General features: G+C 44.8%; 2 protein-coding genes across 7 annotated transcripts; both read right to left on the reverse strand.

Annotated features, from left to right (window-relative positions):
- Positions 1–3,637: 3,637 nt before the first annotated feature.
- On the reverse strand, positions 3,638–88,257 carry bach2b (BTB and CNC homology 1, basic leucine zipper transcription factor 2b). The gene is made up of 5 exons (XM_068577277.1): positions 87,939–88,257; positions 32,454–32,708; positions 17,289–18,800; positions 7,544–7,750; positions 3,638–6,644 (listed from the first exon to the last, which is right to left on the reverse strand). Exons 2-5 carry the CDS (start codon positions 32,694–32,696, stop codon positions 6,156–6,158), a joined length of 2,451 nt encoding a protein of 816 aa, XP_068433378.1. The 5' UTR covers positions 32,697–32,708; positions 87,939–88,257; the 3' UTR covers positions 3,638–6,155.
- Positions 88,258–105,390: 17,133 nt separating this feature from the next.
- map3k7 (mitogen-activated protein kinase kinase kinase 7) lies at positions 105,391–121,762 on the reverse strand. 6 transcript variants are annotated; one of them, XM_068576612.1, is made up of 18 exons: positions 121,556–121,762; positions 120,856–120,975; positions 120,591–120,701; positions 120,352–120,417; positions 120,162–120,207; positions 118,315–118,453; positions 117,389–117,517; positions 115,722–115,846; positions 115,216–115,346; positions 114,549–114,630; positions 113,662–113,786; positions 113,404–113,551; positions 112,614–112,694; positions 110,398–110,465; positions 108,526–108,622; positions 108,170–108,231; positions 107,730–107,845; positions 105,391–107,215 (listed from the first exon to the last, which is right to left on the reverse strand). In XM_068576612.1, the coding sequence occupies exons 2-18, from the start codon at positions 120,946–120,948 to the stop codon at positions 107,035–107,037; spliced, it is 1,800 nt and encodes a 599-aa protein (XP_068432713.1). In that variant the 5' UTR covers positions 120,949–120,975; positions 121,556–121,762; the 3' UTR covers positions 105,391–107,034. The 6 variants fall into 6 exon arrangements, with proteins under 6 accessions (XP_068432713.1, XP_068432715.1, XP_068432714.1 ...); XM_068576614.1 differs by having other exon boundaries at positions 121,361–121,762; XM_068576613.1 differs by having other exon boundaries at positions 121,129–121,762.
- Positions 121,763–144,179: the final 22,417 nt, after the last annotated feature.

A 144,179-nucleotide genomic window follows, 5' to 3' on the forward strand; every position in this document is an offset into this window, starting at 1 on the left:
CTCCTCAACTGTTGAGCACACAGAACGAGCTGGAGGAAAAAGGGCTCTTCAAATTCTGCATTTTCTTTTTTTTTAAACTGGCCTCAAGCCTCTGATATTGTTCATAAATATATCTCACAAATGTAAGCTTTTATTGAGGGAATGTTTCTGTTTTTCTTTCTTTCCATTAAACAAGTCAGGACCGGATTGTTTTGTCAGAGTTATATGTGGTTCAGTCTAAAAATTACTGGAAGATATATCTCTCTATTGCATGATGGGTAAAGTGTAAACAGACCAACCATATGAGGCAATCTGTGGTTCTCTGCAGACAACTAATGACAAAAAGTGGAGGTGGAAAACACAGACAGACCAACTAGTTGTCAGTCTTTCATGATCTTTCATATCCGGTCACCTGCTGGCCAATCAGGAAGGACCTGTGGAATCAGTGCTGATATAACCAGGTACTGTCAATCTCCCATCGAGTTTAAGTTCCCCTTCAGAAAGACATTTATGAAACATCACAAGGGCTCATCTCATCTCAAAAGAAGGCGGCCTTTGCAAGAACAGCCACAAAACACAGAACGTGATATGCATGTTTCTTTATTTCATAAAGAGAAATGGTGTCTAGACAAAAGAGTCATTTATATAACACTAGCAATTGAAATGAATGAAAATGGGGTTTGCACAATACCGTATTTACAATGGTTATTAAGTCATTTTAATTAATTAGGGTCATGTAGCATTTAAAAATTATAAAGGTAAGAACTCTTAGTAGAGAATAAGCAAATAACAGCTATTTCAAATTGACAATATTAACACAAAACAGTCATCTAGAAAAATGAAAGAAAAAAAAAGACAACTTGAACTACAAGCTTTTAAGAGCTATTACATTAAAAATTGATGCACCAAAATCTACTAATACAATAATCCATATAATCTGTGTAAAAAGCATGTAGAAAAAACACCTGATGCAGTTTGCTGATACAGTCATTGACCAGTTATGAGAGGTATGAAGGATTTCACAGGTAGATAAGTGTAAGAAAGTCCGCACTGGTGACTCAGGGATGGGGGACCGGGCCCCTGCATACACTCACTTCACTTGAATGTGAACTATGGCCTCTGCAAGTTCTAAGGCAAATATCGGAGGTGCACTTGTATCCATGTAATGCTGACCCATCCCAAGAGCTTGTCTGTCTCTTTACACAACAACCGAGAACCAGTCCAATTGAACCGAGCGATTTTACATGGCAAAAAAAAAAAAAAAATTGATCAAACATGATGTAAACATTTTCCTTTTTTTGTTTTTAAGTTTACTCAATGATCTCAGGCTGCGCATTCAACCAGGATACCAGATTATTTTTTTTTGATTTTTTTTTTTTTCAATACAGTTGAGCAATCTGTGAGAAAGGCATGTTTTTGTTCATATTCTTTCATAGAACAACCTTTGGAGTTGAAAAGCCAGTGTTTGTTTCAGAGAAGCAGCAGCAACCAAACAAAACAAAAAATGAAGTAAACAAAACAAATACAAAGCAAAAAATAAAATAAAAAAAAGGTACGAGCATTTAATAACAGCAGCCCCAATCTGCTGCAATGGCCATAACCCTAAAAAAGCACCCGAAGGATCAAATTTGAGGTGTTCATGCTTATAATTACTGTAACTTCATTTGAAAAGCTGCACGAATCAATATGTGAATGGATGTCTAATGTGTGAAAGGGTTGCCCGTAGCTACGAACCAGCAGAACAAATAATAATCAACAACGCCACTTCCCTTCAGTTCAGCAGCGCTTTTTTTGCCTCTTTTAGCTCAATTTGTTTTCACAACGCCACCGGTATTTTATTTCTCAGGAGTTGGTGGAGAACAAAGCAGAGCTAAAAGAAGAGCGAATGCTGGAGTTAATTCATCAAGGTGGACACAAACACAACATGAAATGAACAATAATGTTGCCCCGTGTTTGATCCGTGTGAAAGTGGGCAACCCTTTGCTAAGTTGTCAGCCAATAAAGCTTAATATGGTGATAATATGTCAACGTTGTGTTTACAGCTGGTTCTGCTGCCCCCAAGTGGCCACAAAAAGAAAGAAAAAAAATCAATTAACGCAGCTTTAAGTAATACTAACAAATCACTTTTTTGAAAGATGTTTTGCTTGACTCAAACTAAATAAATCTGACCAAAGGTCATTGCAATTTCAGTGATAAAATACACACAAAAAACACAATAATTTGTTTTTAACTTCTAGTTCTATCCAGCCATGCATATGGGTTTGGTTTTATTCACCAAGGTTTTGAGATTGCCCGACGAAAATAAAGAGAAAAGAAATACTGGACATTGTGTGGCATTTCTTCAGCAACGAGAGCGCCACAAAGAAAATTCCTCCAATGTATGACAGCAATATCCCAAAAAGCCTGCATCAAATAAAACCCAAACCCAAACATGACTAGATGCCGAATTGTATATGAACTTATTATTATTATTTTTTGTTGAAAGCTTGAACTTGACCCCCTTTAACGCCCGGTATGTGGCGTAAAAAGGATGCTGCTTATTACTGCGCTTTGAGCAAAAACAAAAGTCGGTGTTGGAGCATGCAAGCAAGACTCTGGGAGCTTAGAGGTCTGGATAAAAAGCTTTTCTAACTGCAGAGAGCGCTTTAGGAGCTTGAAGAAGGGATCGAAGGGGTTTTGTTAAGGTTAATTATCAACATTCCACAGGTATGAAAGAAATTCTTCTATATGCAAAAACAAGGTGGTCATTGTGATATTCGTCAGGACATCTGATGAGACACCCGGGGGCAGAGGGCGGGGGAGGGGGAGGGCAATAGTTTTGCTACAACACACATTCATTTTTCTTCCGGACAGAAAGAGGGCATTTTAAAATCAAAGCTTTATATGAAACGCATACGAGTAGAAAAATGAGTTGCATAATGTTTGCACAAAAAAAAACTCCTGTTATGTTGATGATTCCATGTTAGTTTTCTGGCGTAAGAGTGGTGAGAATCTCCACACGGAAGAAAAAACAACCACACCGGTCGATGAAGAACAACTACTGCCCCGCGCTGTGTGCTGTATGTTTGAGTGTGTGTGTGTGTGTGTGTGTGTGTGTGTGTGTGTGTGTGCATATACGGGGCTCTGTACCGGTCGTTTGAGAATTTAAAGACAAGTTTATAGAATACACTTACTCTGTTCGGCTGCATGACAGAAAACGGTCTCACGCGAGACATTCAATTTGAAACAACATCTAAAAATGTACATTAATTAAAGTCAGGGGGAAAACATTTCCTAACATTTCATCCAAACTTTTAAAGCCCCAACCCCAGATTTATTTGGCCGATAAAAATAGCTTCTTTTTTGGGGGGGATGAGGGTGGGAGGAGGGAAATAATTTTAGCTTATTAATAATACTTAAGAGGAATACACAATAGGGCCTTTTTCTTTCCTTTTTTGTGCGATTAATTTCCAATTCAATATATTTTTTTGAAACACTTGCAGTTGTTACTTTCACATATTACGAGGCGCCATTTTTCGTAGCTTTAGCACCGCAAATTGATTGCTTCAACCAATCAGGTTGCGCAAAACATTGACATATTCTCAGCGTCCATTACAGTGTACAACAACGTGGCGGCTCCGTAGTCCGAACCAAGGCGGCCACCTTCGTCACCCCTTTCAAATCCTGACAAAGGCAGCGGCTGACCAGATCCCCTCCTTCTGTTCTTACCATTGACAATAAAAGCCCAAAACATATACTCAAATGATCATTTGCGCCGTTTATTAGCCACGTCCCCGGTGTGTTTAGTCAAGTAAAGCAAGCCGAGGCCAGTAAACTTCAGGAAATCACGCCGCCCTCCTTCCAGAAAGAGGAAAGAGATGCCGCCGATGTACAGAAGCTAGCAAAACAACGGCTAGCCAACTGGGCTGGCCACACTAGCGCCAGTTCTTAATTAAGCTAACAGGCCAGTCGCCATTTTGGATTGGGGCTTTAAAAAAATAAAAAGAGTGATGAATAAAGCTTCACATTCCAATTGGTTCCAACTAGTTTGTGCGAGAAGCCTGCGGTGCGGCGAGGGTTGAGATAATTCAGCCCATCTTGGCCGTTTTATTCATAGAAATTCAACAAAATAAAAATATAATTTTTACATAAGCTAAAGACAAACTAACTAGGCCTACGGCTGTAGGCGGCATGCATGCACGTCACAAAGGAGGATGCTCAAAAAACAGATGCACGGTCGGGGCAAGACGTGTTACTTATCTTAACATGATTGTTACGCAATCACTGGGACGACACACACACACACACTGCGTTTGCGTCAAACGAAATCCGAGTTAGCTTATTCACTTCCTAAGGAGAACATGTTCCAGTGAACGCTCTCCCACTGGAACATTAGCTTCTTTTGACGTTTCGGCTTTCAGACGTGGTTTCTTCATAAAAGAGCTTTTTGAATTGTGATTATTTGTGATCGTATCGACGAGATGTGTCCTCTCTAAGTGCTCCAGTCTGAGACTTTTTAAGGGGTCCGACACAAAAAGACGAAGTGCTAAATGGCGCTGAGCGCTCAGGGCTGGAAACAAAGTGCCTGATTTAAGTCAATATTTTTTCATTCCGGATTAAATTCGAAAAGCATCCGACACTTATTTGAATTTTTTTTGCTGTCTCTATCAAACAGCAAGATTGCAGCATGTCTGTCGAGAGTGTAAACACAAATAGCGTCTTCAAATACTGATGAAAAATAAAGAAGAGATTTTCTCCAAACGACACAAGGCAGAACTCTTTTTTTTTTCACATTTTAAAGAGGAGTCTTGAATGTCTATCTTTGAAACATGCATGGGGCTCCAGAATTGTACGCGCACGTTGACGCGTTGTGTCTGTGTGTGCTGCACGTGTGTGTCTGCATGTGTATCGAGCCGATTTCCTGAGTATAAGAACGCTCACCTTGGTGGGTGGGGCGCTCGTTAGGCAGGACAGGAAACAGCAAAACATTTTCCCTCAGCAAAAAAAATTTAAAAAAAGGTGCTTGATATAACCCCGTGTGACAAAAAAAAAATTAAAAAGAAACATCTAAGCTTCTACCTGTACAAAACCACTGTTACAGTCATCATGCTCCATACTATGTACATTTCTGCCAAACAAGCACTTGAAAGTCACCGGTACAACATCCAAATACAATGGTATTGCTGATGAGTGGGAAATAAAAAATAGCCATTTAACTGCCTGCAAAAAAACTGAACAAAAAAAAAAAACCTTTTTCCTTTCATTTCAGTGCTGAGGAAGGCAAAGGAGGAATGTTTTCAGGTTACAGCCTGTACAAAGTTCTCCCGCACGGAAATACAAACGCGTGGAGACATTTCTTTTTTGTTGGTTGTTGTTTGTTTTTTTTTGCATATGAACATTTTACCTTCTGGCTGCGTCTCGACTTCTCCGTCTGTGCAGAAGCTGCGTTCTCATTGTCCATGAATTCGGTTGAACATTCAGAGGATTTCTTTCTTCTTCTTCTTCTTCTTCTTCTTCTTCTTCTTCTTTTTTTTGTTGTTTGTTTCGTTGTTATTGTTTTTCCTGAGTTTGAATTGCTGTGACAAAAAGGGCCACTGAGATATCGCGAGAGTAGAACCGAGAGAGAGAAAAGAGAGCGAGAGGTAGAGAAGATCAATAGAAGGGGGGGGGGGGGGGGTAGAAAGAGAAAAGGCAGGTACAGAGATACTGTCGGTATGTAAGAGAGAGAGAGAGAGAGAGAGAGAGAGAGAGAGAGAGAGAGAGAGAGAGAGAGAGAGAGAGAGAGAGAGAGAAACAAAAGAGAGCTGCTGTTTAGGTCCGATGAGGTTTAACTTTGAGTTGTGACTCGCGGGGAACAGAAGGCTCCGCCGTGCAGGTTGCTGTCGGGGCGAGTATAGCACCATTGTACGTGTTTTGGTGAGAAGTTCCCACTCCGTCATGGTAAGAGGAGAGAATACCTGGAGAACAGTATTGCTGCTGTTAAGACAACTTTAGTGTCGACCGTTCAAAAAAACATAAATACAAACAAAGCTTGTTTTTCAGTGAACACTGGCAGAAGCTGACCGTCTCAGCGACCCCGGACAGAGAGAGAGAGAGAGAGAGAGAGAGAGAGCGGGGGTTTGTCAGAAAAGTAAAATTAAATAATACAAAATAAAAAAAAAAGGTAAAATGCAACGACACAATTGAACCGCCGCTACTCAGTCCGTCCTTGGCTGCTCGTCAGTTGTACATTTGTCAGTCATTTCCTGGCAAAAATCCACCGTCACCGCCTGGTTGGACTTCCCCGCCGGCTGCCCCGACTTTGCGTACACGCCGGCGTCCGGGCCGTCCATGTCCCCGTCATCCGTCCCGTTCCTGACGGCCGAGTCGGGCTCGCTCTCCGAGGGCCCCTCGGGCGACCCGTGGAGGCTGGGCTCCGGCGTGGCCGAGGCCGAGCGGCCGGTGAGGTCGATGCTGGTGTTGTCGGCGCCGTTGTTGTTGTTGTTGTTGGCGGGGGCGGGCTTGGGCTCGCTGGCGCCGCCGGGCCGCAGCACGGGGCAGTAGTGGTTCAGGGACTGGACCTGCTCCGGGCTCAGCTGGACGTCCCGGCACACCTCCTGCGACAGGCAGGAGAAGTTCTCCCACAGCTCGCCCATGCACGCCTTCAGCTGGTTCCTCTCCGTCAGCAGCTTGTCCTTCTCGCACACCTGCACACGCGCACACACACACACCACACACACACACACACATAGAGGAGAGCCTTTAGCTTATTTGTTCCAATATAAGGAATATCTGATTTAAAGCTCTTTTGGATCCCAATCATGTTTTTTAAGTCTCCCCTATGCATTATTTCTCAAATATACTCAAATAATAAATACACAAAGACAGAAAATCTGTGCGCAATATCGGGTTTCTCTGCCTCCTTTTAGTGCTCCTAAAGTGCAAGATTATGAAGGCAAACAGCCAGTTCAACCTAAAAAGGTGTTGCTCTTGGGATTAAAATGCCAATCAAATCAATATTGGGATTGTTTCATCATTTGTCTGTGTGGCGGCTGTAAATAGACGGGGCAGGAGGACAGATGGGATGTTGTTGCAGTTCCTACTTCTTGACAGCAGAGGTAGACAAAGCCCATGTTCTCACAGGAGTCCATGTTTGCACAGAACAAAGACTGTATTTTAACACTTCCGTGAGGGAGGGATTACTTTGGATAACATTGGTACTTTAGAGCCATATTTTCCCAAATCGTGACAAATGGGCTACAGCATGTTTTTAAAATTGGTTAAATATGAAGCAGAACAAAACGGACTGCTATGTAACCGCTCTGGGAAATTCCTCGCTGTCAATTTTGCTTGTTTTGTGGCACGCTCAGATTGCTATGAAGTGTCTGACAACAATGTGAAAAGGACCCGACATATGGATGGAGATGGAGAGGGACTCTTTTCTTGGATCACCTTTATATATATATATATATATATATATATATATATATATATATATATATATATATACATATATATATATATATATATATATATATATATATATATATATATATATATATATATTTAAACTTCTCATTTCCTCGGCCTTTGCTCAACAACTCACCAGTTTCCGGATCTCGCACTCCAGGTTCATGATGCAGTCGAGCTTCCTCTTGCGGCAGCGCTGCGCCGCGATGCGGTTCTTGCTCCGCCGCCTCACGTCGTGGATGAACTCGAGCTGCTCCGAGGTCAGTTTGTGCATTTTCACCAACATTTGGAAGTCGTTCCGTGGAAGATTCGTGATTTGATCGACGGGAAAAGGCAGCTTCACCTTGTGGGGGAAAAAGAACAGCCACCATGTCTCGTGAATTGTGATTGATTTTGTTATTGAGCTTAGCATGTACACAATACTTAGTTCATCTTTATTTTGTATGGAGGCCTAATTAATGATAGACTTTTGAATCCCTTAATCATTTTAAAATTAAATTAGGCCTGCACGTATTGCTTCAGCATCGACATTGTGGTATGTGCAATGGACACATCACAGGATGTGTGATGTCTCGTAAGGCCATTGTCAACGGCTAATGTACATGAGAAGTCTGTCAGGACATCATTTAATCAGATTCGAGGGTTCTCTCGAGGCTCTGCAAGGAACACGACGTCAGCTGTCCGAAAACATGTCACTAAAAACATGTACTTTGTCGCCATCTTGTAAATATTCCAGTTTTGCTATTTTAAAATGTTTTCGGTTGTTCTGGCCGATCAGACCTCGAATTGGGTCAGAATAAAAAACTGCAGGGAGACAAATGTCTGTGCGTCCACTCCCACAAAGGTCCAATCAGCTGTAAAGAAGTAAAGAATCGGTGCGGCGACGTTGGATCTGCTCTTTATAAGCGGGCTGTTAAGAGCAACTTAACGGCCCATCTGCCAGCGTGCCGCCTTCACACGGTGCCCCGGTTGTTTGCTTGGTTGCCTTTTTTTGGGCCTGTTCCAGGCTTAATGCTCAGACAGCGCACAAAGGATTTCTGATTATTACAGTTTTGCCCTAAAATCCAGTACATTTCGTATTTCTCCAGGGTTATGTAACTGGAATGGTGGAGAGGTCTTTGAAACAAAACATCATTACTACATTTTACTAGCTGCAGGTTTTGGCACTGGGGTTTTCTCTTTTTCAAAGAATGTTGCCTGGTTGTTATGTTAACGCAAGCCATTTTGAAGTATGATAAAGTGATTGTGCATTAAATTTACAAAGTCAAAATGTAGATGGGAATGGAATTAGTGTGTGTGAGAGAGGAAAATACTGGCTCAACAGTAACACAAGTAAATTACACACATTTCAATTATAGGTATCATCATAAAACTTCACCAGATGATTATTTACATTAATCCAATTATTTTCTGGTCCCATTTTCTGAAATGTTATATTTAATTATGCAAATTATTCATTTCTAATGCTGAATCGAGAAGAAAATCTACAAAAGCAAAGAGACAAATTAAACACCTAAATGTCTATTTTCGAATGCTCTCTTCCCACTACAGTCCAAAAGAAGACAAAATAGCCCCAAATCTTAACCAGAGCATGAAAAACTGCCCCGGCGGCGTCTCGCCTGGATCAACGTCTCCGGTGTGATTTAACGGCGGTAGACTAATGGAGGGCCGCGGCTCAATTCGCCAAGCGCCTAGAGGAGAACGTCCAAGGTGAGTCAACGCACCGCCGCGCCGGCTCGCTGCGAGGCGGCCGCAGCACTCGGCCACAAGGTGGCAGGAGAGCGCCGTTGCGCCGGACTTGCTGTGAGCCTCCAGCTCCCTCCACCTCACGTTTCACATGGAGCTCGCATTCCCAAGCAGAGGGGGAAAGGTGATCCAAGAAAAGAGTCCCTCTCCATCTGTCCCTTAGCAGCTGGAAAGGTGCCAGTGTGACAGATTGAGGGGGAGGGAGGCAGTGACTCGTCAACCTGATTTAAATCGGTGTCAGGTGATTTCTGGCGACGTGAATATCTACGCCGGCAACTAGCGGAGTCCTTCACGGGGGCAGCAGAACAATAGAATTAGCAGCAATTTGGTACCCCCCCCCCCTCCCTCTTCCAAAACAAAAAAAGACACCGCGTCAAGTGTTTATTTACAGTTTGGAGCGCAACAATGACTCGGGCCTCCCTCCCTCAGGTGATGGCAAACCTTGTGATAAGCACATCACAGGCAGCGGTATCTGCGTGCTCCAGGGATCCGCAGCTGTAGGCGGCGAGCGAAGCGGTGGAGGCACAACAAAGGGCCAGAGGAAGACAGCCGGCGAGAGCTTGGCAGAGATGAGAGGAGCTGCGGCTCCCCCTTTTTCCCCCTCTACCACCCCTCCCCTTTCCCCGTGGCTGCCTCTGAGGAGCGCGAGGGAGTCAAACAAAGGAGGAAGAGGAGCAAGAGACTCCACGCTCCCCGCTTGTACCTGGCTGCTCGAGGCCGGGGATGAGGAGGTGTGGGAGGAGGGGAGTGCTGGCCAGATGTTCCCCCGGAGACCCTCAACTGCTCGGATGTCCGCAGGCGGCGCAGGTAGAGGCAGCTCTGTTTTTAGTTGTTTTTTTCTCCCGCCAAGTGATTGCACAGCGGTGGTTGCACAGCGGTGGTTGCCCAGCGGCGGCCGCGGCGTCACCTGGCGTAAGCGGCGCTCTCGGGGAGAGGGCGACCGGCGAGGTGCCTACTCATGACAGGATCCAAATCCAGACGTCAATCCGTCCCCGAGCGAGGAAAACGGCTCGAGTTTCCTCATTAGAAGTGGAGCCCTGTGAGCCGCCAGGAGCCCCCCCACGCTCCTCATCTCAGCTCCACATCCGCATGCAGACACATGAATAAATAACGACCCGAGCTTTCAAGGCCACGCTCTGCCAGGGCATGACAGCTCCAGCCTCAAACAGGAGCAGGGGGTGGGGGCGGGGGGCTGTAAAACATCAGCTTGGGCTACCGGCTTCATCTAGCACACTGGAGGGGGGGGATGACTCTGTTTGTGATCAAGTAGCCTCCATGGGTCTGATGGGATCTTTAGCCACAACCCCAGAGGCTGGGAAAAGCAAATCAGGAGACGATGTGACCTTGGTTTCGACACCCCCACCTCCCTCCCCTTCTTCCCCACCATCATCCACCAGCCGCCGGTACACAGGGGACGGCTATATTTAACCGCTTCACCACGAGAGAGACCCAGTTCGGCGGCGAGGCTGGGGGATGACGGAGTGCACTTCAATGGCGGTGGAGGATTCACGGCCAACTGTTCTCTGCACTTCTCGTTCCCCCCCTGTGATGGAGTACGACATCGTCATCTGACATCAGGACCGAGCGCTCTGCTGGACCTCAAATCCAGGCTCGGGAATACCATGAATGTGGGACAAGTGACCCATTCAGACGAAGGGCTGAGATAATCATGTCCACTCGCTAAAGGAGGGTTTTAATGCCATACATGGAATTTATTACTCCAATGGTAATATCGTAGGAGTCAAATACAAATCAGCAAAGTTATCTTTTGAAAAGGAGCAGTCGGATGTGTGTGTGTGTGTGTGTGTGTGTGCATCCACTACAGAGAGAATGCTGGGATTTGTGAAGCCGACTCTGAGGTGTTTTAAAAAACTTGCTTTCTCTCGACTGTTTTCCACTGATTGTGCAGAAGTCAATCAGAAAATGGCTCTACTTCTCGCTTGATTTATTACCTCGGTGAAAATTGTGAATATGAGTTTATGTCGCTCCTCGTCATTCCAAATATGGTCACTTTGGGTCATTGGTTGCGGAAAAACAACAACATGGAAAACAACATGGAAAATTTGACATGGCGGCAGCAAAATCACCGAACTCGAGGATTCAAAACGGCAGTTCACAAACGAATGAGTGACGTCTTGATGACTGCGTCCACTTCTTTTACTGTCTAATCTTGTCGACCTGTTCCTTTTAAACGGAGTCTAACAATACCGCTCCACCACTAAGGGAGGAATAGTTGCGGCAAAATGATTATCGCTTTCTTTCCGAGAGATGTCCCTCAATGCCAGTCTCATGTGTGTGCCAATACAGAGCTGGACGTGGTTAGCCTAGCGTGGCGTGAATACCGGAAAAGAGTTCAATGGCTCGCTTCTGGTCTCCACGCTAAGCTAAGCTAACCAAACATTGTCTCCAGCTCTGCAGCCAACACGATACGATAAAATAAGACGGAGCTTTCTTAATCCTGAGGAAAATTCTCCTGCCAGAGTTAAATCAAAGATTACAACAAAAGAGTAAGAGAAAAAAAGAACACTGAACAATACAATAACAATTATTAGGTGTAAAAGAAGTAATAAGTGTCTCAATGTCTCCAAATGATAATAGTGAACTAAAAGCAGTATAATACAAAACAATAGAATAGAAAAGCAATAAGAGAAAGGTAAATAAATATGGTAAAAAATGTAAAACTAGAGTAAAAAAAATTAATGAATAGGAAGTAATAATAAAACTAATAGAAACTAAAAAAAGAAGAGGTAATATTGAGCATGATATAGAGATTAATATTGAAAAGTAATAATATATTGCACATAGCATAATGAAAGTAATATCGCACATGCAAAAATAAAACATTTTTCTCCTTTAAAACCTCCTTATTGAATATTCTGCAGCGTGCAGGTAAAATGAGCTCATCATTTTCTCTCAAATCCAGTCAGAAATGGTTACTTTAAGAAAAAAGTTTTTTATTGTAACCAAAGGTATTTTCTAAAAAAAAAACGATGCCCGCATGAGACCTCTGGTTCAGGTCTCTGTAATACTTGTGCCTAATTTTAAAGACTAAGAAAAAATGAGATCTTATCTTGCTGTATGAGGTTCAGCATTGTGCACGTCTGTGTGTGTGTTTCACGCCCTCTCTGTAATTAACCCTGTTACACCACACGCGCTTGTAAATGAGATTATAAAGAAGCTTCGCTGCACCTTTCCTGAGTCAGATCCTAACCAAGATAACGTGGGGAGGTTCAGTAGCATTTATCTGCAGCACGTTTAGATAAATAGATGACTGTTTCGCTGCTCTCTTCTGACTAAATCATGAAAAACGGTGAACTTGCACTGCGTTCGTAAGGAGCTTTATTTATGCGAGCGGCGTTCAGTGTCATGAACAAAGCATCTGATGCGTGTGACTTCACCGGTAGCTGCAGTGTGTTTGGAATCAATGCGAGGAGAAATGAGTTTATTCGAGAGAAAAAATGTGTCAAAAAACAAACAAAAACACAACACCAAACTCGCAACACTGGACTTCTCTGTTTGATTGCCAAGTTATTGCTGGGAGTGCAAAAAAAAACAAAAAACTGAAAAAAAAACACCACAGCACAGGCCGCCAAGCTGCAGCAACGTGGCCAAAATCAACACAAGACTCTTGCAGATTACCACTGTAAAGTATAGCTGGAAGCTAATTGGACTTCCCAGTTCTACCAGCCTATCCCAGCTGGAGTTGTCTCTGTGCCCCGGCTGGCCCCGAGGGGCCCGCGTACTGTGCTCTGCTCTCCACAACGCGCAACAAATAAGAGCGTGAATAATATCTTCTCCGTTTTGGGTCTATATTCGTCCCGCTCCGCTGAATGCTCCGGGGCCGATTTGGGGGGTAATGAAGAGGCACTGTGTCTCATTTCTTTGATACTACTTTTTTTTGGGGTTGTAAATGCATCAAGCTAGATAAATATAGATTTCCAAGTAAAACGGCTGCGTAAACTGCAATCCCCTTCCTCAATATGAACAAACCTCCCTCTGCGTACACCGTAGGCTAAAAAGTTAGGCTTCCTGTACGACGAATATTTAAATATGTAACGCTCTTGTGGATGAAATGGAGGAATTTATTAAATAACTATAGTGCCTCGGAATGAAAAGGGAAAAAAGGCCCATTTATCTTGCACATATCAATATTAGTATTGCATGTGACTGAAATGGATCAGCAGCTGACATTACAATTGACAAATTGGACCACAGCCACATCATATCTAGAGTATTGCAAGGGTTAATCTAGCATTGCGCAATGGCAGCAGAACTGATATTGGGGACTGTGCACTTCCTGTCACGCGTTCATTCTATTTCATGTTTTGCCCGATACCAAAAAAAACCAAAAACAATGTGCTGATGTATCAGGACTACATCCTCATTCCTTCCTCCCACTCGCTCTGAGATCAATATTTTCACCGCTGTGGTCGGACTATACGCCAGAATGAGCTCAACGCCTACACTTCAACTGGGGAGAGAGAGAGAGAGAGAGAGAGAGAGAGAGAGAGAGAGAGAGAGAGAGAGAGAGAGAGAGAGAGAGAGCAATGCAAATGGCACTGTGTAGAGATGCAGAGTACATTCACAGCTGACATGCAGTGGCCACTTTCTCATGTGTGAGCGAAGAAGTTAAAAGGTGTGAATGTGACATTGTTACGAAGAGTAATTAAGTCAGTGGACTGACACGATGTCAGTTACACAACAATATTTACCTATTTCTGTTTACTCAGATTTGCACAAAATATTCCTCCACGCTGGTCTTAAAGAGGGCTGAACAGAGAAATCTGCATGGTTGCTGTTAAGTGCTGCAGGATCCACGCAGATTAGAGAGTCAGAATTGCTCTGGCACCTTAGACAAAAAGCTAATCTATATTACAAAAAATTAGCTTTGTTAAGTTTTGTTTGGCAACACATGGAAACCCACTTTTAGGATTTTTTTGCAGCATGAATGCAACTGGCAAAACGCTAGGATTGATATTGAACTTTAATTTGGCAATTGGGATGAGGGTAAATGTTAGTACCACCAAGTACAGCAGAGTCATACAGTTAATGAACTGACTCGGTAGTGTCACAGTGTTTTCTGTCTGAAGTTTGGAAACATAAGCTAACATTAGCTATATTGTAAGTTACCAAATCAAGCTAGTTGCAGCAGTGACAAAGTCCTGAGTGCACTGAAGTAAACATAAATATGATTAACTGCTTATGAATAACACGTTTTGCTTTCTAGGATAATGATTAATGTTTTAGCACAAGTCATACAGAGTCGGCTTTCTGACTCAGTAATAGCTGTTACGCAACAACAGCTCACCAAAGTTTGCTAAACATTTGCCTACATTATCATTACCAGGAATATGTTTTATTGCTGCTGAACTTTTGAGACGATGGTGAATGAGCACATAGAGACAACAAACTCGAACGACACAGGCTCCACTACTCCAGACTAAAGACATCATTATGTCAACTTTGATTATCAACTTATTTCAAATCCCACTCTGGTCAGAGCTCCAAAATGTTCAAAAATGTCTCTTTCTTCGTCACACTATGTATGATTTGAACAAAATAACAGTTAATACCGTCATCGTAGGTACGTCAGCTGTATACATTATTGCTGTCAAAACAAGTGAGACCATATCAAGTCACATCAAACCCCTCCAAGAGCCACACTTAGGTCCAACTTTCCATTTACAAGCGAGGGAATATAGTATTCCTCTTTCAAAAGCTGCTCTTCTCCTTTTTAAGGAGACTCTGCTGCATGAAGCTGCTGATAGTTCTCAGATGTGGCTCATATAAATGCAACAGCCCGTAACCACAGAGCAGGAGCTGCCCAGAGACCTCAAGTGACTCAGGATACCTTGTATGACTACGCTTCAGTCAGACTGCCTTGCACTTTTAACAACTTCCTTCCTCATCGGGATCCACTGCATCCAGTCCGCAGTCCAAGGCTGCAGCTATTTTTACCGAAGCGGCTGCATTTGCACCGGCAAACGCAGCGATGCCTTGCTGTTTCCGTGCTTTGTTTGTACAGCCAAATCATAGAGTGGAGCGGTAGCGAAGCGAGTGGCACGGGAAGCATGAGGTAGCACTTCTTCACCACATAAAGGCCAAGGGAGAGTAACCTAACGCCAAGCTTCACTTTGCAAGTACCTCTCTGCTACCTCCGCTTTAAAAGCCGGTGCAACAAACTGTGGCGGCTCCGGGAAACATTCATTCATGAAAGAGCTTATCAACGGGCCGCGATAGCGAGTGGAAAGCTGGCAGATAACCCTGTGTGAGTCAATAGAGATTTGACAGAGGATATTGTGTGGAGTAATGGAGCGCCATCAATGGCTGACACATACATAAACACAGTCCTACCCACACAAAGGGGACTAAAACGTCTCCTAGTCATTTTTTTTTGATGCTCTCCCGGCTGATAGCTCAGCGCTGTGAATCAATCTAACATAATTTACAGGAGCACATTCGGCAGGCCCTTCGAAAGCCCATAAATCTAATGGCGGAGGGAGCTGTGTGCCACGGTATGAGGGTAATAATTACACATTACTGCTGAGCCTCTTTATCTCGCAGCTCTGTTTGAGCAGTGGAACTGAATTCTTTCCACGGAAAAGCGAAATCCTGTCATGTAGCTCCAACCCCTGCAATACACCGGCTTGTTCTTTGAATCGGATCACCATGGCAACCCACCACTTTCTCTCTCTCTCTCTCTCTCCTCCCTTTCTGCCCCCTCCCCCATTAGACACTTAGAGCAGTCCTCAGTACCAAGCTCATCAAACGTTATTCTGCGTGCACCTCGAGCGCACGTCACTGAAGGTGTCACGAGAGTCAAGATGGCCGAGCAGTAACTTGGAGCCGAAAGGTCGTAAGTTCAAGCTCCGCAACAGCCAATGGGTGACGTCACAGTCTGGAGAGAGACATGACAATGCGAGTGCCATGGGAAAAACAGAGTGTCATGATGTATAATTTATTGTAAAAGCATTTAAAATTACAAACGGGGAAACCAAAACATATTTCCAAGCTCCTAATAGCAGTTGAGAGCCATTTTGGAGATGCAAGGTTTTTAGCCGGCACTAACGGCATGCGTCAGTGAAAGGCCTGAGCCGCGGATGGAAAGTTTAATCACTAACGTGGGTAAACAGTAGCTATATGAAGAAGCAAAGCAATTCAGTGTAAATTGATTCTAATGCCTTTTCACTTTCCCTCAGGTGGGAGATCTGCTCATTTTGATATTATTATACCAGTGCAGCGCTCCATCTGTGAATTAGAGTGTCCCTCACTGATCTTTACCCAGTAAACAACAACAGTCGTCTAGCCTGCAGCTTGGAGGACGTCTGCCCAGGTGGATTAGGGAGAGGATGATTAGAGGATTGGCTATTCATCCTTGTCAGCACCGTGGAGCTACGCTACAGTCCTGCCAAGAGACCAAGCTGAACCTCTCGCCCACTAACTGCAACCTGCCGGCCATTAAAACATAACGGCCATAGTACATTGCTGCTGTAATGTATTGGTTTTAATCCCTTTGCGATGTGCCGCACACCTCCGCTGCGGCCGGGTGTCGTCGTAATTGTCAATATAGATCAGAAATGTCAGAAGTCGGCTGGGCTTTATTGAGATGTAGCATTTGCATATTTATAGGGGCGGATTATAGATGTCGGTGTTTCTATAGGGATGCGATGAGCTAGTTAGGGTAGTTGGCACTGGCAGGGAGACGGATAGGCCAGAGGGAATCACTTCAGAGGGCAATTCTAGCCTGGGAGGATTTTGAGCCTTCAATGGCCTGCAGTGCTTTTCACACATGCATGCTGCTCTCAGCTCTGGTGATGAACCAATCACAGTCTCAAAAGACGGCTCCGCAGCCTCCTGCATTTAGGCTGTCCTGGTGCATTTAAGCTCACATATTCAAACTCATTACACAGATCTCCAGCAGTGAATAAAGCAGATTAATATTATCAAAGCACATCTGTGCCCTTTGGTGATGCTGTAAATCTTGTACTGAACACTCCTGCTTCAATTACATGATGATTTAATGACTGCTAATGCAGACCTGGAGAGCAGGGCACTGCATTATAATTAGCCACGGTGGAATTGAGGGTAACGGCTACGTTGTGTGTTACATGTGAGAGACAGTGTTTTACACTCACCTCTGGCCCTCGATCCTGTACATGGCAGGACTCGCTGTCTCCCTCTGAGAAGGAGCCAGACTCATCGCTGGAGTTGGTGCCATAGGACTGCTCACATTTGATCTTGGGCCGCACCTGGTTAAAAAGGGCATCCCCGCCCACACTTTGCTCCTGCTGGTCCACATTGAGGCAGCGTGCCACGTTGGAGCATGGCGAGGAGGAGAACTCAAACTGGGGCAGGCTGCAGGGAGAGCCTCCGCTGCCATCCTCCGCGTAGGAGTACGAAGAGCAGGAGCTGGAAGTCCTGGTGCGTGTCTCACAAGGCGGCGAGCGCGGGCACACTTTGATTGGCACTGGGCAGCTGGTGTTGGGTCGTGGGCGGCACAGGAGTGAGGGCTCGGTGGAGGTGGTGCTGGGAGAATAGGACTGGGAGGTAGGGAGGGACTGGCTGGCTCCCGCCCACAGGCCCTTTGGCATGTGCTCAGAGAGCTCCATCTCCAAAGAGTTCCCACCAGGGTAGGAATGTGCTGGGGTTCCCAGACGGTCGCAAGCCCCTGAGGAAAATATGACACTACGGCGATCAAGCTCAGTTTCCTGTTTGCAGACCCCATCGCAGGAGGCAGACTTGAGGGACAACCCTGCAGGGAAACCGTCCACGTCCTTTGGGGATGTAACAGACAGACACAGCTCCCCAGTGAAAGGCCTGAAGTCTTTTTTATGATCTCCCTGAGAGTTTTCTTTGTCCTGGGGGCAGGCAAGTCTGTTGGCGAATAGCTGCTGTGATGTGTTGGGCGGACTGGGGAGGTCCGTCCCTTTCTTGAAGAAGGCGCGGAGGCAGGAAGGGGACTTGGTTCTCTTGGTTCTTTCCACAGATATGGGGTTGTCCATCTCCATGGCTGTCTCACTGTCCTTATCCCTGACTTCCTGCTCGTCCCCCGACAGGCACAATGAGATGGCCTCTTCCTCTGCCTTCGGTTCAACTTTGATCTGTGCCAAAGGCAGCCTGCCCTGACCCGGAACTGCCCCGCTAACACTGCTCTCCGTTAATGTGCTTGGAAAACCTGAGGTACTAGTTGGTGAGGAGGTGTCATTATTGTGCTTGTTGCAAGCCCACTGGTATTTCCTGTACTTTGGGCACCGCGGCAGGTCTGACGCTCCGTGCCGATCGAAGTCCAGCCGGCCATCTGTGAAGTTACTGGGAATGGCAATCGCGAGCCGATCATCGTCAGGGTGTTCGAAGGAGTTGAGGGAATCGGCACACCGCCGCGCCTTCGGGGAGGCGGGCCTTTCCGCCTCTGACTGCATGCTCTCATCCTCCGAGTTGTTTACCTCCGCCGCCACCTTCTGGCAAAGCAGCAAGCCATCCTCCTCGCTGCGCAGCTGAGCTTCCAGGAAGCGAAAGCAGGAGTCCTCGAGGTTGTGCATGCGCAGGAATTCGGCACAGCGGATGACCTCCTGGATGTTTTCTCTGCTGAGTAACAGCTTAGCAGTGTAGGCAAACTGCAACAATGGAGCGAATCCCCTGGCAGTGACCTGCGAAAAAACAGGGAAATTGCCAGCATTACCATCAGCACAGCCATTGTTCAGAGCACTTGGAGTGTGGTGAGACAACCCGACAGCTCCAGCGACCATACACAAACACTGTAAAGTACCGGTTAATCTTTTCATCAGGTCAGCACTGAACTTTCTATACAGCGGTAAATAAGATCTTGTGTTCTGGGAGTGTTGGCAGGTTGTGTGTCCAGCCTCATGGTCATAACAACAACCTGTGGGACATTCCAGCAGTCTACCACTGTCTGCTCCGTGGTCATATCATTGGTTTTGCCAACACCCACTCCCGTCACTGCTATGCATTTGCAAAACCCTTACTTTTTTGAGGTAGGATGTCTAAGCACAAGTGCCTCTTTATATTCATACACTTATATGTATTCACTGTTGAGGAATTTATGTAGAAAATGCAGTCTCAGCTGGAGGGCCAAGTGATGGTTATTCTTGACACCCATACCAAGCTAATGCCTTTTCACTAATTGATCTTTTGATAGTTACTTGAGGTTTATTTAACAAAGGAATCCAAAGTTCCTAAGTTAAAACACTATGTATATACATAATACCCAGCCCCTATTATACACAGGACCTTACTTACCCTTTGGAGCTCTGCCCTTACAACACTGATTAGCGTGTGTCCAGCAGTGCACTGTACTGTAAGTGCCCGGTCAGGGCACAGCCTCACTTTCTGTGCTAGTACCCTGCGTCGTCAGGTCAAGTGCCTGTAAAGCCTAATGGTTTGTAAGACTAGGGCTTATCCCTGTCGCGGCCATGTGGCATGGGATGACAGAGGGAAGCCTTCCATTTAGACTTAATGCCACATAATTAGGTAAACTCCTGAGCCTGCAGAAGTCCAGGCCGCCCTCTGCTGCTGTTGTCAGTGAGCACACAGACCAGAGAAAGGAGCCAGAGGAACCGGCTTTAATACCAGGCTTGTCTCTGCCGTTTGAAGATCAGCGTGAGGTTCACACTAGGTTGCATTCAACACTTTTCTCGGGCTAGAGCAACCAATCCCGGCAGCTTTATCCCGGCTCACTCTCTGGTGACAAACACATTAGTGTTATACGCCCAGGGAATGCAATCATCCCGCATGCAGAAAAAAGGTGCGCTTGCAAACACAATTGCAGCGCGTTTGCTTTGAATCTGAGACGGGCATTGTTTGCTTTACAAGTCATCTTTTCAGAGGCGGAGTGATGTGAAGTTGTTCTTAAAAGACATAATGGAGGGCTGGCAGATGTAGGGGATGCGCGGCACAATGTGATTTTAATGAGCCCACTATTTACTGATTGTTTTGCTGTCTTTTGTAAGGGGTAAGAAGACAAATTACCCTAGCTAGGATGGTATACACTGTGTGAGCACCGCAGCGTTCCAGCGGTCTCCAACAGACGCATGAGTAAAACAGGATTTTCCCTCTTTAGCAACCGAGCTTTAAAAACCACAGAATCTGTGCTGTGGACTTTTCCGCTTGGAAAAACAACTAAGCAGTATGCATGAGGAAACATAAATATATCAGTAAAAAAATAGCTTGAGGTCTAAAAATGTGTTTAATCATCTGGCTTGGTGGATTTTCAGGGAGATGAATAAAAATGTGCAATAGGTTGCTGCTGTAAATTGTTTTTGAGAGGTTGAAACCATATTTCATCGACCTCTTCCTTGTTCACTTCCAGACATTCTGTGTGAAATTAGAGATAATACATGCTCGAGGCGTAGAACTCAACAGCACAATTGAGGATCTGTCTGTGCCAATTTGAATGGCACATGACCCAAAAATACAGACGGGGATTATCTGATTAATGCGCAGATATGAGAATTACAGATTTAAATTGTAAAACACCCAACTTAACTTTCAGCTAAACTCCATGATCTGCAAGGTAATGTGTCAGAACAGCTTCACTGAACTGCACCCGGCTTTGAACTTGGGTCGGATGATACTGTCTATATATGATTGTACCGAGCAAACTTCTGACAGTCTGACTGCACAGTGTGCATGTTGTCAGCGCTTGTGCAGTGTCAAAGCTGCATTTTAGAAACACTTTTTTTAAACTCAGGGTTAGCTTACTACGAATCTGTCAACTAAACCCCACATCTTTCCTCCTTTGTTAAATTATTTATTGACCTATGAGTCATAGAATGTTGTTATACTGAGTGTAAAAAAATACATGGATCAACCGACTCCTCACAGGTTGGTCAAAGTTCCTAAAGCCCTTCATTTACAACACGCTCTTTACTTACTACGTACTACGTACTATACTAACGCTATTTATGTAATAAGTGTACTTATGCAATGTAATTAACATACTTATTATTTTAACTCAAATCACGAGCGATTGAGACCATAAACTTATGTTTACAATGTTTACTGAGGTTATAAATCAAGTCAGAAGAGGGGTAATTTTCTCATAGACTTCTATATAATCACATAATCAGACCTCTTTTTGTAACCAAAGCAGGCGTCCCATGATGGTTATTAAAAAGAATACAAGTTCAAAGTGCTTCCGCCTTAGCTTTACTTCTCAGAACCGGAGGTTGCTGCCTGGTCTGTAACTTCCACCGTTCTTTTATTGTGTTGTCCCTTCATTTATCGCTCTCTTCCATGAACTACTGTTGCTTATTAGAAGAGCCTCTTGAAAAGCTATAAATAAACCTGTTTCTTTTTGCAGTCGACTGTGAATCAAGGCGCCTCTTCTTGACGGCAGCAGCTGTCGTATCTTTTAATATGTCTTTCAATTGGCCCGCGACAGTTGTAAGTATTTCCCAGAAATAATAAGTCTCGGCTTGTGACCTGTGATCGTCAACATCGCCAATATAGCAGTGACCACATTTGATCAAACATGCGATAAAGAGAAATGTACATTCCCACTACAATATTTAGATGTGCACACTCATTTTGTGCTTGTATCTTTATTTCTTTTTTCTAATCTGCTGAATTGCTTTATTGCTGTAACGTGGCAACAGACAGGCATTTGTTTGTGATGTAAAACATCATACCATCACCGGCCTTAACAGATGTGTGATATGCTAAATACACATCTGCTTCGATACAGTATCTAATGTGTGACGGCGACCACTGTGAACGCTTGGTATGAGATATTTCTGCATTCGTGGTTCTGCATCCTTCTTGTGTTTACCTTGTGCATCCACACGCTGCACACCTCCCAGCATGCCTCTGGGCTAAAGCAGCTACAGCTCACAGACAGTCCAGCAGCCGTATCAGTCATTGTTAAGAGGAAGCTGCTGACTCCATATCTGTGAGGGGGGATGGTGTGTATGTGCGTATGCCAGGGTAAGTGGGTGGGTGGGAGTGAGTGTCTGACTGGAACGGATTGTTGGGGGGGGAGCACTAGCGGCTTTGAGTGGACTATCCGCTCTACTGATGAGCGCAGCACATCCACTACACTACCGCTGCAGCACTGCTTAGACACACGCACGCACGCACGCACACACACGCACGCACGCACACGCACGCACACGCACGCACACGCACGCACACGCACGCACATTCGGTACTTGCAAGACTAATTCCATTGGATCTGAATCTTGCTCTTTTTCACTGTATATATATATATTTATATGTTGATAAACTGCGCTTGCCCTTTAGGATGCTGACTGATCTTCCATCTTCCAAGTCAATCCTAGTTTAATGATCTCGATGACATTAATAAACCCTAATATTTGTATGTATGCATCAAAGAGGCCCCCGAGACATTCACTATCAGACCTTATGCTCTATTACTTGACAAATCTGCTTCAAAGCCACAGAAAATATGACTAAATATAACTGCTTTTACAGGCCAAGTAGACCTCCTCATTGTGAATAAGTTTCAGTGCATTCACACTTGTACTGAGAGCTGTCCACTCGTGATGGGATAACCCAAGCCTAACGTCAATGCCATGTGTAAACAGGACCGTCGACACACTTGATGGGCAGACTGCACCAACAGAACACACCTTCATAGTGCCCAAAAATTTAAAAAGTACTCCTAATTCAGTAAAAACCTTTTGCTTTCCTTCATTGCTGGAGGAGCCATAACAAACAGAGACATATTTGTAAAAAATGAAAAATGATACAACTTTGTAATATTTACAGATGAATACTAAGTCTCTATTTCTAGTGCATGTTTCTTATGTATAAAAAACATGCCTTGGCAACTGGTTGTTGCGTAATTGGTTGTCAAAACCGTCAGTCCAACAGCGGGCCGACCAAATCACAACCGTTTCAGAGCAACGGGTGTTTTAGTTAAAGAGTGATCGCGTTAACTGTGTGACTTTCAGACAAATGCATCCGTGGTTGCTCGTAGTAACTTTACTAAATGCTTGGCGTAGAAAAAAAAACCACTAATCAGTGTATTGCAAATTCCTGAAAAGCTACATATGCTGTTAGTGTATTCAACAGTTGCTAAGAGTTACCATTTAACGCGGTCCCGCTTTAAAGCAAAACACAGTAAACGTATTGGCGACCATGAACTGGTCCAAAATGCTCATGGTTGTGCCGTCCATTTTACGACTGTGGGTCCGCGTCATGGTATTGGACGTTCTGTACGTCACCAAAGATAACGTTTTATAATACGTGTCTCGGGGATTGACAAATGAATATCTATAATATTTGCATATACAGCACACACAAAACGCAATCCCTCCAGCAGCCTGTTGGAGTGTATGCTTCAAAAAACTGTACACCCCCACACACGCACACAAACACAAACACACACACACACAGAGTTAGTTCCCTTGGATCTGGCCATGCCGACTGCAACGATGAGGCAGTGCTGGCTTAAATAAGGCTGGCCGGCTGCATCCAGGCCCACTGATAAACAGCAAAGCTGCAGGAGGAAAAGTGCTGAGCGTACCAGGGATCTATTTTCAGCCAGTATCAGCAGCTGCTGCCTGCGGGAGCGCATCTTTATGTGTGTGTTGCACCATATGTGATTACTCCACTGTTACAACCGGCACAGCGGCCTAATGAAGGAAAGCGTAAAGTGAGCGATACAAGACAGGAGGGCGGTTCAGTTGTGGAGGGAGAGGGGGAGTGCGGGAGGGGTGTATGGCCGGAGAACAGAACAAAATGAGAGGGGAAAGGGAGACAAAGTCTCAGCAGTGGAAGCCGTCGAAAGAGGAGGAAGAGGATGAGACACGCGGTGTTTCCTGGTCGTTTGCTGACCACTGCGACGTTTCAATCCTTTCAGCTGATAGCGGCACTTAGCATATGACTTAAGACAAGGAGGTAAATTCATCAACGTGACACATTGGGGCCGTTTCAGGCCGACACTGCGTCTGCTCTGCGTCTGCAGTAGACAGACAATACCATTACAGGGCAGGAAAGTATAGGCAGTGGCCAATCACAGAGCCCGGACCATTGGCATGACTTTTTCAGGAAGCCTGCCAAAACGTCCTTTCATAAACAAGCAGAGCAACACCACACTGCTCTCCCCTGTCCTCCCCAAATCACTATCGCTCGACCCTCACCCAGCCAGCGCTCAGCTCTCATACATCGGCCTTTTGCCTCCGCGGAGGAGAGGGGCTAATTCATGCAAATGCTCCCCAGCGAATTCCTGCATGTCATGCATGCTAATGAGGACATGGCATGGCATGACAATGGAGCGCTGAGGGGAAAACACTCAATCTCCAACGGAGGGAGCGGCCGACGCTTTAACATCCTATCTGCTGAGTAACCTGACATCAACCTCTGTGTTCACAGACGAGACAATGAGGAGGCCGAGTCGCGGCACTGACGGGAGGCGAAACGGGCGCGTTGTGCTGTGCACCGTCGTGACGCCATCACGGGTTAAGCTCTCGTGCTGCAGCAGACGACAGGTAATGTGTAGGGACAAAGGGCCTGCTGCAGATCAGAAAAGCTCCCGGGCCAGAGGAAAGTCTTTTTGTAAAGACAGGTGTGGCAGACATACAGTAACTTTCTATAATATCAGACAGCTTCTAGTTGTCCTACAGCTTGCATTAGAAATTATACTGAGAAACACATAACATAAAAAAACACCAGTCAGGTGTAATCGGGTGTGATGAGCCAGCTGCAGCACATTAGACATGTAATGTAAGTAAGTGGAGGGCAAACCCATCCGCCAGGAAGAATTTTGTCAATGAACGTTTCTGAAAACCACGGCATACATTGAATGTAATTGTTTCTGAATCAAAAGTATATACGCAAAGTCAGTACCCGTGGCACAAATGTAGCACAATACGTATCACAACACGTAACACAATGCCACATTGTTAAAGTTGTGAAATGATTGGTTAGGTTCAGTTCAGTAAAAGAAATAATTTCAAAAGAAATCTGACAACAATATGACATGAACATATTTTTGACACAAAGACTGTAAAACATCTCAACGCAACTCCCATTCTAACTTCTCAACCTGATACTAAAATACTAAATAGAACAAATCAAAATACATGACATGCAGCCTGTAAACACTGTGTAATTATACTCTTGCAGATCTGTCAGCAATAACACATCGTGATACAGTTTATTTTGATATTGGCCTGCTGTTAAATGAGTGAGGCATCGGCGTTACCAGTGAAAAGAGGCACTCGGCACGGTGAACACCATTTCACAGAGACGTTGAGAGATTTGGAAACGTAAGGAAAGTATCACCCTCAGTGACAGCAGAAGCTCAGGCGCTGCTGGTGCTACACTGCGGGTGAGTAAACCTCCCCCTCACAGTGGATTAAATCAGATAGTGTACGTCCTAATCCTCTCCCAGTGCAGCTTACTGTACAGGCCAGACACTGGGGAGGACATGACCCTACCTCTCCCCCCGTTTTAAGACACCAGGGTTCGGGCTGTTTGTCATTGAATTTACCCAAGCACAATAACACGTGCTTCTGCTCCAGTGTCCAGCAATTGCTTCGTCCACTATGCCTTGTGTGTGGCAGGTTTTTCAGGCTCAGACTGATGGAAGTCTGTGTGTTTCTTTCATTAAGGGGGATGTTAGCTGCTCTTTGTGTTTAACCTCCAAACGCCGGGTTTGGAGGTTAAACACAAAGAGCATAAACACGGCGGTCGCGCCGCAGGCTGTCGTCCCAGCAGGCTGGCTGCTCAAGGTGCTCCTGGACCCAGTGGCCTCTTGTGCTCAAACAAAGACCTGCCACCTTCTTTGTCAGCTTACCACGCGAGATGTGTCCTTGCGTTGGCAGGGAAAGCGAGACTCCCCCCGCTAAACCGAGGGGGTTGGGTATTAGTGCCGGTGCCATCGCCGCAGCATAGCGCTTCTCTCGCCACCACCTCCTCTTCATCTTCCACCGCCCAACCCCCTCGTCCGATTCTCAGGAAGGCAGAGCTCTGGTTCCCGGCTCTAACCATCTGTCTAATAGGCTGTATTTCTGAGATAGTGTCCTGGCGAGGCAATCTGTGTAGGGGCCAGTCTATGTAAGGCCCCCTCAAATAAGCCGGCATTCGGTAGGTCGAGCCGAGATCAACTGCTTGACCTGAGGCGATGTCACTCATCAACCCTAATAAACCACCACAAGAGCATTACATTTGCCTGTCTCTGGTCTATGTCAAGCTCTTTCTCTATCTGTGTGCAGACAGCCGTTTTAGTTACCTCACAAGCAGAGGCGCCTGAAGTCTAATAGGTCCTCAAACCCAAACAACAAATTAGGACTTTGGGCAGTGGCTGCCATCGCGAGTGTTTTCTGACCTGCCACCTCACCTCTATGGGTCTGGTTATCTGTAGGTGACTAGATCTACTTGGTTCTGATCATGACAAGACCATGGTCATTGTTAAAAAGAAACCAATGCAACCAGTGCTGTACACTTCAATCTCAAATTGTCTGTTGTCTCCAACACTTTGGCCCAAACAAATCTGGGCCACTGGCTAGATTGCATTTCATCCATAATTATATTACCAGGTCTGCAGGAAGTATGGAAGTCCATGTTTACCAGTAGATGGTTGTACTGGGAAAAGTCTATTATGGTAATTCTCCATTGACAATTATCTCCATTGTCACATTGGACACAGGCGGCAACCTCCGGTTCAGGAGTGCCTTTAGCCTGCATTATGTCTAATGGCCTGCAGGAGGCAACTTCTCTGGTTGCAAAAAAAAAAAGTCCCATTGTACACAAGTCTAAGAGAATATGAGCCCCTTTCCCAAGAGTCATTATCTCAATCACTAGTTTCGAGTCTTCTTCCATACAGCATGATGTTCATTGAGTGAATGATGGTTCCATTTAGAGTAAATAAGAACGTGGCTACCTTAATTTACATGTCGCTACCACGGCGTCCAAGTTTTCAAGTCAATTGTAACACTTCGGTTACCTAAAAATGTATTACTCAGCATTCAGTTGTACTTAGTTGTACCCTCTAATGTCACTTCTGGTTAAAAAAAAACAATATGGCGCCAGCCACTGTGACTAAGTACACTTCTAATAAACACTCTATGGTCATAATCTAATTGAGTACATTCATGCAGTCGAAGAGATAATTTAATATCCTACTCCAAACCTTCCCCTTCTCTCTGTTAACCTAACCCATCTTTGTCTTGGAAATCTGCCCTGGTTTTTAATCCTCGCACCAGTCTGCTCAGACCCCAACCGTCTCAGCTTGGATGAATAACCCCAGCTGTGTTTGCCAACACGTCACACTCTCTTATGTATACTGCTCCTCTAATCTTTCCCCTCCACTGACACGTTATGGTTTTGGGGGCTTCTTATTGCAGAATGGGGGTCCACATGACACAGGTGCCTTGAGGGTCATATCTCCCCATATTACTATTCCATCATCAATGGACTTAAGTGTGGAGAGCCATTGAAGAGCTCTCACCCCTACCCTCACCCCAGCTCTAACCACCATGCCCATTGCTGCCAAGGCTACTTTTAGATAATCCATTAAAAAAACAATCTTTTTCGTATTCCATCCAACATTTTCGAATTGTGTGGTGTAAAGAACACAAGCAGCACTTCAGACTTTTACTCTTGTTCAAATAACTCACAGCAAATCCTTTGTGACACACTGCAGGTGGATACACTGAACTCTGATTTGTGTGTGTGTGTGTTTTCTTTCGAGATGAAAAATGTGCAGCGTTCCCTGGCTCATGACTAAGGAAAGAACTGACAAACAGGAGGTGGTTTGAGGTCTGTGAACCCGCTCTGCTGAATCACAGGGCTGCTTTCTCCTGGTTTTTCTTTTTTTTCTTCCCAGAATAAAACTTACAAGAGAGCAGAAATGGTAGCATTGATTATCCGCCACATTCTGGAGACCTCCAGTGTCCCTACAGTGGTCTCAAATCATTTCCATCATCATTTACAGCCAGTCAGAACCAAACTGGATGTCAGACGAAGCAGTAGCCAGTCCTTGGAATGAAGATAATTATTTGCAAACGTAATTACTACATCAAATTAGATTTCTGCTACAATTTATGAGAGCATCATTAGATATTCAGCATCAGCCTCTTGTACGGGTGAACAAAGGCAACATGCTGCGCTAATAACTAGCTGACAGGCAGCAGTCTGCCGTGATCATGGCAGTGAGGGTTGAGTCACAGCTTTAATTACGGTTCAACTATATGGAGGTCATCTGTGTTTGTCACAATGATGGCTGCTCCTCTCCAGTGGAGGGCCCTCTTTAAAAAAAATCCTCTCCCCAGCTTACATTTGTGGCACGCTGATTCTTATGAATCCCCCTTTGTTCTGACGCTCACAAGAAACATGATGTGGAGAAACCCTGTGTGTGTGTGTGTGTGTGTGTGTGTGTGTCTGTCTGTGTGAAGCCTCCGTTGCCCAACATGGAAACCGTGGCTCTTCTGTTCCTTCCCTCTGCCGGCCGTCCGGCTGGCCTGGACGACAGCAGCGCTGAGATAAAGCAGGATTGTTTTGTTCCCATGATGTGATGGCCAACAAAGCCCCTTGATGAAACGGGCGGCCCCTCCGCAAGCCCACAATCACATTAGATATAGATGATGTCACTCACCAGCGCTCGGCCCCGGCTATTCCGGAGGGCGGCGGGGACCACGAGAGAAGAGTGATGACGGTTGTGGGGGAGGTGGTCTTTGTTTCGCATTTCATCTGCACCAACCTTCCTTTTTCTCCCCCAATGGGGAGCCGAGGTCTTTTTAAAAACATTTTTTTTACACATAGGTGGCAGTTCTCGGTATATAGCTGCTGAATGTATCCTCTCTGTGACCCGAGCCACAGCTCAAGGCTGCTACTCTGAACCGACCCAGCCCTCCCCCATCATCGCTCAGACACGGGGCGGGGATGCGTCATCCTGCTTCAGTCACTGACCGCAAAAGCAGAGGGTGACAGGCACCTTAAACAAACGTGACAGGCCTCGTCAACGAGGTGACATTTCTCCGTGATGCGACTGGGTCTAGACAGACAGTCAGATGACATCTGCTGAGGGCAGAAAAAAGCTTTTTGAAGGGGAATTCCACCTTAAATAAATGCAGAGAGTAAAAAGCCATTGGCCATTTTGTTATTTTTGACCTTGAGTATTCTCATGAGTTGCCACTTTGTACTTTTAATTTATGACATTTACTATATTTATTTCACAGTTGTTCTGTACTTACGAGTTACTTTACATACAAAATATGGATGGCTTTAAGTGATTGGTTCCAAGCAAAGCCATATAAATGGTAATATTTTTCTAGATCTGTCCACAGAAAGGATCAAATGCAGGTATCGTTAATCCGGAGAAGTTGCAATACTACTACTTGGGTCATTTCAGTCAATACCTTATTGTCTGTTTTTTATCTGTTCACATAGTTTGTGGTCCCATTAGCTTGAGGTCGCTGACTATGATGTAGTTACCTCAAGTGTCCATTGTGACAGAATAAAGCGGATACATCATTATCATAAGTTGTCTTTCCCCTTTAGATAAAATGATGAAAACTAATACATGAAATGTTGTCAAATCGAACAGGGATGGACAAAGGGAAGTTAAAACCTAAAATAGAGCAACTCTCTCTCCTTGGCATATTACAAGATGTTACTTTCCACACACACATGCACACACACACACATGCACACGGACGCACATTCTCACACCTGAAACACACAGCAGCTCATGCATTATTCATGCGTACAGCGAGTGAATGAAAAGAGATGCCGCTTTGAGCATCCATGAGCCGTTTCCCTGCAGTCCCTTCTTTGAGTTAAGGAGGGGGGAAGGAAAAAAGGCCCCATATGCTCATTTCACATAAGACGACAATATGACGCTGACTCCTTTTTCAAATAGCGCAGCGACAAAGTCGTTTGACAGGCGTTACTTTATTAACGCGCGCCGGCCCCAGCGAGGAGCCACAACTCACATGCGGGATGTGCCCCAGTTTTCACAGCACACACATGTAATGTACGTGCGCCCGCGTGAGCGTGGCTGTGTGACATCAATACGTCAACGGGGGCGCTTTCATCGTCTGTGCCGTGGAAGCGCTCGAAAGGGGGAACGGTTGAAAGTGACAGTGTGAGAGCTGAGGTGAGCAAGAGTGAGGAGTGTTGCTAAACCTGATGAGCGCTGAGCCCGAGGTGGCATTAATCTCGCCCCGAAAACGCTGCCTCCTGCCACCGACAATGGCGGCAGAGGCAGCTGACAGGTGCTAATTGGTAATCGCAGTCTCATCGGCTCAATAATGCACCTTCTCACACCTTGCGGTGTCTTTATACTCACACATGAAAATTAAACACTGTTTTATCGAGATCCTCTCTCATTGCAGAAAAAAGGCACCGCAAATAGAACAGGGGCCAGAAATAACTCAACAGATATTTAAAATGTCAAGTGAAGAGTTGGGAAGGAATAATACATCAGAAATGAAGCAGATGGAGTTCAAGGTGCTCAAATACGACAGAGCATTTCAGAACATCTCTTGCCTCCAGGCAGTTCTCAACATGGAGACGGCTGAGCTGGTGGCTCGAAGCTAACCGTGCTAACAGCGCTAACATTCCAAACAACCTGAGGGGTGGAGAGGTGGTGGTGGTGGTGGTGGTGGTGGGGGGGGGGGGCTCTGTATTTCACATAGAAAATAGTTTTCTGCTATGTTTTCTGCTCTGAATGTTCAGTTAAGCACAGATTTAAGGTGAGGTTTTTGGATAGTGTGTCTCAATACATAAAGCCAAAGTAACCTTCTCAAACACTATTTGGTCTGAAGTGGACAAATAAAGCCCAAAAGCCCCCTGACTGAACAAGAGTAATACAAAAACAGAGTAATTATTTAACTGCAGCCAATTAGGTAACAGCAATATTTTATGATAAGAAAAGATAAGATAATTCTTTATTTGGAGATTTAAGCCAAACCACAATCTTTTCACATGCCTAAGCAAGTACTTGCGTAAGTAAATGTGAAAAAGTTAAAAGAAGTTTAAACAGTCGGATAGTTGAGAATGCACTAACTGTGCCAGCGTTAGTTCGAGTGTTGCCAAAATGAAGTGGACCAGAACTGAAATCTAAACTTTCATCTTGTTTTGGACCCAAAAAACCCAAACTGCTAATGTGAAAGCACCCGAAGGGATTTCAAAGGTTTTTCCATCAACATAAATGGGAAAAAGGACAGGATCGCTGTTGTGTTGTTTGACAAAGTGTATGTGTTGATTCATGTGGTTGGGCTTTACAAGACAGCTGTTAATGTGGCTATGGACCAAAGCATCGGCCAAATGACTAAATAAAAATAATTACAACTCACAAGTAAGTGTCATACTTCCTTGGATCATTTTGTTGATCTTTATGCTGTCAAACCAACCAGCCAATTTTCAGTATTTATGTAATAAATATAGAGGTCGCACTAACACCAATAAAGGAATCAGGCATGAATCGACTACTCCGACACAACCACATGCATGATGCAACTGTGTACATTTTGTAGAAGTCTCCATCGCATCAATTATTTTTAGCTGAGAGGTTGTCGTCTGTGTGTCTGCCTGGTGTCAGCGTTTGGTTGTAAAAGAGAGAGCGGGCTGACCAAGCCAAGTCCCCCGCGTCTTGCTTGCCAGCTGCTGATTAAAATGAAGTGGGTCAGCCCCGATTGTTATATGTATATTAAATATTACCGTGGACACTGTACACGGTACTGTAATTTACGTAAGGCTTTGTTTCATGGCCAAGAAGCACATATTACAAATGTTAACCGCTGATTGAAGGGGCGTCATGAGTGGTTATTGAGACCATTGAGAAGGGCCGACCTGCACCTACCACGTTGTGAAAGTTGAAGTGATTTCCAACAAATCACCTTTAGGTTGAGGCAAAAAAAAAATAAAACATCTCGGTGAAGTTGTTTGGGTTGGAATAAGTACGTAAGTGAAGTTAGGTACAATAAGTTGACTTGACCTTTGCTTTCTGCACGAGACACAAACAGCTTCATTTGTTTGTTCCATTCATCGCCCCTCCTCAACCATAAATATATGGGGCTGATAACCACTGATAACGCCATTTCAATCAATGCATAGCATTCGACGCGAGTGACAAAAGTTCTGAGCTGAGTTTATGTTTGTTTCAGGTGGAGGGTGGATAGAGGGCCAGTGGTCACGCATCACTGTGGGTGGCCGCGGGGCGAGTGTGCGGAAAGCCGGGCAAGTATTGCTTATTGCTTTTTGTCCCGGTGCCACTGGGGGAGTTTCAGGGTAACAATGTCCGAAAGTCAATAGCTCTTCCAACCCCTGCAAGAGAAAACCTGTCAGGGAAATGGCGCGTTTGATGGACGTACCTCTTCCGGAAGGCTAACGACCAGCCCATTCTCCGCCTGGCCCACCAGCGCCTGGAGGAAGTACTCGCTACAGGCGGCCAGCACGGACCGGTGCCCGCGGAACTCCTTGCCCTCCACCAGGACAGTCACATCGCACAGGATATCCTGCTTCCGCTGGTCGTTGAGGCAGAGGAGGATATTGGTACAATGAACTGTCGACTCATACACATACATGGGGGCTTCAGGCTTCTCATCCACGGACATTCCGCTCACGCCCTGGAAATAGAAGCACAACAGAGGAAAGGGGAAAGGGGAGGGAAGGGGGGAGAAGGTCAGTTTACAGCCGAGCCCAACGAGCGCATACCGCAAGGGCTGACATCAGCCCCCGGCGGTCCGCTTGCTGCAAGCCAGCCTCATGGTCCAACACATGCAAGTCTGGCTAACTGACGCTGTCCGCTTCACATGCTCGCTGGCTCTTTAACGTTTAAAAAGCAGGCAGAACCCGCACAGGACATCCATACATGCATCAGCTGCCCACACGCTTCCACTCGCACGCCTCCGGCTGCACATTCAAATCTTATGCACAAATGAGGTTAATCACATCATCAACAAATACAATCACACCATCTTTTTGAGAGAGCAATTACGTTTAAATAAAAAGGTGCCGCTTAAAAGCACTGTCTCTGTGCTTTTTCGTTTTTTTTTTTAGAGATATCCACATGTGTTTGTAATCTAAGGAGGGCTCACTGTAAAGGTATGCTGAGCAGCTTAGACACTCAGCAAGATAACATCAGCTGGAGGGGAATGGGAACAATAAGCACGGGGAGCAGCTGCATCACAGGACGAGAGCCCAAAAGGCAGCACGGAGGTTGTTTAGTGAAAACAATCAAAGGAATGGTGTGTAACGTGGGCCCTTATTAACTTTATACTTTATCAGGTCGGTATATATATATATATATATATATATAACACTAGGACTGCCACGACGGACTGACAGTTTGGGTTTTTACATACATATACCTCTGTTTAAATAAAAACCTATGAGCCTCTCAGGCCACAGCTTTCCCTCAACACGTGTTGTTGATGTTTTCCGAAGCCGAGAAGTTACTAAAATAAAACACACAAGATTTCTGAGCATTTATTCCTCTGACCGCCACCGCGGACATAAAGACCTCAGTCACCATATTATACATTACTGCCATATACTTGTCTAATCTCATGTTATTCCTTTGGGCGATGCGTCTTCTCACGCTGCATGCAGCGTCTCAGAGACATTAAGTATGTTGTATACCACATACATTGACCCGCAGACAATAATATATGTTATATATTAGTAATACGAGATATAGATTAGTGTCGCTGTATTGTAAACCAAGACCTGCAGCAGGCAGTAAATAAAAATGCTAATTTTGCAAATTAGCACCGGACATTAAAAAAGTTGACAGATCCTGCTCTATCCAGCTGTTATATTTTGTTCCCTCCCGTCCGATTATTTCCGATTGCTTCACAAACTAATGGAATACCATGTGACTGTCTGGAGGACCATTAACACAGACTCCGAGAAGCCCTCATCTTCCTGCAAAACGCTCAACCCCCACTCGCCCAGCGATGGCTGATGCACAGCTATGTTCCCTTCAGAGATCCCACCAGAAACACACACACACACACACACACACACACACAGATCGACACATAACTTCATCAAAGGAGCCTTTACATGAGTTGAGCTACTCAGATGCATGTGGGCCTGCGGTCACAAGTTTGAGATGAACTCTCTGTCATCTGCTGACACTTTTAATTCGCTGATCCAAAACCCTGATTTCTTTTTTGTGAGGATTCACTCAAGGACCCTCAACGAGAGTATAATTTTGTGTGCTATTTCATGGAATAAATTATTTTTTGGGGGTGAGAATGAATGCTTTGACACAGGGTGATTTTGTCTTTTTGTCCTTGTTTCACTCTGCGATTCCCCTCTGAAAAGTTCCTGTGTCTATTTTTTTTGTTGTGTTGGCCTGCAAGCCATCCGACAAATGCAGAGGTCTCGAAAACGTGATTACACACAGAAATTGCCCTCATTCACGGAATTGTTCGGATTAAATGTCTTCTTGCTATGATTTGAGAGAAAATAATCTGAAATGCTACAAGTTTCTTGCTGAATTTCGATTGACAGCTTATTTTATGAATAGAAATGGAATTTCTGTCAACTATATGGGTTTTTTAAGACATTCAAAAATATATATATTGATAAAGGCACACACATTCAGCTGGTCATCTGAGATCCTCATCACTAGCAGTGACAGCTTTCCCTCTGAAGGCAATTAATTCAGTTGACAATTGACCTTACACTAAGTACCGCACCCCGCTGCTACTCCGTCAGACTGTCAGAGCTAGCGTGCAGCCACACTGTCACTGACTGCACTCCCCTGCATAAATATATATATTTTTTGGGAAAATTATTCAGGTCTTTCCAACCTCTCCGGGTAACGAGTATTACCGTTACACGACGTTTAACCATGCCTCGCTCCAAATCCACAAAACCAGACTGGAAATTAAGGAAATCTGAAACAATCGAATGTCTAATCCAAGTGCACAGCCGTAAAGCTGTGCAACCCCTGGTATGATTGGTCAGTCCGCGCTTGAGGGTCAACACTTAGCAAAGGGTCATATAGACCCTTTGCTAATGCCCCAAAAAACAGGAGTGCTGAATGAATGAACTCATGTCACACCAGTACGGCGTTGTGTGTAAGTGTTTGCTAATCTTATTGCATGAGCGCTTTTTTCCCCCCGGAAGCTACACTTTGATCAGGATAGTTGTTGTACAAAATTGTAAATGAACTAAATGTACAGTAAATGTAATATTAAACATAATGTAAAGGTGAGCATGAGACATCTGAGATCTAGAATATAAAGTGGGTTAACTGGTAGAAGCATTCACTGAACAACTTTCTCAAGAATATAATCGATTGTGTAAGATTGTGGAACAAACAGTGGGAAGTGTTTAAGTTGATGACGTAACTTGTCACGTATACATATAGGCCAGTCATTGCGGGTGCAAAATACAAATGACTCAGTGACTGCGTGACCTATTTCTGACCTCAGGTTTATGAAGAAACTGATTTGGGGCCGACAGTTCAGGGCATGTCCAGAACGATAGGCATCTTTGACCAGATTAATCGCTGGCCGTGCTTTTGTCCAATCGGGTGCAAGAAAGGGGTTAAGTTTGATGTCTCATTGACGTCGGAGAGCACCTTGCAGTCACCTGCTGTCTGCTGCGCATCCGACAAGAATCGGCGTCTGACACAACTGAGCCTTGTCCCCGAAAGGGGAAGTGAGAATTGTGGGCTGGCTTTTGGAAGGCCACACTGAGCCACTGATTGCATCACAACCAGGCCATTTGTAGATGCAGTTGTTTACCTGGGACAGAGGTGAAGCAATGATTCGACTGGAGCGGTGCACTGCGACGGCAGACTAAGTCTGGTGCTGGGGGGCTGCCGTGGAACAATGTCAGTCCAGACTTCTTCTGTGGTTCTGGCTGGTCCGACAGTCGTATAGTTAGCTTATTTCCACCAAACGTTTCTCCGTTGGCTTTCTATGATAATGACCCGTCTTCCAAGAATAATGTTTCCAGATGCGGTTGCGAGGTTTAGAGCAATCCCAACATGCTATTTCTACTCTGGAATGCACGTCGGCTTCACTTGGACTTTGGATGGGTTTTTTGCAGCGGGAGGAAAATGCAAGGATGACACAAACACGCGTACAGTGCAAGCATATTCATATACACACACACTCATCCAGACGGACACATACCCAGACAAACGCACCACAAAATAGCAGGTTGTGGCAGGATTTTGATAAGTGCTGATGGATGCAAAAGATTTCTTTTTTTGTTTTGTTTTTTTCACTTTCCGGGCCAGTTGTTGACAGCAGCTCTTTCTGCCCCAGTACTACCGCCGCCGCTAGCCTTCTCGGTGACTTGCTCGCATTCCTGTGTAGATCAAAAGCACAGCGTGACGGTGATGAGGATGCTCCAGCAGCGGCCAGAGCTGACTCCAGGGTTTCCCGCTGGATGCTCCTGGAGCGCGCCCGCTGATGAAGATTAATGTTGCTGCAGACCCGTCACCTCTGCATTACTTATTACAGCAATTATGTTTGTGGAGCAATGGTGCGCCACGTGTGAGCAGATAGTCCCACACATACTGTATATAGGGTGTGTGCATCAGAAGGAGCTGAAGGCAGCCTCCTGTACCTAACAATTATGACCGAGGTTACACTCTTTTCAATGTACCTTTTGCTATCTGAAACACATCAGCCACTGCTGATGAAAACACAGGTATGTTGGCTAAAATCACACTTAGACTCAAATGGACCAGTGGTATGTTTTGGGAAGTAGTGAGCATACGACTGGATAAATGACACTTTATATGGGATGAGCTGTGGGAAAGTTTGTAAACACTTAAACACGGCCACTGTTTAACATCAAGACAAAACTATTCTAATATAATTCAAGGTAAAACGTGGAGAGTAATTGATCTACAATTGGGCATTTGGGGCGTGAAATATTCCTTTAAGTACAGGGTTGGAAACCTGTTATGGTTAGCCTGGCTTACCATACAGACTGGAGGCAGAGGGAAGCCACCGAGCTAGCCTGGCTCTGTACAAAGTAAAAAATATGTACCAACACCTCTAAAGCTCACTGATTAACACGTTGCACCTCATTTGTTTAATCTGTACCTCTGTTAGTGAAATTAGAAGTATGTGATTCTAGGGGAAGTTACAAGCTTAGTCATTATGCTAAGCTAGGCCAGCTGATGCCAGAGCTGTCATCAAGAGACACACACGATTGGTATCAATCTTCTCAACTCATTTTCGGAAACGAGTATATTTTCTCACACTGAAGAAAAACTAATTGACTATGCATCCTGGGGAAATTGAAGATTCTGGCAAACTGAGGAGGTTTTTTAAAATTTGCTGAAGCCCAAGTTTCTGTTCTCAAACTGCTAAATGTCCCCACCGCAACAAGCCAAAATCCAAAGTCCAAAGATATTCATTTCATAAATTGGATTGGAACAGCAGATTTGAGAAGCTGAAACAAGCCAACGTTCATTCATCTGAATTGTTGTCAATTATTGTTATACTGATAGACATGCAAGGATGGTTTTGAAATTTTAAACATTGCTCCAGGCTCACTGTCACATTATTCCATTTGCAACACACACCACAAACTGTGAGCCATGTTTAATCTGCAGATCACAGGTGTCATTTATTATAACCATGGAAACGCAGCTGAGATACCTTAGTGGTTAGTCTTAGGCTTTTTTTTAATGCATCAATAAATTAGGGGAGCTAAATGAAGACTACAAGGGGGAAACACATTCACAGAGCCAATTAAGTGAGCGGAACAGGACAAACAGCAGGATGTTTGAGTCAGCTTTGGCCTCACTGTCATCTCACGCGCTCTTAGTTTGGGGACTTTAAGTGGGATGGGCGGGAGGGCAGGGTGGTAACGTCTGACTGTGTGTCATAATGTGCTCTGTGATGTCTATCCTCTCTCTTTCTCTCTCTCTCTTAGCATAATAATGTGCAGGCTGTTTGGAAGGACGAGGTCATGATGGAACAGAATGCATAAATCAGCGATGGCGGATGCTGACAAGACTTTGGGGGCTAAGCCGACCCCCCCGAGGGCAGAATCATGATTGCTCCTATCGTAAAGAAAAAAACATAATTTACCTTTTCAGATGCTTTGAGACACGTCTGCACTTGCACCTATACAGCAAGACGATGGGCTAAATTGGCATTGCAATTTCTCTTCAGGTTGTTTATTTCCCCATCATTGCTTCAGGTGTTCAAGCAATATATATATATATATATATATATATATATATATATATATATATATATATATATACACAAACACACACACAGTTGATTTACAGTCTACAGTTTAACTGTGATGTGGGCGAAAGCTCAAGAGTGAGCGAATCAGTGAACCTTGAGTAGAAATAGTTTTCTCAATGACTTGGGTCTTTTTATAAATGCTTTCTATCAGTCACGATGATTGTACTCATCAAATCATTGTTGAGATCCGGGAATTTTTTTAAACATCAAAAAGAAGGCAACTACGGCGATGTTGGACTATAGACCATGTGGGATGTCAACATACTCTTACTGTTCAGCTTTTTTCCTCTCTTCTCTCTTTCCAAGATTTGATTTTCTCAGTATTATTTTCTTGCCTCTGGAATTTCATGGAGCAACGTCTGCATGTTCCCAGATCTTGGCGATAACTGTGTTCCAATCGAAGCGGTAGTCAAGACAAAAATATGAACATTGTTGTAATACTAGGGACCATTTCTGAGAAACGCTGTAGCGCGAAAGATCGGATTGCATTTTTGGCAAGCGGATGCATATTCTTCTTTCGATACAATAACACATTGGGAGTGTTTTCTATCATTTCTGAACAGATGAAGTGCCTCAGACAGGGAGACGATGAATCAGCACGGAGCAGAACGAGGCCCACAGGCACATTCACAAACACCAGCTGCAAGTGATGAGTTGTTGCAAATAACTGAAATGTAAGACAGAGGATCTGATGCACGGCTTACTGCGGGACAATAATTTAAACATCTCTTGAGTTATTAGGATGATTTCTTCAAGCGGAACATATTCAGCCTGATTGTGACAAAACACAAATGCTCCCTGTGGCTGCTTGTGATAAGCAACGTTAGTCACAACGGCTGCTGCTACAGTCTAATGGCATTATCCAATGAGCCTGTACAGTCGGAGGCAGACTAATGTGAACACTGGGTCACTGTGTGCAATTAAGGGGGAAGGACTCCTACCAGGTGACTGAAAATACACTGAAGATGAACATGGTTTTAATTGGAATGATCAAATTAGGCAACAGCAACGATTGCCCTTGGAGCAATACAAGGTGGCAAATACCAATATGGTTGGTGATGGAGATAAAGATGGCCAGGCAATGTAAAGTCTAATTGAAAATCACTTGCAAGTCCGCTTTTACGATGGTGTTTACAAGCAAAACAAACCTTTTTCCGTCATGAAATTAATAACGCAATGTACTGTCTTTGAATGGAACATGCAGATGATATTTTTGGAGGGGTTTCACTTCCTCAAGTGAAACTATCTGCTTCCACAAACCCTCAGATCAGTTTTTAAAGCACCGTTGGTCGGAGTGATAGATAAAGTTTTAAAAGTCCACTCTTCTATGGAATTTGTGGTTAGCGCAAAAGCTAACTATACACAGGAAAAAAAGTCCTTGCACTAGCCTCACAAGCTAATAGCCACCGGTGGATGAAATAAAGCGAAGACGTTAGCTGGCTATTTTAATGCATTGGGCAAACTATAGCGGAAATGGTTACAGTCACTTTTTTGCATTTCTTTCCTGTTGTTGTGCTAACGTAATGTTAATTGACAATGATGTTAGCATAGCTAGCTAACATTAGCTAAAGTTAACCTACTCATAAGGTCAGTTTTTTGCTGGTTAAACGAGGTTACCTAACTTTATGAGGTACAGTTGTATCAACATATTATCGTTGTATTGATATAATATATCAAATACATGCCCAATAGGCTACTTTATTAAAAAAAAAAAAAGACACTGTGCAGTATAACACATGACACACGTGGCATGTAAACATGATTCATCAATAAGGAAGCGGGATAAACACAAGTGATTTTCCACTTTAACACAGATAACTTTCCACCATGGGTTCCAGCACCTGAGGTGTGCCCAAGCCTGGAGCTCTGCAATATTGTCGTATTAGACACATTTACTCAGTATAGGTAAGCTCTGAAAATCCTACATTTCCCATAATTCAATCATCTTTTCTTGAACTCAGCCTGCCTGGTAAACACTGACGTCTTTTAAACTCAACCAGCTTGTATTGCAAGTTGTCTGGCTGAAAGTTGCACATTGATTGAATTGACTTTAAACACTACATTTGAAATTCATGAGATTTTTGGTGTCCAAGGTTGGAGCATGTCTCGGCATACAGTACATCATATATTTAATAAACCTTAGGTGGTCTCCTCTAATATTTATCAAGTGCCCAGGTGGTGCTGCTAATCATACCCAGAATGGTGCTTCGCAGCAAGACAAACTGCAGAGATCATCAGAAACGTGTTGATGGGTCATTACAACATCAATTGGGATACCAGCCACAGGGATTGATTAAACTGGGATTGGTCTCTCTGGGCCGTAATATAGAATCTTAATGAGGATAAAGCTCCTCACTTTCATCAAATGTCTGCCTGGCTATTCTGCTATCACACCCCCCTCTCTGTTGCTTTCATTGCATTCCTTCACCTACTTGTTTAAGACTCTGGTCTAAATGGTCAATTTAATTTGAAGAAATTGAATCATCCAGGATTTGTTGTACTTAAATTCTGATAGATGGTTTTCACTGTCCAAATATTCCTAATGTTATGTTATAATTTAGCATAATGTGGTTGTCTTTTTATTGACACAACTCTTTGACCTTTGTGGCTCATGACACACCAACAAATGTGCACCGTCATCAAGGCTTAAAACAAGGTTGTTGTTGCTGGTTCCTGACAGTCTCAGTACTCAATGTGGATTTCATCTGCAACTGTTGGCAGACAAAAAGCCTACTGTTCAGGATCTATCACCATGCCATCTATCACCATGCTCTTAAGGTCATTCTCAGTACGAGGAAGAACGCCTGATGTGTCTCTGCATTGCAACAAGCAAACTATGACTAAAACTATGACTGAAGAAATAACAAAGTAATACATTCAAAATCAAAAAAGAGAACAAATCTTAAGGGTAAGGTGCACGAATTTTCCATGTGTTTTGGCAAAACCTTCAACAAGTTTGTTCACACCTCGAAGTAAGAGCGATGGGAAAGGAACATAGAATCTTGGTGTTTTGTAATCAAACAAGCAAAAAGCATCCTTGAAGTGATCTCCTGCATTGAAGATTATGAGACTAGATTGAAGGCGAACAACTTTATGGGGCTTTCCACTCCGGCCACAGAAAGTTCAATAACATAAATGGCAGAGGTTTCTCATTCTCCTCACTGCTGATAAGGTAAACATCCCCCCACAAGGTCACTGTGTTGCTGATATTGATCCTGAGATAACATATGCAAGACAGACACATTTGAGACACACTGCTGGTGATCTGCAGATTACATACTGAGGAATGTGATAAGTATAATGAGAGAGTTTTCAAATTATTTTACATCTGCAATCAAACTCAAAACAAAGGTCCTCTTGTGCAACATCATCTCTAATAAAAATGACATTTCCCAAACAACTAAACTGCAGCCTCGATTAGGTTTTGAGCAATGAAAATAGTGGTCCACATTTCGTTAATGTTGTAAATTGAAACAAAACAAAAGAAAATGGTTTGGTTCATAAAATATCATGGCCTGGCTTAAAATAACACCTTCTTCCTTCACACAGGAAACATAAGAAACATAGAAAGATAATAAATCGTAACTTAATTTAACATAACTTAATCAAGGAGAAAATGTGTTTCCCTCGAATCACAATGGACAATGCAGTTCTGTGGAATGGGAATGGGAGTTTCAGGAGACCAGGGTGTCTTGTGAAAAACACAGCCGAAGAAATATATTGCGTGAAAGCAAAAGGATCCCTCACACTTGATGTCTGCAAGATGTGACAGTTTTTTTTTTACAATTGCCAGTGTTCAAGAAAGTTCAAGGTAAAACCTTATATTGAGGGCTCAGTCATCTGAGGCTACTTGTGGATCTATAAATGGATCGGTGGCTTCTCGCTCCGGATAGAAATCCATACTGTCTCCCTGTGCTTCGATCCGGGGACTGAGCAAAGACACTAAAGCATCAATCCCCGAACAAAGAAAGCTTCGCCCGGACAAGGTATTCATGCAGAAGCTTCAACTGGACTCGAGAAATGTCCTTGCTGGACTTCAAATTCGTTCCTTCATGTAGCGTCCTTCGAAAACCCAGTTCCAGTGTGGTCAGGTGGCTGAGCCCCCCTCCCCTGTGTGCCACCGAGCTGCGGGCCACCTCTCGCCGCAGACACTGATGAATAGGTCGGCTGTGAGGGCGCGAGAGCACAAACCTGCGTCTATCTGCAATCGGCCTAATTACCACCAGAGCTACTTCATCTCCCAGCGATGGAAAGGTTCCGGCAGTGACCTCAACCACGCGAATCAATACTCAAACCACTGCAGAGATTTACCTTTGAAAAGAAACAATTAGCGAGGAGCACAAGCGGCACGGAAACCATTAAAGACAGCGGGATTACGTGCTAAGAAACCCGTTATCGGAGAAGACCAACATCTGGACAAAAAAAGCATTGAGGCTTCTGTCTTTGACATGAGAGGAGAAAAAAAGCTCGAGTGGAGCATCTTAGACCGTTTCAATCCCAGCGATCAACAGAAAGACGAGCAAAGTGCAGGATGCGGAAACAAGGTGGTTCGTGCTCCAAACCAGGTGTTAGAAGACAACTTTTTAAGACTCGTCTTCAAAACTTGCCGTCATGGTGGCGTCTGCATCTGTCACGACAACACTCAAGAAGCTATTAATAGATGTACTCTGCTGACTAAGACTAAGACGAACACCGAAGAGCCAAATCAATTTTCCTTTAGCAGATGCCATCGAGGTATCGTGCATGGCAGAAATGCTATGAAGATGGTTTCACCAAGGCTAGCTATTGCGTCATACCAGTTTTGACTTTAAGATCTCAGGGATCACCTTTTCCATCGATTCAAGGTCACAGAAATAGAAAAACAATTGAACTGTCAGCTGCTAGCGTACGCTGGCATTACCTCAAAAAGGCATCAGCTCAGATCCAGTCATCTTGTTATTCCAGTCTTTGCTCTGACAACTTTCTAATGTCTCTCACCGTGTGTTACCGACAGCATCTGAGCCTATCAGTGTCTGTGGGTGGTGAGTATGACTGAGCAAGTGAGGTATGTGCGAGTGTGCGTTTGTGATAGTTGTGTATGTGCTTGTGTGATGGCATGCCAGAGTATTTTTGGGCCCTGCCTGCTTAAATGCAGCTTGCATGAATCATGACTTCCCACATAGTAGGTCAGTAAGCGGGGTGAGTCATATTGCTGTCTTATATGGTAACGCGCTGCACATGTGATAGAAACACTAGGGTTATCTATAGACTGGGCTCCTTGTGTCAAACGTCTGAAGCAGAGCTGCTGCGTCTCCAGCTCCGTCTTGGTGTCAGATAGTGTCAGGGCTCATTTGTCTTTGTTTAATCTCCTCTTTGACACGTCTGACAATGAATGTCTTTGATTTGGTTTTTATTTCACCCAACATCAGCCAGACGTTACAGCATGATAGGTTCAAAGGTCGAAGGGCACTGGAATGCCTCTCGCAATCTCGCTAAGGTTCTACATACAACATTGAGAGCAGCCTCGTAGCTTCACTGAAGTATTTTGCAATGTAAAGAGAGAGTAGCATAATGTCTACCCAAGCTGAGAATGCTCCCTCCTGTGACCCCCTCCCGCACACACACTCACAGGTTAACACTGCCGGTGGCGGCACTGTTGGCATTGCTAGCCACTGCTATTTTGGCTCAGCCACCTCCATGTTTGCTTGTGACATCTGCGTGAAGGCAATCCTGACCCAGACTCTGAATGACCTACATAGTGCCTTTTAAAAGGAAGACAACAATATGTACCCGTATCCACTCCGTGATTTAGAACAGCCCCAAAATTGGCTGGTTCCACCCTTGATCCACGTCACATTCTTCCACCAAGTTTCACAACAATCGGACAAGTAGTTTTTTCAGAATCCTGCTGACAAACAGACAAACACCGAAAACTGAAAACATTACCTCCTTGGTGGAGATAAATATAGATTTTGACAGATTCTAGAAAAGTGTAGCAGACGCTTATTGTGTTTCCTGTTTCTATTCGCATTGATACTGACAAGGTACACCTGCACACACAACAATGCGTCGTCTAAGCCTCTTCCTGTGCGATTGGCTGAACCAACAAGGAAACAAGCGTGGTGTTTGCAGACACCTCAGTCAGCAAGTATGGAAAACCACCTCACGGAGGAAGAGTAAACGTCCAGAAACCATCACTGACAGGAGGGAAAGTGGCCTTTGAGGGATTCAGATTAGGATATGGGGCATGTTTTCCAGCAGCGGCCAAGGAAGAAGCAGATATTGTGCTAATTAGGCCAATGATTGGCATACCAAGAGGCTGCAAGCATGAGGTTGCCCGAGACTGGATTATGTGCTTCATTATTAATGGAGCCTGGGTGGGAAAAAAAGGCGGATGGGGCGCAGAGCGGGGGGCAGGGTTTGAGGTGGAAGCCTTTTATTCCAAACAATAAATTCAGCGCATGCAAAGAAGTTGAAAATCAGCCGTCGACTGTGAAAAAAAAGCTCACGCTCAGAGGAGTCATGGAAAAAAGGCAAGTGGAAAGTCTCCCCACAGGAAAGAGTTGACACAGAGGCTTCGCCCACGTCAAAAAAAAAAAAACTTCAAACGCCACGTCTGTACGCATGCATGTGTGTGTGGGTGTGTGTTTGTGTGCAGAGGCAAGTGTGTATGCGTGTGTTTGTACGCGTGTGATCATGTGTGTATGTGTGAGTGGGCTGCAGGGTACAACAGTGTTGATAAGGCAAAGAAAAGCAAAAGAAAAATTTCACATTGCTCTCGCAAGTTTTCTCTATTTTCATATTTTTTTTAAAGAATACATGCAAGAGCTCTTATTGTTGCAGAAAGATGCAGAAATGTACAAAAACCTGCCGCAATGGTATGAAATATCCCGCTGAGATCAAAAGTGCTGCAAAGCCGGGCGGTGAGGAAGATGAAAGACAACATCCACCGATGTGACTGATTGTAATGCACTGTTGGGCGAGCACCAAGAGACTTGCAACGTCGGAGAATTCAGCGCCTGGAAGCCGGACACCATGCTGGCACCGCCTCACGTCAAATTCTCCCTTGTTTATTTTGCCCTTGTCTCGTTCTGTTCTTCTTCTAGCTGCCTTTCGAGACCACGCACACACCAGACTGAATGGCCACGTGATTCACAAACAGGCGTCAAACAACAACAAAAAAAAAGACGTTTGAGAAACACGTGGCACTCAGCGCACGAGGCCAGCTCGTTCTCATTCCCAAGTCGTCACATACGGACGCTCGGTGGTCAGGACCCAGTGCCTCAAAAACAATGGCGCTCCACTGCGGTCGCAGTAAACATGTGGCTACCAACGTGGACTGAAACAAAAACACTTAAGTTTCAGGCAACCAAACCACTTTGTTAGCTTGAAGAAGAAAGATTGAGGTTCGGGTTCAATTTACTGTTTGGAAAGGGAAAGTGAAACTTCGCAAACACAAAGACGAAACAGCAAGTTACTGGTTTCAAGCGGGACACAGGACAGCCGTCTCCTTGATGAAAGTCCTGTGTTTATTTGGTCGTGACCTGACCCGACTCCTTTCCCTGCTCAGGTCACGACCTGTACCGGACAGTACCTCTTCTCATTGCTTCAGGAACAGTAAGTAGAGTGTATTGTATTTGCCGATCTGTTGTTTGCCTTGATGAGAGAGGGATCCTTCCGAGTCTGAAGTGCATGTTCCAACGCGCAAAGTCGAGCTTGATGCTAACTCACATTAGCCGTCCAGGGAATGGCCATACCGGGTTCGACAACCCACTGGCAGCCGCAGCCACACTGAGAGGGCTAATTTAGGAAGTGATGTGAGGGTGAAAATATATGCACACACACACACACACACATACACACACACACACACACGCACTTACTCGCTCACAGGGCATGGGGGACCGGACTGTGACCAGTTGGTGTACTACAGAGACAGGTGTATCTACACATACATATTGCACCATCATGCCTTTAGGTAACAAGAGCTCTGACATGCCGCCCCTCTCTCTCTCTCTCTCTCTCTCTCTCTTTGTGATTAACACACTGTCCAAACATGAAAGGAATCACGTTATCGTGACGACAGTTATCCCGCAATCTTAATGCGAAGCGGTTTGCTTTTTTTTTGTTGGCTTGTGACCTAATCTATATTCAGGGACAGTGTCATCCAGTAGCCGTGTTTCCAAGTCAAGTTTAGGCATTTTGACCACCAGAGGGTGGCGCTAACACTGTGCATTGGCTAGAATCTGCCAGTAAATAGAGTAGAAGAAAAAGTAGATGTCACAAACCAGAAACCCTAACAAATCATATCGGGTGCCGAAGCATCTGTGGGAGAATAATGAGAGAGACGTCTTCTGGAAGTTTGAATTGTTCTTTCATGTCAGCTCGTACTGGCCGTGTTTTATGTCGTCCAGAGACGAGGACAATATGAATATGCATCCACGAAGATGCAGACAGCTGAAACATCTGATCAGTCATGTAGTGGCTAAAGTACCCTTACTGTCATTAGTAACTGTTTCTTAATAAATTCATTTGTTTAACCACTCTTGGACGGACAAAGCGAGTCTACGCGTGTATGCATTTCAACGACGGTAGAAAACAGTGTTTCGCTCCGTCCTCTACTGAATTCTTGTGTCACAGTAAAAAAAGGTCCGACAGTGTACAACAATACATGAGCTCAAACGTCACAACTTATCTATGAATATTCTAATCAATGCATGTGCAAAACATATTCGAACTGAAATGCAAATAAAATACAATTATGCAATGACAATAATATGAATCTAAATAATATAATATAAACATCTGAGTCTAAATTACTGTTAGAATTATAATATGGAAATTGGCACTAACAAGTCATGTGATCAGGCGTTTTACATATCCTATTTAGCGCATCAACACTTTTTCAACAAAAGGGAAAAAACGGCCACGGGTGAGGATTTCTTTTGTATTTTTTGCATATTGATGAACTTTTTTATCGACTTTTGCATTTCTATAGTGCTTTTCTAATTCGATACTTGTACTTTACTACGTAAAGGTAAAATGCAAAATGGTCATACTGCCTGCAAAACTTTCACTATCAGCCAATATCCTCTGTTTGGTTTTTCGAAAGCCTTTAGGCTTCTCCAAGCACCTGGCTCCAGAAAGGATGATAACGATGAAAAGGAAGTTGCCAAACACATGTTTACATTCTTCAATCTAAGATATGGAAAAGAGAATGACTTTGCTCTCGTGTCGCTGCCAAAACTTTGGTATGAAGCAGCCACCTTGTACGAATAAGCCGTCCTAATAATGATGGGCTGCTTCTACTTGTCTCTGTGTCATCTGTAATCTCAGTGGTTTCTGTATAACCGCTGTGCTCGTTTCACAGCGTCTGGTGAAGAAGCCCGGCCGCCTGAAAACATGTGCAAGAGGCTGCAGGTTTCATGCAAAGCAATCGTTAGTCAGCGGATTTCAGGCCGTTGACCTGGTGTGACCAGAATTTAAAAAAAAAACACATAAAATATATGACAAAACTGATTCACAAATCCAACAGTGTGTCCTTTGAAACATGTGCGCTCTCCCGACTGCCATGTTTCATAATATACACACGTGACTTCCATCTACTGTATATGGCATCACAGGGTCAGCCGGGGTCGTGAAAGCACGGCAACACAAAGCCGGCTGCCTCAAATCAAGCGCGAGGGCACAGAATGAAAGGTTATGGTTGTTGGTTTTTTTTAGCGTGCGCACAATGGTGACACAGAGTGCGGTTTCGCGGCTTCGGTATTGGTGACTCAAGCCGAGAAGAGAAAGCGGTACTCGTGTATCGGACCCCCCCCTAACCCTCCTTTTTGCACGCTTAGGCATCACCAGTCACAGTGGAAATATATTCGCAAGGGAGGAGGAACGGACTACACTGGCACTAGTTTTGATCACTGGGTTCCAGCTGTAAAACAGCAAAAAAGAAAGAAATATGGGGTCGTAAATTTATTAAAAGGTGAAACGTTTCCTTCAGATCGCCTCAAACCGTCAAAGTCTGGCAGTAGTAAAGTCCACAACCTGTGACATCACATTTTTTTCTTTCCCTTCTTTTTTTTTGCAGAGCCACTCATTCGCTAAGCCCTTGTTGATCCCAACGCTCGGCTCCTGCGATTTATGTCCACTGGGGATGGCCGGCGGTGTCATGCAGCCGTTACGGCAGTATGTTCAACACAGTGTTGCAATGCGACTGAAATGAGCGAAAGCGAAAGAGGCCCCTCCCCTCCCCGCTTCCGATAACTCAGCCACAGTCTTGTCGCAGTCAGTCGATACTGAAAGATCAATATTTATCTCTGGGGTTATTGATTTCCTTCTTGATTAAAACACTGAATTGTCACAGGTTCAAGGAGAACGACAGCACAGACACCGGCGGTATATGTATGTATGTATGTTTGGCATTTTTATAAGCGATTGATTTTTCCATCACGGCTGGAAACGACTAATCCAATAACCAGTTGAAAGCACCACATCCATAGGCGACACACAGCCAGTCGGAGCTGCATTGTTTGTTGTCACACATCGACGGCCAGAGAGGTGTTGTGCTTTGCTTTTGGTTTTTACTTTACAGCTGCACCAAACGAAATATGTCTCATATTATTATTGTATCAAATGATTGGCCAACGTACAGAACCAAGTTCAGGTCGTAGCTCAGAGATTTTTGAGAATTCCAATATCTCAAAATTTGCAAAATCAGATCAAAAAAATAAAAAAAACACAGAAACACATACGCTAATAGGTGATCTTGATTTATTACTTGTAGAAGATTCAAATATTGTCTTCCAAGTTTTCTTAATGTCTGTTTTAATACGCGAATGAGGAGGTCTGTTATGAAATATGTGCTAATTGACTTACATTTCCAGAAAGAAGTGTGAATATTGGATGCAAACAGGTTCAAAAGGATTGTTTTGATTTAGTTAACATATCAGAGTGAAGGGCTTCTACAGTGGAAATTTTGGATATCTATTTCTATCAAAAAAACACATTCAACAGTCCAAACAAATCCATTGTGGCCATGTTTTTAGGAATACATTGTTCTTTGAATCAGACTAGAGACAAAGGAAAGATCAACAAAACCCTCTCGGAGAAAAAAAAAATTAAGAATTTCATAGGAAGCAAACCGGAAAGTTTGGTGCGTGTACAGTAAGTGCTACTGAAGAAACCTCTGGCAGGAGAAAATAAATGGAAATAAAACGCGGACGCAAGCTGCTGCTTCTATATGCGGACGAGAGACGGCGTTGGCAGAAATGAGACGTTGGGCGGTGGTCTGCGGGAGGACGTTCGGCTTTCTGGCTTTCTAGTGGCGCACAGTTGGAGGAAGGCATGATGGATACACATCACTGCTCGAGCGCCCTCAGCGCTTCAGCTAGTCTGTGGCCGCGGCCCGCGAGGATGCCGCTCTGAAGCTCCAAAAACGGGGCCAAATGGGCCCGTCTTCATCCTGCCGCTGTTTCCTGACCGGGGTCAACCTCTCGGCGCACCGCAAATTACTCCCCCGAAACGTTGGCGGCAGCAGACAGGGCCGCGGAGAAATTGCCATTTCTTTTGTTTATGGTTCAGACCGTGCACTAAGTCTCCTGTCGTAAGAGGCTATTTTTAGCTGCCTAATCCTTCGACGGATTCATAATGACCTCGACTTGCCAGATGACGAAAATACACATAAAAAAAGCTTCATGCTAAAGAGTGCACTAGGTTTATGTCTCATCTGTCATTATTTTTGCCCTTTATATTTTTATTATGAGAAGAAAACAATCTCTGCATCATACAGTTGTGGCTACGAATATATATATATATATATATATATATATATATATATATATATATATATATATATATATATATATATATATATATATATATATATATATATATATACATACATAATAATCATGGTTGTGGTCCAAGATAGGCTCTCATATATGTTTTATGAATCTGAACTACGAGGAGAAGGATTTCGGTGTTAAAACAGTTTCTTCAGGGAGATTCATTTCTTTCAGACGTGTCTTATCTCCGCCTCAGCGTTATCTGTGCAGCTAATCTGCTGAGGTGGGCGAGCACAAACATGACCACACACACACACACACTGGATAAACTCCCCCCTCAGCTTGTATTCGGATCAAACCCTCCTAACTGTTTAGAATCGTGGAGACATTAACTCAAAGCGGCTTGGCTGGGCCTTAACCTCTTGCCCTTTAATTGGTTTACACATTAAAAACAAACAAAAAATCTTCCACTGCCTGTGCACGTACAAGGTCAATAGGAACTCCACAACAAAATGTTTTTTTAACATATTTACACGTTTATACGTATCTTTTTTCCACCCTGTGAATATTTTTTTTCTGTCATTTTATTCAAGAACATATTCACAGGTGCTCACGGGTATCGTAATGGTATAAACCAGACCGCAGCAGGTCTACGGGTCTGAGAGGTGAAGTCAAGGCAGAAGTGCCTTACACTTGCATTCTCCCTAATGTCCATCAGGGGGCGACTTTAAAAAAAAAAATTAAAAGTCTGAATTTACATACGTCGATAAGAAAAATGATGCTACTTCTCACTCATATATGACCTCAGTAAATGTTGGACACATCAGTTTATGGACTTAATCAACAGTTTCAAGTCTTCTTGTGATTGACAGGTCGCTATCACGTCGCTTGATTGCGCATTTGCTTCTTCAAAAACGTGGTTGCTGTCCCAGTGACTCTGTCCACTTCTCATACAGGTCCTATTTAATCACAAGTCAAACAAAACGTCAGTGCACCAGAAATGTTGTTATGTGCGCACACGCCAACAGTGTAACTGCAGTGAGTCGGTGTCTGACTGTAGTGACGTCATCAGATCTCAGCAATTACCTTCAGCAAAATGTTAAGACACAAAGGAGTGATACCCAAAGAGATTGAATCGTGATATATATAATTATCCTTTAATGGATGGAGATGAGCCATGGCATCTTTTCCTTCCTGTCCTTTAAATATTTAATTCATCATCTCATTTAAAAATATATATATAAATACACGTGTTCACACGTCTATTATATGAATGAAATAATGGTTCTTTCTTTTGTCCCCTCATTATTGCGAGTGTCCATTGTGTCTGTAAGACATATTGCCAGGCAAGCAAGGCGTGAATAACTTCCCAGTGGCGATCGTCAAGAGATTTGAACCACTCCGACAACAGCGGCTCAGGCCGGGCAGATGAACGAGCAGACGGTGGCGCGGCGCAGAACAAGAGGCACGCAGTGGAACCTCTTCACGCTACAATGAGATAAGAGCACGCACTTAGGGATGATGGGATAGCAGGCGATTCATTTTCCAGGAGTTGATGAATGGGTGCATGTCAGAGGCAGGTATTCAGCCCCGACCAGCTGCTCTCTCTCTCTCTCTCCCTCTTTCTCTCTCTCTCTCTCTTTGCCTTCCGTCCACGGTGAAGTCCTACACATGTTGTCGTCCCCCTACGTGACTCGCTGCTCAATATGTTCCAATGTAAAGCCAACCAATCGACTCGCAGCAGCCAACACGGGCTCAATAACTCCGTGGACACACACGCCTGCTGCGGCCGCTGCGAATGTCATCCGCTCGAGGCAGAAGCGGCCATCGGGATCTCTGATCCGTCGGGATCCGGCCTCAAAGTATAAGTGAGTGTTAAGGTTCCACCTTATCAGAATTGAGACTGTGTAACAGCTTCTAACACCTAAAAAAAAAACAATACCGCCAGTGCAGAGTTGCAGAGGTGAGACTCCGACTCGAGGGGTGTGAAAATGAGCGACTTAAAAGTGCCGCATTTCAGGGGATCTGTGTCAGCAGGTGTGAAATATAATGTATAAAACCATGTTTTCAGAGGAGAGTGGAGAAAATGACATCGCTTTACTGTCATGCAGTGTCTTAAAAAAGAAAAAACGTGTCTGAAATCAGGTCTCCGATCACGATATCGATATAGTATCGATGTATATGTTGCCCGGACGTACCTGAAGGCCACCGTAGTTCTCCGACACCTTGTTACCTGGTAAAAACAGTGAGTTGCATTCAAGAAAAGAAAACTCATGGTCGTGTGTAAAATAGATAAGTAAACAATGTAACAATAGTCCAGAAAACACGTCACAAACATCAATAACGGAAGTCCCGTGTTTCTTATTGCACGCTAATGCTCGCCGGGTCATTAGCACGCCCTTTGTTGAAATAGATATTTCACCGCCTCCAGTGTCCGGGCTACCCTTGAGAAAATGGCTAAAAAGTGAAACTCGCACAACTTGGCAAACTGTAACAGCCTCGCAAGTGTCTCAAACAAAAAGAACCTGTCCTGAGCTTTCATGCACAGATCATGAAGGAGCAGCGCAGCTCTACAGTCCTAGAGTGTGCTTTGTCACAGTATCTCAGGGATCTCCGGCCCTCTGCGCAGGCTCCGACATGAGCGCGGTTTACTAGCAGGGCCTCCGGTCCTCGCCTGCCTCGTTTGGTGAACTTTTCTCACCTCTGAGGCTCTCAGAACTCGTAAAGAAAAACAGCCTCAGCCCAGACTTCACCTGTCAGGGCAGCGGCTCAGAATGAGTCACGGTCCGTTCATCAGCCCTCCACTGACTCAAGGTTATGTGAGGGAAGAGCTGACGTCAACTGAACTGACTGCTGCTGTTTGGCCTCAGAGTTTGAAGTTTCTTAAAGGGACACACATCGGGAGTGTTGAACTCCCTTTTTCGAAGCCCGCGACCCAGGAACTCGGCGGCCGCACACGGTAACGTGAACACGGCGGGCCAGATATCACTCGGCGCTGTACTCCCACCAGCTGACTTATTCCGAACTCTTTCACATCCTGTGCGACTGCCGCAACCGCGTTTCTAACAGTTGCTCGGGCTCGTCACAACAAACTCTCCACGCCGAGGAGGCGGAGGGAGGGAGGGAGGAAAGGAAGGTGGGAGGGAAGGAGGGAAGGAGGGAGGGAGAGAAGGTTAGGAGGGAGGTGCTGGGCTGCAGAGGAGACTCGTAAACAGCTCACAAAGCACCGGGGTTGCCGCAGGACATGCATCCCCTCCCATTCTTCCACACACACACACACACAAAGACAGACACACACACACACTGGAAGTGGACGCGGTGGGGGCATTTGGACTCTACTTCACTTCCCCATTCCCACAGATATAGAGCAACGCAGGGCCACACACATTCATGCCCATGTGAAATGCCCATACGCTGTGAGAGGGGATTACTCAGTATGAGCCAACAGGTCTGTTCGGTGTTCGGGAGGCCCTGTCAGACCTGTTTGCACTGTTGACTTTCTAAACAATGACAGCCAAAATCTCCATTGTATCCGGTGGAGTATTTGTCTGACTGAGTCTTAAAATGTGCATTATGCTACAGATGGTGTTTACTGATGCTGTGCAAGATTTCATTACCAGGTTTTACTTCTGCTTGTATTTCCTTTGTTTTGACTCCCTGATGTATTCCCAGTCTTCCTGGTGTGTGTGCGTGTGTGTGTGTGTGTGTGTGTGTAGGTGTGTGTGTGTGTGTGTGCGTGTGCGTGTGTGTGCATCAACGAAGCTTGGAAGCACAACAGTAAAATGCATTTCCAGGCCGGGGCCCTCGCCAAGTCCAACCCAGTCGAGAAAAAAAAACAAAAAAAATGTCATGAATATGCTTCATATGCAACTCCTATTACGCTTGAACAGAAATGCACAATTTAAAGAAACTTTAAACAAAGCGTTAGTGTTAAATTTGAGAATTCGGTGTGGGTTTGTGTTACTTTGTATTATTTTGATTTTAATAGGGAAATTAATGTTATTGTACTGTTCAGTAGTTTTCAAAATTGTCTGAATAAACTAAATAAAAAAGAACTGTGATAAGATTATAGATCCTGCCTCGAAAAAATGGGTTCCTGTCATATTTCTACTTATTTATAGGCAAAAGAAAATCAAGAGCAGTTCGGCACAACCAATGAGTTTATGTATGTACACTGAAGTGCATGTTTACACCTTTCTAGATAGGACTTCTATGCCCATCGGGCACTCGCTGGTGACGGGATTAACACTTTCATAAAAGTCAATAAGCACATCTCTATTGCATGCATTGAACTTCCCAAAATTCAAATGAATAATTCACAAAGTGAACCACGTGTACAGCGATTTCTTGGAACAGCCCCAGTAATGGGATCATCTACTTTTAGAAATGCATCTGGGGGCAACTCGAGCTCCTTGTAATCTGATTACATCGTTTTATGAATGTGGTACGAGTGTCACACACACACACACACACACACACACACACACACACACACACACAAGCACACACACGTACACAAACAGAAGAATGCTTTAAAGTCTGAAACTTTTTTTCACCCCGTGCCTCTGAGTCACAATATGAAGGAGGAAGCCATGAATGAGTCAGAAAATGTTCCACAAGCCTAATCGTACATCGCAGTGCTGCGTGGATGACTCTCAGGGGCCGTTTTTTTGTCTCTTGCCATAATAAATAAGTCCAGCGACGAGACTGAACTTGCTGCCTGCTGCCACCAATAAAACAAATGGTGTGGATAAACACTGATCTCGCAGTGGAGAACGGAGGTTCCCCGAGGTGAGCTGGCTCACCTGCCTGTGTGACCGCCTCAGACTCGATCCCTGCAAAAACACTTTAAATACCAGGCGCATGGATTGCGCGACGCACCACCGGCCTCCGCCGAGGAATCGGAAGAACAAAATAAAACATATCTACCGCCACGCTCTGCGAGCGCTCTTTGAAAGCCTACTCCACGGCACAAATTAATTGGCTTTGCAGATGAAAGAGAACGCGCATTGTTAAGAAGTGCTAAGTGCTGAATTGAGAGGCTTAGCGGAGCCGCGTCACATCAAAGCGCGGCCAATTACGTCGGGTATCCCCCCCCGATCCATCGGGAGGGGGAGCCGTGCTCGCCGCGAGAGGGGGTGGGGACGGAAGGCGCAGTGGAGGACTCTGGGTAGGATGGTAATTCAACTCGACTCGAGTCCGTCTGTTCCACTCGCTCGCCACCGTGGGCTCATTGTTCAGCACCAGCAGGATTTATTTAGTGCATCGCGCCCTTGCTGATAGTCCCAAACCCACTGCAGGACAATATTTTTTTAGAAAAGTTGTTCTTTGGCATTGAGGGTTTATTTCTGCCCCCAGATCCTCCATCTCCATCGCTGAGGAATCAATTATCAGACAGGAACGTTGACAATGGATTTCTCTTCAATGACAACGTCAAACAAAAGTCTTACTTGGGTATTTTTCGGCCTGGACCCCATTTTCCAATGCTTTTAGGTGAATGATGGGGCCAATAGTTATTAGAACTAGTCGGGTATTGAGCGTGAACGTTGAACAGGCTGTAACATAATGGCTCAGGGCAACTCCTTACCAACATTATTGAAAGGACCCTACAGAAAACTAACCTGTTTCTTACCCTTTCCAATTGCTTTATCAAGTTTGTTTGTGTCCTGTAACTCAGCCCTCGTCTCTCCAACTGAGAGAGGAGGGCCGTTGTCAGAGCTTGGCTATCTAATGTCATGGCTGATTCTGACAAATGTGGATGCGACGAGAGATTTCAGAGTGAGACTTCCCCTTGAGCGAGACTGCGTTAGTCGCTATGAGAAACAGAGGAGAAAGGTAAAGAAAAAGAACAAGCACTTTTAGTGTTGTACGTTGACAGTGAGGAGTTATTGCACTGCAGTGAAGTGTCTCTTCTTCATTACTGGACCGACTACAACAATGATTCTCCACGTTAGTCATGAAGATACAAAACCATGGGTTGAAAAATAACATTGCTGCCCTTTAACTTTCAGTGAAACAGAAGATTACTTTCCTCTTCGCTATACGTAGAGGGCGAACAGGGTGCATTGCCAAACAGGGTGCATTGCACGCCGCAGAACGCAAACAGGAATTCTCTTGGGATGCCGGGCCGAACTACGGACTCCAAATAAATAACACAATGACAATTAGGGATTTCGATCTTACAATCAACAAAGCAATGTTGCAGTTGCGAGTGCTCGCTCTGGTGCACCAAATCAAGCGCTCCCCTACACACAATTTCTCTGACTCACCCATCTCGGCCATACTTGTGGCTGCAGGCGAGAGCAGGTTATTATAGCACAGGTCATTACTATACTGGCAAAAACTAGTTTTTATTTGGTTACACCTTGACAAGTCCAATTGGCTTCAAGCGGAGACTCATTTTAGTGTGAATTAAGCGGATGAAAGATTTAGACATTTGCGGGAATTGTTTTTTTAAACTAAAGTTCAAATGCAAAGTTCACTCTCGGCCTTGGAAAACAGTTTGAAGTTGCCGGTAAAAAAAAAACTAAATCACCATGCTTATGACCTGAATCCCCGATTTAAAGTGACAGGTATTGTGTTCACGGTCAAAACACCGGCCCGCTAGCAGGTGTCGCCTGAAGAAGGACCACATCATGGCTATCCTAACAAACAAAGACCCCCAGAAGACAGGACCCAGGAGAAAGTCCCCAAACTGAAAACATTGTGGATAATGTGCACACTAGGACAAAAGTGAACTTCTTGCTGAGACAAGAAGAGGCTTCATCAGCAGATCAGCAAATTAAGTGCTTTTATACTTCAGCCGCTGGCTCGCTTCCACCGGAGGTTAAGCAGTTTGAAACCGCACCAAGAGGGCATCCGCTCAAGTGTTCGTTCATTGAGATGCAGCGTTGGACTGGCTCGCTCACGCCCACTAGAGATGAGGACGAGGATTCCTATCATTTCAAGCCTGTTATGGAGGGATTGCATGACAGCTATTTGGAAAGAAATATAGATATTCTTGAAAAAAATCGAACTTAATAAGACATGCATGACATGAATTCTGTGTTTGTGTTGACGGATCAATATTAAACGTCACGACATCGCGATGAGTAGTAGATATTAGACAGATTTGTGAATCTTCAGTCGAGCATTGCCTCCAGTCTGACCAATATCCGCTTGGGTTTGGGGTGAGGGCCCTCACTGTGATGCCATAAGGAAAAGTCAGAGGATCACCACAGTCAGTAGGATTCATCCACTGGGGACCATGAATGTCTCAAACTGTCCTCGGTATTTCATCCAGTATTTGTCAAGATCAAAGTGAGCAAACGGAGCACCACACTGACCGGCCCACTGCCTTGGCCATTCCAAAGGCCGTGAATGATAAATCCATTAACGGGAAAAATCAGTTTTTAAAACAATTTGTTTTGCCAGGGGTGAAAAAAAAAATTGCATCGTCAGCGTATCTGATGTCTCTAAGGCAATTAATATATCACACGCCAGTTATGGATTAGAAATAGAACAGACTACTCCCCTTATTTCTAGTCGATCGGCTCGGTACATCAGCACCCGTTTCACGTTCCTCTTCCATTAAATTCTGCATCGCTCGTTTTATAACCAAACTCCTGCCCACTCTCCCAGCGGGGGGGGGAACCAACGCTGCTGCGCAACCATCGGGCGCCAGTGAAAGGCTAACCTTCCTTGAGAAACGACCCCTCCATCACCCGCGGGAATCGTCTCGATCCGGACCTCGGTGATTTATTTCACGATCCAATCAAAGAAGCGTTGGGAGCTGAAAAGCGGTGGAGTGGAGTCGGAGGGCCTGAGGGGCCGGATCCAATGTCGCGAACCACTAAGACGTCATCGTATTTCACCGCTGATCGATTGGCGCTAGCTAGCAGGTAGTGTGTATCCCCCCCGCCCCCCCTCCCGTCCTCCCCCTCACCCTCACTCTCCACCTGTGTGATGAGGTTGCTCTGTACGAGAGGCTTAACAATGCACAGAGGCAAAGAGGCCGAAGGGAGCCATCAATGCGTTCCTTTCTCCTCGGGGAGACACTGTTTACTCAGCACAGGGCCAGCCGGTGAGCGGCACAATGGTGTTGCCGGATCTCTGCGCCTAATATTGATGTCATACTACTCATCTGCACATTATCCCCGCTATTGATTAGTCTGATCTCAGCCCGGAGCGAGCAAAAACAAACAGAGCTTGGTTTTTTTTCCCGTCTTTTTCTCTCTCCCTGTTCCCATCCCACTGTCTCCCACAGACTCCGGGAGAATCTGAGCCAGCCTCCTCCCTTGAACCCCCCCCCCCCCCCCACCACTCCCTCCGCGCCCTCTTTCGCTCGTGGTTTATCGATCAGAGCCGGGTCGATGCGGCTGCGATTTTAATGTCCTGACGTGCACAATCACACAAAATGAGAAGCGGCGGCCTTTTTTGAATTTTTTTTTGTTGCACCCCTCACGGCTGAATTGTTTTTTGCAGCAAAGCGATCATTAAGAAGACGCGCTTTGGCGCTCGCAGAGCAGCTGCCTTCGCTCCGCGCCGCGATTAATTTGCTGAGAGCGGAGTAGGCCACTTAGGAGAAAAATATAAATAAGTATGTTACTATGTAAGAGCCTCTGCATTGACTCAACTTGTGTCAGATGTGACGATGAGTCGTGGCGCAGAAACACTTTGAAGATGCTGTCTCACCCTGCTCGCTGCCAACAAACTGCTCACAGAGAAACCCTCGGCTGCTAGGAGCTTTACACTAAGTGGAAAATGTGAATCATCCACTGTAACGCTTCAACCCCCCCCCCCCCCCTCAGCCCCAACCCCCAAAAAAAGAAATCTGTGGAAATGTTTGCGGGCCCACTACCCCTCATTGTTTCCACACAGGAAAATGTACAGCGGTTTAACATTTATAAAATCAGACTGTATCACATCCCTGACTGCAGGATATCGGCCTCCACTGAGGAAGTGGGCAGAACCATTTTGAGCGAATGCTTGATGAGTAAACGGTCTGGCATTTGGTAAAAAGCAATGCTTTGATTACATTAAGACTTTGGCAATGAGAGAACGTTAGTGCTCCACTCCACAGAGACAATGACAGCTTTGCAAATCAGACTTCGACTTAAGGGATGTGCTGAGACTTTTTTTTCTTGTTGTTGTTGTTTTTTATTTCCAACTTTCATTTCATTTCAATCAGTTTTGGGGATCTGGTGAGACACAAGAGGTCATATGATCAGACAGCTTGTTAACAAACCAACATGTTTAAACCACACTGCCCCTTATTCTCAGCTGTTTGGTGGGTAGAACGTTATTGCAGAAAGTAAAGTGTGTGTATATATATATATATATATATATATATATATATATATATATATATATATATATATACAAAATAATCACTGTACAAAAAGGGAAAAGGGCCGAGATTGAGGTTCTCTGGCAGCATAATTCTTATGGAAACCAGGCTGACAGGAGGATGATAATTATTTCCTCTGCCCCTTTTACTATCTCTGTGTTACACCATTGAGAACCAATTAAGGGCCCGTTGAGGGCCCGTCAGGACTGTTTTATGGAGGTATCTACGATTTAAAAGTTTGTTGCACTCAAAGTGACAAAATATCAGGCAATTAGTAATAATAATTGTTAATTGTTAATAATAATTCATTGTTCCTCATCTGAGTGTCCGGAAAATGTGAAATATCATCTATATATATAATATAAATTGCTAAAATTTGCAAAAATATAGAATTTATTCTACTACAATAACTTTAGTTATTTCTTATAATAATAATCTAATGCTTTACATATATAATAATGTTTTTTTTTTTCCCCTAAATTGTGATGTTTGCCCAAGTGGCTTTGACAGAGTATTTTTGCGCAGCACAAGAGGACGCTTCCACAGTGTTGCTGATGACGGCCGCACACCTTCCACTGTGACACGGGAACACTGTGTATTCCCCGTCCGCTGGCCCTCAGCCGGGACTCTGTCACTCGTTTGGCGCCGTCCCTCGGCCAAGTCGCTTCGGACACCAACGTGCTCGCCAGGGGGCCCCGGCACCGCCGGCTCAGCCGGTCTAGGGTTTAACGTGAGGCAAGGTGTGACGGGAGGATAGCTTGTTCTGTGGTGTCTGACCCGGGTCACAATATCTCTAAGACGCTAAGAGCACAACCCTCAAGACAAGAGGGGAAGCGCTTTACAAACTGTTTCTTGTCGACGGAAAATTAAATAACAGCCATCGCAGAGCAGGTTTAGGAGTGTCAGTGTGGCTGTCACGTTGACGTATCACTTGGAGAACTCTCCCTTTCAGTTCAGGGCCTCAGCACGCGAGAGGTGAGGATTTTCACAAGTGTGAGGCGGCAGGATGCGCTCGTTCACGATCGAGCAGATGCGCTTCCAAGCACACACACGTCGCTGCCTCGTCTCCTTAAGTATACACCTGGTTAATTATTCACTGCCCCGAGGGTCTGCAGTCTAGCGGTGCAGCTGCCTGCGTCAGGACCCGTCTTCCCCGACTGTATCTCTGAAGACTTTTGTTATTCTGGGCACCGAGTCAACGGCGGGAGTGTCACCTGATATTTTTTTCTTGTGGGTTTCTAGGAAGAGAGTGGAGGAAGGAGGTCACAGAGCAGTTCAACCGACAAACCTGGCTGATAAAGCGGCTTTAGGTGAAGCGTGAGTGACGAGTGGAGGGGAGGGGAGGGGGCGGGGCGGGGAGGACGGGGGCGCTGGAAACAGATGTCAAACAGGAACTTGTGTGTTTAACGTCTCTCCTCTCTGCGACAAGCTTCCTGCATGGGAGGCGCGATCTGCCTCGGGCCCCAGCAAACTGCTGCCTCATACTTTGCCTCGGTCAGCGTGTGACCTACTTTGCTGCTGCGGATGTGGGTAGTCCAAAAAAAAACAACAAAAAAAAGTATGAAAAAAAAAGTGTCGATTTGGAAAGGAGGCTTTGTGGAATGTCTTGTGGGATGGGGGTGGGGGCGTGGCTGCTTCTCACCCACCGTCCAAAATAAACACAGCGCGATTGAAAATGTCACTCGAGGGACGCACGGCTGTAAAGCAGCCGCAAGACAACAACGCATTTCTCAACACGACCAGAGGCAACAATAGTATAGCGATACAGGAGGAGAACAGGGCGAGCCGCCTTGAGGCGAAAAGACAGAGGAGAGCTGGGCGCACCTGCACAAACAGAAACAACATGACTGACAGGTGTTTCTCCGGAGGTGTGCAAACAGCACAGCAACAAACCCCCAAAAAAACAGACTCCAATATAACGTTTTCCCAGAGAAGGTGTGCTGTCGGGTTGATTATTATCTGACTGACAGACCGTGCTGCAGAAGAGAAGAGAGGTTTCCAGAATGGAATCTGGTCCCTCGGAAACACTTCCACTTTCGTCCACAGGGACCGCCAGAATCAACACAAAATTAAAGTTCCTGGTCGTAGCTTTAGTAAAAAGAAAACTGTGTCCGGATCAGGAACAAAACGTCGATGATGTCATTGCATGTGAGAGATATGTCTAAGAAAGCAGTTCATATAATATAATCGGTTTGGTAAAATGTTCAGAAAGCCACTCTGTCCTTAATGTACTTCTTTTTTTTTCATTGAAATATTAATATTTATACCCGGACATCCCGCTGACTAACGGCCAAACAGACTCAGGTCATGCATGCGTACAGGAGCTTCTGCTCCAACGTGTCAGCCGGTGACGAGGATCTGCCCGGCAGCCAGTTGAAGGTGATAAAGCGAGCGGGAACGGCGCCCTGCTGAACACATCCACGCTGGCTGCTGCCGCCGCGAGAACAGAAGGTTCCCGATGGTCTTCTGATTCTCCGGTATATCGCAAACACACACACACACACACACACACACACACACTCCCAATCTTTGCTAATCCATTTTTCCGCCTTTTCCGAAATATTGTCTGTTTGCACTTCTGCGTGAAAATCTTGCTCCATCTTTCAACACCGGAACTAACGAGTCGTTTCGCTGTCGATTTTGGGCAAAGCTCCGGTGTCTGCTGTGCTGAATACAGATGAAGCTCATTGACATTTCCCAGTGCGAGTAATTGACATGCAGGGAGTATCACTGACAAGACGGCGCTGGATTCCCACTGAGTCATGGATTATTGTTCTCTCATCAGATCAGTGGCTAAGACTGAGACGACTATTAATCATTACACCTCCTCCTCATGATGCTTCTCTCGGGCGGAGGATCGGCTTCCAGCAGATCCCGTCCCCGTCAACATGTTCAGACGTGGAATCTGTGTTTGGCTGTAAATGTTCTGTTATGGCTTTATTCAAACATGACGATTACGGGAAGAGCCCCCTAGCAGGTTGGTGGAAGGATTTTAAATGTCCGTTTCAACCCCTTCAGGTCTCTGGTCATATTGTGCATCTATTTAACAGTAGATGCAACAAATGAAATGCAAAAAACGTGTATCAAAAATTCATGTGCATAAATCATCTTTACTTTCTGTCAATCAAAATATGACGTGTGCGTACATACCCAATTTCAACCAATCATGATCATCATGACATCCGTCCATCAATCAATCTGAGACTTTTAGCGACGAGCGAAGGGGGTGGAGCCTCCATAGTTTCGCACTATGTTCTAAGTCCGCCCAAATTTTAGAAAGACTTTATTTAAACCCCCCTATAACTGTACACTCCAACATTCTGTTTCACAGGGGGATACGTACAGTACAGACGCTAAAGACTTTAGGTTCTTTTAGTCTTACTGAGACTTTAATTAATGACGAGGGGAACACAAGAAGAGCTATGATCGGCTCGCACCATAACAGTTTGGGGCCCGAAGATAAGTATCTGTATGTATATGTACCTAGAGTCAACTAAAAAGAAAGACTTTAGCCCATGCTTTGTTCGCAACATTGCCCTTACAGTCTGCATTTTGGTCCGACTCGGCCCAATCGAGTTTGGGAAGTCGACTTGTGAATGCACAAAGAAGAAAAAAAGATGTATTTTTATACAATCTGATAGTAACCAAGCGTAGTCAAAAACAACAATTAGGTTTCATCTATTTTAAAATTCCAAAAAGTGTGGAGGAATGATACTGATGGACCTTTGTGCTGCACACACTGGCCAGCTTGACTCAGATTCCCACTGACATTTGTTTTATTACTCATCATGAGCCCATGACCTCAGCGCTCCAAGTGTGAGCAACAGGGTGACGGGGGTTACGGTGGGGGTTGGATTAGGACGCTCGGGGCTTGGGCGAAGGCGCCCGGCCAATGAGACGCCGAGAAGCGGGGCGACTGTCAACAAGGGAAGGGGGAGGGCCGACTTCAACGACGAGCGTCGCGATAGGTCCGAGAAGAAAACAAGAGAGGGGAGCGGGAGGGAGGGCTGGGACAGACTGGCCGGGTGGAAGTGGCTGACTAAGGCAGGGTTCACCAAGTTCAGCTAGTAAATAAGTGACTGACTTCTCCGAACACATTCCAAGGCTCCACCTCACCCTCCCGCCCAGCGACTTCTCGAGGGGATTCCTGGGGTTTCTGGGGCTGCTCTCTGCTCCGTGTGTCAACATTTCCAGGCCCCGTTGCCATCAGGGAATGGAGGGCCGGAGGCTGCGTGGCTCATTCACTTTTAGCGTGTTTGACGCAGATGAAGAAGGAGGGGGCGGGGTGGGGAGGGGTCCACATATCCCTCCCTCCTTCCTCCACCGCCTCCCCTCCCTCGCCCCCCCCCCCAACAAAAACATCCTGAGGGTCCCAGTCAATCGGCTTGCCGCGGTAAATGAGCCAACTCCGCCAGAAACCCCACACAATGTGCTGGAAAAGGCAGACTTTCACACTCCCAGTCAGTCATGTCGCACACACACAAAAATGAAATGAAATCTTTCACAGACAAACTTGGCTGTCGGTTGTACGTGCAGACGAACGCACCCGAGGCGACACGGAATCTGGCCGTGGCGACCATCTGCCTCGGCTTTTGCTAATCACCTAAGCCAGATGGGTTAGCGGATCTTTAGGAGGCTTGTTTTCCTGCTGCCATAAAATGTGCCATATCAGGCCGTAGCACAGAACGTGGCACTCAAACCCAACGTCTTTGAGCGATCCCAGGTGATAGGCTACAAGATTGCCGAGGGTCTCATGTTTCAGAAATTCATACCTGCAACTAAATACCTGAGGGAAACGTCTGTGAAGGGCAAGAAGGTAATATCACTGTGAAAGGAGAAGAAAAAGAGCGGTCTACTCGGTAGGTAGGGCTCAGTTAATGACACACACATGCACAGCTTGACAATTCGTCAAGCAGTCTGAATCAGCAGCACTTTGCCTGTAAAATTTGAGTCTCAGCACATCTGCTTGATATGAAGTCCTCATCTTATTTGGCGTTTTGTGCCTCGTCAGGGCAAAAAAAAAAAAAAACGACGCCTGGTTCTTTCGCTCTGCGGTGCAAATCGTTTAATTTCCCCGGTCAAAGACTAAATTGACGTTCTGCACTGGCATGGTTCATATGAGTCTGTGAAATTAATCATTTTTTGATTTTAATTTGATTTCTTCTGTATGAAAAAAAGACATTGGGAGGCATTGGAGCTTCACTGGCGGGCAGGTTTGCTGGTTTCCAGCCCGTGTTGAGGTTTCCAACCTCCGCCAATGACAGCGGGGTTGTTTTGACGTCCCTGCGCGGAGACGGTAGGTCGAGCATTCCTGAGCCGAGGCCTGAAATCCTGAGAACAGCGCCTTAAGTAGACTAGCTCCGAGACAATGGCGAGAGGTTGAAGGTGAGGAGAGTGGGGCCTTTGCAGCTACTAATATATTCCAAGGAGGTTTCTAAAGTGCTCTGCCGCCAATTGCCCCACATAATGGTTTCCATGGGGATGGGTCCTCGGATCCAGGGCTGCGGTACAGAAATGAACCGGCAGAACAATGACCTCAACTTCCACCACGTTACAGAACATTTTTCAGCCGGCTCCTTTTATTCCCCCGTTCTGTGTCAGAAGGTAAGTAAACGCTGATTTACAGAAAAGAAAATCCGCTTTTGTCCGTGTTCCGTTTCCATCTCTGCTGTTCCCATGGTCCATGGTTACAGCCCCAAACTTCCTAAAGCTTTTTTTTTTTTTTCGCCAGAGGCATCCTTTCAGCCTACGGTCTTGACAACACAGTAGGAATTTGCATGCATCAATAGTTTGGAAGAAAACAACATCCTTAACAGAATCCACAAGTCTGGAGAGCCGCATCCCTTTGGAGGGTCATTTCCATTGCAGCCAGAGCGAGATAATTGGTAAATCTACATTATGGATTTGTAGTAGCCCTTGATTCTAATGTCTCTTGTGAGTCTTTTTTGTCAATATTAATGTTTGCAATTTTACACTTTTCACAGTTAATCAACACCAAAATCCAACAAGACACAATGTAGCGCAACGGAAAGACAACAAAGAGAAGGAACAAATTCCGTTCTTTTGAGTAAAGCTACGTAGCTGGTGGCTGACTCGCAAGTATATGATGTTACGCTGCAAGAGGGAACCACAGGCACGGCTCCGGCAAACACGCCACCCCTCTATACCTTCCTTGGTTGAAGGCTTTGTGGACCGTGCTCACAGCCGGGGGGTGACATCCCACTCATAGACCCCTGGTCACAGGCAACAAAGGCTAGATGCCACACAACATGAAATACCGAGACAGCAATAAATCCAGTCACGACTCAAGAGTTTGGCTCTGGAATGAGACATCAAAAGGCCCTAACGATTCTCAGTATTGGCACACAATATCAACGTACAGTCACAAAGATGCGGCTGTTGCCCCTATCTTGTTGCCCCTACGGGCCTGTGTTAGAGCTGGATCATGTCCAACTCAAGTTTACTCATCATAGTTAGTGCGACTCAGCAAGTGAAAAACAGCAATGACTCCTGATGATGTCAGCGATGTCATCAGGGTTATCTCAACATGGCTGGAGAGCTCAAATCCCAGGATATCTACGTTACGAATGGGGTCAGAGTCTGAATCTCTACAGGCAGGGCTGGTCTAGAGGAATGCATCAATAAGTGACAGAAGTGTATATGTGGTGCGAGGAGCTTGCTGAGGTAATGACTCCTTATAGAGCTATTTGTGTGAACTGCTGTTCACACATCCAAATACCGATGGTGGGACAGCGGCCCTCGGCATCTTGATACCGACGCATATGGCACTGTTCAACAAATGTAAACCCATCTTTGTCAAATGAGACGCTCAGAGTAACCGACATGGTATAAAGAGTGAGAAGGTATGCGAAGAGTTGGAAGGACGGGAGGTCGATGGGCCAAACAAACACAGGACTTTTACTGCCATGTGAAAACCAAAAGAAGAGTGATTCTTGGCGCTAAGGTAAATGGTTAACAGGTGTTAAATGGACTAACCACGATGTTTTTTTCCTAACCCTGAACAAGTAGTGAAGTTCCCGAGACACGTGACCCTTCTCCGTCAAGATACAATGCAATGCTTCTTCAAATTTGACAGATAGTGATGAGATCATGTTGGATATCGAGTAGGATTGCACCAGCAGGAGTGCGAATGCACAGCAATGAGATGCAAATCATCAGAGTTGTGTTCAGGTGTTTGTTAAACACACATAGCAGCATGGAAACGTATCATTCCCAGAAAGACAAAAGTCACACATGCTCAGATGAAGGATCTACAGCCTCTTGACAGCTCCAATGGGACTGGGAAGACCCGTTACGATGGAATCTAAGTAACCTGTGCGGGGCTCATTAAAGTTGGTGAGTAACTCTCATCTTCTGCGCCCTTCGTCGTTCAAGGTAGGGCGAGTCGGTGTTGCTACTGCAGTGTGTAGAGCCCTGTTTTCTTCCTCACAGGAACCAGACAGTGCTGATTTATGTCCTGTGAGAGTGTTGCCGCCTTTTATTGGCTATAAAAAGCATTAACCCGCTGAACGTCCTCCAACCAGTGTAATTCCACAATGGAAAAAATCATGTAAAAAAGCAACAACAAAACGCGAGTGTCTGTTACTGCGAAGCTATTACTGCTGTCAAATAATACAGTTTATGCAATAGAAAAAGAAAACACTTTCCACCATAGCAGCACTCACTTGGTATCACAGCACTGGCTACCGGCCATGGAGTTAACATTGAACCCGATAGTAGCATTCTGTGCCAGTCTGACTCCAAAATTAGCTCAGATTAAATTATGGATGCTGGATAGGCATGCTTTCTCGCCCCGTCTTTGGTTGCACAACAAGAGTCCACGGCCACGCTCGCGCCTCTGTGATTCGACACATTTGTACTACTATAAAAATGAATACTAATGCCGGCATGCTAACGTGACTGTGCGCAGTCTGATTGCATAGAAGTCTTTGAGAAAATGGAAAAGCGAAAATTGACACCGGCACCGAACTATTTTCTATCCCGATGCTGAACAAATACGTGAAGGCTGTCCCAACACTTCAGCGTCCATCAACGCGCAGCCTAAATCTATGGGAATACTTCCGTGTTCATAGGAACCCACTTGGGTTGGGTCAGGCAAGAATACTACTTGGTTAGGTTCTGGAAAAGATTGTGTTTTGAGTTACAATGACTCTGTAAATGATGCTACTTACATCAGTAAGACAGCCATGTGTTTTTGGACCCAATCCCTCAACCCCAACCTCCTCCCGATGCAGAATTTTAATTTTTTTTGTAACTTTCTCCTACCATATGAATTGATTTTGTGGGGTAAAGATATAGGCATCAGAGGCAATTACTTTTATCGTAGATATATTCATGAACAGTGTATGGGGCAGCCGGAAGAATTATTATTATATTGCTAAAATCATTACTATTTTAGTTCCTTTTTTTCTGGGCTTTCCCACCCAACCAAGTGTTATACAAAACTATTCTGATAATCCAGTAATTATCATATAATTAATATATTTCAAGATTAATTGGTAAATGAATCATTACCACAAAAAAAAAAAAAAGATTCATAAAGGATTAGTTGCCGCGCCAACAGTGTCTAATTAGTCAGGTAGAGCCGTCTGGGTTCAGGTGTGAAGCCACATCAGACAATCGGCTCTGAGCGGTGTACTGTAACTACCTCAAGGCAAGTACTCTAACACTGTATCACTGCGATGCTAAAAACAAGCCTGACATGCCAAATCCAGTATTCCCCTGCAGGGCAACTCACTCTGAACATGCGTGTGAGAGAGGAGCTGGTCATGGTAGGTAAAGGTCAACAACATTCAGGGGATGAAGCAATCCACCCGGTCTGATCATGCAAATGACAAAGTCAAACTTGGAGCGAAACTTGCCTCCTTTCTGTGTTTTTTAAACTCGCCGGTGGTGGTGGGTTTGTCTACTAAAAAGTCCCGTCTGGTCCGAAGTGTGACAGTGGTCTTGGGACGAGCTGGCAGGCGCTGCATCCCTCCCCCCACCGGCGAGAGCGGCAGTGTATTAAAATAAATCTGTGCACACGTCCCACTCCGGCTAGCTCTCTAGACATTACCTTATACAAGGCCAGCATCGGCGCGTTGTGCCGTCCCGCTGGCCTGTGAGCAGATTTTAGCTCCCATTGCTGGCCCGGCCTCAACCCCACCCACCTCGTTCACCCCGTGGGCCCCCTCCGTCTTTGGGGGCCCCCACCCCTCCTGTGTTTCTGTGTACATGATCTCACATGACTCGGCAAAACCCCAGGCTCTGGTTTTTTTTTTCTTCTGTTTTCCCCCAAGAGGGGAAGAGAAGATTGACTTTGCGGAGGGGCGGAGCCTGGAGCGCTGCCCTCGACTTGGCTCAAATTGCCCCACTTGTCAGGCATGATGGATTTTGGTTAAAAATAAAAGCAAATAAAAGGGGCCCCTCGGAAAGGGGGCTTAATGAACTCAGCGGCTAACCCGGGCCCGCCGCATTGTGGCGGGTGCCCGAGATGCCCCCGCGATGAGAGCGCATAAACAAAACATCCCCCTTTTTTCTTTTTCTGTCTGTTTTTTTTCAGGCGCAGCGAAGGAGTAGAGCAAATGCAAGATGAGCCAAGTGAGTGAGGAATTCCTGCGCCTGCTCCCCCTCCCCACCTCCGTCGCCCCGCCCTACGCACATTCCCCCGCCACATTCATAGCAGCGGAAAAAAAGAAAAGAAAAGAAAAATGGAGCAAAACAGAGCAGCAGCAGCAGCAGTCTGGATGCAATGGTCACAACCCAACCCAAACAAATACAGCAGCAGACGAGTCGGTGGGGTTCTCCCTCCAGGAGATTAAGTCTGGTCCTCATCGCTTACTGGAACTCAACACACGACACTTTCCAAATTCTCCTTTGAGTGGTATATCTTTCCACAACTTTTGACGCGCTTTCATCACCATTCAAACCACTTGAGCCTTCGGTCACTGCACGTCATAGATTGTAATTTACCCACAAGCACCACCAGTGTGTGTGTGTGTGTGTGTGTGTGTGGCAGCGCATATGTTCCAAACCACTTTTTGAGGAAGTCTTATGCCTCTATGTTAAAACATGCTTTTCTGTACTGGAATACTTGAATGAATTTGATGACTATGGGGAAGTTGGGGAGGGAACATTTTTCATGGGTGGATTTCAGATCCCTGACGGAGATACTGTCATCGCTGTGATGAGTCAGTCCCATGGATTCCAGCAGCATGTATGCGCTGCTTCTCTGTTGCTATTTGGCTGAGCCACACGAAGCTAAAACCAAACTGGCGCCCCTTTCGCCATCCTGCTTTCTCAAAGCTCTCTCTTTTTTTGGGGCATTGGTGTAGCCTGCAACCCTAATGCAACACCAAAAAGACCTGCGAGGAGCCTCTCCAGAAGTGTGGTCCCAATTTCGGCCCATCTTGTCCCCGCCCCCATGACGACTGGCTGTTCACCTCACCAGCAGACAGAAAGTTGTAAAAAATAACTTTCGCCAGCACCTACTGCCAATACTACAAATGCCCGGGGGCGGAGATTGTTTACAGCGTGAACCCCGGGCGCGAGGCTCTTTTAAATGTTCCTTCGCCGTTCGCCATATGGGAAGCTCGCACGAGGTCTGCACGGGTGTTCCAGACGGCCATCTGGATCCGATCACAGACCGCAAACGCAGATGTAGTGAAAGCGCTCGGTGGCAGCGCGGGGCCGCCCAGCCTAATGAATGGGGAGCGCACATTCTCAACCCCTCGCAACAGGTCAGTGGCGGGCGTGGGCCTGCACCTCCCCTTGCAGTGCACGCGCACACACACACACACGCGTGTGCGTGCACACGGAGCGGAGACGGAGATCAATTGTCGGGAGGAGAGGATTGGCCTCACCTCGCCTCCCATCGCTACCCGAGAGTGTCCTGAATATATCCCTCCTCTCGCCGAACAAAAGAAAACAATTGCAAGAGGCGATATGTGATACAGCAGGGTTAAAAATAGACTCGCCGCTGACGGACAGGGCAGTGTTTGGTGACTTCTGCGTAGCGCTCTTGGTTTACAATCTCAAGAAGACGCCGAGTAAGACTCCTACAAACTCTTTCTTTTTTCTTTCTCGGCCCGCTTAAAGATTCAGAATTTGGATCATAAATTCTCACTTTTATTGGGATTTGATGTGGCCTGGAAGTTGACAACGGAGCGAATTCGACGTTCTCACGCACGTCAAAGCAGAGAACGTGTTCAAAGGCCCTCGTGGTATGTGAGGCATGATTGATTTGCCCGAGGAGACCACCTTTATTTTGTTTTAGAGGCAGGACTCTTCTTTTGTGTTCACGCCACCGCGTCGCATTTTGTCATGCGGGAAAAATCCGCAAGGAGAGTCGCAAGCTTTTCCGTGCGCGCATCAATCAAGAGCCCGGTGAGAAAAGATGGGCGCGGGGAGGGAGGCGGGCTCCTGAAAGCCACTTGTTTTCTTGCAAAGTGTTAGCGGGCCGCTCCATTCAACCAGAGGATCAGACGTCTGAATCGGGGCCCTTGGAGGGTGGTCTTTTACGCTCCAGGTCAGAGCTAAAAATGAAAAAAAAATGGCTGAATGAGGAAGACAATTAGCATAAAACGAGGTGTTGTCATTTTTTTCTTTTCCTTACAATGCAATACTTTCGCTTTCTCTGCAATGCGAGCACATTTGACGGCCAGAGGACGGAAAAGCGCAGCGTTTCTTCGCTCAGAAATGATTGATTCAAAAGACATTCCGAGGGGTATAAAAGGGAATCATTTCTCCCACTCTGTGTCAGAAGTGCATGCAACATGCCTCGGAGTGACAGGAACAATGGCCTCTTTCACTGCCGTCGCCGGGCTGGAGATGGGGAGGTGCATCATGGGAAGCAGACAGGCGGACAGGCTCAGAGAGGCCTCGCACAAACCCCCGGCAACGAGCGGCGGCACTTAAAGCTTCCAGATACGGGCCATGTGAGAGTTGTGCGCTTTGTGAAAAAGCACACGCCGCCGAAACGCTGAGCCCGGATCAGAGGGCAGGCGGTTCACGGAGCGCCTCGCGAGTCTTTTCAAGATGTCGAACAAGCACAACTGGTCCCGTATTTCATTTCCCAAATGATTTCTCAGGTGCACAAAGGACTTGAAAAGGATGTTTTCGAGGCACTTTTTTAAAAAAAAAGGGGGCGGGGGGCCTGCAAGAATTCAAGTTATCGCCTTAGGAATTATCCTCAAATGAATGTGGATGTATTATTTATTTCCATTTCGAGGCTGTGGAATTCCTTAAAGTTTGTATAACAAAAATAAGAGGATTTCTGCCTTGAACACAGTTTGGAGACATAGGAACCCTTTTGGATACTTGGGATCATTTTTAGGTGTACACACCCTGCGTCTCCTCCTCCAGTTCTGCCCCTCTTTTACATTTTTTTGCCAAACATTGTTTTAGGAACAGGAAGCTGGAAGCCATTCATGATTTTAGCTGCCGTTTTGAGAGATTTCCTACATCCCTATGTAGAAGAGTTAAGAAACATTCAACCGCTTAAAGGGACAGCAGTCAAATGTGTATGCAATAGGTCTCGTTGGTCAACCAAAGGACTCGTTTCAGTGAATTCTCCGGTGAGCCTGTGACTCGGCGCTCTGTATGCCATGGAGTGAGAAGTCATAGGGGGACAAACCATTTTTATTGCACAACAGCACAGATGTTGCACCAATCAAATTGCAGTACCAATATCATCAGCTGACACGGAACATTCGAGCCAACCAGGCAGCAACCTCCTGGTCTGCTAAGGGAAGCCAATGGCCATCAGAGGGCGACTTCTCTGAGTGTAAAAGAAAAGTCAGATTGTATAGAAGTCTATGAGAAAAGGACTCTACTTCTCACTTGATTTATTCCCTCAGTAAACATTGTGAACATGAGTTTATGGTCTCAAGCTCTAGTTTCATGTCTTCTTCAATACATCATGATTCATTTAGTAGACTACAGCCCCATTTAGAGTTAAGTAGACAATAAAGGGTATGCTTTAAGGCGTGGCTACCTTGTGATTGACAGGTTGCTACCACGGCATTGTTTTGTCTGAATTGTCCGCGTTTCCGTCTTAGAACTTTGACACTTTCACAGAGTTTTCACTTGAGGAAAGTTGACTGTTTGTTTCAGCAGTCGGTTGAACTAAGCCCCACTGAGCCACTTGTGGTTCCCAAAACCCGGCCAAAAACGAAGATGGTGACGGCCGAAAGGTCAAACTCAAGGCCTCAAAAACGTAGTCCACAAACCGATGGGCGATGTGGCAACCACTACGACCACTACGTCCCCTTCTTGATCCACACTATGAGGTTATCTGAAGGACTCTACAATGGTAACCAAATAAGACAAACGTGAACACAAAGGATGTGGAATTGATACACACACACACACACATATATATATATATATATATATTTATATATATATATATCAGATTTCTCCGTAAAAGTGAATTATGACTCCAAAACTTGCATTTCACAGCGGAAGGTCCACGTCTCACGGGCCCTGTACCAGAACGCCGCAGCTGCTGCCAGAAAGCAAAAGTCTCCACGTTGAGCCGGTCTCCACAGATGCCAGCGCTCCACGTGGTCTACGCTAAGCACTCTGACAACTTGTGCTCTTACTACAGCGGCTTTAACCCCACGATATATACGCTAAGCCACAAACTCTGGCTATGAGACTAACAGCTACAGGACAAAGAACGCCTTTGTGTTTGGAGAGAAGACTTAAGACAAGCCGGGATAAGAGTTCTGACTTCATACACACACGAGAGCTGCCATAAAGAGATCTGTGGGCAGCGTGTCACGTCAGAGTTATAGTTTCCCTTTTAACAAGCACATATTCAATGGGATATCTCGCCAGCGGCCTATTATGAGAGGGTTGAAAATGTAGGTTTCCTTCATTTATTTTTACGAGTTTTAATGGCGGCGGTGAGGCCCGTTGAAAGATTTACACGAGCACGGGAGAGGACGAAAGGCGCGGGTTGGATCAATTAACGTTGAATTTGAAGTCGACTACAGCTGCTATTCTAGCACCTGCAAAGGAAGTCAGAGAAGGAAGCTTTATTTCCTTTGCAACAGTTAGCTATAAATGGAAACGCACACAATTTACGAGTTTGGAATGGTGTGCTTTTCGCGCGTCGTGAAGAACTTACGATTTACCCGTTTTATTGGAAAGATTTAGATTATTTTTATTTTTGGGACTACAAAACAGAAAGGAAGGCGTTGTATTACATTCCAACAAAGTCAATAAATACATTTCCGTCGCTGTCGGGATCACGAATGGCTTATTGAATAAACAACGACTATGAAACAGTCAGACTTCGGCACCTGTCTGAAGCTCGGTGTGTGTGCGCGTGTCACAGACCGTTTGCCTCGGCTTCACGCTGTCAAACCACAACAGGAAAAAATAAAAGCAACGGCCTTCCTGCCAACAGAAAACAAAGTCTCGAGGTGTACTAAGCAGAAGGTGGAGTACATACAGCGGTACTTGCAGACTTGTTCTTCATCTTCCGATGGCGATCTGTGATCATTTATCCAGGAGCGCCGCACGGTCACACTGACACGTTGGCATCACTGAGAGTCAGAAAGACGCAGGTACATGACTGGCAGGTCCACGGGGCGTGCAGGGGGAATGAGTGTGTTTGTGTTTGTGTGTGTGTGTGTGTGTGTGTGTGTGTGGGGAGGGAGGGGTAGCGGGGGCTTCATAACTTTATTATGAAGCGTTTAAGATCAAGCTCACAATGTGTATTATTCATGTTTTATATGGCTGTTATGCGGTTAGATTTCAAAAACTTCTTTTTTTTTCAAATCAACACTGAAGAATGAAGAATAAAAAAGGAAAGATTAATATAGTTGTTTACAATAAATAATATTGCTTCTTACAATGTTTTTGTTCGCAAGTCGATTTGCTTTCTAAACAAGGGACATGAAGTCTTTGTTCAGTTTTGTTTGTCTGGATTGAATTTATCTTAATTAAGTTTAACTTTTTACAATGCATTTGCACAAATCCGTTAATATGGCCTACAATATTCATACCACACACAAACTTTTCAAGTCCCAAAAAATAAGTCACCTCCTTTTTTCCCCCAAGATTTCAAAAACCTTCGCAGTGACGAACATCTACCCACTTTGTTTCCAGCCTCTTGCTTTAAAGGTTAAGTTTGCTCCTAAAACAATGTCATGATATTCAGTTACTTGTTTATCCAAAAATAGAATTTTAATAATAATAATTATATTATGTTTCTTTAAAACCGTTGATGTTTCTGACAAATTACCGATATCAATTAGCAAGAGTTTTTGTGGAGTTTATAGGACAGAATAAGCAGTTTGAAGACATTTATATTGTTGGAAATTACAACAGCCATTTGTCATCATCTTAAAAAGAATCTAAGGCGAGAAAAGTCATCTTTTTGACAACAAGAGGTTTAAATTGAATATATATATATATATATATATATATATATATATATATATATATATATATATATATATATATATATTTATATATATGTATATATATATATATACATGTATATATATATATATATATATATATATATATATATATATACATATATATATGAGTTTTAAATGTTAATTTCTTCAAACCTTTATCTATTTTGTATTTTTAAAGTTATATTAAAGTGAGTTTGTTTCTGATTCAAAGTTGTTTTTTCACATCTGGCCTAAAACCTTCATCGTACTGCATCTCAGTCTTCATCAGGGGAGTTAGCGTGTAGTTATCCACCAATAAAGCAAAGAATTACAATTTTGGATTAATCAATGACTTAAAAACACTTCCAGCTGCCGCCACAAATGTTTTTAGAATTTGTATTTATTTTTCTAAATTTACATACAAATATTATCTTACATTTTATTATTGAATCGTAGAAACTATTTCAAATTATTAAGTCAAAGAAATATAAGAAAATAAGATTTTTGAATTCAAAATGACATCTGTGGCTGCACCGACTCATATCTCTTTATAATGAATCCAATATATTGAATTCTTGACCTTGAAAAAAGTAATTTGACAGGAAAAATGTCAAAATGGCCACTTTTCAAGAACTTTATCAATTGACTCAAAATATTTAAAAAAAATGATGATGGTGATGAAGATGATGATAATTTTCTACAATCTCAATTGCTCCAACCGCTAATCTCCACCGCGGCGTGCTGCTGAGGAAGTGTCTTCGGATTCACTTGGATTCAACGGATTCCGCTTTGGCGTCGACGTCTCACTTCAACGGGAGATCATGAAACAATGACACGGGCGGCATTAGTGTTGAAGGGGGAGCCCGGCGCCACACAGTCCCATCAGGGCCATAACAGAGCGGTCAACACCATCGACCGTCTGACATGATGGAGTTGAGCCTCGGCTGCAGTGAGACCCAACGGCACTGTGGGTAAAAAGAAACCCTTCACTTTCATTTCCAAATCAGTTGTGAAATCTCCACTGACAACAAACAGCACGTGCGCCACCTGAACGCGAGGCTGACATTGCGATGTCTGGGGCAGGGAAGAAGCTGCAGAGGGTGATGGATGAGCCTGTCCATGGTCTAGGTCTAGTAGCTGTCGCCCTCGGAGGAAGAGGAGGAGGACGAGGAGGGCGGGATGACTGCGAGCGTTGGCCTCGACGCGCAGCGCAAACGCTCCTCTCGCCCACGTCACACTCTCCAAGACAGCCATCGAAGTGAGACTGAGCAGCGCTTTGCCAAGCATGATGGGAACCAATTTGCTTCCTCCCTTCCAGATAGGAACCCCTGAGAGGGATGAAAAGGGAAGCCGCGCTACTGTAATCCATCTAAATGGCCGGCTCCTGCATCCTTTCAGGCAGCCATGGCTACTGATCCACCCACCGCTCTCACTGACTCTCCCAGTGTCCGTCTTTGTTTCTCTGTGTTTTCTGGAACTGGACTTTAAATGCGCTCTCGCTAACCATTGCGTGTCGTCTTAAAGGGACAGCGTGCGGCATTTAGGGAGATTTACTGGTGGAAATGAAAATTGTTGCGTTCTCGTTGGCCTAGAATGAGACGTTCACATCAGCGGGTCTTCTTCGCGGAGCCGGCCGCCATGTTTCTACAAAACAACCTGAACAACCTGAACACTCGCTCAAAAGAGACTCTTTTTTTGGGGGGTCTGTGACTGAAAAGTTTCGGTTGGTTGCAATCTATAATCCCGTCACGAGATGTCGCCAAATATTCTGTACCTCTAAAATCTGAAGACTTCACCGACCCAAATGTTTGCGTAGTACAGAATATCAAATTCAACCATTGTAGCAAAATGCTCCCTCGTAGCATTCCTGCTCATTAATAACAATAAAAATTCACCTGACTTCAGTGCATTTTTGTTTTGCCCGTAAACTTCGCAACGTCACGACAGCCCCCGCCGCCTAACCCCCAAAGTGGGGCCGAAACATCGGTATCGCCCCCTGCTGGCTTGGCTGTTAGTTATTTATGGCAGCGCAGCAGAGCGCAGATTTTAAATAAGCTGAAACTGCGATAGGCATTAATGTTCCATGAGTCGTTCAGCGCTGAACACCAACTCCTCCGACTGATGCATCAATAATGAAGCGGTGATAACAATGTGTCTCGCACTTGCTGAGAACACCGTTGACACATGTCAGCGTTACGAAATAGAGAGCAAATGGGAACTGACACACACCTTCAAGTGAGAAGAGTCGCACACACACACACACACACACACACCCACATACACACCGGAGGGTGATAAGTGGGTACCGATCTGAGACTGAGCCGAGTTATTGTGTGGAGTTTAACCGCTTAGATTCAAATCTAAAGTTATGGAAATAAAAGGGGAAAAAAACAGTCTTATAGGAAGATTCACCTTTACAATCAAACACAAGAGTGAAGGGTTTCAAAGTCAGCGGCCCGGCTTGTTTTGACACGCTTGGCTGACACAGATCTTGTGACTCAGTATCAACAGAGGATCGTCCACAACTCTAACTTGTTGACCTTTTCCCCATCTGTCCTTGATGCCACGGCCCATGTGACCGCTGCAGGTACACAACAACAGTCAGCTGCCTCACTGCAGAGCCTGAGCGGGTCATCTAGGTTCACTCCCCCCCCCCCCCCCCTCCCCTCCTCTCTACAAACCCACCAGGGTTCCCAGGGTTGGGAAAGCCACAACTTACCTGTTCTGAATGCCACGCCATCAAAACCACCTTTTATTACGTGAGGTGAGAATCAGTACCTGCTGGCTATCAGACGTCAACATCCGTCTTCTCGCGCCCGTAAAGCGCTGCGCTCCGGGGTCATTTCCTCTCGTTACTCTGGATTCCATTCTAACACCTCTTCCTAACGAGCGAGCGCTCCGGCACATGGAGCGGCAGAAAAACATTGTTTTGTTTTTTTTGTGATAGAGCGCAAGAGGAGACGAGGGTTTGTCTCTGTAAGTTATTTATTCATAACTACCGTCCTTTTTACGAGTGCAATCATCTCCTCGGCGAGACTGGTTCGTTTGTGCAATTTGTAAACTGGAGGACAAGAAGGAAGCGTCAATGATGTCAGGGCGTCAGCGTCAATTTTTTTTAATAAGCGGCTTCATTTAATATAGGATCATTAACTCTGATACTGATCGTTCTGAATTAATATGTCTGATGTGTATCTTTTCATTTGTAAGCAATTAACAACCAGTAAATCATTTTTGAGTGGTTTTCATACATAATTAGATATAGTCTCATAAGTATACAATTCTGAGCTAATCCTGTTTCACATCATGATAAATGTTAACATTCCTTCTTTTAATGTTACGCCATTAGATTACCCAAACAGATTGCATGTGTGTGTTTTTTTTTTGGGTGCGAACGATACTTTCCGTGTTCACCTCTCGACATGACATGCATCTGCACACTGGTTGAGGGGCGCGCTCTGTGGTCATGTGACCTCTACCGTTCAAATGAGTCAGACCAGCTGACCTGCAACCACCGTGAAAGTGAAAGTTAGGAAGTGAAAATGAACAGCTTTACGCTTTTTTGGCGACGTGACGGCTGACAACACGCTTTAGTTTAAACGCGTCACAAAGTCAAGGTCAAATAAGCGGACTTTTGCTGTTTTACGCGGGACACGAACGGCGGCCTGCTGGGTGAAAGTCCAAAGTTTGTTTGCCCCCCCCCCCCCCCTCCATGGAGCATGCCTGACGTGAGCCCGCCCGGCGAGGACTTGCGATCGTTGTGTTTTTTACAGGCTCATTCCCATGAAATTACAGGATGAAATCCGCATTAACCTGGATGTCAAGGATCCGCACGCACATCGTCGACCCCCCCACTCCCCCAAAACAGGAACGGCCCGTGTACGTGGCTTCAAACCCAACACGCAGACTTTCATGTTTTCCATTCCACATCTGTGAGTGTGCAACAACTGGAAAACCCATCGGGCTGAAAACGTCATGCTCTCGCTTTTTAATGCTCTCATTTCTTTCATTTCACTGCTTTTTTTTTTTTTTTTTTTTTTTTTAATGTTCCCCTTTCTCGCCCCTTGTCCTGTGCCATTCTGAGAAGAAAAGCTCAATTGGCATCATTAGGAGCACTACGAGGCTCAGCGGGACACGAGACTGCACAGGCGGGATCTCCACCTACGACTGCCTGCCGTGAAATGGCAGGAAGCCACCGCCGGCGAATCCCGCTGATCTCGTTGTAGGCTTACTGTTTTACAGTAGAGCACGGGGGGGGGGGGGGGGGGGGGCTCGGTACAGGAAGTGGGGACATTATTGCACGGACACGCCCACAACCCCCCCCCCCCTCCCCTCTTCCCCTCCCACCACTATGCCAACCCCTCCCAACCACCTGTGCTGGTCTCACAGGATGCCCCCCCACCCCCCCCTCCAACCCTCTTCTCCCCTCAGACAAACTCCTCTACAGCTGCACTTTTTCACCAGACCGCACACTGCACACGCGTTGCTGTTTTACACTCCACTGCTTTGAAAACGGCAGCGACGGAGATATGAGTCGCTTTACTGTAAGTGGTCTCAAGATGCATGAAGCCGTAAAGAGGGCGGTCCACCCAAAACTAGAACAATAAAGAATTGAATTCACCTCTCGAGCCGTGCAGATTCATGACAACACGAACACTGTTTCTGAAAGATGTTGCTGGGTTTCGTTCATTATTTGTATTATTATTATTTTATCTTGGAGGTCTTAATTCAAAGCAACTAAGGCGATGAGCGTCAAACAATAATATAATGCGATTTAAAGATTTCTCGAGGGAAATTCAAACTTGTAAAACAGTTTGCTTAGGTTTAGATTACTGAAGTACTTGGTTAGGATTAGGTATCACAAGTATTTGGTTAGGTTTAGAGAACTAAAGGATGTGGTTAGGTGTTGGTTGGGTTTAAATAAATGTGTTTGTCCCACACGCAGGTCAACCTACGTTGCATACTTGACGAAAGTGAAATACTTTACAAAACTTTATTTGTGTACGCGAGTCACTTGGCGCTGGTCCATGAGGCTCCAGTGAAGAAGTAGGTTTGGTTGTGGCGCCGCGTGCACTGTGGCTTTAAAGATGGATGTTGCGCCACAGAGTTCATGATCTCATGTTATTGCCAAGCTTGCGGCGATAATGATGCGCCTGAACCAAAGGCGCCCCTCGTTGTCATCTGTGACCGTGTCTGTCGGTCCGTGTGAGCTCACAAAGCCAACGAGAGATCCCATCGAGTATCGGGTGATCAATAGTTCTCCCCCTCCACAATTTGTTTACTCCCTTTAGAAAAGCATGCCTATTCTTTTCTATTTATACTGCGCTTCACCAGCCACAGATGTCAGAGCTCCGTGTTTCCGCGCCTCACAGGCACAATGAGGGAGGTTTTTTTTCTTCCGCGGGGCGACTGTGTGATGTGCAAAGCAGTGCAAATAAATCCATCTAGGGAGGAATTCTGACGGAAAAACAATGTCCTGCCACGAGGGTCATCCCGGGACCCCCCCCCATCCTCCTCCCCTCTTCCCCTTTCTCCACTAAAACAATGACCTCACCAGGAATCCGCTGATTGTTTGAAATACCTTCCACTACTCCGAGACGGTGGAGGGGGGGCGGGGTGATGTAAGACTCATCGGAAAACACAGAGTGGGATACAGGACTTAGAGGCCGAGCCAGATACGTTCAGAAAGACAATGTACCGTCTGACATTCTTTTTTTTTAAAATAACGGACATATTTTGTAATACAGATGTGTCGAAGAAACTATCTTTTGTCATTGAGAAACAAAGGAAAGCTCCATAAAAATAAACATTGAATCTAAAATGGAAGCGATTTGGGAGCGATGCGTATTAGCTCATCGCTCTTGACGCTCTAAACTCCAGCTGCACTCGTTGGGGACCTTTTTGAACCCCGTCACGCGGCCCTCAGCGACAGAATTCAGACCTTTCGTCAGCTTAAGAGTGTAACTTTTAAACCAGAGCAAGCGAGTACGCACACCTTCAGTACGGACGGTTTCGTCAACCAAATTAAAGTGTGACAACTTTTGAATATAAAAAAAGTGCAGTTGGATTAAAAATTCCTGCTTGAGCGTCTGCAAAAATATCTCTCGTAATCAAATGTTAGCGGATAGTGTTAGCCACCGTATGGACCGCTCAGGCTCTACAGAGGAGTACGGGGTCTCTGCATCCAGTCCAGCATGTATTTAGATGAAAGGATTCCATTGGCTCTTAGATAGCATATGTACGTATATGTATATGCATGTGTGTCACAGCGGCTTACACAGCCAATCCTTCCTGCTGTCTGTCTGTTGTGATTATGAGTGTGAGCATGTTTTGTCTTGAGGCCCGAAATCTTATTTCCTCAGCATGTGACAGTGGTCGCACGCACACGGCGACGATTGAGGCAACATTTTTGTTACTGCAGTGTCAGCGAACAGAACGAAACGGTGTCACATAAGGATATGAGCTCAAACAGGGAGTGGGAGTGTGTGTGTGTGTGTCTATGTGTGTGTGTGTATGTGTGTGTGTGGGGGGCGGGGGGGGGCAAACATATCGAAACTAACTTTTTTCCCTTTAACGTCATTCACACGCAGATGTCTTTTATATTTAGAAAAAAAACTAATAACGGTTTTCTTTCAAATACTTTTGTGTTTGCAGGTGTGCGAGTTGTTTCAGTCTTTAGCGAGGACTTTAAGTAACTCTGAGGTAATCTATTACTTCACCACCGAGTGTCAGGCAGAATCTCTCTCACTGAAATTTGTTGAGTTTGGATGTCTACTTTACTATGCGTGTGTGTCTGTGTGTGTGTTTGTGTCTGTGTGTGTGTGTGTGTGTGAGTGAACTTTGATCTCCTTATGTAAGATTGTTGTGCAACTTTAAAATTCTGGTGTAACTGGTGAAGCATATTTAAGTTTTGAAGCGTGTATAGTTTCTACTTTTTTATTCTCACTTCTTTTTTTTATACTTCTATTTATTTTTTTTTAGCTTTTCTCTATGTGTACTGTATATGTTCTGCAACTCCTGATTTTCCATTGTGGGGATCATCATTTTATCTTATTTTATTACATTTACTTTGATGTCATCCTCCTCATCTGTGCCAATTTCTTGTTTTTGAAGTCTTAATAATAGCAAACATTGTTTTCAGTATTTTACTTTAAATATTTTAAACACATTTCTCTAAATTAAGTTTTGTTTTTCTTAGTTTTGTCGAGCTAGGTAGCATATCTCAAAAGAGCAACACTATTGGGTGGAAGTACATTTTGGTGACCACATTGTGTCATGCGACTTCTCCTAAATTCAGCCTGACATATTCCTGTTAAACTGCTTTCATCGATCGGGAAATCATATTTCCATACATCCATTGGTAATGTTGATGAACAGCGTCGTCCAGCTCGTCGCCTGCAGCGGTCAGACCCCAGTGCAGTCTACAACCCAACTCGTCTCGCCAACTGGAAGCAGAAACAACTGTATTTCCCCGACGTTAAACAAAACGTGATGTGCGTCTCATACACAGCACTGGAGCACATGCTAAAGTTGTGTTTTCTTCTTGTTTTTTTTATTAATATAGTGGCAATTTCTGTCAACTGACAGCAGATGACGAAGACCGGGGTAACTCGGGCCACATGAGTAGCTGTCCCTCAACTATGTTCCCTCTAGTTGAACCGTGATTGGTGCAAACCAAGCCTTTGTATCAGAAGCTCGCATTAAACAGACCTCTGCAATGTTCTTCAGTCCCTTGACAGTAGAAGTAGTAGTAGTAGTAATAGTAGTAGTAGTAGTAGTAGCAGTAGTGCTGCATTAATCCAATCGAAACTACTCATTACACCGCGCTAAATGTTTTCCCTGCGTTCGCCGAACACACGACTCATTCTCCTAAACGGCCTCAATGGCTACTGAACCTCTTTCCGCCCTTTTTTTTTTTTCTTCCAATGGTGTATTTCTCAAAGCCATTAAGGACCAGATGTGCGTTCTATTTTCGCTCACAGCGTTTCGCACAGTCACAAACCCCCCGGACAGGACCGCGGGACGGGCTACCAAAGGGGATCGACTCAAAGAGTTCAGAGGGCGAGATCTCCAAATAGGCTCGGCGCGGGACGACTTGCGTGTCTCGCTAATTTACCACGGGCAACACACACACACACACACACACACACACGTGAAAGAAGAAGAAAACACTCAACACTAAACAAAAGAAGCCTGTGGCGTTGGAGGTTTGTGATAGCTTCTTGGCAAGTGTCTCCGCTAAGCGACGAACAAACAAACAAACGGGCACTCGAAACGTCGCGGCCGCGGACCGACGACAGCCGGCTCTCGCCGGGGTAATGCAGTCTGAATCACACGGTGCCGGGTCGCACGTCGCCGCGGACGGCGGGAAGAAGACGATGTGACGGAGGAGAAGAAGGGATCACAAAAGAGAGAGAGAAAGAGAGAGAGAGAGAGAGAGAGAGAGAGAGGGAGGAAACAATAGCCCTTGGTGTAACGTGCAGCAGCATCTTAGATTTCTCCCAGCAGTGCTGTTCCATCGACGCCTCACACTGGCAGCAGCCCAGTCAAACATGCCTTTGTGCTGACGTGGGAGAGCTATGGGAACATGTTTTTTTTTTCTCTCTGTCTCTCTCTCTCTTTCTCTCTCTCTCTTCTGGCCAAGGCACTGACTTGGGATGTTTGAGCGGCGCTGGTGGGGGTTACTCAAATATCCTCCGTGATGCAAACGATCCTTTAATGATGCAGAGCTGGTGGGGAGGAAAAGCGACGGGGATTCGTTCATTTCTTTAAAAGGGAGACCGCTTTTTTTGTTGTTTTGTTTTCCATAACCGCACGCCCGCTACGATTCAGAAGAAAGCTACAAAAAAAAGCAGTGCTAGTTTGGGCACCTCGAGGGGCCGCCCCGCTGCCCGCGGAGCGATCCCTGCGTCCCATCCGGCTTCCAAATGCAATTTCATGAATCATTAAGCCATAAGTGCGCGGTTACTTTTGAACACAAGCGGCTTTTTTTTATTTCCGTCATCACCATTTCAATTAGCTTGATGGGAACATTAAAAAAAAACGTGATTACTACGGGTTCAGCAGAAAGCTGGAGGAGTTGCAGTGCTGGACAGTAGAGTTGAGAATGGAAAGCATGAAAGGGGGGCCGAGGGGTCTCACATGGAGGGGATCCTGTTGCCGTGTGGGATTACAGCTGCGGCTGGGAACCCTGAGGGACTCATTATGTCGAGATCCCCAAAACAGCTTCGCTCAGACTGGGACATGTTCCCAAGCTGAGCTCAACTTGTTATATAACAACAACACGATGACTTGTCTTTAAAAAAAAAAAAAGAAAAGAAAATTAAAAAAGAAGCACTTCGGCAGGGTCTCGCCTCATTGATTTTTGACTCATTTTGCAGTTGTGTGACAGAAGGTTACGATGAAGGAAGAGGAAGCTGAGCAATAACCTTCCAAAATGTGTTGTGCGAAGTTCATTTTGAATTTGTATTGTTCAAACGATGGATGTTCTTGCCAAATGGGGAACATGCCAAATGGGGTTCTAGCTCCATTTTGGACGTTAAAGTCATATTATTTCTGGGAAATCATAGGTTTTATCAACTTGGGAGGGGGCGTGAGGGAGGGGGGGGGTGTAGTTTGATAAAACACCTTCCAGTATTCCAGTATTTTAAGACTCATTGGGCTCATTTTAAGCCAAGAAAATGAACTTTAACAGCATTTTGACCGTCACTTCACAGAAAAACATACCTTTTCTAATGCTTTCTATGTCGATAATGAATGATAAACATACTGATAATGCATTATAATCTGCATAAAACACTATTTAATTATGCTTACAAGTACTCCATAATGCTTTATAACAATAACCGCGACATTATAAAACATTTGCTTATATCTTATAAGGTCAAGGTTTGTGTTTCTTCTTTTTACGCACATTATAATCTTTTTGTTAATAATGGATTATAATCACCTGTTAATATGTAACATCATGGGATTTCATGTCACTCAAAGTGGACATTTTTTGCTTTTTTGCTGCACGAACATGTTGACAAGCTTTAGTGTTTAATGAACACATGATTTGTGTCTAAAACGCGGGGTTTTCGCGCCTGTCTCTTTAAGACCCCGTAACCCTGACAAAGCACAGTGTGCTCTGATTGGTCAGCAATTTTTCAGATTTTTGCATTTGTGCTTTTGCCATTTTTATGGATTGAGTGTAGATTAATAACCACAAAAGACATATGGGAACTTTTAAAGGCGGCTTTCACACTAATGAAAACGGCAGAACTTCACGAGGGGGAATAAAAAATGTGATGCAACAACTGGGCAACAATTTATATAACTGTTTACTGACATTCAGTGAAAAAGGATCATATATTCTATGTGATATATATATCATATAATATATTTGTAAATGTATTCCTAAATAATTCAATTAGATGGAATTTCAATCAGGTGTAAACAGACTAACTGTAGCTTTGCCTGATGCATATACTGTAAAACAATGGCGGGAAAATGTTGGTACATGTTGATACTGATTCAATAACATATAATAATCACCTTGCCTAGATTGACGATAGTATTGCATTGTTGTGCAGTAATGCTGGAATATCATAAAAAGGAGTATTTCCAGAAGGTAAATAAATGGGAGGTGTAATTGGACAACAATGGAGAGGCGTTCTCTGGAAGAGGAATGCCTCCAAACAAAAGATGTTTTCTAAGATTCTGTCCAAATCAAAGGTTTTCCAGCAAAACACAAAACAAAAACAAGCAAATGTCTCCATTTTGCAGACTAAAAACATTCCACAGAAGCACTGACACGAATCATTGGCCTTTTAAACTCGTAATAATATACAAGAAAAAATGTATAAAACAACAACAATGATATTCTGTAAAGATCCTTCGGCCAAGGTCAAGGTGGTCGGACAAAGAACAAAGTGAATCCCGATGCAGAGAAATAAACATCCGCATATTTCAGATGGCAATCTGGAAGCAGAACAACAAACAAAGCGCCGACAGATACGATGAAGCGGCATTTTAAGCCCGACTGAGTCACTGAGAGGTTTACACATTTTTTTGGACCCCCTCCTCCTCCTATTCCTCCTCCTCCTCTATCTCCCCTCCTCCTCTCCCTTTACAATAAACGGGGGATTGCCACGCATGGGGAAAGACAGGCAGCGGGCTACTGTACAGAACAAAAGGCTCTCTCCGCTGCGTAAAAACTGCGCATGAGTGCCGCCTGCGCGCCACGCACGTGTTGTGAAAGCATGCGGGGCCACGGAACGACCGAACGTGTTGACATTTCAGCCCCCCTTTCTCCCCCCTGCCCCCCCCCCCCTCTCCCCCTCCCCATCCACATAACCCTGTTTATTTATTTATTTCTTAAATGCCAATATAACTACGACATCTTCTCCACCGTCCCTGCTCCACTCAGCGTGCGCGGACTCGCGCAGCGCCGCTGCGGCGATTAGAGAAATAACAGCGCGACGCATAACGGCCGCGGACGGAGGGTGATGCTGCGATCCCCTCCGCTCGGTGCCATCATCATCATCATCATCACCACCACCATCATCATTGCGTTGCATCAGCACAAACAGACAAAGAGGCTGCGATGCCGTGGATGTCACTAACCCCCACCCCTCCCGCAAAATGCTGTATCACCGCATTAAATGGCAGCATCACACTCCACTCCCTTATGATTTCGGGCGCACCTCGTCGCGCGCACGTGGCGATTAAACAATAGTATCCTGAAATACACACAATTTATTCCGCCTTTTTTTTTGGATATAAAAGGTAATTTTGGTGGGGTTTTTTTGTCCTGTGTGGACAAACGCTGCTCCTTTGTAATTCCACCAGAGTGGACTCAGCAAAGCCAAACGGCGGAAGCGTGCGTTCATTCTCATCAGAAACTTTGTCAAGAAAAATAAAACACACAAGTCGCGCTGATACCTTTAATGGTCCACGCGCGTCTAACTAGTTTGTTGAGGGATTCTTAACAAAAAAAACAGGTTTTATTGTCTTTATTTTCTTTTAAATGGAGTTGAGAGACCCTCTCATGATTCCCCAGCACACTGCGGGCTCCCATGCTACACTGACAGGGACTGACTAAGCCGCTGCTGCAGCGCATCCACATGACAATGCAGGTCCGCGCGTAAAGGCGCAGCTGTTTGGATGTACACAGTCACCACTTGATTTCAAAAAACAAAAACAGTCTTCTCTTATTTAGAGAGTAGATGGGAGAAACGCTCGCTCCCGTTTATTCAGATAGATGTTTTTTTTCTTCTACATAAGGGGTTAATGATAGTCAAAATATGGATTCTTAAACGACACCGTCGAGCGATTGAAACGATTCTATTGGCTGTCGGAGCAAACAAGGCTCGTCCTTACACAGCAAATATTTAGACGATTTTTTTTTTTCTCATGTGGAATAATGAGCAGGTGATTGCATCATTTAAGATTGGGGAAAAAGACGAAAAAGTGCAACGCATGCTTCTAATACTACCACCACCACCACCACCACCACTACTACTACTACTACTACAAATAATAACACGTATTCTAGTCAGCTGCAGATTACTTTGATGAATGTACATGCAGTGGCCGCGGCATGTGTTTAATGACGCTGCAAAGTGACAGACAGACACTTCTTTTATGGGAATATTGTTTTGCTTTTTGTGCTCTTAAAGCAGCGGGATCACCGCATCTACTTTGCACTAAAAAAAAAACAGAGGAAGAAAAAAAGAAAAGAGGGGAGCGCATTGACTGAAAGCACAACAGGATGTGGTACAGAGTTGTGTTTCACTCCTGAACCCGCGTTCACACCCCGACATGTATATATACACACACACACACACACACTCTTCCAATATTCGCCCCGCCGCCAAAAAAGCTTTCCAGAGGCATGCGGCTGTTGTTGTTGTTTTTCTTCTTCTTTTCTTCTGTGGACTACAAGTCCTACATCCCCCCCTCAGCACATATCTCAGTGGGCAGCACTCTCCCACCGCTGCGGCACTTATGCAAGTTTGCAACTCGCTTTACGAAAGCGTCAACAAAAGACTGAGATTGACAAACCGGGCATTCACACACACGCACACACATAACACAGCGAGATATAGAAGCGTGCACGACAGCTCACCTTTTACTTCCTATTCTGCTCGTATTCCAGCGCTTTCGTCCGTTTCCCACATAAGTTCTTTCACATGATGACTCGCTTTTGTCGCTTCCTCAAAGCCTCCCGGGCTGCAGATATATGGGTGACTTCTTCTAGTAAAAAAAAAAACACACACACACACGCACACACTCTGTGTGTGACTCCACGGGTCTGTTTGTTGCTGCTGTGTGGATACGACTGCGCGCGCGCACGCGCGTGTTTGTGTGCGTGCGTGTAAAAGTGTGCGTGTGTGATCCAGCGCGGCGTGCCGCTCCGTCTCCGCTGTTTGTTACACTCGACTGGAACGCCTACTCTCGGTCGCTACATTGTTGACATTCGGCCGCTGACGTCACTCCATCCCCTCATTCACAACATCGTCAGCGCGGCGCGGCTTTGCCGTTGGTCGCCGCGCGGGGCGCGCGCGTACTCCCCCGAACGTGCGCAGCCGAGGTTGGAGAATCGCACTAGGGGCTGCTCGCTCAAGTCCCTCCCCTCGCACTCGCTGGTTCGGCGGCCTGAAAGCCCCCACCGCGCTCCCTCCTCCTCCTCTTCCTCCTCCTCCTCCTCCCCCTCCTCCTCCTCCTCCTCCTGCTGCACAAACACACTCACAGCGGGAATATGGGAAAGATGACACAAGGCATTTTTCACAAGCTGAAGATGCAAATGTAAAGAATATTTAGTCCACTGTATATCCAAATATATATATAAATATATATATATATATATATATATATATATATATATATATTTACACATGCGTATATATGTATACTACTGTATATACACACATACGTATACATACCGTTTATTTATTTTACTTGTTTAGATTTTTTTCTCTTGTGTGTACTTTACCCTGTTTGCTGCTGTAATGCAATTTGTAATGTAATTTCCCCACAGCAGGACTAATAAAGGAATATCTAATTTAATACATATATAGTGTATGCACACACATATATACACATTTACATACACACCTATATAAATAGATATACATATATGTACACATATATATTCCTAATTTTTTTATACATGTAATTTTTTTCCTGTACATTATATTGCATGTCGTATGTATAATATTGTCTCATGGCTATTTGAGACAGATACAGGGTGACGAGCCCCCACATTTTGCTTCCTTGGGTTGTTGATTCAGCATGTTTGCAGTGAGCTGTTTCCTTTCTGTTTTCCCACAAGCACACCTTGGGAAGGATCACACAATTCAACTGTGCTCTGATTGGTCCACGCATGGATGCTTCATTAATCATGCAGATTGCCGCTGTGTGTGATGTCTTTCTGTTCATGAGTTTTGCTCGCTCTCTGGAGTTTACTCGCTGATGAAGAAATTAACTCGGAGTAATTTGGTTCAAGGGGAACTAAGCGCCCATTTTCAAAATTCATCCACGAGAGTCTTTTGGTCCAAGACATTCCAAACACATTAATCACCATGATGAACTCTTTCTCAAATTCCAAAACTAAAGTCACTGAGTATATCGGTGCATATTCTCTTTAGCTCATGTTCACAAACATTGCTTGAACTCTCCTTGGCCACAGAGGCAAACTATTGGAGATGGTGTTCCCATTTAACTATAACTTTATGAAGGGATTTCCAACAATTGACGCGTAGGCACGTGAATGCAGACTGGCCAATCACAGAGAAGCATCTGCCGGCTCTGACCACGTACAGAATTTCAATGATTGTAACAGGGAATAAAGGTTACAAAATATAGATAGTATTTCTTCAGGGAGTGCAGTTAGTGGCATGGTAGCTCTGACAGCTTAACAGAGTAGCAGTAAAGATGTACCAAAAGGTTTTATAGTGGCAAAATGCACGGCCAGATTGGATTTCGAAAGGACGTCGAGCAAAAAAAAAACATGTTCTTGTATTGATATAAATGCTGAATCCATTATAAACTATATAAAAAAAGTGCACATATTACTTTTAGCGAAAAAAGGGTATTAGTGAATGGCTCATTTCCAAGTTTTCTTAAGTGAAAACAGACCAAAGCAAACAAACAGACATGGAAATGCACGATGCTAAATTAGCGGAGCGAGGTGGTGGGAGGGAGGTAAGCCCGAGAGCGCCGCTCGACTTGAACAGCAGCCATGTGAGGGAGGCAGGCTTCTTTTCCTTTTCTTTTTTGTTCTGGAAGGAGCTCACATCCTATTTGGACAAGCGAACATTCGCTGGAGATGTTTTAATTTCTAATGTAAAAACCACCCCTGGGGAGTTTGCATGTAATTATGAATTATCACAGCGCAGCAGACGGCCCCTTCTTCGCAGCAGCCGTCACTTCTCGCAGGATGTTTCCATGAGTGGCATTCAAAGAGCAGCTCCCTGTGCTGCTGCATGCATTAAACTGGCGATTTGAGATGGTGCCGCTGAGGCTGCTGACATCAAAACAACCAACAGGCGTTTGTTAGTGGCGTGGAAAAAGCATCAAAGTGAGTGAGATTCAGGGGGGAGGAATACATTTGAAAAAAGACTGCACACTGTATGCAAAAGGAGGGTGATGATGCCATTTTGTGACGATGAGTAGGGGAACTTATGAAACGAATGTTAAAAAATATTTGAAAAATAAGTCTAAGCACTACATTATGATTGTATTCCTACCGTTAACACTATAATTATCTTTATGAAATCAGTCCCAATGACTTTGAACCTCATGTGTTTCATTTAACCTGCACTCTATCAGAGATGGCTGTAACATATTTTACACATCTGCCTGTATCTTAGAGCTCTTTTAAGCCAGTGCTTTCAAAATGTGATACAAACTAGTCATACATGCCAACTATTAAAAGGTGTAGCGGATATCTCTGCAACACAAACAGCACAGTGTGTGGGCTTCTTTGGCTCACAGATTACACTTCAATTCTGCTATATTTTCTCACTTATTGTTACAACTAAGCCTAACTCTTGTAGCAGTGAACTAGCTTACCTTACAGCTAAAAATTGTGTCTGCCAAAGGGCGACACTTCCTCACGTGAGGTGTCGGGCCCCGTGGCTAATCATTTTTGCTGTAACTCCGCACGGCCATGAGCGCTGATTCTCAACAAAAAAAAGTTTGATGTAACTTCACTGCCATTTCTGGGGTTCTGGGCATCTTTTTAGTAGCTTTTCAGCACATGAATATCAATCCCTTTTTGTTTCTTGTCCAACTCCTTAGGCGCAACACACACAAAAAGAAAAACTACTTATGCCCTCACTGTTCGTGTAATAACAGGCAATAGACTTGCGTACATCTGCACAATACCCATTCTATTTGTCACGATACTGACGCTCATTAGGACACACAGCTTTAATCGCTAATCATTCCCTAGCTAACGTATGTGGACCGAAAAATAGCGTGAAAATGCTATTTAATTACTTTATTTATAATTTTTTTTACAAATATCTCAAATGGTTTTTATACTCTTCTAAATATTGAAAATCTGTAAAATAGCTGCACTATCCTCATAGTTTAAATTTCCTTTCACAAAATTGCAGGATATTTCAAATTTGAGTTGTTACTCTCAACATTCTGCTCCTCCACAAGCTCTACCACCGTGTTTTATAACAGACAGGGGGCTTAAGCCAAATGGTACTTTTTATGCACAAAATCAGCTTACCTCGAAGAACTCAGATGACGGCCACAGATTTCATTGCAGCCTGCACATGCTTCCGCTCGAAATGAATGCATTACCGATAATTTAAAAGTTCAATGTGACAGAAGGCGCCCTGAGATGAGGAGCTAAATGCTAAATAAGAAGTACAGCTCTGAAAAAGAGAATTGCAATCTGTCTGGAAACCAGATTTTTTTTGGGGGTCCAGAGAAACCGTTTTGACAATCCAGCAGCTAATCCCCTAGATTAGTGAAAGGTATTCATATTCATCCCCGCAGAAACCTCCGAGACATCTGAGGTTTATTTTTTAAATCGGGAACCTAAAGTGGAGCTGAGCAAAAGCTGGGCCGGGGGGGGCTGGTAAGCACCCGGGAGCGGACCCCGTGTCTAAAGGGGCTGGGAGACGAGCCTCGACTGCTTTTGTCTCGGTGCGGTGCATTCAGTCAACATAGCTCATGCTCCTGATGCACTTAAATGCATGAGGAGAATTTAATTAAAGAGTATGGAGTCCCTGAACACACACACACACACACACACACATGCATAGACACACAGTAAGCAGTGGCATTCCTGCACTTGATGACCTCTCCTCCGAGGCCTTTTCAAGAAAGTCTGCTGACTGAAGTTGGGTGGCAGAAACGTGGAGGGGGAGGTGAAAGAGTCCACAGTTTGATGGTATTGGCCTCGCCTTCCCGCCCGGTGTCCGTACTGTGGACAAACACTGCGTTCTTATGTCAGGAAGTCCAATTAGACTTAATAAAAGCAGCATGTGAGACGCTTGCCATTCCTCCATGACCAGAAAGAGGAAGCGCCACGTGGAGAGGAAGCTATGGAGGATACTCCGAAAACCCGTCAGCTTTTGGGACGAGGCAACGCACACAATTGTGCAACATTAGTGGAATGTTCATTTGCTGGACAGTTGTCAGAAGAAAAATGTTTCACCAAGAGGCAATCGATGACAGCCAGGCGCAGGTGCAGCTTGAGCCGAAGTACTGTGTCCAACACGGTAAGTAACTGTGACGCTATTTGTTGCAAATCCAAGTGTTTTTACCACTTCTCCTACTGCATGATGAACCCCTTTATACAGTTGATAGGAGTTTCTTTCTATTCATACCTTAAAAAATCAAGTAAAGGAACTTGTTACAGGCAATTAAAGTTGAATATGTTGTACCAACACATATTTATTTGGTGTCGTATACTTACACTTGAGTTTAAGTAACTAAAAATAATGAGTAAGGAGTACTTAAAACTTTACTCAAGATGTACTTTTGACTAGTATAGCCTACTTCAAATTACTATTTCAAGCAACTAAATTATTTCAAGTGAAATATACTTTGTGTGTATTCCAAACAATACAATAGGGCTGTGCAGTATACCGGTCCAACCGGTCTATACTGCATGAATTTTTCATATACCGTCGTGGTGCATAATCGTAATGACTGTTGTTGCTCTTTGGCAGACAGCAAAATGTAATGTTCATAGCTCACAGGGGAAGGTGCAGCCGTCTGATCTACTTTGTATCAGGGTTATACCTTTAGTCATGGTTTAACTTTAGTCCTGGTTAAAACTTTATAACACCAATTAATAACCCACAACTAACGCTCTTTAACAACACAAAACACCACGACACAACAGTTTGTCACATAAACAATTTGTAACACTGATAATTGTACATCTATAAAATTGCACCGCCAAACTGCATGCCGGGTACACGTTACTTTACCGTTGCTGTAGCCTCTTGCAAACCTTCAACACAGTTCTTTAGGGAAACAGTTGTTGGCTTTACAAACAGTAAATATGTCTCTTTACACGCACTGCACATTTCAACACAACCTTGTGTAATGTCGCTTCTGCAGAAAGCTCGGTCATGCAGAGTTCACTTGTAACTCAGACTTTCCCGGTGCTCGCTCTACGACCAAAAAGGTATTCGTCAGCTTCCATTATGCGACAATTGAATACATTTTCTGGTGACTTGGGGGATGAGTTGTTGTAAGAAACACTAAAGATTTTACACACAGTTATTGTTGTTTGCTTGATAACTTACCTTCTAAATCAACTAAACCCACCGTGTCCTGAGCGTGCATGGACTGAATGTTGGCTTCTGCACACGCTCAGACCCCGGCTGTTATTTGTTACTTTAGTGTATCAAGTTAGCTTTAATCAAAACAACTAGTAAATTGGTTATTTTTGACCTGCAAGTAACTGTTACTTAAGTAAGAAGCAATATTTTTTAAAGTAGACTGAAGTTAACTCATTTAATGTAAGTCTGGACCACTATTACATTTTACAGTGTACCGGGAAGTTGCGTGTAAAATAGATCAACATTAACTTCTGGTTTCACACAGGACGCTAACGGTCTGCTGGGTGATAATCCCCCCACCTAATCCAAACTCTTTCCTGGGTTATGTGGGTTATCTATACAGTATATACAAATTCCAGTGCATTACTTCTGTAAAGCAGAGCTACCGGTAGTGTATGAGATCAGCCTGTGCAGACTTGCGACTCCTGGAAGCACTACTGGCGACGCAGTTGAGTGACAACGTCAGGTTAATCACACAGCGCTATTTAGGAGGGATTGGATGAAGCATGATCTCATTTGTGCACAGACACACAAAAAAACACAACAACTGGAAGCTGAATTCAGCGTCTTGTTTGCACAGAGACGGCTCGGTATTGAAATCCCCCATGAGAGCCATTTGCAACACATTGTGGAACTACAATGTGCGGGAGGGTTTTGAGTGATTATTTTTTTCTTTACTTAACAATTTGGGGATTTCACGAGGCTCGTCATTCAACAGGCAACAGTCTTTGTATCCAGTGCCGTTCAGTAAATTTGCTCCGCGAGCAAAACAGGCACATGTATAATCCTGCATCTTCTCAAAGCGGTGACTCATAGGGTAAGCGTTTCCAAGGGAGGAAAAAAAAAAGAAAAAGAAGCCCTGCTCAAAACAAGATGCACGTCGGTCAAAGAGTCATCACTTCGAGAGTGAGGATGACTCACTTCCAAGTGATTCATCACTGTTTTGCGGCCATGCAGATAGAATCTCGCCAGCCAGAAGAGGACTCTCCACGAATTGTGCTGGCTAAGGGGGAACGGCAAGTCCAGGCAGAGGCACACAAGACGTATATGCAACGCTGTTGTCAGCCAGCGAGCCGGCATGTGACCCCCGAGCCAAAATACCTTGGATTACATCAATTACCGCGAGTTCGACAGTGCCTCTGGGAGCAATCTAACCGCCATTCATAACAGCGGCTGCCGCAGACCGACCTATCAGACTCAGTTTCCTCGTTCCTCGGAGACAAAAAATAAAACATACAAATGCACACACACGTGAACACACACACACACACACAGACATTCCAGTACACGTTTAACCTCTTGAACTCAGATTCATCAAGTGTCTGTATATAGGATGCATGTTTTGGAAACATGAATTTTCAGATTTTTCTCTTCCAAAAAAAGCATTCACCACATCATTTCTCGTGCGCTCATCTTACGTGTCGGCAATTGTATGCATTCAACATCCAACAGTTTTTCGATGCCCTGATGAGGCTACATGCAATAAATAATGCAGTTGTTTTGAGAGGAGATTCTGCACATTGCAACTGTTGTGAAGTCTCTTCACAGCGTTTGTGTGAAGAGAAAAGTCATTTTAAAATGTTATTGTTTAATCACAGTGCAGTAAATATACGTGCAAAAGGAATGTGCATTCTAAATCTTACACACTCTCTTTCTGGCTTTTATATTTTACGTTTTTACACAGAAAGATCTCCATGTTTTTTTTTTCATTGAATGATCATCTCCATGGAATTCATCCTGACGTGTTTGTTATCTTTGCAAATAAAAAAATCAAGTTGGGTAGGTCTGAACACAGTTCAACGGAGTTTTTATTGTCTGACTCATTGTTGGGTGTAGGACAAAACATAATCATTCACTACAGCTTTATTCACTACATGTTTTATGCATTGTTTTAGACTTTTGGCATCCTTGGACACTCTCCAAATTTATGTACTATTTCAAAACGCTTGAGTGCAACGCAGACTGTACATTGCAACAATGAACTCACAGAGCCAGAGAGGGTTAACAGACAGAAACTATTGGAATGCTGCCGGAAAGCCCACCACCCAGTCTGTGTGTGTGTGCACGTGTGTGCGTGTGTGTGTGTGTTCTCTGAGGAACTACTGTTTGGCTGGCTGAGTGGAAAGAACCGTGGGGTCAATCCCTGCCTCCGGCTCGCCACTGGTTCCATCCAGCAGACCGGGCTGGTTTGCAGAGATGATAAAAGGTAAAAAAAAAGTCTGAACCTCCACGGATGACAACAGGCTGTCATCGCTGTGTTTTAGGCCAGCGTGCACGGCGTCACGCATGTTGAACATGGGCGGCGGAGTTGGGGCCGAAGTCCAGAGTTCACATCTTTTGTGCCAGTTCCTCGGCACATAAGCAAAACGGCCGTCATAGTTTTTAGGTATGTTCATTTTACAAACCAGAAGTTGCTTACCCTCTGTGAGTCTGAGCTCACGGTTTGACCCTTGAGGGGGCGGAGGGCTGGGGGCCTGAGCGGATCCGAACAAACGGAAAAGATCATCTGAAAAGGTGGAGATTAATGTCAAGCTGCAAGTGTTTTCCGAGAGGCTGGCTGTCGACAGCCCGTATCTGTGCTCTCACCACGCCCGTTGAATCCGGCTCATGCACATCCTGCAAATACCACAGAGTTTGGTATCACAACTGACGAACAAGTGACAGCGCAAAAGAACTAAAGCACTGCAGATAGCTTGGGTTTTACTTGTCTCTGCATTTTGGCCGGCGTCATCTTGCTTTTTTTTTTAGCCATTGCGATCTTGGATTTAGGCTGTACCCATCTTTCTTTCTTTCTTTCTTTGCAAACAGCAGACTTAAGTGACCATTTTTTTTGGACCGTGGCAGAAAGGCACCGCTGTAGCGGCCTGCCAATCACGAGGTAGCCACGCCCGAAAGCATACCCTGCTATATCATCTATTTGACTCCAAATGGACTGTAATTTATGAAATGAACGTCATGCTGTGTTTGAAGAAGACTTGAAACCAAAGATTAAGAGCATAAACTCATGCTTTCAATGTTAGACTTTCTATACAATCCGACTTCTTTATATAATCAGAGGAGTCGTCCCCTGTTGGCCATGTGGGGGAATGCAGGTTTAAGGCCCAGAGACTAATACATGTTATCAGCAGCATTGAAGCTATATTACGTTTAAGTGAAATACTTGTTTTTTTTTCAGCAAAAGGAAATATGGCAATGGAAAAAAATGCATTGTTTCCTAATTCCTTTAAACCTATGAATAAATGTAACATATAAAGACATGATATCTAGCGGTCTCACCACCCAATCTACCGCAGCACCGCCGTGGTCGGGTGTGCAGTCAGTAAATTTAGACGTGTGTCTGACCGCTCAGTCCGGTAAACAGAGGCTTACGGTCTGCCAACCTCAGGCTGCTGTTTACATGGGAAGTGGACCTGGATCTAACTAAGCCGCTTGTCCCGAAGTCTAAACAGGTGAAATCCTTTAAGTCGGCCCAATCATATGGGCGACAGTTCCCTGTCTGTCACCACTCTCCGGCTCAGGGCCGAGCAGTCGAGCCGAGTAAACAAAACGGGAGTGGATCGGGTGCGAGGGGGTGAGTCATCAGTTGTGCGCTCTGCGTGCCTCAGTCTGCTGAACATCCGCTCCCCCGAAGGCCCTTCGTCACCGCAGGCATACTTCAGCAATTACCTTCTCGCCCACACGCTGTCAGTCACATGGGCCGTAATAACAGGCTGTCGCGCTGTCCCACTCCAAAACACCGGCACTCTCCAGCTCTCTCTCTTTCTACACACACACACACACACACACACACGCATTGACTGTGCATCCTGAAAATGATTACATGGGCTGAACCCGGCGCTATTAGATTTTATTAGATTTAACAGATTTTTACAGAGGCTGCATCCTTAACTGCTGACAAGGAGATTTTTATTTTTATTTTTTCATTTTCCCATTGAAAAAAAAGAAATCCAATTAATTATTGAAAGCAACACACATGTACATAAATAAAAAAAAAAGATTAAATGATGAATATGAATTGCTTCCCACAGAGAAAGATCGCCGACTCTGCAGACGGACACAGTTAGCGACTCGCCAGTGGACATAGTGGAGCTTTTAGCAGCTAAAAGGGAGAGCAAATATTGGACTTTCAACGTGTGCACATAAACATGACTCCAAATGAACGCTGATGTCGCTCCGGGTCTGCTTGGACTTGTCAACGGGCAAATGTTTGCTCACACGTGTAGAATGGCGATATACACTGCATGGCCCCCCCCAAAAAAAAGTGTCAACCTGGATGTAACTCCTGCTGCCGACTGCACCAGCCTGTGGGGGCAGCGCTGTGATCTGGGGTTGCTGCAGTTGCTCAGGTCTGGGTTCAGCAACGACCAGGTTCAGCAACGACCAGGTTATTCCATCAATGGATTTTTTTTTTTCTTCCGTGATGGCACGGACATGTTCCAAGATGACAACGCCAGGGTTCACGGGGCTTGAATTGTGAAAGAGTGGTTGAGGGAGCATGAGACATGGAGTCCAGACCTTAACCCCATTGAGGATCGCTGGGATGTGCTGGAGAAGGCTTTGCGCAGCACTCAGACTCTACCATCATCTAGACAAGATCTTGGTGAGAAATTGATGCAACAGTGGATGGAAATAAATCTTGTGACGTTACAGAAGCTCATGGAAACAATGCCACAGCGAACGCGAGCCGTAAACAAAGCTGAAGGCGGTCCAACGAAAGGCAGCGTATATTATGTCAATGTTGGGCTGATGGCTTGTTGCACTGCCCTCCAGTGGCCAAAAAGAGAATATGCAAATAACGGAGATCCTGGATTTAAGCGGCACATTTGACTATGAAGCGAGACAGTAGGTTTAATAATAAACAACGGCAAACATCTCTTGAGGATGAAGAGTAAAGCAACGTATCCTGGTGCAGCGGTTTGTGCGATATCACGAGATGTTTTAGGTACAGTCTCCTATGAATGTTAACCCACAGTTCTGCTCGTTATATCCATACGTCTTTTCCAAATAAAGTTCCCTCCCCAGCGGAAACAACTGCTTTCTATGTTTGTCTGCACCCATGTGACATCAGAGGTGTGGATCTTCTAGACACTGGAAACCAAATATTCAGACTTTTCATTTGTTGGGAAGGTGTTTGGTTGTCAATTTTGGTATTTGGTGTGTGTGTTGGTCTTAATCAAATGACATGAAATGGAAAAAAAAAAACTCCACATCATTATGTTCAGCTCTGATTCGGCCCTATTTTATAGGAATTTAGAAATGGGAAACAGCCTGATATGTGGGAGTGCAACTTTAGTTTATCAGAATACACAGAAATTTCATTCCACGCCGACGCGACGTAAGTGGAATTAATTCCTTTCCATCCCTGTACTGGCGCATCCTGAGGTAGGATTCTTTTGAAATTGTCAACCCGCAAACAAAAGCCCATGAAAACGCAATTTTCCTTGAAAACATCGGCTCCGTGCAGTTGATCAGAATCGAGCGCTCGGCACATCAAAGCTGGCGGTGCGGGCCTGTTATTATGCAAACCGAATGCACTTATTACGCCTCCAGACCTGCAAACCTCCAGCCCAACCAGCCGGTGAATAAACAGCCCTCTTGTGACATTTGACTGTTTATTTGTGCTTTTCTTTTCTTCTCTTTTTCCCAGACCGCTACTCGTGGAAAAACTGTGCGGGTTGACGCGGGCTCGGTGTTTACGCGGCAAGAAAAAAAGCGGCCTGTTATTGGTCTGAACTCCCACTGTCGGTTTCACCTGCTGCTGAAAAGATGCTGTGGTGTGACTGCGCTTCAAAACCCCGCGGTAATAAAAGGCCTCCGCGGAGAATGTCAGTCACATCACGTCGCATCGACACAGCTTCAGAGGCCTCCCCCGCCCTGAACACACGTCGAGTTGACACGCGCGCTTGCTTGTGAAAAGAAGAAGAAGAAAAAGTGTCTAAACAAGGTGTAAGGGACCTGCTGATGCGGCGCACGGTGGCCATTTCCTCTTCTTTAACAGCCCGCTCTCATCCTTTGACCCCCGACGGCGCCTGGGAAGGAGTTGTTCACCCCGCCGTGACGACCTCACCTCTCTCGCTCACACAGTGGATCAGTGCATCAGCAGCGAGGTGACAATACAGCTCGGAAATAGTTTGTGCTCGGGCCCGACTGTTTGTGAGGATTGATGAGGTTTTTAGTTGTTTTTGTACATCACTGAACAGAGTTATGTAACTTGATACAAAAAAAGAGAGGGCAAATCTTTTCCTCACCAGGACACGGTTCCATTGTCCTTTGATGGTAACGGTAGTAAAGATAATGTAATACTAATGGACTATTTTTCACTTATTGTTGTTGATGATACACTGAAGTGTGCGTCCATTATACATTTGCAAAAATCCTTTTCATGAGTATGACCGTTTCCCGTCTAAAAATGTGCTTGAACGGTTGAATCGTCATTAGTTCTGTTCATATCAAACGTAATGTTGTTTCATTATGATGAAACAATTATTGTTCAAATCGGCCGCCTGTAAATATGTAATTATCTAGGACACACTTACGGAAATAATACTGGTGCCGATCAAACAACACATTTTCTGGTATCAAATTGACAGAACTGCGACGCTAAGCTATTACTAGCATGTTCATGGTGAAGTCCTTGTCGGGATGAGCTGGATGGAGGTGGATGGAGGTGGTCTAAAAACACCGGACTTTCACCATGGAGACCGCTGTCTGTGTCCCTCTTGAAAGCAAAAGTAGATTATGTGTCACGTTGCTCCCGTGATTAAATACTTACGTAGTTATTGTAACCCAAACTTTGTCCGATTCATTACGCAACTTCCGTACCGCAAATTTCTTCCTAAACCTTACCAAATAGTGTCGTTGGCTCAAACCAAATAAAGTAGTTTCCTATGAAGATGCGCGTTGCCGGACATTGGGAGAACACGCAGAAAATGAGCAATGAGCTTTCCTGCGATGTCACACAAACTGTTGTGTCTCCACTGATCCGTTACTCTTTAGTACATCTGCCACTTCAGTCATGTCAGTGCCTTGGAGGCCCCTTTGGCTCCTCGAAGTGCTTCAATACGAGACCTCCGTTGTGCCCTCGGTGTCGTGGCGAGGTTGTGGACCATCGGCTCCGGGACGAATCTCAAAGAGTGTCGGCTGGTGGCCTCTTCGGACCGTGACGCAGCGGGGCGTTTATAGAAAGAAAGAAAAAAACCATCGAAAAATGAATTTAGCGTCAGTGAAAGGAAGCAGCCTCTCAAACTCTCCCTCCCCTCCGTCCTCATTAGTGCGCCTCCAAATAGACAGGCGGGGTGGAAATTATGAATGAAGAATGACGCGAGCGAGGCGCTGTTAATTCACCATCCCAATTAGCATTCCGTCGCCGCGACTGCGGCTCCAAACGCAACGTGTAATTACATAATGCATGAAGCGGAGTAAACAAAGAGCGCGGGGCTCCCTTTGCTCCTCTGACGGCGTTCGACGGAGGCCTCGGCGAGTCCTCACACAGACGCCTGCGGCCGCGTTGGAGACCGGCCGGGGATTCGCGCAGATTAATGAAATTTTAAGTGGCACACGGCGCAATTTATAGACCAACATGCGAGATGTTATGACCCAAATTTGGTCCATTATTAAAAACGGCAACATATCCCTCACACACACTATCTCTCTCTCTCTCGCTCTCTCTCTCCCCCCTCTCTCTCTCTCTCCTTTCTCTCTCTCTGCCAGAGCTAGCCTATTTATGTCACCCAGTTTCCATGGCTACCATGCCATAGATAAAATCTAAAGCACACACACGCACACACACAAACACACACACACGTTCTCAAGTGCAACACCAACTTCCCCCTCGCAAAGTGATGACGTTGATTCGCACAAAACTTTTTCAGCGCTGGCCAAAATATCTCTGTGGTGTCAAAAAAAGCTGACCTCTTTGGTCATTTTATTGAATGCGTTTTTGTGTCGTCGTTTTCTTTCCATGTTTCTGGGCTGGCTTCATGTTTAACATTCGACATCTTTGGTTTCCTCGTCGAAAACCTGGGTATTGTTTTGGCAGCGGTGTCGGAAAAATACTCTGAATTTAGTCTTCGAAATGCGACAGTGTTTTTTTTTTTGTTGTTGTCATTGGCCCCCCGTTGAATATAAAGAAAGCTTGACCACAAATAGAAAGTAGCCTTCCTTCCTCGGCCACACGATAATATAAATGGACCATCGCTGCTTCCCCCCACCCCCACACACACTCTTGGGTTTCCTCTAAGCAGCCCACGGTGGGGCTAAACGCTTCCACGTCCTTCAGGAGAACAAAGAGCGCAGGACGCTGTCCTCCTCCGTTCCCCGAGTTCAGCGAGGGCGAGCAGGAGCACATGTGCACAATACCTGGCCGGAGGAAGGAAGGGAAGGTGACATCACTTCTCCACAATGAAGTGACTCACTCTTCCCCATTTAGCGATCTACTTCAAAACACAGACGGCAACAAGAAAGGAAGAAGAAAAGAAAGAGGGACAAACGGAGTCCCTTTGTCAGCAGAATGCCGAGATGATTTCCAACCAGGAGCCGTGAGCCCTTTGACTGCGGAAACAGACAAACGGGTCATGTTCAAGGCCCCCCCCGCTATCAAAAGGCCAGACGTGGCTTATGTAACGGAATCCGTCGCCGTGTCGGATCCGAATCAGCTGAATTCAAAAGGAGCGGCGGTTCACACAATCGGTGAAGTAGGTCGGGGCATGACATAATGAGGATTCACTTTGATCCCAGCAATTGATACGCTGAAGGTGCACGGTTCTTTGTCTGTGGAAAAAACAGCTCCACGGAGCCTTTTTAACTGGAAAAGGCTGGATGTTTAGCACCACCTGCTGGCCGAACCGAGGCACCGCAGCAAGGACGAGCAGGGCTGTACTGCACGGCCTCCAGACGCACGCTTCTACGTTTTAGCTGTTAAGCCTGAGGGCAAAATACACTCAAAAAGCAAATGGGACCAAATCCAATTGGGTATGAAGTGCTTTTGGGATATGTACTGAAGAGTCAAAAGTATTTTGGTGTCTTGCGCCCATCACCTTTTTTTTAAGGGAGATGGATCGCGGCTGATACGGATTGCCGATCGACGACGAGCCATCTCTCTGCATCGGCATTTCAACCCGTGAATTGTCCGTGAATCCCCGTATAGCCGAACCTTTCACCATTACAACACAGCGTCCGCCCGGAAATAAAACCCAAAACAATTTGTGCTCCACACGTCCAACTGTCCCGAGGGAGTTCCCACCTGTACCGTACATCACCCAGAGCACAAGCATCACACTTACTCCCCAAATGGCTCCTGCATGAGGACAATGTTTACTCACTATTGCAGACTATACTGTTTTAACACCAACCATAAATGTAATTAAATCAATACATTTATAAAATAAGCCATATTCTCAGCAGCAAAAGGCGAAATAAAGTTCAACCGCAGCTGCTCACCTTAATATTTACGATGTATCACACAACTGACTATACTGACGGACTTATTAGTCGTGACCTAAATCTCAGTGACTCCACTGTTTCAAAGGGGTGCCGGTCTTTCACGGTCCACTAGGGTGCCAGCCCTCTGACTCTCGTCCATCTTCTCCTCTGTCGTCTCGGCCTTCCTCCTTTCTACCTCCTCTCGTTGAAATCTCCTTGAGCCGCTCGGCATTTCCTTCCAACCTCCACACAGGAACCCTGCTGGCAGCTGCTGAAGGGAACTCCGTTTCCGAGCTTCTGTTTTTTTTCTTCCTGGCAAAGGATCGCCGATGAGCCGTCCCGACGCTGCGCTCACAGCACACGGCTCATCCCCGTGGTCAAATGAATGACCTCCCGAGGTTCCAACATCTGGAGAGCGTTGGTTCCGATTAACACTATGCTGCTGTGCCCGGGAATTCGACACAACAATGTTGTCTGTACCGAGAGGCATTTTCCTCTGGGAGTTTAGAGACCCGGGAGAACACAAAAATGCCGGCACAACCCTTTCTTGTCCCCCGGCTGTTGGGGGGGAAAGTGGTTTGTCTGGCAGCCATATTGAACCTTTTCATGAGATCTTCCGAAACAAAAGGGGGACTGATCTGCCAGGAATCAAAAAAGCATGCGTGTGAATTATTCAACCTCCTTGAAAGCTTCGAGTTGACGTCACTGTGGAGCCGAGAGCCGGTACGACCGCCCAGAAGACTCCGGTGTTGTTGACTGCTTGCGCAGGTGCAACAAATGTTTCCTGGCTGTGACTTCAGTTTAGCGACAACCTGTCAACCCTTTGCTGTCGATGGTATATCAGGAATGTTGCCAAATAAAGGATTCAATAGGCTCGTGAAGATTTTCAATGAATGCTACCAGATCTTTGAACAGGTTCCTCATTGCAACCTCAGCTTGTACGGCAATATGGACATGACCGTTGCTGGACAAGTCCAATCCCACTTCCTGATGGAGTTGCAAGGTGAACGCAGAAGGAGGATCGGCTAAATTATATCTCCTCAGTTTGTTGAAGGCTGAGCAAAAACCTTTTCCCGCGTGGAGCAGCAACTTCTATACACGTTGGCCAAGTGTTCTTGCAGCGGGTGATCGGGAGTCAGATGTCAGCAGCTGCACAGCTCTGTTGGCTGACCTCAAGTGAACCGGTCCAGGTTACGCAAGCAATCGCCTCTGCTGACAACCATCAGAGCCATGGACCTCTTCCTTCATCACACTGAAAGCTCTAAAGCTCTAAAGATCACACTGAAGAGGAGCACATTGTTGTCTTTAATTGTTTACTTGCATCATTTGGACGAGCCTTCCTGGCACCCTGCAACCTTCCAAGTGAACTTTTTTTGTCCTTTGTGTGCATCAGCTTCCACTGCAACTGATCAGCGGGCTCGTGTCCGATCAGTCAAACGGTCCATCCTCGCTCTCGACAAACACAAGTGCACTTGGATTTACGCCAGTGTGTGTGTGTGTGTGTGTGTGTGTGGCGTGCACAAAAAGGAATGAATGGCCAGTCGTAATGAGTCACGTTTGCTTTTATTTACGCTCACGTCGCGGGTTACGCCTCCACTTAGAGGGGCTGCATAGACGGGATCACAAATCACACCTGATTGGGTTTTTTGCGAAAGTCAGATTTCTGCTTCTTTGTCCTGTATCGCAATGCGAAAGGATCGTCTGTAAACTCCTCTATACAGCCAAAGCTTTCACTAAACACAGCTGGTCAAAAGACAAGTCCTCAATTTTAACATTGATGACTCCAAAAAAAATAAGGCTGAGAAATGTTGCCAGATTAGACTGCTTTCCGTCCAACCTGGCAACATTCGGCTACTTTTGAATTTATTGGACGGTGAAAAACAACAAGCGTTGAGCTGGTGGGTTGAATTTGGGCAGCTTTCCTGTTTAAAATGTAGCCGTTTTTCTTTATTTTTTAAAAACACACTGAAAACAATATTCAAAAACAAGCTGTTCTTTTAAAAAGGTAGAAAAACAACACTGATGCTTCATAACTTTGTTGTGGCCACTCACTCCTCCAGGAGCAGCGCTTCACCTCGCTGCTCCGCCGGTTCCTGCTGGGAGCCGACAGAGACACCACCCTGCTGGAGGCCCGGCCGCACCGCTGGTACACACACATCTTACACATTGCACCGTCGAGCAGCTGAAAACTACAAACCATCACATGTAAGAACTACTTGACACTCCAATAAATTACATGGCTTGACAGAAAGGGTGAAGCAGTAATAAATTAAAAAAAAGAGAACGAATACAAAAATACTGTAAATTCATCTGCCACAGACACTCAAACAGAAAAGGTGCTTCTTTTTCACCAGTTTATTTCATAATGCCTTGCTCACTGCCGTATACTGTAGATCGGTTCCCTGACGTAGGAAATACTCCATGACCAGTGTGCTGTGCGTGTGGTAACTTCATTCTTTGTGAACAGAAAACTCATGAGGGCGATCTGGTGAAGATTCACTCCTGTACAGTACCACATTCTTCTTTTTTTTTAAAAAAAGTAAAACTCATCAAGTCTTGCTCTTTTAAAATCAAAATTGCTAAACTGAGATAAAATGTGTACATGACCAGACAAAACAAAAGTGATTGTGCAAAAGTACTTGAGGGTTATGAAACCGAGAAACAAACTAAACAAAATCACATTATTTTTTTCTTCTAGAGTACATGTCTTGTTTTGGATGTAAAGCTGGTGGGAGACATTTACATTATCAGCTTACTGACATCATTCCTTCTCGCTCACCTCCAGGGAGAATTTCATTCACTGTCCTTTACATTAAAAATAGATTTTTTTTTTTAGCTTTTATCCCCACTAAATGTCACATAAAACAAGCACTTAAAATGCAGGCAACTTCTAAGGCAACATGTGAACTAAAAACAAACTACATACTGTATAAGGAGGTATAGGCCCCTCTATTTTTGTCCGCAAGGGCATTCCCAGACCAGATAAAACATGTCCTAATGCAGAAATGACACAAGAGCTATCATACAAAGTGAACTACTGAATAGAAAAGACAAAAAAAACAAAAAAAAAACATCGACACTCAAGAAAACAATACAAAGTAAAATAAATCCAATTAAAAAGGGGAATCCGCAGCCTCCCGTGTTTGCTTGGGAAGCGAGGTGTGTGTTTTGTTTGAAGAGCATGAGGAGCAGATTATTAACGCTGCTTCCAGGTTTCACCCTCCCCCAAAGGCTGTTCCCTTTCCTGCAGCGTCCGACACAGACTACGCCCCTCGCCGACCTGACGGCACCTCGGAGAAGTAGACGGGTACGGCGGTCTGTGGGAAAGGGCTCGCGCTCACGTTTAGAGAAATGGGGAGACGTTGATTTAAGGGGGTGTGTGGTTTGCATAACAGGGATTCCACGCACACGGGTTCCAAACTTCATCTCCGATCTCGAAAGATTCTTGCATATGATTCACACTCCCCCCTCCCTCCCCTGCAGAAAAATAAAAAGAAAGCCTTTTCACATTCTGAAAGAACACAATCGCCGCCGACCGGGCAGCCCAGAAGGCCGTGAGCACAAACCTGTAGAAACACACGACCCTGCACTCAGCACCGCACCCGAGGAAAGGGGGTGGGGGATGGGGGAAGGGGGGGGATAGACGCTCGGTCACTGAAGGGAAAGCTCCGACCCCCGGAGCGCAGCGGCAGGGTCCGTGAGCTCGAGTGATTGTTTGGTCTGCGGTCACAGCTCACACTGTGAGGATGTGCAAATGTATGTACAGAGGACGTCATCATCCCGCTGGACAGACGTTGAGGGTCTACAATGCGACATGCAGGACACGGGTCTCTTTACAAAGCTGGATTGGAAACAGTGTGTGTGTGTGTGTGTGTGTGTGTGTGTGTGTGTGTGTGCAGAGAATGAGCAGGTAGTGTTGTAGTGTCGGTGTGAGGGAGGGAGGGGGAAGAGATTGGTAGCAGTTCAGCAGATGTCTCCGTCTCATCACGACGTGCCCTGTCTCTTCTGTTGCTGGACCCGGATCAGGTCCAGCTGCTTTTTGCACTTCTGGTAGTACGTGGACAGACTCTTGTTCTCCTCCAGCAGCTTTTTGTGCTCCTGCACCAGACGGGACGTGTTCTGCTGGTCCTTCTCATCTTGGTCCAGTTCGGCGATGAGCTCCTTCCTGCACACGGGGGGAGCGGGCGTGAGGCGGTGTTATCTTTTCAGCAACGGCTAATTCTGGCTTTGGAAACGCTTGAATGCCGAACGACCGGATCAATTCAAACTAACACGTTGAATTTATTCAAGTTAATTAATTTGATTAATTACGGCTCCACTCGTTTCTGGAGCCTCTGCTGCCGCAGAAAAAGTCTGGGAATTTTGCCATCTGCAGTTTAGAGACAAAACGTTTCAATGTTGTGATTACGGGATTTACAAGACTTTACTCCATTTTCAGATTTTAAAGATAGCTTCAACTGAGCCCTGTTTTAAATATTAAGTTGTAAAGGATTATATATAAATTACATTACACAAAACACTGAGTTTTCTATGGGTATGGCCTTGTTTAATCCCTTGTGGCAACAATGCATGCATAAAAAGAAACGCACAGTACACCTCAACACCAAGCAAATCACTCAAAAAGCACTCAACGATCCAAGCAGATTGGAAATTGACGCCCGGGGGGCGAGTACACATACTTTCTCTGGATCAGCAGGGCGATCTCCGTCTGCACCTTCAGGTATTCTTGGGCCATCTTGCAGTGCTGCTCAAACACGGCCATGGACTCTTTGGAGTTGGGACAGGGAGCGAGAGGCTGGAAACAGACACACGCATGTTGCTGTTAAATCGACGTCGGACCCCGTGGCATGACGGCAGAATGTATTTATACCGGCTGCGAGTGGAGTCTGAGCAGTTAATAATACGCCAAACATCTCACTGGTGCTGCCAACGTGTATTCATGTGCACATTCCGCTTTTTAGATAGCATCATGTTTTCAGGGCTAATCCCTTCATAATTAAGTAATTTACAATGCCCTTCAATTCATCTCTGGGAGGATCGAGCGGAGCTGCGACAGCGAGAATCCCATTGGCCGCCGTCGCTGTCTGAAAACATTTAAAAGAAACGAGTGGCGGCGTACCTGCAGCTGGTGATCCAGGGTGAGATAAGCCATGGGAATGGAGTTGTCCGAGCCGTTGGTGTCTGAGAAAAGGGAGAAAAGAGAGTGTTGGGTTAGGATTGCAACAGGGAACAGTATCGGCCACCTTCCTCAGCTTGGGCCGAGCAGAAATCACTGATCCAACACCACAGTGTGTTTAGTGAAGCCTGACACGTCTGGCCACAATGACACCGATGCTGTTGACTGTTAACATGACCAAAAATCATCCCAGGTAGTCGGGTGTTGCCAGTTATCTTTTTTTTGTTTATAAATCGTGACATTCCATCATTCAAGCTGCCGATATTGCGTGTGGTAGCCGACTGTAGTGGAAACGGTACCTGTGGGGTCGTCGGGGGAGAAGTAGCCTCGGCTGCTCGTCTTATCGGGCATCATCCTGACGCTCGGACTGGAGGACCGGCTGCTGTTCCTGCTCCCCTGCAGGAGGACACAAGACACCGTCTCGTCACCTGGCGAGCCACACGCAGCGCCAGACGGGCAAAAAATGGGATCTGGCTAAAATAATAAAAACTTGTTAGGGGGCGACTTGTGAAAAATATCCTGTGAATCTGAGGTTAATGCGATGTTAAACCTGTGTGCGCATGTCTCAAGTGTCTCTCTGGCTCCACATGTGGGAATGGAATCAAAATGGCAACAAAGCAAATACACACAACTCCACGATCAATGGCAGCGTCTCAGCGCTCAGACTCCCAACAGGCGGCACGGCGCGATTTATCTCTTTTAGCGACGGCATTGGTGTTCAAAGTCTTCACGGTGAACTCCAAATGAACTTTTGATTGCACGGAGCGGCGGGTTCACGAGCGTCACAGATGAAGACAAATGGTTGAGGAGAGCGGGAGGAACGCTCCAAGCACCGGGAGCTCGCTTGAAGCCGAGCGTGTCTGAGATGAGGGGGCACGGAGCCGTTCTCCGCTCGTGTGACGCATCGAGGCGTGCGCCGCGTTGGATGACCTTTTCTCCCGAAGGAGCGCCCGCTCTTGACAAAGAATGCATCAAATGCTCCGGAAAGACGGCATCAGTCGCATATCCGTCGCGTCGCGGGAGGAATGATGAGTCGCAAACAAAGAAATATAAACAAAGAAGCAACAACCTTCTTGGTGGAGTTCAACTTTTTATTTTGCATATCGTGAAGATAACATTTTTATCTGTGCATTTTAATTCATCAGGGTTTTACAATGTTTTGTTTTTTTTTAATGTAGACTATGCATTAGCCCGTGAAATAAGGGATAGTAATCTCACTTATTCATGATGCATGATCGTGAAATATTAGTTTGTGTGAGTGGCGCTGTCCCGGGTGCTGAAACGCAGTCTGAATAAAGTCAGAATGGCATCAGCGACAGTCGACGCATTCATTTGGATGTTTATAGGCCTATACGTATGAGCAAATGTGCTTTTATGGGCCGTTATGCATTTGATTGTGATTATTTGAGTTTCATTTTTCATTTAAATGAGTTCATTTAAATGAAAAGGAAAACCTGTGAAGTCATGAGTTAATGACAGCAAAGTAACGCACAATAGTTAATAATGTTAATAATGACCGCCCGTTTGAGGACAGTACGACAGCATGTGCCCCCTTTTGAAATGCTTTTTAATTACAGATCTAATTGGCCTCAAGCTTGTTAGCACGACGCTGTAAGAGGGCCCGGGAGGCTACGCGAAAATTCACAGGCAGGAAAGAAGTCCTGCTCGACTTTGTGTCCTCCACCTGACTGAACGGGTCAGAGGGTTTTCTGCTGGCGGGCAGCGGGATGCTCCGCACGTGGAGAAACAACAGCAGCAGGTTTCTTTTTCCCACTCTGACACAACCTGCCACGAGAGAACCCTCCTTGTATCTGACTGGTTCCTCTCACTGACAGAGTGGAGGACGAAAGGTGACAGACACTCGTAAAGAGAAGGCTCTTCTCCTCTGACAATCGCCCTCTCTTTTCCTCTGTGTGCGTGTTTGTGTCAGCGCTGGACAAATGTATCGTTTGTATAATAAGGCCATACGCAACTGTATTTCCCGCAGTAACTGTGTTCATGTACTTTGAAATGAGCGACACAGGGTCACCGCGCCTACTTCATTTTAGAGAGCAATTTAATTTAGATTAGAATTTGAAACATGACACCAGCTGCACAGACCAATTTACACCCCCGATCCCAACTGTGACTGTATCCCTCGGCCATCCCTCCTCTCTCCCCCCGAGTCTTACCTGGCTGGACTCTGTGCCGATGCCCGGCAGGTCCTGCACGGACCGACGTCTCTGAGCTTCGCATGTGGCTGTGGACAGAGGAGAAAGAGTGAGAGCTGGTATGGACAGCGAGGCTGGGGAGTTTGGTGCCCCCGTGCTGGCTTGAGGGTGATCCAGGCTCACAGGGGACAGCTGCACCGGTTTAACCCCTCTGTGTCCCGGCCTGTCTGCGTGCACTGTGGCATGGACGGGACAGAGTCACCGTGGACCAGACCTGACCACAACCACAGTCTACAGCACATACGATATGGCATTCACCAGGGTTCACATAACAATATGCAACACGTCAGGAGTTTTGGGATTGCACATGTTTTTGTGGTTTCCCCCCACAAACTTCACATGACATGGGACACGTCTACTTGATTTCACTCACTCACTCAAAGCTAAGACAGAGGACCGAGTTCATCTGCTCTTGGCTGACTAGAAGCTGTCTACGACACACTGAAGGCACAACGCTGAAGGACACACACACATAAACACACGGAGGAGAACACAAAGAACTTGTCAGACAAACTGAGTGGAACTCTTTCCAGTTTTGCTCAAGTTCAGTCACCGTTGTAATGAAAACTAAACCTGGTCCACATGTTCCGTTTCATTTGGAAATACGCCACAATACTGAAGCTAAAGATGCTCCAACTTCCATTCAATAGTAACTTCACATCCGTTTCCAATGTACAAGTTTAGTTAATTATACAATTGTGTTGCATTATACATTGGATTCTGGTGCATTATTGACATATTGATCTTTTTATTTCTTCTTATGGTCCATACATCAATGTTTCAGCACTGATTTTCACACTCAGAAATGAAGCAGATGAGCCACTGTCAAATGATCCCATCTTTCAACTAAACAATAACAAAATGCAATTTTCTGGGCCTCGATTGTTTTCCCTGCTACTGAAAAGGCTTTTTACTACGACTTATACCGACTGAATTGTGTATTTTGTATACCGTTACATTCCTACTCAATGGCTACAAGGAGTTAAGACCCGTTGTCCAGGCGTCCATGTGCAATTCATCAGCTGTCTTCCCCAGTCACCGGATTATATTAGCCACCACCAACGTGTCTCACGCGGCTCTAAAACAGAAGCCTTTTCTGAAATTCAGAGCTGTCCCCATTCCTTTCATTCGTACCTCTGCTTGTAATAATAGCTCTGACCCTCAATGTGAAAGAAATTAATCAAAAGGACTTTTTTTTCCCAAGGTTAATGGATGTTAAAGAGAGCAAGAGGGGGGGGGACCCTCCCCGTCCTTCCTCCAAAAGAAACTGCCAAGTCCTCGATGCATGAAAGGCGAGGACGAGCTCAAATGCAGAGAACCGGTGCATCGATTTCCTCCTGCTCTGCTGCAGCCAAGCCAGCGGGGTGACGAGAGCACGGGGACATGAGTCAGACAGTTGCTCTCATTTGTGTCAGGGGAACGGATGCCAGATACTGATTGGATTCCCTGAAGTTAGCTCAAAATGAGTTGTTGTTGACACAGGTGACAGACAATTAATTAGAACTCAAATTTTGGGTGTTCAAAATAAATAAAGAAAAGTGACACCAGATGAGAATATTAACTCATGTCCCGCTTCTGCCAACTAAAAATCACATAAGGCACAGAGACAAACGGCAACTCCGATGTGTGTTACTCCAGGATCAGCTCGATTGACCCTTCGCCAAGTCCCGCCGCTCGAGAGCAGACCGGCCAATCGTAGTGTAGCATCCGCCACAGGATGTGGTGGGTCACCTTCGTACCATGATCTGTAGACTTCAGCGTCTGCCATTGTCTTTGTACCCTTTTTTTTGTCTTTGTTGAATCAAATTGACATCCTTGTATGTCCTTCAAAAAGCCTTTTGTTGACCTTTCTGAAATGTTTCCCTACTCAAAAATGAGATAATGTATATTCATGGAGTGCGGTGAGTGACAGTGTGGGCTCCATTGAAGCTCCGAGAGTTAGCCAGAGTAGCAGCGGGGAGGAGTTGGTGCTTAGCGAAGGGTCAATAACATTGTTTTTCTTGAAAATAGAGACTGCCCTGAGCATGCGACAGATTTCAGATAAATGAACAGTCGGCGGTTGGTATCATATGGAGTGACACACAGGAGAGAGCCACGTCAGAGCACAGCAACCCACACCAGCCAAGCCAAGCCAACTCCACCCGGTCACCAGGAAGGCCCAGTGGTCCCAGAGATACCTGTGACGACGATCTTGGGGACATCCAGAATGGTGCCGTACGACGCCGTTTTACGGTGGCCTCGTTTATACTGGGGACGTGCTGCGAAAACACACACATACACACATACAGCTGCGAACACGACAAGCATGCAGACCAAGACAGACTCAGGGCGGGGCCCACAGAAGGACTGAGTGGAATTGTGGGCCGCGCACATGCAGAGCATACGTGCAAGGGCAGCATGCACGTACGATGCAGACGCTGCTTTTCTCCGCACAAAAACATCAGCGGGCATTCGGCTCTATTGCTGTTTGGATGAGAAGTTCAAGACGTTCAGACAAGATGGTCTGAGGACGGGGACTGCTGATGCTCGAAAATACAGGCAATCCATTCCTTAATGTTGCGTCAAAGTGTGAAATCAAGAAGAGCAACGACAGAAGCCCAGACGTACTCAAATCAAATCAACAGCACCGGTGAGTGTGTTGTCTTTCTGGCACGGTGTTTACAGGAGGGCCTTGGCGTTCAGGGGGTGTAGGGCCGTGTTTGTATGAGGAATCAATCTTCCCCTCTAATGTGATGAAACGGCATGACAAATAAACTGACACAAGTGTCACAGGAGGAGTTTCCTGTGGACTTGGAGAGGCCTCATTCCAACATGACTTGACAATACCACTGCATGCCTTCTCCTGTGCAACTTTTCTTGTTTAATAGAACATTCTGGATCTCATAACAGCATGCCAAATTTGCCTCGCTGTGCTCCTCTTCCCGCTCTCCTGTGCGGTTCTGTGTCGTGTGTGATGTCTGGCGTTACCTGTGGGCGTGAATGGCATCTTGGGCTCCAGCTCCGACAGGTCGGCACTCATTCTTTTGCTGTCCGATGACGCGAGGCACTGTGTTCGTGCGGGAAGACTCTCGACACTGCCCCCCCTGGACAGAGGCAGAGTCCTTAATGGGTCAGCCTGAGAAAACAGAAAAGACAGAACTCTCACTCTAATCGTCCGCTTTGACAGTATTTGCTTTCCCCCTGTGACTTAATCTATGAAGAACAATAACAAAGAGTTGGTTTCACCTTGGGCTTGAAGTAGGGAGCGAACTGAGGCGTGATCTTGATGGTGTCGTTGCTCCCTTGAGAGTCACTGTGCTCCATGTTCGCGTCGCTTTTGCTGCTCGTGCTCGTGTAGTCCACATACGAACCTGATGTTCCCCCAAGACACAGGACGGGAGAGAGCTTTTTTAGAGGTTTCTTAATATCTCAACCGTGGTGACAATACTCCAAAAAAATTCAAACAAATCAAAAACACTGAAAGACAAGACAAATGTAGGAATTCGCAATAGATAAATAAGTTCACAGCTGCATTGGTCCAGAGGACAGGGAGTATAAGTGTCTATTTGCATGTTGGCAGAGCAACATTAGCAACAGCAGTTCTGCTACGTCTGTGTTTACAAGCACACAACTACGGCACACCTCCCCCCAATATGAAGGGATGCTGTTATGCAGCTTTCCTTAAACTCTGAAATTGTTTGCACAAAGTTTTAAACTATGGGACAAGGGAGATTGATCTCAAGTCTCAAGTTTAGTGTTCAGAGACTGACTTGTGACACTAGGTCCAGGGAGGTCCTGTGTTCACTAACTAGACTTTTGTTCACTCTTCACTCAGTCACAATGCAGCAGGAAAGGCCACACTGTCTAGAAGCTGTTATATCTCATTGAGAACTCCTTCAACTGGTTACATGTGGACACAAATGTTTTTTCAGACATGATCACATTCTCTACTGAAAAGGAGAAATAAATATAATTAGAGAGATGTTTCAAGTAATACTTATGCTTTCCAAACAGAGGATGAGCACACAAACACAAATAAGTGAAACATTCTAGATGCTTCAGTGTTAATAATCATTGACTACAGTTTGAAATTGGATCATGGACACACACACATTAAATGCAGACTCCTGTACCTGTGCTAGTTGCAGAGTTGCTCTGTCCATCATCTGAATACTGGTATGGATATTGAAGGGGTTCATCAGATCCTGGGAAGTACTGCCAAAAGAAGAAAGAAGAGTTCAGACTGCATTTGTTAAATATGCACATGATTGCATTTAAAACAAAAGTGACCAAAACCACACCTTTCTACCTATAATCATTGTGTATGACACGGTGAGGTTGATTCCAATGTAGAAAACTTGTATTCAGGAAGACTACAAATGAGCAACGCACAATTAACACACCGTTTGGCGGCCCTAATTGGACTTGGAATGTTAAAGCGATGAAGAACAAACCACAGAATTTTGATAGTAGGCGTTTTAATCTTAAAGCTAAACTACTAGTGAAGCCATTCTGTTGATAGGGAACTGTCTAGAAAGGAAGACAGAAAACTCTTTTCAAATATGACTTCAAAAGCTTTGAGGAGCCAGGCTGCATTTCCCTGTTGACACAACTGCCCATGAGCTGCTCACGTGACTGTCATGTGCTGAATCAAAGTTCAAATATTTAATTCTATGGAGTGGTGCAGAACTTTCCTTAATATATTACACTCTGCTCTCTGTGATTTAACTTGTTGGCCAGGTTTATAGATTCACTCTACTCCACTCTAATGAAGCCTGGGAGGAAGGGTTCGCAGATTACATTCATTAGATGAGTCATGATCTTCACGATCTCCTCCATGGAAGGCCGCTGAGAGGGATCTTTGGACCAGCAGCGAGTCATCAGACTCTCAAGGGGCTTGGGCAAATTTTTGATTAAAGGAGGTCTTGTGCCTGAATGTGGAAGAAAGAACCAAAACAAAAACAGTTAAAGAATTTGGCATCACACCAGACAAGCAAAGTATAAATATTGCATATTTATGCTAAATCCCCCGTCTCCCACTGCTCAAACTATAATGACTCAGGCAGGCAGATTCAGCAGGGAAAAATATTAAACTTGTGCCCGGGTGTTATTAGTGTCCCATTAGTATTCTCCCCCCATCCATCTCTGCAGTAGCGCAGGTGAACATGCCTTTCAGCTGGACTCTTTACTCCCACAGTCTCCCAGCAGGCCGAGCAGGGAGGGCACATCTAAAGACTCACAGCGGTACATCCTGCAGTTCCACCTCGCCCCAACACACACAGACTCACACACAGTAAGTGACTCACCGTTGTGCACAGCCCACATAATGCGAAAGGCTGGTCCTCCGATTTCATCAAAGGGCTTCCTGCGAGTGATCACCTCCCAGAGAATGATCCCCCAGCTGAACACGTCGCACTTCTCGCTGTAATTGCTGCCTGCAAGTACAGAAGAACGCACAGTAACACTTAGGTCCTTTACAAACGGGGCGAGGAGGCTGCGTTTGACTGACTTGATGAAGGTAATTCTCTGTGGCACATTTGAGATGAGAGCGGGGATGCGCCTGAGAAAGCACAGCAGCTTGTATCTCATCTCAGCTTTCAGGAGGAGGAAAATAAGGGAGCACGGTTTTTTTTTACACCGAGGAACGGCTCCTGTGTTGCTTAATTACTGGGCCTATTATTGCGGAATTGAAGTGCACATCGCACACCTATTCTAAAGTTGCTGCGTGGTTAAAGCTGATGCAAATTAATAGTAAAGAGTTCACAGAGAGGGCAGAAGTGAGTTGTTTAATCACACCGGAGTCTTGTAAGTTGCCTCCAAAAACAAGATAATGACTTAGGTTTAATTCATCTTTCCTCCTGACCCCCCCATGCCGAGAACACATCCCATCATGTAGAAATACATTAGGCTCCCGGCTGAATGAGAACACACATTTTTACACAGTGGTTCCCCCGAGGGAAATAAAGCCACCGGCATCACTCCATTCATCTTCTCTGTGCTCGGGAGGCTGACCATCGATAACGCAGCAGATTCAGGCTGCTGCTGCTGCTGAATCAAAGATTAGTGCCACGACGCTGGAGGCGCTGCCATTCAGGTGAAAGGTGACCAAACACAGGCGGATGCCAGAAGAAGCACATTCAAATGGAGTGAGCTGATGGGAATTCACGAGACGTTATTTGTATTGATTCCTTCTGTCGATCCGATTCTTTAGTGATTCCTGAACAATTGTTGGGTGGACAAAGAGTACATTGAGGCAAGGCTCTTAACTTTTTTCACCACTGTCTTAAAAAATAATTTCAAGTGTTCCAATATCATTGTAATCCCTGAAAGATTCAAAATAGTATCCCTTTACCTTGTTATTGTCTTCCATAGTGGTTGTTTTCCTAAAAACACAATTTAAATTATGTAATAATATCAAATAAATGATTGTATTTTCATTTAAATGATTTTGTTTAATGAAAACTATTTTTTGGCATACATTTTTAATTATGTATTTTATGGTGATTAAAGATAGTTTTAGGAAGTCAAAGATCAAGGTTTTCACCATTATAACCTATACCCAATACTATTTTATTTTTTCACCATTTCAGAGATTTAACAGAACTCTGTTATTCAGCTAAGCAGGACTGCGCTTCCCACAGCTGCTCACGACTAAGATTTAACTAACAGTTTTTTTGTTTAAGATGGAGCGTCACCTCAGGAAAAGTATGGTGCTTCCCCGTCGGGTTATTAGCACTTTTTCAGTTACGCTGCACAATGACGTGATCATTAAGAGGATTCAATATCCTCGGAAGCACGCAATCCACCGCGAATTCCCGCCTCTAGTGAGCTGGTTCACTGGATTGTGGCGATTCTGTGAGCATTTACAGATATCTAACAGCAACTGGATACAAATTTACACTATTTAGTTAAAACACCCAAATAACAGTGCAGGTAGCCAACGATCTTCAACTACTTGAAATGCCACTCATACTTGCCTTCAAATACCTCTGGGGCCATCCATGCTGCACTTCCTTTGTTGTTGGTCATGTGGGTCTGAATGTCACACGCTGTTCCAAAGTCACATATCTTCAGCACAGTGCCGCCTGCCACGAGAAGCAGACTGGAGCAAAGAAGGCAAAACATGAAGTCTATTAGATGCTGACAATGCTTTGAACTTGAAGTAATCAATGAAAAAAAAATGTTGTTGTGCTATAACCAGCTACAAGTCCACAGAGTGGTTCCCAAACTTTTTGACATCTGAACCTTTTCCCAGATTGTTTCATTTAAAAGCTGCTTGGCTCAGAAAGAGTGTGTGTGTGTGTGTGTGTGTGTGTGTGTGTGTGTGTGTGTGTGTGTGTGTGTGTGTGTGTGTGTGTGTGTGTGTGTGTGTGTGTGTGTTTTCTGTGTGCACTAACCAAAATCCTGAAAAAAACATTGCGGTCTTATTCAGCTGAGACCAACAGTCATGTGACAAACATTCAGTGAAAGTGCGGGCGATTTTTCTTTTTCTATTTCGGCATATGGCATCCTGACTGTGTTATACTGCACAACCATTTGAGTTCTCTCTACTTCTAGACAAGACTGAAGTTTCCACTGGGGTGGAGGACTTAAAATGGGGTTCAGAGGGTTCAAAATAAACACTGAAATTTCTTTTAAAGTAGAGCTCAAGAGGCATGGTTGATACCTCTGCACACCTGCCACATCTGTAAAGACTCAATAAACCTGCATGTAAAGACAAAAAGACCCTGCATGACAAAACATCTACACTTCTGCCACACACTAGCAGATCATATTCAAAGTGCAATATTTGTTATACAACATGAACTAAATCAAACACATTTAAAAAGGGGAAACCACCAGGCACTTTGCTGGCACAGTACACAGGAGACAAGAGAGTGAGGTGAGGAAAGAGCATACTTGGGTGGCTTGAGGTCCCTGTGAATGAGAGCCTTTGGTTTCATGCCATGGAGATAGGCCACGCCCTGGGAACACTGAAAACACCAGCTCATGGCATGGGAAGCAGTGTAATAAGGGAGGGGTTCAGCACCATGCAGCACTGTGGACAAGAGAGCACAGTCACAACCACCGTCACCACAGACAATAAACCTACAAAAGGAAACACGCCAGTAGTGCTTCACGACACTGTCGTACACACACACACACACACACACACACACACACAAGCCTCGTTGCCATGAAGAAGTTCCTGTATATTTTATTCTAGACGGCGTTTCTATAGTGGTGTAAAAACCTGTGGCAATTAGGTGAATTCGGCAACAAAAAAAAGGCAACATGAAAAGGGGACGAGGACTGCTGGTGCTCACAGAAATTTCACAAGTCTCTCGTCTATCGCTCGCACAATCTCCCTTTCCTAAATGACCAATCAGCGACAGTCATCCCTGCAAACCCCATCCTGAACAATCCTGTACTTTCACAGAGTACTTAATTCTTGGTCCTGGCGGTCGAAACGCAATCCGTTCCTCAAAAAGGTTCCATCAGTATTCCCAACTCAACCTAATGGCATCAAAGCTGTGGCGCCATCACGTAGTTCCCAGGAGTAATTCTGATGGAGACTCAGTAACTAGGGAGAAGCGGTAATTGTGAAGAGTGAAGCGCAGCACAGAGTCCCACACTGTGGGATTCACATCCTGGAAAAACAAAAACCTTCCAAGATGATCCTTTTGGGAATAACAGCTGTTCCAACGACTGATGTCTTGGGAAACCCGCTAAAAGACTTGCATATGAAACACGCTCGCGTCTATCGATTACACCGTAATGATTCTTTTAAAGCTGAGAAGCCCCTAACAGGCTTTTTAAACCTCCAAATGTCTTTTGGCCATCATTTCAATCACTTTGTCCTCAGCAAAGTACTTGCTGAGATCTGGGAACACAGCGACAGCAGCAGCTACATCTCAGTCCATGTTTGGTAACAAACACGAGAAGTCAGATGTTCAGACAGGTCGCAAACAAACCAACAACGTATTCAGATTGTTACGGAGCTAACCGACCCAGAAATGACAGTTAAAGCAGAAAGTGTGCCTTTACTACAAACAGTTGGGGTTTTCATTTCCTGTTCACCTCTTAAGAAAATAGTTGAATTAATCTGGGGGCTTGTTTAAAAACCTCTCGACCGTCTAACATCTGTTTCTTGACCCCATGTAACATGTTTTGAATGATGTTGCCACATTCTCAGTTCTCAAGAATAGACTAACTCTTATTATTACTAATAGCAATAATGTTCAAAACTGTAAAAACAGGACGCAAATTTCCAATAAAACTAATTAACCAACTGTAAACAGTGACGTGCTAATTCAATTCTGTGAAATTTAAGTCATTAATTTGATTCTGTACTGACCAGGTGTGGTCAGCTTTAGTGGGCCACATCCACTAAGTCAGCCTAAACATAAAATAACAGTCAAGAGGTCATCTGCACTCAAGTTGTATGATACTGAACTTTGCAGACACATATGTATCTTCAATAAGATCTTTATAACATTGCTGCACATTGCCGAATTTCCAAGAGTCCATTCGTATATTAAACTGCAGGGACAAACAGGGTTGTGCTGCATGTCACTGTGCAACGACTAGTCCATCGAGGAATTGGGACAAATGACCGCACATGCAAACAGTGGGAGGGGTCAACTGAACAGGGCTGCTTCTCATGTCTGTGCACGGCTGTGTTCGTTTCCACCACCAGCGAGGCGAAACGAATGCCAACATCTGGAACACAGCGGTGTCGCTCAGCATCGTGCACATGGACTCACCATTGTACAGTGACCCGCCTTCAGCGTATTCCATCACAAGGCAGACCTGGGAGGGAAAAGAGGAAGTCTTTAGAAACTCTGGCAGATGGATACAAACATACAACATCACACTGGGAGGTGGGGGGGTCAGATTGTCAACAGTGGCTGCGTGGTTAAGTCAGCACGACATGCGATACAATGTCTAACTTACTGGATTATTGCAAGAGCCGTACAACTTCACAATGTTGGGGTGGTTCACGCGGGAGAGCTGCCGGAGCTGGGGACAAAGAGGGAAACGTCACACGCAATCCTATTCGCATGCATGATATTTAATACTTTAAGTAGACAAACATTTATCACCCAGGCTGTCATTACACAAACTTTGTCCTACTTGAACTTGAGTGAGTGAGAGTGTGTCAACTAAACACATATAGACAATCACAACAATACCTCAACAATAAAAGCTTTCCTCTCCGATTCACTCTCAATGGTCTTGATTGCCACATCGTTGCCTTTCCATTTGGCTTTGCAAACAACCCCAAAGGCTCCTCTCCCCACCACCTGCAAATAAAATGGGGACAGTTCATCAGAAAGTTGCTACTCAGGAAACGTCAGCACCTTGTCTCCTGAACGTCCATGTAGAGCTTTAACAGCGTCCAGTCTTTGTCGGTGTCACACCACACACAAAAAACACACACACAAACACAACACCCACCTCCTCGACTTCAATATCCTCATAGTTGATTTCTTCGAATGGATATCCAGGAGGTGTTTCAAGTATATCGACGGACGGTAACGTCAGAGACATTCCTAGCTAACGTCAGCTAGCAGCTTACTGAAAAGAGAAGAACACGAGCGTTACTGTCTGTTTATAGTTAACAGCTATCTAGTTCAATTGGGGCACAAACAAAAAAGGCTGCGAAGACGTGCTTCAAGACATTATGCTATCTATCAACAGTGGCACAGTTGTATGACTAGCTTAACTAACTTGTCGCCGGCCCATGAGACGTGGATAAGTGACATGGCAAATAATGTTGCGATAAGCTAGTTAGAGTCAGTTACACATCCCGTCAAACACGATTAAATGGCTTAATGTGAGCCTCCTGTCAGCTAAGTGAGTCGACTGGCTAACCGCTTAACTAGCAAAGCTAACTGCAGCTAGCGAGCTAGCCTTGGCAAAACTGTCACTGTTATTTCAACAGTGCTTAAAGTTATCTTACGGCACACGTAACACGGGCTTGCGGCATCACTGCAGACCAGAGCAGACCACAAGTCAACAGCATCACACAACGCTCGCGGGTAAAAACAAGATACGTAGGCCTACAGTATATTGGCTAGCCAGTTTGCGTCAGCTGGCTAGCCTGGTTGCTAACGCTAGCTAGCTACCGGGACTTAGTTAGCTCCAACAATCCAACCCTTTCGCAGTTGTCTTGTCGCCAGCGCCGGTGGCTCCCTGGACATGGGGGACGTTTTCTGCTATTAATGGACAGAAAACCGAGGGACAACGTCCATTTTTAGAAATAGTCTTTCTCTATCCACTTGACAGCCAGACATAACTTTTTTTTCACAACTCGTCTAGCTTGGCTGGCTAGGAGTGTATTTTTATTCTTCGCAGGAGCAGCTCCATCAGGAAGTGTGTGCGCACTGCAATTGTGTCCCCTGCAAGTCGAGTAGGAGACCTCATTCCAACCATTATGAAAAAGGAAATTTATATATATATATATATATATATATATATATATATATATATATATATATATATATATATATATATATATATATATATATATATATTAGTCAAGCCATTTAATAAAAACGCATATTTTTCAAGATGTAATTTTAACAGTAAAATGTAATGGAGCAAAACTTTAGTATTGCCCACTGAAATGTAACAAGAGTGGAGTTGAACGGTTAATTAAGCAACACCAAATGGAAATACTAAAGTAAAGTAGAAGTGTAGTATCCTTAAGTATTTGAGTAAATGTTTTATTTCTATTCCACCACTGCAATCCTACAATTCAAAAGTCAATGTTTTTCATCCAATCGTATGCAATGTGATAATGCATCACACAGCATGGACAGGGGCCCTATCGGCGGGCTGCCTAATGAGTACTCTTACTTTTGATACCTCCGGCTTTTGTAAGTTGTGTTTCTCCTGATTGGTACAACCTTCTGTCCATTTTTGGACATCTGTCCTTTTGACTAACCCCAACTAAGGCTTTTTCTCATTTTAGTCATTCCTTATGTGCTTTCTGTTTCCATTGTACTGTAGATCTCCCAGGCTGGCTCATCTGCAGTTGCTCCATGTCCCGAGGGGACATAGAGCAACGTAAAATACATGATGAAAGCCAATAAGCCTGACTTCTGACTTGACACTTGAGAATGCAGCCTGTCAGTTCTTTCTCTGAGTTCAAGAGGAAGTTTTACCGACCTTTGATGTGACAATTTGGCCTCCGCAAGGGAGACTCTCCTTGATCAGGCAAGTAATACTTATGTAACATCAAAATTACATTCATTTTTTTATTTTTTGCGAGAAGGGGCATTATATAAACACAGCTCTTGACGAATGCTAATTACATGCCCCACTCACGGGGAGTAATAAAGCGGGTCCCCGGTGGAGGCTTTCCAAACCACTAGGCAAGCACAACTCATGCTAATGAGCACGGACTAATTTGTTGTGATATTGAACAGAGGGCTGTTAATAGCAGGAGCCATCCCTCTCCCCTGAAATAATTATTCTAATCACTCATTTCAAAGGTGATTAAAATGCTCTCACCTGGCAGCTTTTCTGGGGACTACGCCCAGCATATGGTTCAGTGGGCCCGCGGGTCAACGACACGTCAACTCCGAGCCGCCCCGAGTCTTACGGTACGAGGACGTCGAGCCCCGCACTAGCAAAGTGACGTTTGCCAGAGGATGGCGTTCAATGTGATCTTCGAAGAAGACAAAATACAGACGTCGCCAGGCATCAAAGTGACCGATGTTGGATGTTCGAAGGGTGGTACTGATATCAATATGCCTCTCTCTGTCAGGTGTTAGGCTTTCAGATAAGGAGGCATTGTTATCAGCAGGGACTGGGAAAAAAAGACTGAATAACGGCTCTCTGCAGCCCTCACTCATCTGGGAATACTTGCAAGACCTGGAAGATCACGGCCGACATGACCGTCTTTGAGCGGGCTCGGCTTTAAAAGCTATAGGGTGAAGATACTGGGATAGATGACTATGAAGTTAGATGACTGAGGAAGCCATTGTTACCAACCGTGTCACTTGAGGCTTGACAGGAAGAAGGCTGAGTAAAGCTCCGAAAAGCAACATTTGTTCTTGGTGAGAATGAACAAGGGTCTCCCCTTTGTAGACATGCCCACTGAGGTTTTTTTCTCCAAAATGTGTATTTGAATATTTCTGCTTGAACTATGACTAAGAAAAGCCAAGACTCTTGAGGATTCAATTAGACCAGCATGTGGGATGATGTTAGTCTCCGTAGTAGCCACAGTGACCGTTGTGACCTCTAGCAGCCTCGTAGTAGGATCACAGCCTCGTGAAACTTCACAAACACAAACTATAGACCTGGGGCTTTCAGAGGATGTATGGCTTTCACAAATATATTGACAATAACGGGGGTTCTGAGAAGTTTCCAGAACATAGGTGCTCGCCATCCAATCACCACAGTTCTTACAGTAAATCTCCAAAGGTCAATAAGTGTTTGATACCAAATCTCTGCATGTTTGTTTTCCTTCTTCCAATAGTGTTCCTCTTAATGTTGTGTTTTGGATGTATTTTTTTGGGATAATTTCATGAAGTGGAGTTTTTTATTGTTATTCCTCCATGCGGAATGTTTGTTGACCTGCTATCTCCCCCTAAAGAGCCCCGGTATCCTGTAGAAAAGCAAAACAAATGGGTCTACGTGGGTCTCTGAGGTTTAAAAAGCAGCTCAATATCTACCTTTTGTCAGACACGCTTTAGCTTCAAATGAATCCATATTTTTAATCAATATTTCTGCTGCAGAAAGGCACTATCATAAATAAGTGCACTACTTTCTCTCAAACCTCTGATCTCTCGTGCACGTGGAGGACTCAGGGGTGACATGTGTTGCCACGGCCACAGGGTGCTGCTGTTGCACTTCCCACGGATGAGTCCGATAGTGATCAATCCCAGCTCCCCTCTCTTCCTCCACTTATATAAGAGCAGTATTTGTGTGCCGGTTATGCACGGGAATTTCTCACAATTAGAATGCATTCATTTATATTCTTATGTCAGCATCAGCACTCTCCTGCACGGGAAATAATCTGTTTCCTCCGCTATAAGTCCGATGATTGATTATGGCTCACTCGTGCAGCTGATGAACATTTGTCTTGTGTTTATGGCTTTTAAGTGCTCCAGGTTGCTGTTATTGATACCCCTGTCCCCGATAGGACTTACATTGTTTAATTATAGTGGGTGGGGGGGCGGGGCGGCCGGAAAAAAAAGACCACTGTTTGCAAATATTCACCCAAATCATTTTCTATAAGTGGAGCAACTCCCACCGCTGCACCCCAGCGACAAGTAAACACCGTAGACACTGGGGACCGGCGGGAGGGAAAAAGTCATTTTGCAAAATCATTTTAACTTTATCTAAATGCTGCGTTCACTTGCCGCCGGATTTATTTGACGGATGAAGTAGCAGCACCTGAAAAATAATCCCGGAGGCTAATTAGTATTAGTCTGAGGAACGGTTTCTGCAGCGTGCGCCCCACCATGAATACACAATAAGTCGCAGTGTGAATCAAAGAGCTACACCTGAAAGAGTGGCTTAAACACGATAGAAGGCCCCGCAAAGACGGTAGCGGTGGGACTATTACAGCGGAGGCATGTTCAAAGCCCACGGTGGAGATGAATGCATTATTTGCCTCTCTGTTCTCACTTGAAGGGCTGATTTGAATCTGATTGCCACCCCCGACCTCCTCTCCCCACTGTTCACCCAGTGACAAAGCGGCTCCAGTCAGTCACAGTTGGTGGTGCCTGTACCACCGTAGAGGCCGACTGCTCGGCTCGGTGGGGGCGGAGGGGAGTGCAAAAGTGGGGTACCAGCTGAGAATGACCTTTTCTGTATTGTTCCCCCAAGACTGGGATGCGTCAGACTTGATTAGTGGCCCTGAGAGAGGAGAGCGCGGGGGCCGGTACCTGCAGTCTGTGTCCCCCCCCCCCACGCAAACACCAACACTCCCTTTGGTTCTTGTGTGGGATCATTTCTCCGCCCAGGTGTATCTGAGGGGGAGGGGCTGACCTTTTCATTTATTTTCACCACCAATGCTACCCTTTGGGTGATTTCTTATTTCAGAGCAGGAGCTAGTGTGTTGGACAAGACACCCGCCTGCTGGATTAACATCCAACAAGCTGGTTGTTACATTGGTAGTAGCATTATTGTTCACCTAACCTCTAATGAGGTACAAATATTGTGCTCAGTTGGCCCTTTTTATTAATTTCTATTATGGAATTTACTTTATATTGTTTATGTTTTATATTACAGATTGTTTTGCTGTCTAAATGGTGCAATTAAGCTTTTTAAAACAGGTAGAGAGTGAATTCATTTACCTCAGATTGTGAAGACGTGCTTCTTCTTTTTTTGACATTATAAGAGGGGAGACATTAAATCACACACCTACAAATGTCAACGATGACAAAATGGTGTCCAAGACCTAATCCCATTGTCACAGCATTCAAGGGGATTTTTTTGAAAGAAAGGTAATGCAATATAAATAAGTATGTTTTCTTTCTTTTATAATCACACGGAAATAATAAGTGTGTTTCCATTAGAATGAGATGTTTATATCTACGTCGTGAGCGGGTAGACTTTACAGTCAGCCATGTTGCACTGACGTTTTTTCCGTGGCCAGTCGTCAGGGCCTGCTAAGCCTGTTCTTTCTGGCCTAAACTGAATTTTTTTGCATTTTCTCTACAGTAGCCCAGAAGGGACAAACCAAACACGAGCTTGGTACACAGGACAAGTTTTAGTTTGTTGCAATCTGCAACTTTACGGTTAGATGCTGCCAAATCCTACACACTGGAGCAGCGGTACGCCAACTGAGGCAGTTGTGCTGAGCCCTGCGCTGCACTGCTTGCCCGGTCAGACAGGAAGTGGATGGATGTGGATACTAATTGATTCCCAAACCAACCTGTCAACAGCCTGGTGGGCTTGATGGGCTGGACTCTACGGCCATAAAGTTGAGCCTCAGTGACATGTACCCCAACGTTAATGGTGTCCTACAGGCCCTGGCCCCCCATGTGACAATCTGGACAGTAACATCTAAACTCGATCGCTATCATCGCTTTCTGACCCGGCTCAGGTTAAAGCCTTTGCGAAACACACGGACATAGAAGAAATGACATCGAACTTTCTTTTATTGTTTCATTGTTTTGTCAGATTTTGTCAGACAAGTCAAGGTTTCTGAATATCATGCCTGCAGAAAACGCACAATACCACGTGGTTAACATTGTGAACAACTGGTTAGATTTAGGAAACAAAACTACCTGGTCAAGGTTTGAAAGACATGGGCTCCTGTTGAAAGAATAATGTAATTTAACAGCCGTAACCACAAAACAACAACTGCTCTCAGCGGACTTTCTTAAGGAACGTGACGTAACAAGCCTAATAATGTTGACAGTACAGTCAACATGTACTTCTGGTTTCACACAGGACACCAACAGTGGTCTCCTGGGTGATAGTCCTGTGTTTCTATCATCCAACAACCCAACAACCCAGCATTCTGAGTGAACTTTCTCACATTGTATACTGTTTATTTTGCCGCATACCTTTCAATAACAATTAGGGATACCTAACCAAAATGAAAGAATGCCAAAGTGTCATCATTTAACAGTTAGCAGAAATGAACGGTGCCAACATTCTTTTCCAGGCGAATGGGTTTAGCTTGCGTCCCAGACTTCCATTTACCCTTTGCCTTTTTATTTATCTAAACCACAAACTTTCCGTAACATTAGCCATACAGTAGCCCGGGGCACATATTCTGGAAAGCAAGAATTTAGAAGTGGGCATGAACTCATTTTGTGAGGGGTTTTGCAGAATGATCCCATATCAGTGTTTTTTTTCCGTCCGGCAGTAGAGTTGGTTCAAAGTAACTACGGGAGATTTATCTTTTTAATACTTTTCCCAGACCTTCGAACTTTGTACAATTTAGTAGTTTAAAAACAGTAACCCTTCCCTCATCAACTATATTAGCCAAACATTGTAGCTCTGTCATTCACCCCGGGGCCTTTCAAGCAACGCTCTCTCCGCCCAGCGCTCTAACACGATGACTAACAGAGGGATTATGGAATGTCTAGCATTCAGCTTTGTGTCTGAGGCTGAAAGAAAAGTGACCACATTGAGCATAACCAGCCATATCAGTCAATTCTTCCTTGAAAGGCCTCATCTGTCTGTTTTTTGTTTGTTTTTGGTTTTTTTGCATTTAGCTCACTGCACCAGTATATTTGTATATTTTCCAAGGGATTCAATCATATTTAAACAAATTGCAAAACGGTTGGATAGCATCAAGAGCTGTAGATTAGTTCTCCAAAGAGCTCCCATGGGACCCATCTCGGTAAACACTACATTTCATCCGGAGCCACCAGCTTGACAGGCCTGTCTGCGGATTTGTTTTGGCTTTGGAGTATATGATTATGGAAACAAATCACTGGTACACTGTGGTTCAAGAGCTGCACTGGTTTTACACTAATTTAGAAGCTGCGTGCTGTTATTTTTTCTTCTTCTTCGGAAACATAAGAGGTTATCGCAGGGCTAATACAGCCCGTGACGTCGTCTGGTAGCCGAGTCTCGAAGTGGACTTACGACTGCTCCCACAGAGCTCCTGATACTCATTTATTAAACCTATTTCCGCTGCTTGTATCCTCGACAGATACGATTTTTTATTTTTTATGTGGTTTGCAGACATCACACGTTCAGCTGCTTTCCATTTAATATAATCAGTTATTCATGGCGTCTTCTTTTTTGGTAGTCAACGAGTCAAGAGTCTGTAGCTCCGATAAAGAGCCATTTTCCAAGCGAGCGGCCGGTGCAGCAGCAGCAGCACATCAGCGTGGAGCATCTGGAGGAATGGGATAAGGTAATGTCCATACCCTTGAGCAGGCGGACGGTATCGGGGGCGAGAACACAGAGGGGCAGAGTGTAGCTGTCTCCAGAGGGGGGTCAGACAGAGATCAAGGGCGTTCTTGTTATTTGAGATTGCTCCTCCTAGTATCTGCAGGACTGCTTCTGAAGGTGATAAGAAACAGCATGGAAAAGTGGACGGCTGTTTCGGAGCCACTCCTTCACAACTCGGGAGCCCCGTAAGAAATCGTTACAGTGCGAGGAACTCATTTCTTTTCAGCGCCACTGGGTCAGGCGTACAACCTTTTGGGGATTTAGGGGGATTATGGCCACCCTTTAGCATCGCCTCTCCGTCTGACCACAGACATTCACTCTGGCACCTGTGCAACGCCGGGGAGTGTGTACGTGACAGGTATGCGGGAGGGAAGTTCATTTACCGCAGCGACAATGTCAGGCAACTGGCTGTCGGAGCACTTTTTAAGACTTGGATGGACATTTTATTCAATCATTTCTTTAATCCATTCGTAAGGACAACGCACATTAATCAACATCAACACAAATGTGCCAGGGTTAGCCAGCTGTAGTCCTTTGGCCAGCTGTTTTGAAACCAAAAGTTTTCAATGAGGTACTGTTGGTGGCTGTCAGTGTTGATCATGGAAATCATGAAAGTAGGGGAGTATGAATCAGTGGAAAAGATGAACAACCATGTCTGATTTGTTAACCGCTCTAAGGGACAAGACTACATAAAAATGCAAGGAGAGATGTGAACTACTGGTCCCAAAGTAAAAAAAAAACAATGATAAAAAATAAACAATCAGCAAGATTAAAATTCTGTCTCTTATTACAATGAATATCCACTGTCATACGGCCGAGGTTTACATTCAGTTAAAGCTACTACGAGAAGAAAAACTAAAAGAAAGAGTTGTTTTTGGCGGCCCCTGTGGACAAAAGCGTTCATGAGGACCAGAGACCCTTTATTTATACCTGGGAACGATGACTATTATGGATGGAAACCTAACGCGTGTGAACATGTTAATATCCCTCCCTTTTTTGACGTCTCTAATTTTCCTGCAGCGGGGTGTGAAGGCCTCCAGCCGCTCTGCTCCCGCCAGCTGTTGAGCTCTACGGTCTGGTTTTGCACCGATCACAAGCATCAAGAATAACTAAGAAGAAAAGGACAATCTTCTTACTGATGGACCTGTTTCCTTATGCATTCAGAGGCATTACATTGAGACTGTTAAAAGTTCCTTGTCGTAACTTAGAGTCGTAACGTCTTTATAAAAGCAGTCCGTTGACATATTAACGTTAAACTCCTCTCTCGACTTCCTCAATAACAATCACCATTTAATCCTGCAGACATGAACTCAAATGTAATGTGGGGTTATACACTGCACAGACATCAGAGTGACGGAGGGGTCTGGAGGGTTTCCAGAGCTCTGTGGCCCCGCATTTATCTCCACACGGCTCCTTTGCAGCAGAGGAGACTTGTGGCAGCTGCTTATTTTGCCCCTACCTTGGCCTGGCTGATGAACTGTGACAGCTGATGTCTGAACAACCAGTCAAAGAAACTGCCTGTAATGAGGAGTCTGCTGCTTGAGAGACAGATGCCATCATATTTCAGATAAAGTTATTCCCCTGCTCTGTCGGGGCCGCACCGGCTCTGGCAGGCTCAATGCGCCGGTGGCTGTCACGTGGCGCTGGTGGGTTATTCTGAGATCACTCTCCGTCTGAGCAGAGGGGGAGAAGCGAATATCTTGGCCCTGCCGGCACGTGTGAAAATGTGGCTCGTCGCATATACCGCTTCATAGAAAATGCAGAATCTGGCCTGCAGTCGCGCTTTGGCCAACTGCCTTTAGGATGAAACCGGCCAAGGCGAGACTCAAAGCCAGATTGTGTTGATTTAGACAACAATAGGAATCCGTCTTGGCTGGAGTTGTACTCGGAGTCCTAATTGAAAAGCTACATTTCCTACTGATTTGAAGGTTACTTAGCCATGTTAAAGCTATAGCGAAACTACCATTTTAATTAGTACATCATTAATACATCCATCTGTATAAAACTCACTTTCTTCCGTGGTCTCTACTATCATGCCAAGTTAGATTTTTCCCGCGTTAAATTGTCAGCACACTCCCAAGTTGTATCACAGTCGGATAAATGTGTCACATGTTTTGCCACGGCGGATTCAAACACCAAACTTCAGAAAACTCCACAATAGAACTGTCACTGGTGCAGATTGAAGGACTTGCAGAAAGTTGCAACTCATTGAAAGTTTTTAAAGGGGCACTCCGGCTATTTCATATTGCACTTGAATCATTTTGGGGAACTTAGGATAGGCAAAACTAATTATAATCAAAGTAGATAATCTCCCGAAACTCTGAATCTAACATGTCCCATAATGCAATTCTGCAGCCAATTTCATTTGACGCGTCCTGCCTTGTAAAAATCTACGCCTTTCAAACTGTAATGCATGCTTTCTGTAAAAAAAAGAAGTAAGTCTGGTGGCTTGGTGGAAATTTTGACCAAAGCAGAGTTGATGACTGTAAATTATATTAAGTGTATGTTTTGTACGTTATTGAATTGTCGCAATTGTCCAAATCCCAGTTAATGTTATCTATTATATATTCAATTATACAACACACGTCAAGAAAGAGAGGGAACTTAGTGTTTTCACATGCGTTAGGTTTCCATCCATAAACAATAGTCATTGTTCCCGGGTATAAATAAAGATTGTAACCTTCTCACTGAAGACTAAAGCCATATGTTAGTGGGTGTTTTCTTTTGTCCAATGGGAAGACAGCCAGGATCCTTTTGACCAAAAGCATTGTCTGAAAATATGTCTGAGTTATTGTTGTATTGCCTCGGCTATTGTAAGATTTTTTTATTGAGTTTCTTTTTTGTGAAAAGCTCTGGTGAAATTTGAGGTCCCTCTGGCAAACAGTTACGCCTGACTTGGGCTTTTATTTTGAAACAGGAACAAGTGGATCTGGTCTGCGCTGCATTTGTCAAGGTTGGAAACATCAATAAAGTTTGCCGTCTTGGTTTCGGAATGTTTTGCCGTGTAATATTAATGCTCTGTGTTAAAGCGTTAAAGTGAAATGTACTGACGTGTGAAAAAGAAACAAACGCCCTCTACGTGTAAAGGCCTCAAGGAGTCAAAAGGTAACTTTCAACGTCCTCTGTACAATGTGTGCAAATGTGATGGGAGTCACCTCCTCTTGTGTGGTGGTGAGCTGAAACGTTGGGTCAGGTCCACTTAGACGCAAATTTATAGTGACGTTTGAAATTAATAAAGGAAATTGAGATTCATTTATACATGCCGGCCTCAGCAGGCACATCAGCAAAACTGTCAAGCAGAGGTCACATATTTCCATGCTTCGGATGGAGGAGGCCCGATGCCAAGTAGAAAATTGCTTATTTTCCAGCTCCAACAGGATGTAGTCTTCTGTGTGGCCGGCAGCAGACATCTATTCCCATGTAAAAGTAATAGATCAGGGCTGTTAACAGAGCTTGTCAGGGCTTGCTTCTGCGGAGTTTAGTGAAGGAGCCACACATGTAAACATCACAGGCTATCAATCAAACATCACTCCACTATGTCAGCGGAAATATGTTGTCTTTTGCACACATATTTCAGCGTGGTCTCATTCCAAGGGCGTCAAATGCCAGGGCCCTCGGTGTCTGTATCCTCGGTGACAGTATGAGATGATTAAATCCTTATGATGTCATCAAAATGATCTGCCTTTTTCAACGGGACGTCATAGTTGTAACAGAAAGCATGCAGGCTGCAGTCTTCTTCCTTAAAGCATGATGTCCATTGAGTAAATTATGGTCCTATTTAGGGTAAGATAAAGCAAAAAGCAGGGCACACTTTAGGCCGTGGCCAGTATGTGATTGACAGATTGCTACCAGAGCTATGGCGTCTCTACTACGGCATCACTTGTCAAAATGTGGTCATTTCCGTTCACTAGTTGCAAAATAAAACAACCTAGATGGCTGAGGTTGTGAACGTCCTAAAAATGGGTGCTTTTATCAGGCAAGAAGGGTTTAGTGTAACGCACTACTCATGGGAAGTGTAGGATCCAGGGTCATGACCCATACTTGGCCTGAGTCAGGAATTTTCAGACTGCTTCGATTTGCACCATTTTTAACAACGTGTATGTCTCCAACCCAACGGTTCTACCCATGGTTACTCCGGATCCAGTCAATTTGATCATTTTTCATCACCAGTGACCAGGATCTTACATTTTGCATTACTAAAGGAATATATAACACCCTATATAACATAATATAACATGACAGCACTAAGAGCGTCTTATAATTTATTTCCGGTTAGTCACTTGGCAAATTACAGATTTTGAAGTAATCTCCTCAACTCCGACAACCCATGCTTTCCTCCGTGATGAGCTGAAAGAGGCTTAATTTGCCCCTCATGGCGGCTCCCTCTCGGGTCATTGGACACAATTATCATTGTTTCTTATCCACATCTCACTTTGGTGCCGCAGTCTTTGTGTATATTGTATACTCCACAGGAAGAACGTAACTGAGTTACAGCTTTCCTCTGTATTTTCCCTCCAATGTTCGAGTCAGCGTTTTCGCTCTCCTTTTTCATTTCCTGCATGTCTCGCTATAGTATGAAAAATGAAATGAGAACTTTCGCCTTACTTTACCCGAATTCTGCGCGGCTTTAATCGAATTTTTCATTTCATCAGATTCAATCACGTAACTGGAGCTGGTGGGCAACTTTAAAGTGATCTGGAGACCACGGCCGACTGCATGTATCAAAGATATTCTTACTTGTTTTCATAAGTGAATATGTTGGCAAAAAAGAGGTTTTACAGTATTATTGAAAAAGATTGATCTCGTCTGCAACAACAGGAGTTGCAGATTTCTGCTATGAAAACATAATGGTGCAATGGTGCTCTTCACCAGTGAGGTAGGACCTGACCTCAATTATTTAATCATCGACACAGTCTACTACTTTATGTGAAATGGAGCAACATGGCTCACAATTTCCCTGACTTCTCTTTAATATCATCCAAGATTCCAAGCTCCCTTTTGAGTTGCATCAAAAGGAAAGTAAACAGCAGCAACAAAAGCAGTGGGGAATTTTCTGGGCAGATAATATCTTAACATCATAAATGTGACACCGCTGCAGCTCATTTTCCATTCAACGTGGTGCCGGTTGCCTGCTAAAGCTGACGCGGGAAAGGTGGAAACGCTTGGATCAGGTATACTTCGTTGTACTGACACTTGCGGATGTGCCCATCAGAACTGTAAAGCCCACGGAGTCTCAAACATTCTCAAACAGTCTCAAACTTAAAGCATGCGTTTTATGCGGGTACGCCGAAGGGGGAGGGCGCCGACCCCGGCGTTGGTATTTGACTCCCTGGGAGGGAAATCAGGCCGGACATGGATATTGATCTTGCTCTTGGAAGAAAAGCGAATAAAAACAAATTCCTAAAATGCTGAGGAAATACTTTGAATACATTTTAAAAAACTGAGATCTGAACAAAGCCTCTGACCAGTGGATAACCAGTATTTAGTGATTTCCTGCATTGTGGAGCTGCATACCAGCACCCACCGACTCCACTGTGACTCCTCCATATAGCGCTGTGAACCATAGCCTCTGGAGCCTGAGCTACTGGAGCCCGACGCACTGTATAGGATACGTTCGAGGGCCCCGAGGCACATGGTATATCTATCAATCAGCAGCAGCTAAAAATTCAACCCGTTTGCACATTGTTTGCCCGAGCCCAATTCACAGCTTGGTGGGTCCAATTATTCCCTCCTGCATGTGCGCTCGCATGGTGCGACCCCTTCTCAGGGCCGCTTGTGTTTTCAAAGAGCCGAAAGAGCGGCCGTACGCGGGAGATATTTCCTCTAATTATTCCAGGAGAGCACATAAATCAGTGTTATGCGATCTCTGGAATGCCACACGCAGTATGCATAAGCTGAAGTGCAGTTGCGTCGCTGCATATGTTTTTTTTCTCCGAACCCGGAAGGGGTTTGAAGTTGCGTGTTAAAATGACGAGCCCTCAACAGGCCTTCCGTCGCCAAGGCCGACAATGGAAGTTAACGTGTGCGTTTGCTTGACAACACGATGGCGAGTGCAGATAGGTGCGACGCACAGGCGCTTATCTCTGCGCCAAACACGCCACGCCTACAGCCGGTCATATGTCGGCTGTGCATGACTTTAATAAACTGCGTATCACTGGAGAAGAATTGTGATTCCTTGACTGATAAGAGCAGAGATCTCCCACCGGTGCTTTTGCACGCTGCAAACCCGAGCGTAGATTTTGAACCTCACTTCATTTATCTCGCCGCCTCACACTGCGAGCGTATTTCTTCTGCGGGCTGATCTAAAATCGAGCTCTGCTCGCGATTTCCCACGTCTTCAGATTGTGTTTAACTGCGTGGTCCCAAATGAATGCACGAGCAGAGCGTGCAATAAACACCGGCTGACTCCCAGGGAACTGATTGTCATTGCCGGTGTCATTGAAGAGACTCATTCTCAGTACGCAAGCATTCTTGGCGATGGTTACACGCGCGCCCTGCAAAATGACATACGGCGTTATTAGGATTTTAACCACTTCTGACGTTCTATCAAAAGCTAACAACCCTGAGCTGCTTTTGAACAGGGCGGTAAAAAAAGCATCAGCTGGAGCCGAGAGGAGCCAGGAGGCAAGATAAAAATCAGAGCATCTTCCTGTTTGTGTGAACAGAATCGTTTTCTTGTGGCCGAGACGGAAACCCAAGCGAAGGATTAGATAAAATACCGGAGAGCACTGCTGTTTAAATTTTTGTTAAAAAAAAAAAAAAAAAAAAGCAGAAAAAAATCAGAAGGTAATCCATTCTTTGTTTTGCCTTTCAGCCGGCAGAAACGGTACCAAGAAAGGAGACGTTTCAAATTTCACAGTGTGAAGAGACTTTTTCATTATGCAGCTACAAAGGCTGCAGAAAGGAGATGGAGACAGAGTGTTCCATCCCCTCCTCTGGTATCAGGACATGAAAGGAACACAAACATGACCTCACATTCACTTGAAACGGGCCTATGATGCGACCTGCATGCAATGTCACGCTCAAAATCCATTTTCATTTTAATGAGAAACATCAGTGAGTGACAGCCCGGGCTGCCGTATGGGGGTTGTTCCCCCGTCTGTCATCTTACGAAGCATTTTGTCTGCATCAACGGAAATGAGCCGTTAGCCGAGCTGTGTACGTGCGGTTACAAAGAGGCATGCGCCTGTGCCAGATATTAATGAGCTGGGCAATTGTAAACATGAAAAAAAAATGAAGCTTATTTTCATTTTAGGTCTTTTTTGACTGCCTTGAACTGGGTCGTGACTGTCCTGACTGCCTTGGACCAGGTCTTAGATTTGACTGGGACAGGATTAAGTTGGTTTTGCTTCCAGGCCTGGCATCATTTCTCAGCTTTAGTTTTTAAAATCTAGACGAAAGAAAAAATGAAGGACGACAATATGTCACCCAATTTGTACAAAGAATAGGGACCCACGATGTAATTGAAGATAATAATGTATATTTAAATTTGATTTATATTCATTATTGTTAGGAGAATGTTCTATTATGTTATTTTTAGGGAATACATACATTGCACAGGCTATGTCACGGGAAGCTCGGAGAGAGGACCCAAATGCAGATGTGGGGTGAAAGAAAGAAACTTTATTCTTTCCAGGAAAGGGAGGATCCTCAAAAACAGGATTTTGACGGAACGGAACACGCACAAGCACATCAACAACGGGACAGGAGACAAACTACAAAATAAAACAGGAACCCAGAAAAACCCAAACGGTGACCGGCTTGGTGTTTCCTGGGGCCCAATGTGATATCTTTTCATGGGGCCCAATATGAAATCCCTGGCATCGCACAGCTCCGGGGACAAACCTCCTGTCGCTTGTGTTTTAGGGTAATGTTTTGGCTGTATTGTGCAGAGCCATCAACAGCATCTCTTTTTACTTATTAATGATGAGTGGAAATGATATCGCAGGGAAGCAAATCCTCATAAATAATATAATTTTAAGCCCTTATCAGTTCCTGTTGTCAGTGATATTGCATTCTGTAAAGATGGATTATGCTTTATGAAGATGTTGGGCAGATTCTTAACACTAACTTTGGTTTACAATCTTTCAGACTAATTGCAATTGAGAACATTTTATGAAAGGTTCTTTCTAAAAACATGCAGGGCATCAATATATAGCAGCATACAATCTTTTTCTGCGTGTTACAGTCAGAGTTTCTTCGTGCTTTGTTTACGTAGCATGTTAGCGCGTGCCCCATATGGGCTACCGCTAGCCCTGCACGGTGGTCATGCAGTTATGAAACCCTCTGGTTCCCCCTCAGGTACACACTGTTGGCTCTGAAAGCACTGTCGCCTTTAAAGCGCTGTTAGCGTTGTTAGCGCTGTTAGCTCTATGCCCTGTTAGCTGCAAGCCGCCAGCTCAGCCGTTGTTTAGAGATAGCCGCTTTGCTAGCTCATCCTTATATATCATTATTGTAGTTTTGTTGTTGTTGCTGCCCCCGTGTTGTTGCTTACTCTTTTGTTTCGATGAGTTTGAGTCTAATTCTCCAGCTTATATTGTGCTGTGTCATGAGTTTTATGTTTGTGTTCACTTTAATCATTTGCACTATAAATAATTTAAAAAAGGCTCTGACTTTCATATCGAGCACCTTTATGGGTGACTAATTAAAAAGGGGTAACCAATCATCTGGCACAGCTACATGTCAATATGAGATATTATGCAAATCATATCATATGGAATAGTAACACAAATGTAAAACCCTATTTATTTATTTTGCTTTCTTTAAATACGCAAAGGACAAAACAGTGTTCATTTTCTATTTTTACTCAATTTGGTAGCAACAGTGCACATTAATAAAACATTCCTGTAAATGCACCAGAGTTAGCCAAGAGGCCATTTTTCATCTGTAGTCCCAGGACAGATGTTACAAAGTCACCTGAAAAACCGCATATATGTTTAAAATTACAAAGCCATGCATTATTTACCCTTTACAAAGCCTGCAGAAACAATAAAAGAGTATGTAAATTAAATAAGTCAGACTGACACAGCAAACCAACAATAAAAGACAATGCGATGCAGGTAGACGAGGGACGACTGGCAACCCTCATCTGACGAAGGCTGCAGTTGGAGCCGACGAGTCCTCGCGCTCCCGGCGGCAATGATGGCGCCGTATACAGAATGCAGGCCTGTAATTAGGAACAGTGTCTGGGTCGCGCCAGATTGCAGCAGTGCAGTGAGCGTCGTTAACAGCTCACTCATCCCCTCGTTTAAACCCGAACGGCGACCGAGACTATCGGGCATATGTGGTAATTAGACAATTTCTGACACATATTAGGAATTAATTGCCATTTGATATGTAAGGGTAGAGCGTTAAGGAGGTGTGTGTGGGGGGGGGTGACCCCACAATGCCCCCAGCTTATTGGCATTGATTAGCACAGCGATTTAGCTGATGGAAATGGCGCAACCTTTGTCTCCTACGTGTTTCATGGAGCGTGTTTTGCCGCTTTATTATAGCAATGTTTCCCCGGCTCAGTGCGGATGATGTTTTACATGAACTTTACACAGCAGAGTACGTCAAATCCAGTTTTGGGACGCTTCCGCTGCACAAAGCAGGGCCCGCCTCAAAGCCCTTTTCTGTGTTTGGTTTGTCATCCAGACTGCTGCATATGCCCATGAAGGCATTCCAGGAAGTGAGCGATGCGTTAATTTTATCTTCCCCCAATGAACTCACAAGCCGGCGTGATTCATCTGGCACCTGCTATCCGAGTGCTTGGTGTTTTTTACACTTTGCCCACACTAACGTGGCTGCTAATTGGTGCCAGTGATGATTACAGGAAGAAGAAAAACACACATCAGAACAGAAAGTCCACCACTTTTTTTGCTGAAAAAACAACAACAAGTGGATAGTTTCAAAGTAGACAGATTTTTCCTATTGGCGGTCAGTCAGGAGAGGCCCTGAACCGCTCAAATCAAGCCCATCCTGCTATGAAGAACTCTCATCTGAGAAGACGGGTTGTTCAGGCCCTGCTGTGTTCAAGTATTCCCACTGAGCTCTTTGACACAGCTATCTCGCTGAGAACTGGTAGAATCTAACTTCTTCAGCTGTAAAGACTGTTGGCTCACTCCTCATAGCAGCAGAAAAAGAGAAAGCTTGTGTTGAGGGGATGATACGCTGAGGAGAGAAGACATATATAGTCCCAGCTTGCCAGTTCGCCCAATGCGGATCAAGCGAAGGCAATTTTGGAGTAAATAATACCATTTCCTCCTCCCGGGCAATCAAAACACTATCTCTGTGAAAAATAACATGGGCACACACCAGATGATTGCCCCCTTCTTTTTTTTTTTGCTGTTGGAAATCTACTCACCCAAGTTGGGTGGTAGTTGCGGACTCTGAAAAAGTTTCTCCCTGTATCCATTATCCAGCAAACGACTGGGAAAAGAAATAACACTTGTGGATGAGATGCTTCAAGGGAACGCTTTACAGCTGCAGTGCAGATCTTAGAAAATGCAATACTCTTTGTTATGAGTTTAATTTTGAGATTTTTTTCAATACTTTTTCAAATAAATTATGTTCACAAAGCTTCAAGCACATGGGGGTCACATCCCATCGACGACTGAGTTTGGTTTTGAGCTAAGACAAAATGTCCTGAACAGTAGTGGAAAGAAACTTTTGCAATGTTTCACTCTGAGCATCACGGTGGTTCCTCTCAACGCTAAAAGTATTCACATATCAGAACTACTTTGCAGATTAAAAATAAATACCAGGATGAAGTAAATAATAATACATGCAGCCAGTGTTCGGTTTGTCCGCTCTGTGCTACTCATCTGGCGGTGCAACATGGAGGACTCATTTATTGAATTAAAATAGCATTAAGATTGTAACTTTTAATTAAAGTAGCATTAACATTGTACAATTGAATTAAAAAAGCATTAACATTGTAACATTGAATTAAAACAGCATTAACATTGTACATTTATCAAAATATCATTAACCTAGTAACAGACTTCAAATAGTATTAACATTGTAACAATGAATTAAAATAGAAACAAAAAGAGTGCAATAGAACTGCATCACAGTCACAGAGACAAAGTGCTATATCGTATACAGACAGACGGACGCAAAGACAGACAACATAATCCACATTGGGTCCAGACCCAGCAAAAGAAGTGGTGGGATGTGTTGGGGCGGGTTGTGCAGTTTCACTTAAACCAGGACCAGGGGTGCCACTCCATCTGCTCCAGGGTGGCACGACCCCTCGGGTTTATGGCCAAACACGTCTGCAACAAATCCTAGCAGTCTGAAGGGAGAGAGGATGCTGCAGTGATGGATTGGAAGATGGAAGGAAAGAACTCTGCACGTTATTATCATTACAAACCTCTGATACTGCATTGACACCAGCATCGTCTCACCTCAGTTCATTGTTGAGGGTGATTTTCCTTTGGAGGAACTCTGAGGTGTTAAACTGTTTGTGTTCATCCAGCAATTCAAGCTGCCAGACCGCGGTGGGGCCGGCCTCGTATCTCCCGACTGAAGGAAACGCTGTGGAGGAGCGTACGCAGAGGTTCCTACAAGACACCCATTGATGGAGACGGAAAGAAACAAAGGATGAGGGTACGATTCAAATAAGTCACTCCAGAGAGCAACAGATGGAGCAGAAGCAAGATGGCATACCAAAGTAGTGTGTATAGTAGGATGTTGTCTTCCTCACAAAGCAGCCAGCTACCTTGTGATGACAGTACGACCACTCATCCGCCTGAACTACAGAGGCCAGAATACAACTACAAAGCTATATGGGGCGGGTGTTACAGTGAAGGAGCATTCACTGACTTTATGCCACTTGAGGGGCAGCTGAACAATCTTAAAAAGACAACATTAACACTGTGTATGGTGACTGTGTGTATACAAAAGGTCCAACCTGCTACCTCATCATAAAATCATGAATGACCAGCTTAACGGAAATCTTAAGCACTTCAGACACTGAATGAAAACAGCATCAACATTGTAACATTTAATTGAAATAGCATCAAAGTCGTAACATTGAATTATATCCATTTATCAGATCGGCGGAAGCAAGACCTGAAATGCTAATGTGGCTGTGCAGCAGGTTAAATAAATCAACTTTACAACTTCATAAGGCAGTTTTATACAGTGCATTCCACTTGGAGAGGATGTTTGCATTATATCTGATTTCTTTAGACCTTGTCTGTGTTGAATCAGACAAACACAGAATGAGCAAAATATAAAACATTCCCCGCAAACGTGACGAGGTACGCATTTCAGATGAGACCAAACATGGACTTCAGCCTGCAACTGCTTCGCGGGGTTCAGTCTTTGTGTACTTTCATTTAAAGGATTATTTATGGTGGTAATTTGCGAGTTTCACAAGGCATTAGCGGAGCAGCTGGGACTTGAAAGACCGAAAGAAACACGGGCCCTGGAAATTGGAACTTTCGACATAATTACATAGTGTTTTGACAGGAGCGAGAGGAAAAGAGGGCACAGACAGCGTTCGTCATCCCGCCCTGAGAGCGGGAGCGACGCCGCAGAGAGTGCCATGCTTCATGCAGCTGGAGCAGATGCCGCTGTTGTGAATAGAACAGGATCCACGGGTGATCCTGCGAGACTGATTAGACTTCCTCTATCTCCCCCGAATGAATTCACGGTGATTGAGTGCGAGGACGACAGCGCTCCTCTCCTCGTCGCCGCCGCTCCTTATTGCCCCTACCTTGTTGTGCCATCCAGCTCTGCCGGGGAGCCCTCCAACTGCAAACACTGAAGGATGTCACTGCAGAAGAAAAGGAGAGCTGAAGGGCCTTGTCCTGCTGCATGACCAGCTGCATCACTCATGCGGACACTATAGCCATAAAGTTTCTGGATGTTTGAAATCTTTTTTTTATTTACTTGTATTACACTGATACACTTATCTGTGATATGTTGTGCTATTATTGCCTTTATCCCCTTGTCCAATATAGCATAACATAGGCTAACACCTATCCTACAAGTATTGAATTCTGCTGAATAACAATAGATATACTTCTAATTACAATGTGTTGCTTATTATCATTATTGGATTAATAGGCAAATTAAGGGTAGTTAACAAGTAATGTCTGAGCACGTTGATGCTATCCTTGCAAAATAAAGATTTTTCTTAAAGGCCTCAACACGTGGGTAAGATCATAGACTGTGTATAAGAAGTGGACGTAGTCACCGTGACGTCGCCCGTTGGTTGGTGGAGTTCAGTACATCCAAATGCTGAACAAGGGTTGAATTAGTCAAGACAAAAACACCCAGATCAGACAACTCCATGGCAGTGACCTGTCGATCACAAGGTAGACGAGATCTAAAGCAGTGGTTTTCAACCACTGCGCCGCGGCACGCCAGTGTGCCGTGAGAGATCGCCACGTGTGCCGTGGGAAAATGTACAATTTAATTTCATTGGTCCCAAAAAATATTTGTTTCCCATTGTGGAGCGTCTGAGCCTGCAATGTAGTGGCTGGCATAGTAATGAAATACTCTTGCATGCCAGTAGGTAGCGCAATAATTGCCGACCATTTACGTTGTATTATGCTACAATGTAACAGTTTGTAACTTTTTGGGTTGTTGGTGTGCTGTGGGATTTTTTTATTGGAGAAAATGTGCCGTGGCTCAAATGAGGTTGAAAAACACTGATCTAAAGGAAACCCTGCATTGTGGTCTCTTTGACTCTTAAATTGACCATAATTTACTCAATGAACATGTTGCTGTATTTATAGATTGTTTTAAAAAAAAAATAGAGATTCAGACAATGAATCATGCTTGAAATGAAAAATCTCATAGACATCTAAACAATCGCCCCCTGATGGCCATCAGAAAAGGGTTTAGAAACACAGGCATTGTCACGACCGGGTGTGGAGGGACAGAGACTCAGGTGCAGAGGAAAACAGGGAGCAGGTTCTGGATAAATCAAAAGGCACTTTACTTAAAGGCCACAAAAACAGGCACAAACAGAGCAGGCACAAAGCTGGAGCACTCTGCTATAACACACACCGGTATACAACGACAGTCTGGCAGGGGACAAGGGAAAGCAGGGGAGTATATATCTGTGTATACATGAGGGGGGAACACAGGTGTGCAGCATGAACATTCAGGGGACACACATGGGAGAGGCTGGGGGCAGGTGAAGGGAATGAAACAATCAGGAGACACACAAACACAATCAGGGACGAGGCACACAGGCAGCAGGACGTGTGGGGACACAGAGGACACAAGAGACAAACTACAAAATAAAACAGGAAGCCACCCAACACCGTGACGGGCATCACTTTACGAAACCAGAGGTTGCCGCCTGGGTGAAATGTAAAAATCTATGAACGTTTTAGTGAAATAATCAAAGAAGCAGAGAGTAGCTGAACGGATGGGCAGAAAGCAACACATAAGCTGCTCCAGTTTTCACTGGGATTGTCTTATTTTTCTCCAACAGGTGCTATATTCACATGCACATCTGGCACTTTAAAGCTGCATTCATCGATTTTTGCAAGCCAAGCTGAAAACATCTTTCATCTCTTTAAGTTATCGTTATTCACTCTCTCCACATACTACAAGAGTATAATATTCCCCCCTGAAATAAGTGGAGATGAGTGGCATAAGGTTGTATTATTCAGAGAACGTTATCTTCATCTCAGATAAAGTAGACATGTTTTGGTGAGAGAACTTTACGTGACCGACATGTTTGTGAAGCGCCGCTGCTGCTTCCACATCGGGGCCGGCACATAGCAACGCTAGAATTTGGAGTTGTGTTTGTGTCTACCTCATGAATGTGAGTAAATATTCAGTCTCTTTTAGCTTTGCTCCACCAACTTCTGGGAAATAAAAACACTAAATGCTAAACGCTCCACTATGTTCACCAGCTAGTCTCTAACTGTGCCTCTGTGCTGGTTGGGTGCCGGGCAGGAAGTGTACAGTGGGTTGAACACTTTGTTATTTTTTTTGTTTTTCTGCAACATAAAATGTTACAAACAGAAACTGCTGCTGGAAATTGGGCCGATAAAAGTGCCAGACAACCAAAGCGCCGAGATAAAAGAGGCTCAAAGAGCTGAGGGGAAAACTGCACAGCTGGTGATAATTTTTTGTTGGTTTATATTTACAAGCCCCCCATTTCTTATTACACATAATCATTTGATCCATTGTTAATAATGAATTATGCAGCTCGAAGTAATTTGTGAGAGCAAATGACTTGATCCTGTGCTACATTCTTTTATGGGTGGACATGGGAGGTCATACGCGGGAAAACATCATCACCACATCAGCCAAATGCAGTTACAAACTTAAAATACCATGTTGATTTTCAGGATTTGACAGCACTAACAATATTAACGGGTGACTAACATGACAGAAAGTCAACGTTGACTTTAGGTTTCACCCAGGACACGCACAGTGGTCTCCTAGGTGATAATCCTGATTTTCTTTTAATGAATCAAGCTTCATAGCTTTCAACTTCTCGGTACAGCTTGAAATATGTCTCATATAGATGAGTTTCATATTGTATTATATCAGGAGAACACTCCTTTAAAGAGTTGTCAATATTTCACTTGACAAGGCCAACAGTGATATTAAAGCACTCGTTGCAGCCTATTTAGCTGTCTGCTTGATATGAGAGTAAGAGGAAAAATAGCAACAAATAATAAGTAACTTCAGTGAATCAAGTTTTTTCAATGTCATTATTTGTAGCTAGCACCTTCAATAAAACACATAGGTCAGTCAGTCTGGTACTGACACTGAAGAGAGTGAAAGTACAGAATACACCTCTGTTTCTTTGTTTTCTTTTCTTCTATTTAGCCTGACGTGGGATACTTGCAACATCTGAAAGTCCTTGAAAGTTGTCTGTATCTTCCAGCTCCTCTCCTTTTGATTTGAGGTCCGGGCAAGGCTCTGAGGTCAGCTTTGTG

This window comes from Clinocottus analis, unplaced genomic scaffold, assembly GCF_023055335.1.
Source record: "Clinocottus analis isolate CAN_PGR_092001 unplaced genomic scaffold, fCliAna1.0.p SCAF_15, whole genome shotgun sequence".
Lineage (NCBI taxonomy): Eukaryota > Metazoa > Chordata > Actinopteri > Perciformes > Cottidae > Clinocottus > Clinocottus analis.

Bases quoted from the DNA above. Each gene is read 5' to 3' on its own strand.
- bach2b (XM_068577277.1), bottom strand. From the start codon at position 32,696: ATGTCCGTGGATGAGAAGCCTGAAGCCCCCATGTATGTGTATGAGTCG. The intron at 18,801-32,453 runs GTACGTCCATCA...GTTTTTTCGCAG, and splicing joins TCGTTAGCCTTCCGGAAGAG to GTCACTGCCAGGGGATTCGC. The intron at 6,645-7,543 runs GTGAGTTGTTGA...GCGCGTGTGCAG, and splicing joins AGTGCGAGATCCGGAAACTG to GTGTGCGAGAAGGACAAGCT.
- map3k7 (XM_068576612.1), bottom strand. From the start codon at position 120,948: ATGTCTCTGACGTTACCGTCCGTCGATATACTTGAAACACCTCCTGGA. The intron at 120,208-120,351 runs GTAAGTTAGACA...TTTCCCTCCCAG, and splicing joins ACGGCTCTTGCAATAATCCA to GTCTGCCTTGTGATGGAATA. The intron at 110,466-112,613 runs GTATCTCTGGGA...CTCTGTCCACAG, and splicing joins CCCCAAGATCGTCGTCACAG to CCACATGCGAAGCTCAGAGA.